Below are 144179 nucleotides of genomic sequence, written 5' to 3'. Positions count from 1 at the left end.
GGAGGCCCAGGACAGTTTGCGGTCTTTTCTTAGGACCACCCATGTTTTCACGCCCTTCTTCACCGCGCCAGCGCCATTTTTAACATTCATCTCACAGTCTATTAAATTGGGTCTTCTGCATATTTTCAAAAACTTTGAGTCTTAGGCACACAGAACCCGATGGCATCGGGTCTCGTCATCCTGTTCGTGACGCCAAGTTTGGGTCGCCCTCCCAGGGCTGTGGGGTACTCGGTACTGGGTCGGTCTCTCAGATGGGAATGTCACAGCAGCGGTGACCCGGTCCATGGCCATGGGCACCCAAGTAAAAGGGAGATTGAATGGTGAAATGTAGTGGAAATGAATAGTTTGTGACGCCACCTGTGGTGTTCGGCAAGGGAGGTGTTAAGCTGATGCTGCATGCAAATCCTCTGGGACTGATGGTATGGTGCAGCAAAGATGTTATAGCTCCCCACAGGTAGAGCTGTAGTCCCAGGGCAGTGTAGATGTAGAGGCCAAGGGAAGGCGTAGGTGAGACAATGTCGAGAACCAAGATGTAGCAGTGCCGGGTGTGTTGGCGCAGGAATAAGTGGGGGACACCAGGGCATGTAGTTCCAAAGCTTTACTCACAGTCTGTTGTGCAAACAGGTGCCTGCCTCCATGCCGTGTCCTCCGGGTCAGGGACTCAGTCAACCTCCAGGCCAGATGGAATACTACTTTCCAACACCCCGCCAACATGTGCCTTTCTGAACGTCTCCTCTATAGCACCTTTAGATGAAGTACTCCTAGTACTGAGTTACACTGGAGTTCCTCCTGTCCGATGTTCCTATGAACTCTACTTGTACGGCAGACAGCTGTAGCCTGCTTCGGGGACTCCTTGCTAATTAGTCCTGGCTCACTATCCAGTTGCTGTTGTGCCCCCAAGTCTTGTGTGGGAATAAAGTGGTCACTACTTCTATTCCTCCGGTGTCTGCTGCAGGACCATTAGTATCCATACAACCTCGGGGACCGGGCCCCGACCTTGCGCTTAAAACTTCTAGGAAGGGTTCTCCTCTATCCCACATCCTCTGTTCTCTTTTACTCATCACGTTCCGTACTAATCCTTTCTTTCTATGGAGAATCAGGATTTCAGTCTATGTTGCTTTCTCCCCTCCTTTCCCGTGCCAGCAGCTCCAGGTCACAGGGATCTGCTGCAGCACTTCCATCCATCTATCCCTCTCTCCGTGGATCTTCTTCTCTCCAGCTCTCTAATCAACTGACCAACTCAACTAACTGTTGTCCTAAACTCTTCCAGCTCTTTGTCATGTAAACTAACTCCACCCACCTCCCAGCACGTTTCGTGTTCCAAGCAGGGAGCCACCAAAGGTGCTTTGCTACACTACTTTGTGGTGTGGGGTGCAGGTGTTGGAGCGTGGTTGGGAGTCTCCACCTTACCTGGATGGTGGGATGCCACACCTCAGGAGGAGGTGCAGTACCTCTGTGGCGACTGAGCCTCAGGGGCGCCACAACTGCACCAGCAAAATAGTGAGTGCAGCTCTGCAGTATAATACAGGATGTAACTTAGGATCAGTAATGTAATGTATGTACACAGTGACCGCACCAACAGAATACTGAGTGCAGCTCTGGGGTATAATACAGGCAGGATATAACTCAGATTCACTACAGGATCTGTAATATAATGTATGTAGAGTTGAGCGAAACAGTTCGGTCAGATTCAAAAGTCGCCGACTTTCGCCAAAGTCGGATTTCATGAAATCACAGTGTGAAGTTGGCCATGCGGTTGGCGACCCAAGCGTCAAAGTCGGGTTTCGCTGAATGCTTGCACATGACTTTTTTCAGCCAATGAGAGAAGCGGAGCGGAGTGTAGCTGGAGTGGGAGTGGGAGAGAGAGAGAGAGGGAGATGGAGAGGGAGAGAGAGAAGAGAGAGAGAGAGATTTCGCCGCCTCTAGGGTTAAAATTCATGCCAGGTGTGTTTACAGTCCTCCACTCACTGCCGACTTTTCTCCCCATTGATTTGCATTGGGTTTCGTGTTTCATGACTTTTCCCGACTTTGCCCTATAGTCGGCCGATTTCGTTCGACTCGACTTTTGAGAAAGTCGGGTTTCATGAAACCCAACTTGACCCTAATAAAGGCAAAGTCGCTCATCTCTAAATGTATGTACTCAGTGATTGCACCAGCAGAATAGTGAGTGCAGCTCTGGAGTATAATACAGGATGTAAATCAGGATCAGTAATGTAATGTATGTACACAGTGACTGCACCAGCAGAATAGTGAGTGCAGCTCTAGGGTATAATACAGGATGTAACTCAGGATCAGTAATGTAATGTATGTACACAGCGAATGCACCAGCAGAACATTGAGGGCAGCTCTGGAGTATTAATACAGTAATAAGTAAGAAATATTGCTAATAAATTCACATTACTATGTGACACTATATTTGATAAGTTTTCTTATGAAGTCTGGTGATCTCACTATCCCAATGCCCCCTGTAGATGCTATTTGGCAGTAAGTGGTTATAGCTTTTCCAGATTTTTCTGCAACGTGTGAACACGACCTACAGACACAAAAAAGTTAGATGTCATAGAATGAAGCTACATAAAGATGAGAACGTTCTGGTGGATTTGGGCATCTAATGAATGTCCCTCACTACCAGCACCTCTCTGACAACTCCCCCTGCCACGGTAGAAAGAAATGGTAAATGGGCGTTGATTGGGATGTGGACAGGGGCGTGGCTAAAGTTTTCCACAGCGTTCTTCGCATACCGCATGATCTGCCGCTTTTTCAATTCTTCATATGTTAGGAGGTATGGTAAAATCTACATACCTGTAAGACCCCAGAAGACCGGTCGTATTCCAGGAACAGTCCACATCAGTTGACATTTTGGAAATGTTCTGACCCAGCCATCCAGACATCACAGTTCAGTCCTCATTAAAGTCTGTCAGAAGTTTTTCCCTTTTCCCCATTTCCAACAAATAAACCTGAAGAACTGACTGTTCACCAGAAGCCTAATATATCCCTTGATGCTGATGTCACCAGCCATTAGACATGTCACCTGTCAGCGGATTTATGACTGATACCGATATAGCACTAGCATAGCTCCAAACCATCCAAAAATCAGCGCGACTGGCCCAATTTGTGGAGCTAATGATGCTGAGCCACAGGCACTGTTCATGTCGCTGGGAGAATTTTGCGTTCTTGATCTGTATTGCAGGATCTGACTCCACTGGCAGATTACACAGAGATAGAGCTGTACATAGTAGTGTATTTTTATGTCTCTGTATCCTAGAGGGAGAATTAAAAAAAGTGTTTTTTCTTCCTATAAAATTACTAAAAACTAATGAAAAATAATTACAATAATGTCATTTTTAATTTGCCAAAAAACACTAACATCACAAATCAGCAAATAACGCATTTGTCATCCCTGTAATCGCAATCACCCCCACAACATGGCAATCTGGTTATTTATGGGAATCAGTAAATGGCGTAAAAAAATGGTGCAATTGATATTTTTTCTCTATTGAACCCATGAAAAAAATTATTAAAAATGTAACGCTGAGATCATAAATGCAGCAGGTTTTTTCTTCCTGCTTTTTCTTCTCTGATTACTGCATGTCTGCTGCTTTTCTTTTATGTGTTTTCCCTCTTATTTGATGCATTTTTGGTGCAGAGTTTTTAATGCTTTTTAATACTACAAAAAAAAACTGTAATTCTGGACTTAAAAATGCAGCATAGTTTGTTTTTTTTGCTACGTTTTTTTTCTCGATCCGCACAGAAGCCTATAGAAATCCGCAGCACCAAAAACTATGTGTGCACATACCCTTAGACCGTGTTCACATGTAACGTAAATGCCGCTGAACTGTGCGGTTTTGGTGCTTTTTATTCTTTGGAGGTTTCTATGTGGAGCCTAAAAAAATGGTGCATGTAAAAAAACTGCAGACAGTTTTTTAAATTTCAGAATAAATGTTTTTCTGTACTATAAAAAACACATCACGCTTCACATCTGCACTAATATAAAATAACATAAGAGGGGAAAAGGCATAAAAAAATGCAGCAAAGATGCAATAACCAGAGAAGCTTGTAATTGTGTAGTTTGGTGCGTTATCCTGGAGAACACAAACACAGTATTTTTTGCAACGTGTGAACACGGCCTTACAGACACAAAAAAGATAGAAGTCGTATAGTGAAGTTACATCAAGAAGAGAAAGTTCTGGCGGCTCCGACCGTGAATGAAGGAGCAAAAAATAAATCCGCAGGTCCCTCAAGTAGTGATGAGCCGGATGCACAGATGGCGTGACGACTAACAATTAGGCCCTGTCTGAGCTACTGTCTTGCTTCTCATAGCAACCAATCACAGCTCAGTTTACATTTTTCCAGTGGAGAAAAAGAGATGTAAACTGCACTGTGATTGGTTGCTATGGGTAACAGCACCGCACCAGCTTTCTATTAGGCTGTCTTGATAAATGAGGCCTAGTACAGGGGTGGACATATCATTGGCGCATCCTGTGTGGCTGCACGGGGGGCCGGGGGTGAAGGAGGCCAACTTCACTCCTTAATTGTGCATTACGATGAGGTTTAGGGCTCCAAAGGGCCCATATATTGATCTTACACAGGGGCCCTTTTCTGTATGTGTCCCAATTATTCAGCTTTGCTCAGACTTTCTTTCAAGATTGTCTTATATTTAATATTTATACCCAGAGCCTCGATCCTTAAGACCATTACCATTAATGTCCACACATATAGTGCCACGTCCCCTGTATGGCTATACTGTGCACCATTAAACCCTGCTACTGTAAATGTATCTAATAGGGTCACTCCGGACCTTTCCCAGGGATCAATGATGTGTAGCAACGGAGCCATAAAACTGAACTTTTAATGTATGAGGGGTAAAAACTTAAGGCACCAATAAACAAGTATATGACCTAGACATACAAAAAACGCTCATGACAAACCGATGCAGTGAAAAATTGGGGGGGGATCAAACCCATTTCACCGGAGATCACCCTCAGAAGGCGGCATAGGAGACAGCGATCAGTAATATTTACTGTAGTTTGGTACCTATAGCCCCTGTCGTGTCTGAATGCAGGAGCTACCTTAATGGCAGTACCCAACTTCCCGACAATGACTGTACCCGATATGTTCAATTCTTGCAGTATCTTTATTTCACTTTCTTTTTTCTTTTGCTTGGCGCATCAGTAGTAGTTTTCCCCCTTCTTCTATTATGGTGTATACACCTACGAATATCATCTGGATACCTACTTGTTATTAAATCGATTGGAATAAAGCATCTTTTTGATTTACTGGATCATTTCTTCTTCTGTATTTTATATATACGGACACAAACAGAAGAGGGCCATGTTACATCACTGGTATGTCCGCACCTGCATATACAGTGCCTACAAGTAGTATTCAACCCCCTGCAGATTTAGCAGGTTTACACATTCGGAATTAACTTGGCATTGTGACATTTGGACTGTAGATCAGCCTGGAAGTGTGAAATGCACTGCAGCAAAAAAGAATGTTATTTCTTTGTTTAATTTTTTTTTAAATTGTGAAAAGTTTATTCAGAGGGTCATTTATTATTCAACCCCTCAAACCACCAGAATTCTGTTTGGTTCCCCTAAAGTATTAAGAAGTATTTCAGGCACAAAGAACAATGAGCTTCACATGTTTGGATTAATTATCTCTTTTTCCAGCCTTTTCTGACTATTTAAGACCCTCCCCAAACTTGTGAACAGCACTCATACATGGTCAACATGGGAAAGACAAAGGAGCATTCCAAGGCCATCAGAGACAAGATCGTGGAGGGTCACAAGGCTGGCAAGGGGTACAAAACCCTTTCCAAGGAGTTGGGCCTACCTGTCTCCACTGTTGGGAACATCATCCGGAAGTGGAAGGCTTATGGAACTACTGTTAGCCTTCCACGGCCTGGACAGCCTTTGAAAGTTTCCTCCCGTGCTGAGGCCAGGCTTGTCCGAAGAGTCAAGGCTAACCCAAGGACAACAAGGAAGGAGCTCCGGGAAGATCTCATGACAGTGGGGACATTGGTTTCAGTCAATACCATAAGTAACGTACTACACCGCAAAGGTCTCCGTTTCAGACGAGCCCGTAAGGTACCTTTACTTTCAAAGTGTCATGTCAAGGCTCGTCTACAGTTTGCTCATGATCACTTGGAGGACTCTGAGACAGACTGGTTCAAGGTTCTCTGGTCTGATGAGACCAAGATCGAGATCTTTGGTGCCAACCACACACGTGACGTTTGGAGACTGGATGGCACTGCATACGACCCCAAGAATACCATCCCTACAGTCAAGCATGGTGGTGGCAGCATCATGCTGTGGGGCTGTTTCTCAGCCAAGGGGCCTGGCCATCTGGTCCGCATCCATGGGAAGATGGATAGCACGGCCTACCTGGAGATTTTGGCCAAGAACCTCCGCTCCTCCATCAAGGATCTTAAGATGGGTCGTCATTTCATCTTCCAACAAGACAACGACACAAAGCACACAGCCAACAAAACCAAGGCCTGGTTCAAGAGGCAAAAAATCAAGGTGTTGGAGTGGCCTAGTCAGTCTCCTGACCTTAGCCCAATTGAAAACTTGTGGAAGGAGCTCAAGATTAAAGTCCACATGAGACACCCAAAGAACCTAGATAACTTGGAAAAGATCTGCATGGAGGAGTGGGCCAAGATAACTCCAGAGACCTGTGCCGGCCTGATCAGGTCTTATAAAAGACGATTATTAGCTGTAATTGCAAACAAGGGTTATTCCACAAAATATTAAACCTAGGGGTTGAATAATAATTGACCCACACTTTTATGTTTAAAATTTATTAAAATTTAACTGAGCAACATAACTTTTTGGTTTGTAAGATTTATGCATCTGTTAATAAATCCTGCTCTTGTGTGAAGTTTGAAGGCTCTAACTTATTTGCATCTTATCAAACCTGCTAAATCTGCAGGGGGTTGAATACTACTTGTAGGCACTGTATATATATATAATGTGAGGTGGCGCTGTCATTTAAGTAGGGGATACTTGCTCAGCAGCCACAAAATCACATCCGGCACGGGTATTCCAGAAACTAATAACAGTCCCTTCTGTTTATTCATCATCATAAACCATCACAGCAGCAGAAAGTTCACTTAACAGCATATAATCATCATAGCGTCCATCACAGAGTTTCCCTCTGTTAGCAATGTCCTATAGTCATATAAGCTATGCAGTGTTCAATGTGCAGGCTTCCTAGCCCTAAGTTACCTCACCCACGTCCGGGTACCCTCACGGTTCCTTTATCATGCAGCAGACATTCATTCCCTATAGCATATGTATGAATTTATTTCTATATTTTTTCATCCTATTCATAGTCCATGGAAATGACATTGGCAGCATTTTGAGCGACCGCCCTGCTCCTTGTCCTATTTGTTAATAAGCCTTGAGGTTGTATGCAACAGGGATTTGGCATTGTCATTGCAGCCGGCAGCAAATCCTCCGTTCTTGTGCTGACAAGGCAATGAGCATTAAGACAATTATAATCCATTCATCTAATTAAGCTGTAACACGTTCTCTGTCAGCCTGTGACTCTCCCGACTCAGACTCATCAGGAAAAAACTAGGAATGGCCAATATGAATATCTCATAGAGTTCTAAAATGTAGATTAAGATGTGTAAGGGGGTTACACCCCGCTGGAATGATTCAGAATTTCCCTTTCGTGTTGGTTACAGTTCCTGTAAATGGCTGTTTTGCTTGTATAGAAACTCACTTGAAACAATAGGTAATATATTAAAAACTGCGACTGACCCCTCCAGTTCCTGTACAGACTAGAAATCCTGACTTCGCAGTCCCTAGGGGTTCCAGCATGAGCAGAGATAATCCTAACCATAGACTACAAGATATCAAATCAGACTTAAACTGCCTAAAAGGATGTCGAGTTGCTTCACGTTCCTCCTAAAGAACCGCAGAGCAGAGTGTGAATTACCTACAAAAGGGAAAGTGTGCTGAAAAAAAAAAGATTCCAAAGTGAGTAGAAAAAATGCGAAGTAGAAAATAAAGTATAAAGTAAGTATTGCTAGATAATATGACACCTACTTCCTAGAAAGCAAAAGAAGATAGGTGCAGAGAAAATTACCGAAACAGCAAAGAGAAAACCTTTAGCTGGAATTTCCCTGACTGCCTTTAGCAACAACAGAACACCCATATGAAAACTATTGCCAGCAGGAAATGTCAGATGGGGGGAAAATGTAAAGCCGCATCCGAAAGATGATAGGGTAGGCTAATAAGTGAATGAAAACATCTGTTACCCTAAAGAGACTGGAGAAAAATAACAGAAACAAAACACATTTCGGGGGAAAGGTGTGTCTGCTACGGCTCAGTGGTCTGCAAAACCAACAACCAAACACAGACTCGAGTTCTAACCCAGGAGTGTGACAATGGCACTGTATACTTGATAGTTAATGCTTAAATTTGTTGGTTTCTTATATTTCTTGCACAGTCTCTTACTGTTGACAAAGGGACTAAAAAGCCTGAGAAGGCCAGTGTTACGGTTCTGCAGCACAGGACTAGGGTAGGAGGGGGAACACTGACCCTGCACTGTGACTAGGCTGATATCCTAAGATGGAGTGGGCGACCCATTCCTTGTGAATAGACCCACTGACGATCCTAGGATAATCTCAAGCGAAGGCCTATAGATAGGGGGAAGGGGGTCCCTGAAAGATCTAAGGACTGGGTAAAAAAACGGGTCACCTCCTAATATAAAACAAAGAGAAGGCTGAAGAAAGAATCTGAAAACACAAGCTAAGACTAGCAGAACCATTGGTCCCAGAACTGCACTAATTATACATACAGAAGGCAAAGCAAGGCTCCAAGCCAGACTTCAAGTGGATTAACACTGTTGTCCAGCAAGGAATGGGAGACAGGTGCAGGATAATAAAGGGTGATACAATCACCTGACCAAAGACAAACCCAGCACCAGGGGAAAACGACCAGCAGTCAGAACACTACAAGAGAATGGTGGATAGTCACAAACTGAACAGATTCTAAGGGTGTGTGCACACGCTGCGGATTCTGCTGCAGTTCCGCAGCGGTTTTGGCTGCTGCGGGTCCGCATCAGTTTTTGCTGCGGTGTACAGTACCATTATTCCCTATGGGAATAAAAAAAAACGCAGTGCAGACGGTGCGGATTTTTCCGCGTGGTTTTTCTGCGTTTTTGAAACCGTTGAGGAGATGAAAAAACGCAGAGCAATCTGCAGGTAAAACCACAGATTTACCTGCAGATTTTACAAAAACCGCGCTGCCAAATCCGCACTACAATCCGCAGCGTGTGCACGAACCCTTACAATCAGGATACACCCTATATACACCCTATATGACTGGGCCACTGTAAGTCTTTAGAAAGCTTTGCCCTACCCTTTGTTTGAAGGGTTGGACCAACAACTTTGCTATGTTGGTTCCTTGCAACTGCTATCCCTCTACCTCTCAATGTTTTTCTTTCCTTCCTGTCTTCCTAACACTTTGCATCACCAGAATGTGGGCCCTGATCACAAAGTGGTCAACAATGATGGCTCCATTTTGCATCGGCAATATCAAGATAGTTAAATTTGCAATACTTATCTACTAGAGTTGAGCGAAACGGGTCGGTCAATTTCAAAAATCGCGGACTTTCGCCAAAGTTAGGTTTCATGAAGCGAAACTCGACCATAGCGTGAGGTCGGCCATGAAGTCGGCGACCCGAGCGCCAAAGTGGCGTTTCAAATGATGCTTCCAGTGCCTTTTTTCAGCCAATGATGGAGGACGCATACTGTGGGCAACGCGATAACATAGGCAGCGGCCACCACCATCTTAGAGAAGGGAATTGAAGTGATTGGCTGGCTTTGTGTGGCGTCACAGTGTGTATAAAAGGCTGTGACCGCCGACCGCCATCTTACTTCTGCCGATCTTAGCATAGGGAGAGGTGCTGCTGTTGATTCTGAACAGGGAGAGCATTAGGCAGGGAAGAAAAAAAAACCTGCTTCTGCTGATAGCGCTTTTCACTGTACAGTTAGTGTGCAGTGAAAGGGGAGGATTTTTGCTTTTGTGCAGCAGTGCTGGTGGTGATTAGGCTGCATTGTAAGGCTACCTGCTAGCTGCATTGCTGTGTGCACACTGGTATTCAAACTGCTTTTTTCAAAGCACTCCAAAGTTTATTATTTTGTCCTGGTGAGTTACTGAGCGTTTATTTTTTCACAGACCGTATAGCGGTGCACGCTCCTCGTAAATGGCTGCACATCCAGTTGGAAGAATGTCTCAAGTGGGATACCACAGGGCTCTGTCCTGGGCCCTGTATTGTTCAACATCTTTATCAACGATTTAGATGAAGGAATTGAGGGTAAACTGATTAAATTTGCTGATGACACAAAGCTAGGAGGGATAGCTAATACTAGAGAAGAGAGAGAGAGGATTCAAAAAGATATAAATAAACTGGAGAAGTGGGCAGCAACAGAATGGTTTTTAACAGGGAAAAATGCAAAGTACTACATCTGGGCAACAAAAATGAAAAAAGCATATACAGAATGGGAGGAATAGGGCTAAGCAACAGCACATGTGAAAAAGACTTAGGTATACTAATAGATCACAGACTGAATATGAGTCAACAGTGTGATGCAGCAGCAAAAAGGCAAATGCAATTCTAGGATGTATTAACAGAAGCATACAGTCTAGATCACGTGAAGTCATTATTTCCCTCTACTCCTCTTTGGTCAGACCTCATCTGGAATATTGTGTCCAGTTTTGGGCACCAGATTTTAAAAAAGACATCAACAAACTGGAGCAAGTTCAGAAAAGAGCAACCAGAATGGTGACCGGTCTGCAAACCCTGTCTTATGAGGAAAGGTTGCAGGATTTGGGATTGTTTAGTTTGCAAAAGAGAAGACTGAGAGGAGACTTAATAGCTGTCTGCAAATATCTAAAGGTCTGTCACATTGTAGAAGGATCAACTTTATTCTCATTTGCACAAGGAAAGACTAGAAGCAATGGGATGAAACTGAATGGGAGGAGACACAGATTAGATATTAGAAAAAAACTTTTTGACAGTTAGAGTGATCAATGAGTGGAACAAGCTGCCACGAGAAGTGGTGAGTTCTCCTTCAATGGAAGTCTTCAAACAGAGGCTGGACAGACATCTGACTGGGATGATTTAGCGAATCCTGCTTTGAGCAGGGGGTTGGACCAGATGGCCCAGGAGGTCCCTTCCAACTCTACGATTCTATGATTCTATGATTCACACTACCGTGTACCGGCTGGTATCACGGACAAATAGAAGCTATCTGGGTGTGACTCTGGAAGAAAAAGCCAAGGAGTTTGTCCGCTTTTCCAGACCTACACCTTAGAGTGCTGACCGCTTTTCAAACAGTTTCGTATATCTGCTGTTTGACTACGGTGAAAACTAGACAGAGACAGCGTATGTCAGTCCGTATAAAAATAGACGGAGATTGACAATTTTCCATACAGACACCGTATAGCGGTGTATGATCCTCACACACTACCATGTACCGGCTGGTATCACGGACAAATAGAAGCTATCTGTGTGTGACTCTGAAAAAAAAAGTCGAGGAGTTTTTCCAGACCTACACCTTAGAGTGCTGTCCGCTTTTCAAAGAGTTTCGTATATCTGCTGCTTGACTACGGTGAAAACTAGACAGAAACAGCATGTGTCAGTCCCTACAAAAATAGATGGAGATTGACAATTTTCCATACAGACACCGTATAGCGGTGTATGATCCTCACACACTACCATGTACCGGCTGGTATCACGGGCAAATAGAAGCTATCTGTGCGTGACTCTGGAAAAAAAAGCCGAGGACTTTTTCCATTTTTCCAGACCTACACCTTAGAGTGCTGTTCGCTTTTCAAACAGTTTTGTATATCTGCTGTTTGACTACGGTGAAAACTAGACAGAGACAGCGTGTGTCAGTCCCTATAGAAATAGACGGAGATTGACAATTTTCCATACAGACACCATATAGAGCTGTCTGATTCTCAAACAGTATTGTATATCTGCTGTTCGCATTACAGTAACATCTATACAGAGTCAGCGTGTGTGTGTGACACTCCGTAAATACATATACGGAGATTATCAGTTACACAAAAAACGTATACAGCTGTACACTTCTAATACAGTTCCGTATATCTGGCTTCCTATTGCCCAGAGGATCCAATTCAAAACTCTAACCATGACATACAAAGCCATCCACAACCTGTCTCCTCCATACATCTGTGACATGGTCTCTAGGTACCAACCCGCACGCAACCTTCGATCGTCCCAAGATCTCCTTCTCTACTCCCCCCTTATCTCTTCTTCCCACAACCGCATACAAGACTTCTCCCGTGCTTCCCCCATACTCTGGAACTCCCTACCACAACACATCAGACTCTCACCATCAGCAGAAACCTTCAAGAAGAACCTGAAGACCCACCTGTTCCGACAAGCCTACAGCCTGCATTGATCCTTGGTCTATTGAACCACCGCACGACCTGCTCTACCCTCTCCTACTGTATCCTCACCCATCCCTGTTGACTGTGAGCCCTCGCGGGCAGGGTCCCCTCTCCTTATGTACTTGTGTGTCCCTTGTCCCTTGTCTTACACTTGTATATTACTCTTGTTTATATTACACTTGTCTATATTTCCCCTTTTCACATGTAAAGTGCCATGGAATAAATGGCGCTATATAAATGCATAATAATAATAATAATATCTGCTTGTTGGATAACGGTCCAATACATACTGTGAAAGAGTCTGTGACTAGCAAAATATATACGTAGATTTAATTTTTTTCATGCACCTTACAGAGCTGGACGCTCCTCATACAGTACCATCTCTCTGCTGGTAATTTTGGTACATTTTCCCAAACATGAGGAAGTATGGTGGAAGAGTCCGCAGACGTGGGCAGGGGCTGCGCAGCTGGTACTGATGGTGGTGGTGCATCGGCTGATTCTGACAAAAGCACAATAGCAGCTAAGGCAGGAAGTGTTGAGCCTGCGTCATCGTCTGGCCCAAGAAGGCCTGTAAGGTTGCCTTTTCTTGGAGTAGAAAACCACTTTTGAAGCCGGAGCATCAGGAACAGGTTTTGGCGTACATTGCCGAAACAGACACCAGCTCTATTGCCTCCACTTCTGAACGTTCGAAACCTGCAAGCACGGAGTCGTCAGTGCAGGGTTCTGGTCAGGAAAAACACCTTTCCCTGTGTCCTTCACCCCCACCAAAAGTTAAGGATGCAGGTGCCCACACTTCAGATTACTCTATGGAGCTCTTTTCACATACCATGCCTGGGTTATCCAGTCAAATCCAGAATTCCCCAGTCCAAGATGAATCTGACATGGAGTGCACTAATGCACAGCCACTGCTAGATGATTCTGCTGGTACGTTGACCCAGAGCACTATCTTGCCCTCGCAGTCTACTGAGCCAGATTCTGACCCTGATGAAACTCTGGTGCCCCTTCCCGCATTCTATACCACCTTACACGGTGACACAGAGGAAGGTAAAGAGGAATGTGCAGATGACTTTGAAGAGGAGGTGATGGATGACCCAGTTGTTGACCCGGATTGGCATCCATTGGGGAGGAGTGTGGCGCTGGCAATAGTTCAGATAAGGAGAAGGATCCGCAGCAGGCATTGACATCGCAGCAGCGGTTATCTGGCAGGCCCGTAGCTGTCCAAAAACGTGGAACAAAAACTAAAAGAGTTGCAGGACAGCTTGGCCAGACGGTCAACTTACACAGCGTGCAAGGCCAGAAAATGTATACCATAGTAGGAAGAGTGAGAAAATAACTCAGCAAACAAGGGGGTAACATAACTCATCAAATAGTATAACATATATAATCAAAATGTAATACCCCATATAACGGACAAGAAATAAAGGACTGGGGAGTTATTACATCTATTTCTCTGGATATGTATGGATACTATACTCGGTATATAACGCTGCTTGGGGGATATATACCTATCTTTATGGTGATATATATGATATAATATCGAGGGAATATATATTTAAATGATAATTCGTCACCTGTACATAGAGATTGACGATTTTTGTTATGTATGGCAGTACATCTGTGTCCCGTCTGTTTTGGTTTTAATTTTAAACTGCACATAGCACTTTGGTGTATATCACCCTGTATCTGCTGTATTTTTTGTAACTAATAAAATATTTGTATATTTGTATTATTATGGACTTGATGATCGTTTTTTCTTCTTTTTTTGGTTGTCATAGTAGGAAGAGTACAGTGTGGCACTTCTTTGTCCAAAATCCTACTGATGAGGCAAAGGTTACCTGTAAGAAGTGCGGAAGGACCTTTAGCCGAGGTAAACAACTCAGTAATTTGATTACCAGTTGCATGCTTAGACATTTAACCAACATGCACTTGCAAGCATGGACAGACTACAAAACCTCAGGTAGCACGTGTGCACCTGCTCCGACTCAAGGTAGCCAGCAATGCTCCAGCGCTTCCCCCACTGTAAGACCACCGCCACCGTTAAGCACACCACCAGCACTAAATGTGGAGGTGTCGTCGCAAGACCAAAGCACTCAGGGAATCACATGGTTTTGCAACACAACACTGAATCTAGGCCATCACCACCAATACCATCACCGACCCCCTCTCACTCAGTCCGATCCACCGCTACTTCCCCAAATGCAGCTCTCCAGTCCAGCTCACCCTACCAGACACTCTGAGTAGGACAAGAAAGTACTTCATCCGCGTACACTTTGTTTGAACACCTACATTGCCAAACTAATCTCATTAGAGATGATGCCCCACCATTTGGTTGAAAGCGAAGCTTACCGCGACCTCATGGCCTACCTGTCCCATGCTATGACCTATCCAGTCGGCACTTCTTTTCTCGAAAAGCCATCCCTGCCCTCTACCGGCATGTGAAAGACCGCATTGTCCATGCACTAAAACAGTCAGTGAGTGGAAAGGTGCACCTCACAACAGATGCATGGACCAGTAGGCATGGCCAGGGCCGTTACGTGTCCATCACTGTGCACTGGGTTAATGTGGTGGATGCAGGCTCCACTGGGGACAGCAGCGGTGGAACAGTGCTGCCTAGCCCACGGTATAGGAAACAGTTGGCTGTTCGCTCATTCTCCTCCATCAGCGAAAGCTCATCCACAGAGCGCAGTCGCACGAGCACTCCATCCACAGCTGGCAGGGTTGCACACGAGGTGTCCCACTATCGAACAGCTAGTGGTAAGCGTCAGCAGGCTGTGTTAAAGATGATGTCTTTGGGCGACAACAGACACACCGTGGAGGTACTGGCCGACTACTTGCAGCGACAAACAGAGTCATGGCTGGGCAGTCTACATGTTGAGGCAAGCAAGGTAGTCAGTGATAATGGCCGTAATTTTGTGGCAGCCATAGCCCGTGAAAAACTCACACACATACCTTGCCTGGCTCACACTTTGAACCTGGTGGTGCAGTGCTTCCTTAATAATTATCCGGAGTTAACATTCCTGCTCCATAAGGTGCGAAGACTGTGCTCGCACATCCGTCGCTCGGTCGTACACTCCAGTCGTATGCAGAAGCTGCAGCGATTGCTACACATTCCCAAGCACCGCCCAATTATCGACGTTGCACCAAGGTGGAACTCCACCCTGCACATGGTTGAGAGGTTGTTCGAACAGAGGCAGGCTGTAATGCATTTGTGGGAGGATACACGGGCAGGCAGTTTGAGGGAAGACATGGACTTGTTGGGTGTGCAGTGGTCAAAGCTGAAAGACCTCCGTAAAGTCCTTCAGTGTTTTGAGGAATGCACACGGTTGGTAAGCACAGACGGCGCCATCATAAGCATGAGCATCCCACTTATGCGTCTGCTCATGCAAAGTTTGACGCACATTAAGGATCTGACGTCTGCAGAGGAGGAGGAAGGAAGCTTTGATGACAGTCAGCCATTGTCTGTTCAGGGAACTGTCCTGGACGAGGTGGAGGAAGAAGAGGAAGAGGAGGAGGAGGATGGGGGGATGATTATTTTGGGCAGGAGGATGCTTCTCAGGGGGCAAGAGAAAATGTTGGCATTCCAAGGTCAGGTACAGTGTTTGTGCTTGACTGTAGGGATGTGGATTTGCCAGAAAGTGCTCCTCCACCCACCACTGGCAGTGCATCATTGACACCTGGAACATTGGCCCACATGTGCGATTATGCCTTGCGGATCCTAAAAAGGGACCCCAGCATTTCCAAAATGATGAGAGATGACGACTACTGGCTGGCCAGCATCCTCAATCCATGCTACAAAGGCAAATTACACAACATCATGCCACAGGAGAAACTAGATATAATATTGGCAAACAAACAAGCAACTCTGGTAAACCGTTTGTTTGAGGCTTTCCCAGCACACAGCAGTGGTGCTGTTTCACCCACGAGCCATAGTGGGCACAATGGAAGAGGTGTTCGTGGTGCACACAGCCGAAGTGGCGTTGGAGACAGGGGTTTAATGACCATGTTGTGGAATGATTTCTCAAGTACCGCTCACACAACTGGTAATACTGCATCGAGTAAAAATGACAGGAGACAACAGTTGTCAACTATGGTTACAAACTACTTCTCCTCCCATATCGATGTTCTCCCTCATAAGTTATTCCCCTTTGACTATTGGGCCTCTAAACTGGACGCCTGGCCTGAATTGGCACAATATGCCTTACAGGAGCTCGCTTGCCCTGCTGCTAGTGTGTTATCTGAAAGAGTCTTCAGTGCAGCTGGATCAATCCTGACAGAATAAAGGACCCGTCTGTCAACCCAAAATGTTGATGATCTAACCTTCATTAAAATGAACCAGGCATGGGTTGCAAAGGATTTTGTCCCACCTTCCGCTGATGACACATAGGTTCCCAGAAAACTGCCTCGCTTTTGTCCTCCTCTTCCTCGGACTTGCCCAATTCCACCTGCAGCAGCTGAATGTCCAGCCAACACATCAACATATGCCATTTTTTAAACCTCCCTAACTGGGCTGCCCCCCCCCCAAGGGCTGGGGTCAACACCTGGCGCACTCGGGCAAGTGCTGTTGTTCTGAACAGGTGGATGGGCCCACAGATGGCCGACGGCACTGGCACAGGGCTCCTCATAGTACAATACAGTGTCTCTGACGGTGGGGGCCTACTCACCGTCAGATACACCAGCGTACTATGAGGGGCCCTGTGCCAGTACCATCGACCACGAGTGTGCCCCCCTGCTTGGTCATGGCCACAGCACTTGCAAGTTGCAATACTTACCTCTCCCTGTTCCACCGCTGTGTAATCTGGGCAGTTAAATTCTTCACAGGGACGGCCACTAGAAATTTGGTGTACTGAACGATGATGGTTAAGATGTAGCTATGCCCTGTCCTGCTGGCCTCTACATTCAGATGATCACTGGCTACCATTTGTAATGGATGTCAACTTACAAGCGGATGCAGTGGTGGTTTATGATCACCTTTCACAGTTGTGATAGTCACAGACATGTGACATTCCTGCCACCATTTTTCAATGTCTCCTCTCATGCCAATCCAATAGAATCGCCTACGGCCTGTGGATTCTGTCTTTGGCATTCCAAAATGACCAGACACATCCTGATAGGCAGTGAGGAGGATATGTATATCTCTCCCTGTGATCACAGTTTGATGGAGACGAGTAACGGTGATGTGATCCACGCTACTGCGATAAAGCAATCCTTTCTTCACAAAGAACCATTTTCGCTGTCTCCACAGACACAGTAATTGAGGGTCTGCATCGCCTCTGCAACATCTACTGGGAGCAAGTTCAGAAAAGAGCGACCAGAATGGTGACCGGTCTGCAAACCCTGTCTTATGAGGAAAGGTTGCAGGATTTGGGAATGTTTAGTTTGAAAAAGAGAAGACTGAGAGGAGACTTAATAGCTGTCTACAAATATCTAAAGGTCTGTCACATTGTAGAAGGATCAACTTTATTCTCATTTGCACAAGGAAAGACTAGAAGCAATGGGATGAAACTGAATGGGAGGAGACACAGATTAGATATTAGAAAAAACTTTTTGACAGTTAGAGTGATCAATGAGTGGAACAAGCTGCCACGAGAAGTGGTGAGTTCTCCTTCAATGGAAGTCTTCAAACAGAGGCTGGACAGACATCTGACTGGGATGATTTAGCGAATCCTGCTTTGAGCAGGGGGTTGGACCAGATGGCCCAGGAGGTCCCTTCCAACTCTACGATTCTATGATTCTATGATTCTATGATTCTATCTCGCGATGAGTAATTCCCAAATTTCTGCTAACACTCGACTTTCCGTCTGTACTTGTATCCATGTAGTTTCCAGTAGCAGAGAGTCTGGACTGGCTTACTGAGACTGAAATATATACGAAGATTTAAAAGTACCACAACACTGTATACTGTTGTACGCTTCAACTACCTTTCCCTTTTTCTACTTGTTAAATTCTGGTGTAATACATACTGAGCCTGTGAGTGTCTGTGTCTGACTCTGGAAGTATAGACGAAAATTTACAATTACCCCTAGACTGGACACACCTGGTATGTGCTGATACAGTACCTTTGTTCCAAATTTTGTATTACGGTATCTTCCATAGTGAGTGAGCATGTGTGAGCATGTGTGGTTTATGCCTTCTATATATACGGTGAATCGGAGATACGAATTTTAACCCTATACTCGATACAGCTTGTATCTTGTTATACAGTACCTTTGTTCGACATTTGGTATTATGGTCAAATCCATACTGAGTAAGCGTCTGAGACTGACTACGGGACTATGTTTATGGAGATTTCAATTGTACCCTATAATATATATACTTGCTACCTTGTTATCCAGTACCTTTTTTACAACATTTTTTATTATGGTCAAACCCAGACTGAGTGAGCATCTGAGGGTGACTCCGGAAATATATACCGAGATTTCAAATTTGCCCAACACTGTATACAGGTGTACGCTTGTGTTACATTACCCATTTACAGCTTTTCATATTCTTGTGTACTCCATACTGGGCCCGAGAGCGTTTGTGTCTGCCTCCTGAAATGTATACGGAGATTCAGAATGGTTACAATATAATATATATACCTTATATCTGGTGATACTGTACCCTTTTTCACCTTTTTATTTTATTGGGTAATCCATACTGAGCCTGTGAGCGTCTGTGTATGACTCATGAAATATATACAGAGATTTACTGTTATCCCTAGACTGTATAGAGCTGAACGCTTCTGATACAGTACCATATATCTGCTGGTATTTTGGGTCAATTTTGTAAAACATGAGGAAGTATGGTGAAAGAGGACGCGGACGTGGGCATGGGGGGCCACCTGGTTCTGATGATGGTGGTGGTGCATCTGCTGGTAGTGCCAAAAACACAATAGCAGCTAAGGCAGGAGGTGTTGAGCCTGTGTCATGGTGTAGCTCTGGAAGGCCTGTAAGGCTCCGTTTTATGATAGTAGGTAGACTGCTTTTAAAGCCGGAGCATCAGGAACTGTTTTTGGTTAACATTGCTGAAACAGCCTCCAGCTCTATCGCCTCCTCTTCTTAAGTTTAAAAAAATGCAAGCACTGAGTCATAAGTGCAGGCTTTTGGTCAGGAGCAACCACTTTCCTTGTGTCCTTCACCCACACCAAAAGTGAAGGATGCGGCAGCACACACTTCAGATTACTCCATGGAGCTCTATTCACATACCATGCCTGGGTTTATTAAAAATGGGGCCCATCATATATTGGAGCATTCAAAATGGGGGACATCTGACACTGGAGCATCATCCATGAGGCCCATCATATACTGGAGCATTCTAAATGGGGCAGATCAGACAATGGAGCAGCATCTATGGGGCCCATCATATACTGGAGCATTCCAAATGGGGGACATCTGATACTGGAGCATCATCCATGAGGCCCATCATATACTGGAGCATTCTAAATGCCCGACTTTTCCCTATAGTCAGCCGATTTCGTTCAACCCGACTTTTGAGAAAGTCGGGTTTCATGAAACCCGACTCGACCCTAAAAAAGGCAAAGTCGTTCATCTCTATTATCTACACAATTTAAGCCCTCCATTTTTCCCTTTATATTTTAAGCCCCTCACCTTACTCATCAGCAGCTGGAAAATCGGCATATTCTCTACACGCTTTTTGGTTAATGTCACCAAACTCTGCATTTTTAAGGTCTCACCTCTGCCACCCTCCTTCCAACTTTGTGGCACAGCAGCACAACGATCAGGCTCTTTCGCTCTCTTAGTCTCTGCTGATACCTTTCCTTTTTAGATGGCCAATTTAATCCATAGAGAATCAACTTTGAATCAAATTTTCTGAACTTCTTGATTGTGAATTTAGGAGGCAGCATTCATGCTATCCTCAAATTTTGGATTACAAGAGGAGGAAGACCTGCGAGGACTCAGATTTTAAGGTTGGACTTCAGAAAGGCAGATTTTAATGAACTCAGAAAGAGGATAGGAAAAGTCCAGTGGCTGGATGTTCTAAAGGACAGAAATGTCCAAGAAGGAGGGGAGATTTTGCTAGCTGAAATTCTCACTGCACAATCAGTAACAATTTCAAAAAGAAGGAAGAATTCCAATCATTTAAAGAGACCAATAGACTTGTTAAAAAGGAAAAAAAATTATATGCAAAGAGGGGGGCATATCTTAAAGAAGAATATAATGCAGTCTGCAGGGAATGCAGGGCATGAATTAGAAGAGCTAAAGCCAATAATGAAGTGAAGCTTGCAAGGGAGACCAAAAGCAGTAAAAGAGGATTTTGGTGGTATTTCAAATGCAAAAGAAAAGTCAAAGATGCAATGGGATTTTTACAGGATGAAAAGGGTGAAGTCACTGAAGTGGTCAAAAATGATGCTGAAAAGGCCAAACTTTTAAATGCCTATTTTGCATCTGTGCTTTCTAAGAAAGCAATTGTATCATCAATAGTGTTGAGCATTCCGATACTGCAAGTATCGGGTATCGGCCGATATTCGCTGTATTGGAATTCCGATACTTAGTTCCGATACTTTTTTCATATCGAATACCGGAATCGGAAGTTCCCATAATGCTAGGAGCCTGCTCGATTTGATTCAGCCAATGGGGATCCTCAGAAGTGTGGGCACATCCTGTTAGGCATGTAGGCATGTTAACTACTGGCATGGCTGTGATTGGCTGCTGAAATGATGTCATGATGCACTATAAAAACCGCAGCAGCCACTATTTCGGGTTCACTCAGCTGTGAATTCAGTTAGGGACAGGCTGCTGTTGAAGACTGTGAGGGACAGTTAGAAATAGCGATCATCAAACATATCTATTGCTCTACCCAGGCTACATAATCCACCACTGTAGCATTTTTTTAGCCCAGCAGCGCTGTTTAATTAGCTGTCTGCAAGGGCTGTGTGAGTGCAGACCCACGCTGTGTAGTGTGTCCTGCAGGCACGTCTGCTTGTAGGCCGTGTGTCTCTGCCTCATACACATTTTTCTTTTATTGCTGCTTATTTTTTCTCCTGTATAGTGTGCTTCCATACGTATCCATATACATTGGTTGCAAACACTAAAGGAGTGGACAGCGGAGCCTTTCAGCAGCCTTTCAGTGCTATAGCCCATTTCTCTGCACTGTTTTTGGCTGTCTGATAGGTCTCTCTGTGTGTGAGTGCAGCTCACGTTGCAGTGTGTTCTACAGCCACCGCTGGTTGTAGTCCGCTCAGCGTGCGTCACTGCCTCATACATAGTCCTTTTTTTGCAGCTAATTTGTCCAGATTTTTGCTCCTATATTAGTGTGCTTCCATCCGCATCCATTGTCATTGGTTGGTTGCAAACACTATATAGGATTAGATAGAGGAGCCTTTTTGCTGGCTTGTGCCCTTCAGGGCCAGCCAGACTAGAATCACCCTATTTTTTGGAGCCTCATCAATTGCATTGTAGGTTAGCTTCCTGCATTGTAATCGCTCCAAAAAGTTTGTGATACTATAGCTTTCAAACTTTGGTCACATCCTTTCCTTCCCCCCCCAAAAAAAAAGGAAATAAAGTTCACCAAACACTCCCCTTTAGAGTTGTGTAGGCCACATTAGATCATATTAAAGTGTAGTACACACACTCTTAGCCAAATTAGTGTTTCTTATACTGGTTAGCAGGTGTTCAGGAATAAGAACACTAAGCCACCCCTTTTTTACTTTTCTGCCTATCTTTATCAGTCTACCAAGATGAAGAAGGCAGGGAGTAAGGCACGTGGTCGTGGCCGTGGAGTTTCAGCAGGGAGAGGACGGGGTGATTCAGCAGGCAGAGGACGTGGGGATTCGGTGTCTTCTGCGGCCACCAGTGACCCAGCATCCCCCACTTTTACCAGACAACAGTCTTTCATGCGCAGCTTTGTAGGACCTCGCCGTACCCCACTGCTGCGTGACGAACAAATTGAAGCCGTTGTCGGATGGATGGCAGCTAACGCATCCACTTCAATGACTTCCGCATCCTCCCAGGGCCAGAGCACTGAAGAGCAACCATCTGTCTCTTCACCACCTGCCAAATTGCCCAGGCAGTCTGAGAGCCCTGGACAGGAGCCATCTCAATCTTTACTTCTGTTCTCAGAATCTGTTGGCTTGGAAAGAGGTGGCCAGCCAAGCAGCATTCTAGAGCGTGAAGAAGAGGGAGTATGCAGTGATGCGCAACTGCTTTGTCCCTCTGAATCTGAAGAGGCGGGTGGGCCAGTGCCTATTGTCAGCACACCTCAGTGCTCATCTGATGATGATGAGACTCAGTTGCCAATTTCTGGTGCGTACGGTGCTGGCGAGACAACCCAGGACCAGCCGGTGCTTGAAGAGGGGAGTGGAGATGATGAGGTCCTTGACCTATCATGGCGTCAGCCACAGGAAGGTGGTGGGAGCAGCTCTGAGGAAGAGATTCCCCGAACGGCCAAAAGAGGAGGGAGAGGGCGGGGGGCAGACTTGGTTGCCTGTAGCCTTCACTTTGGCACCCGTGAGGAGCAATCCTCTTCCAAAACACAAAACGGGCGCTCCCATGACTTGCAGTGCGTGGTCTTTTTTTGACACAGTTGCAGATGACATTTGCTTTGTCAAATGCAAGCTGTGTCATCAGAAAGTTAAACGAGGGAAAAATGTGAGCAACCTCAATACCACAAATATGTGAAAACATGTGCGTACCAAGCACGAGGTGGAGTTACACAGACACATTGAAGATGTAGACCAACCTTCAGCAGCACCTACCACATCTTCAGCTCGTGTTGGGGCCTCTTCCTCCAGCTCAAACACAGCTGGTTTGGCTTCCTCACTGGAACGCCATGGAAGAACCACTGCCACTGTTGTCCAGAGACCCAGTGAAATTCCACCCACTGAACCACGTTCTCAGTCATCAGCACACTCTCAGGTCACTCACCAGCAATCAGTAGCACAGGCATGGGAGAAAAAGCGGCCATACTCGGCAAACCATCCCCGAGCACTGGCTCTGAATGCCGGCATTGCCAAACTACTGGCCCTTGAGATGCTGTCATTCAGGCTGGTGGAGACTGACACCTTCCGGAACTTTATGTCATTGGCAGTTCCACAATACAATGTACGCAGCCGCTTTTATTTCAGCAGGCAAGCCGTCCCTGCCCTGCAAAAGCATGTGGAGGGAAAAATTAAAAATGCGCTACTAAACGCCGTCAGTAGCAAGGTCCACCTGACCACCGATGCGTGGACCAGTAGCCATGGACAGGGACGATACCTTTCCCTCACTGCCCATTGGGTGAATGTTGTGGAGCCGGGTACAGATCTGGAGAGTGGCTCTGTACGTATTCTGCCAACTCCAAGGATTGCAGGAATGCAGTCTGTACATATTGAGTCCTCCTCCTACTCTAGTTCCTCGGAATCAGCACTGCATGAGCCTGTTAGGCCAGATATGAGCACAAGTGTGGCCAAACGTCAACAGGCCGTCCTTAAATTAATTTCTTTGGGGAATCGGAGCCACACAGCACAGGAGCTCTGGAATGCCATCAAGCAGGAGAGCGATGTGTGGTTTGTGCCAGCGAATCTCCAGCCAGGTTTGGTAGTGAGTGACAATGGCCGAAATCTAGTGGCAGCTCTGGGCCTAGGCAACCTCACTCACATACCATGTCTGGCACACGTGTTCAATTTGGTCGTGCAGAGCTTTCTGAGGGACTATCCGGATCTTGATGCACTGCTGCACAAGGTTCACCTAGAGTGTGCTGACTTGCGGCGTTCCAGCATGGCAAGATTGCGCATTGCATCTCTGCAACACCGATTCCGCCTGCCAGAACATTGCATCATATGTGACCTCCCCACCAGGTGGAATTCAACGTTACATATGTTGGAGCGGTTGTGTGAGCAGCAGGCAGCAGTAATGGAGTACCAGCTGCATCAGGCGCAAACAAGTCGCACTGTGCGCTGGACACACTTCACCACCACTGAGTGGGCCACTATGAGGGACATCTGCCAAGTTTTGCGTGCCTTCGATGACTCCACGCGGCTGGCCAGTGCAGATGATGCACTAGTCAGCATGACTGTCCCCCTTATCTGTCTGCTTCAAAAAACCTTACAAGCACTAAGTGAGGAGGTTTTTGAAGAGGTCGAGGATGAGGAGTCAGAAATGCCATCTGCTTCTGGCTAGTCTGCGCAACGTGCTTCCACACAAAGGCCCAGGCAGGGGACACTTAGTGAGGAGGATGACAAGGAGTCAATGGAGGAGGAGGTACACATCTCTCCAGAGGAGGGAGGTACACAAGGCTCTAGTAGTCAGTGTGTACAGTGAGGGTGGGGTGATGCTGAGCAGGCTGAGATGCTGCCTCAAGCTAGGGACAGCGTTTCCGGTCCAGTTGGCAGTCTGCAGCACATGGTTGATTTCATGCTGCAGTGCTTGTTAAATGACCGCCGCATCGCCAACATTCTCCACACGGCTGATTATCGGGTGTACACCCTCCTAGATCCTCGCTACCGGGACAACTTACAAAGCCTCATACCACAGTTGAACAGGGAGCGTAAAATGCGGGAGTACCAAGAAACACTTGTGCAGGCCATCATGTTCTCTATTCCCCCCGCAAGTGTTGCTGGTAGTGCTTTTCAAAGCAGCCATGTGGGTAGAGGCAATGGAGGAAGCTCTGCACAAAGAGGTAGCAGAGGCAGCGCCGCAGGACAAGGCAAGGCCAGTATGGCCCAAATGTGGAAAAGTTTTGTGGGACCGCCACAAACGGCTACACCATCACAGACGGCTCCAGTCAGCAGGAGGCAACGTTTCCGTCAGATGGTGACAGACTACTTGTCTTGCCCTGTTAGTGTACTCCCAGACGGCTCTTCCCCGTTCAAGTATTGGGTCTCTAAGCTGGATACATGGCCGGAGCTTAGCCAGTATGCATTGGAGGTGCTGGCTTGCCCTGCTGCCAGTGTATTATCGGAACGTGTCTTTAGTGCTGCAGGTGGTGTGGTAACAGACCGTCGCACGCGACTATCCGCCGATAATGTTCACCGGCTTACTTTTCTGAAAATGAACAAGGCCTGGATATCACCTGAATTTGCCAGTCCTCTTCCAGAATAAATAATTGGCTGGCAACAGGATCCAGGTCTCCTGTTGTGTTCATGTTTCTATGACCTGAACTTTATTTCTTGGACTACAGCAACGCCCGTTGTTGCTCAGAAGTGCTGTCCACACAGACAAAACACTCGCTCATGTGTAAGTGGGGTTCGGTAACGTCAGCTGATCCCCTGCTGTGTGTACGGCAAACTCTCCTGCTGCCTACATCTTCTGACTACCTCTGATTTAATATGTTCTCTGATTTGCCCTCTGTCTCCACTCTGTTTTGAGTATTTCCTCCGGCCTACAACACCGCCTGTTTCTGCTCTCAAGTGCCGTCTGCACAATCAACACTTGTTCCTGTGTTACCTGGGTCCTGTAACATCTGCTCATCTCCAGAGGTGAGTCCGGCAATGTCTCCTGCTTAGTCTACATTCCCACTACTTGTAGAAGAAAAGTGGACAGTGCAGGAGACATTGCCTGACTCACCTCTAGGGAGAAGCTGCTGTTACAGAACCCCAGTAACACAGGAACAAGTGTGGGTTGTGCAGACGGCATTTCAGAGCAGCAACTGGCGTGGTTGGAAGCCAGGGGAAATACTCGAAACAGATTGAAGACAGAGGCCTAATTGGAGTACGTTGACAGTTAGTAGTAGTCTAGAAACAATCTAAAACTGCCACCAAGTAGGCCTCAGCCTACTACCTGATTTCCCTGGGCTCCGACAACGCCAGTTAGTGCTCAGAAGTGCTGTCCGCACAGACAAAACACTTACTCATGTGTAAGTGGGGTTTGGTAACGTCAGCTGATCCCCTGCTGTGTGTATGGCAAAGTGTCCTGCTCCCTCCACAGTCAAACAACCTCAGATTTACACCTGGCTCCAAGTAGGCCTCGGCCTACTACCTGATTTTCCCTGGGCTCCGACAACGCCAGTTGGTGCTCAGAAGTGCTGTACGCACAGACAAAACACTCGCTCATGTGTAAGTGGGGTTCGGTAACGTCAGCTGATCCCCTGCTGTGTGTATGGCAAAGTGACCTGCTCCCTCCAAAGTCAAAGTACCTCAGATTTACACCTGGCTCCAAGTAGGCCTCGGCCTACTACCTGATTTTCCCTGGGCTCCGACAACGCCAGTTGGTGCTCAGAAGTGCTGTCCGCACAGACAAAACACTCGCTCATGTGTAAGTGGGGTTTGGTAACGTCAGCTGATCCCCTGCTGTGTGTATGGCAAAGTGTCCTGCTCCCTCCACAGTCAAATAACCTCAGATTTACACCTGGCTCCAAGTAGGCCTCGGCCTACTACATGATTTTCCCTGGGCTCCGACAACGCCAGTTGGTGCTCAGAAGTGCTGTCCGCACAGACAAAGCATTCGCTCATGTGTAAGTGGGGTTCGGTAACGTCAGCTGATCCCCTGCTGTGTGTATGGCAAAGTGTCCTGCTCCCTCCAAAGTCAAAGTACCTCAGATTTACACCTGGCTCCAAGTAGGCCTCGGCCTACTACCTGATTTTCCCTGGGCTCCGACAACGCCAGTTGGTGCTCAGAAGTGCTGTACGCACAGACAAAACACTCGCTCATGTGTAAGTGAGGTTCGGTAACGTCAGCTGATCCCCTGCTGTGTGTACGGCAAACTCTCCTGTTGCCTACAACTTCTGACTACCTCTGATTTATTATGTTCTCTGATTTGCCCTCTGTCTCCACTCTGTTTTTAGCATTTCCTCCGCCCTACAACACCGCCTGTTTCTGCTTTCAAGTGCCGTCTGTACAATCAACACTTGTTCCTGTGTTACCTGGGTCCTGTAACATCTGCTCATCTCCAGAGGTGAGTCCGGCAATGTCTCCTGCTTTGTCTACATTCCCACTACTTGTAGTGGAAAAGTGGACAGAGCAGGAGACATTGCCTGACTCACCTCTAGGGAGAAGCTGCTGTTACAGAACCCCAGTAACACAGGAAAAAGTGTGGGTTGTGCAGACGGCATTTCAGAGCAGCAACTGGCGTGGTAGGAAGCCAGAGGAAATACTCGAAACAGAGTGAAGACAGAGGCCTAATTGGAGTACGTTGACAGTTAGTAGTAGTGTAGAAATAATCTAAAACTGCCACCAAGTAGGCCTCAGCCTACTACCTGATTTTCCCTGGGCTCCGACAATGCCAGTTGGTGCTCAGAAGTGCTGTCCACACAGACAAAACACTCGCTCATGTGTAAGTGGGGTTTGGTAACGTCAGCTGATCCCCTGCTGTGTGTATGGCAAAGTGTCCTGCTCCCTCCACAGTCAAACAACCTCAGATTTACACCTGGCTCCAAGTAGGCCTCGGCCTACTACCTGATTTTCCCTGGGCTCCGACAACGCCAGTTGGTGCTCAGAAGTGCTGTCCGCATAGACAAAACACTCGCTCATGTGTAAGTGGGGTTCGGTAACGTCAGCTGATCCCCTGCTGTGTGTACGGCAAACTCTCCTGCTGCCTCCAAATTCAAACAACGTCTTATCTTAAACTGCCTCCAAGTAGGCCTCAGCCTACAAAATGACTATCCCTGCGCTCCAACATCGTCAGTTGTTGCTCGGAAGTGCTGTCCACACAGAAACAAACACTCGTTCATGTGTAAGTGGGGTTCGGTAGCGTCAGCTGATCCCCAGCTGTGTGGAGGGCAAACTGCTGCTGCCTCCATATTGTAACTACTTCAGATTTAAACATTCTCTGATTTGGCCTCTGTCTCCACTCTGTCTCTAGTATTTCCCCTGACCTCCAACACCGCCAGTTCCTGCTCACAGTTGCCGTCCACGCATTCCACACTTGTTCCTGGTGTTCTGTTAAGTGAGCAGATCCCCCAATGTGTGTCCGGCACTGTCTCCTGCGCTGTCCACCTTCCCACTGCAAGTGGTGGGAACGTGGACAGAGCAGGAGACAGTGGCAGACACACATCAGGGGATCTGCTGACATTACAGAACCCCAGTAACACAGGAACACGTGAGGATTGGGCAGACGGCTGCTGTACGCATAAACTGGCGGTGTTGGTGGTCACATGAAATCCTGGAAACAGAGTGGAGACAGATGCCTAATTGGAGCACGTTGACAGTCTGTTGTAGCCTACAAACAATCTAAAACTGCCACCAAGTAGGCCTCGGCCTACAGCATGATTGTCCCTGGGTTCCAACAACGCCAGTTGGTGCTCGGAAGTGCTGTCCACACAGAAAAAAACACTTGTTCATGTGAAAGTGGGGTTTGGTAACATCAGCTGATCCCCTGCTGTGTGGTGGGCAAAGTGTCCTGCTCCCTCAAAAGTCAAAATACCTCCGATTTACACCTGGCTCCTAGTAGGCCTCAGCCTACACCATGATTGTTCCTGGGCTCCAACAACGCCAGTTGGTGCTCGGAAGTGCTGTCCACACAGAAAAAAACACTCGTTCATGTGAAAGTGGGGGTCAGTAACATCAGCTGATCCCCTGCTGTGTGGAGGGCAAACTGCTGCTGCCTCCAAATTGTAACTACTTCAGATTTAAACATTCTCTGATTTGGCCTCTGTCTCCACTCTGTCTCTAGTATTTCCCCTGACCTCCAACACCGCCAGTTCCTGCACACAGTTGCCGTCCACGCATTCCACACTTGTTCCTGTGTTCCTGGTGTTCTGTTACGTGAGCAGATCCCCCAATGTGTGTCCGGCACTGTCTCCTGCGCTGTCCACCTTCCCACTGCAAGTGGTGGGAATGTGGACAGAGCAGGAGACAGTGGCAGACACACATCAGGGGATCTGCTGACATTACAGAACCCCAGTAACACAGGAACACGTGTGGATTGGGCAGACGGCTGCTGTACGCATAAACTGGCGATGTTGGTGGTCACGTGAAATCCTGGAAACAGAGTGGAGACAGATGCCTAATTGGAGCACGTTGACAGTCTGTTGTAGCCTACAAACAATCTAAAACTGCCACCAAGTAGGCCTCGGCCTACAGCATGATTGTCCCTGGGTTCCAACAACGCCAGTTGGTGCTCGGAAGTGCTGTCCACACAGAAAAAAACACTTGTTCATGTGAAAGTGGGGTTCGGTAACGTCAGCTGATCCCCTGCTGTGTGGAGGGCAAAGTGTCCTGCTCCCTCCAAAGTCAAAATACCTCCGATTTACACCTGGCTCCTAGTAGGCCTCGGCCTACACCATGATTGTCCCTGGGCTCCAACAATGCCAGTTGGTGCTCGGAAGTGCTGTCTACACAGAAAAAAACACTCGTTCATGTGAAAGTGGGGGTCAGTAACGTCAGCTGATCCCCTGCTGTGTGGAGGGCAAACTGCTGCTGCCTCCAAATTGTAACTACTTCAGATTAAAACATTCTCTGATTTGGCCTCTGTCTCCACTCTGTCTCTAGTATTTCCCCTGACCTCCAACACCGCCAGTTCCTGCTCACAGTTGCCATCCACGCATTCCACACTTGTTCCTGTGTTCCTGGTGTTCTGTTACGTGAGCAGATCCCCCAATGTGTGTCTGGCACTGTCTCCTGCGCTGTCCACCTTCCCACTGCAAGTGGTGGGAATGTGGACAGAGCAGGAGACAGTGGCAGACACACATCAGGGGATCTGCTGACATCACGGAACCCCAGTAACACAGGAACACGTGTGGATTGGGCAGATGGCTACTGTACGCATAAACTGGCGGTGTTTGTGGTCACGTGAAATCCTGGAAACAGAGTGGAGACAGATGCCTAATTGGAGCACGTTGACAGTCTGTTGTAGCCTACAAACAATCTAAAACTACCACCAAGTAGGCCTCGGCCTTCACCATGATTGTCCCTGGGTTCCAACAACGCCAGTTGGTGCTCGGCAGTGTCTTTGGCATGGGTACTCCCCCTTGTCCAGCCTGGTTCCAGCACGCCAGCTGTTTCCGGGTAGTGTCAAGGTCACTATGCCAAAAATCCGTTGTCCTGTCGCCTTGCGGCCGGGTTAGCCGACTCTACGGTGTCTGAAGTTTAGGTGACTCCTATGTGGGCTGCGGGAACTGGCACTGAAGTTTGGATCCATAGTGCCAATGGGACATTGACCCCCTGTAGAACTGTGGGTTTCGGTAACTGCGGCCGGCTTGCGGCCTGGCTACTTTGCTTTGGATGGGTACCTTCTGCTACCCACCCGGGTTCCAGCACTGTCAGCTGGTTCTCGCCAGAGCCTTTGGCCTAGGTGCCTCCATCTCGGTATCCGAGGTCCAGCACCGTCAGCTGGTCCTTGGTAGTGCTTTTTAGCACATGTACCTTCTGCTTAGTAACCGTGGTCCAGCACCGTCAGTTGGTCCTCGGTAGTGCCATTGGCTCTTGTTCCTTCTGCTACCCATCCGGGTGCCAGCACTGTCAGCTGGTTCGCGCCAGAGCCTTTGGCCTAGGTGCCTCCATCTCGGTATCCGAAGTCCAGCACCGTCAGCTGGTCCTTGGTAGTGCTTTTTAGCACAGGTACCTCCTGCCTAGTAACGTGGTCCAGCACCGTCAGCTGTTCCTCGGTAGTGCCATTGGCTCTTGTAGCTTTTGCTACCCATCTGGGTTCCAGCACCGTCAGCTGGTTCTCGGCAGTGTCTTTGGCACGGGTACTCCCTGTTGCCCAGCCTGGTTCCAGCACGCCAGCTGTTTCCAGGTAGTGTCAAGGTCACTATACCAACAATCCATTTTCCTGTCGTCTTGCGGCCGGGTTAGCCGACTCTACGGTGCCTGCAGTTTAGGTGACTCCTATGTGGGCTGCGGGAACTGGCACTGAAGGCTGGATCCGTAGTGCCAATGGGACATGGACCCCCTGTAGGACTGTGGGTTTCGGTAACTGCGGCCGGCTTGCGGCCTGGCTACTTTGCTTTGGATGGGTACCTTCTGCTACCCACCCAGGTTCCAGCACTGTCAGCTAGTTCTCGCCAGAGCCTTTGGCCTAGGTGCCTCCATCTCGGTATCTGAGGTCCAGCACCGTCAGCTGGTCCTTGGTAGTGCTTTTTAGCACATGTACCTTCTGCTTAGTAACCGTGGTCCAGCACCATCAGTTGGTCCTCGGTAGTGCCATTGGCTCTTGTTCCTTCTGCTACCCATCCGGGTGCCAGCACTGTCAGCTGGTTCTCGCCAGAGCCTTTGGCCTAGGTGCCTCCATCTCGGTATCCGAGGTCCAGCAAGGTCAGCTGGTCCTTGGTAGTGGTTTCTAGCACATGTACCTCCTGCATAGTAACCAGGGTCCAGCACAGTCAGCTGTTCCTCAGTAGTGCCATTGGCTATTGTTCCTTCTGCTGCCAATAGGGGTTCCAGTACTGTCAGCTGGTTCTCGCCAGTTTCTCAGCCTTCTTGTACCTTCTGCTACATTTCCAAGATCAAGCTTTTTGAAATTGTCTTTGGTAATCCTTATTGATCTCCATGACGACGACCCTGATGACAACGACCCTGAAAACCACACCAAAGAAGACCAGAAATATGACCCTAAATAATATGACCAAGAGGACAAAGAACATGAAGACAACCACCAAGATACAGAGCAAAAGACAGAAGAACAAGAAGCAGAAGAAGCAAAAGCAGAAGAACAGAAAGCAGAAGAACATTAAGCATAAGACTAAAAATCATCATAGAAGAAATCAAAATTATAAGCAGAAGAAGACTAAGCAGTAAATGGGGGTGAGTCCGTTCCTCCTCGTGGTTCCCCATGGAAAATGCCTGCTGCTGCAGGCCAAAATGAACGCGGACAAATCCTGTTGTAAATCTTTAGTGACAGGCAGAACGTAAGGTGTAATCTTATAACTTTTATAGATAATTACTACAGGAATGCCTGTCACCATAAGAAAATGAAGAAAAAGAAGAATAGGAAGAAGATGAAGAAATAGCATATGAAAATTAATAATAGCTGAATAAGAAGAATATGAAGAATGGAAAAAAAAATTAATGGGAAGAAGATGAAGAAGAAGAAGATGAAAAAGGTGAAGAAAAAGTTGATGAAAAAAATGCTACTGCTGCGGATCATGAAGGAGAAAGTGTAGGAGAAGTACAAAAGAAGGTGAAGAGCATGGAAGTTGTGAAACACACATATCTGACAAAATATAAAAAAGGTTAACATAGTCAATATCTTTTTAACTCCTAACGTCTTGAAAAAAAAAATTGGAATTAATGCTATGCCATGTGATTTGAATAAACCACTATGCCTTTAATGTCTCCTCCACCTCCCACAATACATTCTACATGATTCTTATTTGTTTTCAATTATGTAGAATTAGCCAACAAGGAAATAAAGGCCTTTTTTAAATTCCGATACCGGACGTCCCATTGACTTGAATGGGACTTCCGGTATCGGAATCGGCGATACCCGATATTTTTTTCGTATCGGGCGATACCATCCAATACGATATTTTGGGGTATCGAACGGTATCGCTCAACACTAATCATCAACTGATCTTCATGGTGTAATTGAAGGAATAATAGAATCCACACTATCCATAATCAGAGAGATGGTGAGGGAACATATAGATAATTTACATAAATGTAAATCATCTGATCCAGATGAATTACATCCTAGGGTACTGAAAGAGATAGCAGAGGAAATTGCAGAACCACTAGCCAGAATCTGAAACTTTCTTGAGCACAGGAGAAGTCCCAGAAGATTGGAGAAGAGCAAATGTTGTCCCCATCTTCAAAAAAGGAAAGATGGAGCCAGGAAATTACAGGCCAGTGAGCCTTAATTCTATACCAGGAAAGATATTTGAACAAATTATTAAACAGCATGTATATAAGTACTTTGATAAGAATGCAGTAATTAACCAGAACCAGCATAGGTTTGTTGCAAACAAGTCATGCCAGACTAATCTAGTTTCCTTCTATGATGGAATCAATGACAGGGTGGTAATGTGGTAGATATAGTCTATCTTGACTTCAGCAAAGCATTTGATAAGGTATCTCATACAATCCTTATTTGAAACATGAGCAAGTATGAGATTGACACGTCTACGGTTAGGTAGATTCATAACTGGCTCAGTGATCAAGCTCAAAGAGTAGTAATAAATGGCTGCACATCCAATTGGAAGAGTGCTTCAAGTGGGGACTAAAAAGCTCTGTCCTGGCCCCAGTGTTGTTCAACATTTTTATAAATGATCTAGATAAGGGAAATGAACATAAACTGATCAGATTTGTAGACGATGCAAAGATCGGAGCGATAGAAAACACTAGAGAAGACAGGAGAATTCACAAGGATCTCTATAAGCTTGAACAATGGACGGCTGTGATGCGAGTCACTATAGTAAATATTAGACCCAGAAGTGGAGAAAAAGATTACAATAACAGATAGTAAAAAATGTATATTACTTACTGAATAAGTAAAGGGAAGTCAAACAATCCGAGGTCAGGTCCAAGAAATGGTGCAGTAGAACAAGAGGAAGTCAGAGACGAAATCCAACTCACGAGCTGAGGTCAGGAAGCCAGAGAGACAAGATAGTATACAGGGAGAAGGCACAAGAGAAGTCAGGTAAAAAGCAAAGAGTCAAGTCCGGGAAAAGAATCAAGCCAAGCTGGGTCAGGCACAGAGCACAGAGGGATCAGTCTTACACAGGCAGCAGCAAGTGTACAATTGACACTGAACGAAAGAACTAGCATGCTTAAATAGAAGACTAATCAAGGAAAGTGAACACAGATGATTGCAGCACAGACCCAGCACAACCAAAACAGACTGACAGCCCCTACACAAAGTAACAATTCAGACAGGAACAAGATTGTCGAGATCTTGACAACAGCAACTAAAAGAATGGTATTTAACAGGAAGAAATGCAGGATTCTCCATCTGGGCAAGAAAAACGAAAAGTTACATCTACAGAATGGGAGGAATAGAACTAAGCAACAACACGTGTGAAAAAGACTTTTGGTATACTAATAGATCACAGACTGCACGGGTCATCATTCAGTGTGACGCAGCAGCAAAAAAGGCAAACACAGCTCTAGGATGTATTAAGAGAAGCACAGAGTCTAGATAACGTGAAGGAATTATCCCCTACTACTCCTCCTTGGTCAGGCCTCATCTGGAATACTGTGTCCAGTTCTGGGCGCAACATTTTAAAAAAGACATCAACAAACTGGATCAAGCTCAGACAAGAGCTACCAGAATGGTGAGTGGACTGCAAAGTATGTCCTATGAGGAATGGTTAAAGGAGCTGGGAATGTTTAGCTTGCAAAAAAGAAGGCTAAGAGGAGACTTAATAGCTGTCTACAAATATCTGAAGGGTTGTCACAGTGTGGAGGGATCACCATTACTCTTGTGGAAACACACGAAGCAATGGAATGAAACTGAAAGGGAGAAGATACAGATTAGTTATTAGAAAAAACTTTTTGACAGTGAGCGTGATCAATGAGTAGAGCAGGCTGCTATGAGAGGTGGTGAGTTCTCCTTCAATGGAAGAGTTCAAACAGAGGCTGGACAGACATCTATCTGTCTGAGATGGTTTAGTGAATACTGCATTGAGCAGGGGGGTTGGACATGATGACCATTGCGGTCCCTTCAAACTCTAACATTCTATGATTAAAATAATTTCCCAGAACCATTTCACACATTATTGAAGAATCACAGAGTGGGCTTATAACTTCAGGTGCAACCATGCCTGCTTCCACAAAATGCTAGGCAGCTATCACATAACATGGGCTTGAGCAGTAAATCAGTGGAGACTATCACAGCCAGTATAAAATATAAGCTCCGGTCTATGGGCAGCATTTTAGGTTTTTACTGCCAACTTATAGAAGGTCAGAGCACACAGCTCTTTCCACATAGAGACAGAAAAAAGCCAAAGTTGGATTGTGTTGCATTACTGCAGTAGTGAAGTGCATTGGAAATTCTCATGGTTGCCAATCTGTGAATAATAAACCAAAGATTCAAGTGAAATAGGGAGGTGCTGTAGCTGCAGAGTCAGTGTAACTGTGAATTCATTGATCTGTGATGTACATGAATAACTGTAATTTAATAACAGCATTTTTATTTTAATCTTTATACTCTACACTTGCAAACCCGGAGGGTAGTTTAATACCCTTTTTGCTATTAAAGAAGAAACATAAAACCTAGGCTTGTGTGTTAGAAGTCATCATTTTATTTTATTTTTTTTAATACAAATCACAAATCTCCAGAATCTAGACATTTAAAATCACCTGTGTACCTCACAAAGTATGCATGTTGTTAAAAAAAATTAATAATTTTTTTTGCACACTCCTTTGTTGTAAGTAGTCCAATATTAGACTGGTACATATCACATGAATATAGCAGCCAATTGAAGGTACTTGTTTTTTTGGCATGAGAAACTAACAAGCTTTTTTTGTCCCGTTTGGGTTTTTTTGAAAAATGTTAAGGGTACAATTTTTAAAAATTATTTTTATAACGGAACCATTTACATTTTTTGAATCCTCTTTTTAATAGTCCAATTTATCAGTCGTACATCCCACGACTATACTGCAAGCCATTGTCTCATTTTTGATGACAGATGTGAAGACACGTGTTTCTACTTTGCAATGTTGAATTTTTAGTTATGTGGCATTTTTGTTTAATGGGGAAGGAATAAGTTAAAAAATAGTAATATATAAAATTGATTAAAAAAAAGAAACCAAAAACGGTTAAGGTTTTAGTTGGCTAATTTACCCACCGATCGTGCCAGAACAATACTGCTAGTTGTTGCCCTAAATTACTTTCTGTATGGGTTACATTTTTGGCCATGGGGAATAACTAAAAAAGAAGGAAACAACCAAAGCATCAGTTACCATCTGTTTTCATCTAGCTAGACAGGTTGCGGTCACATAGACAATTATAAGACTGTATTTGCACTAAAGAAACGGTGGCACTAGAGTTCTAGTTTTCTTCCTCTCTGAAGAAACAATTTGCATATTTAATTTCCCAGATGAGCATTGCAAGGCTTAAAAGTCTCCTCACCTTGACATGCCAGGCTTGGCATGTCAGTCTCCACAAGGAGAAACATTACCCCTTGGATCCCAGTCAGACACTTCTCACTCAACCAAACCAGATCTCACTCTTTGCACTGATGAGGGGCAGTACCCTGAAACACAATGTCTGTAAATAGAAATTTTGGTTTAACTTTAATCCTACGTCATGTGGCAAGTCTCGTTGACTTTTAGTATTGTTACTTCCAATTGGTGGCACTAGAGTTCTAGTCTTCTTCCCCTCTGAAGAGACAATTTGGACACTAAAGAGCTCAAAATAAGTTCAGTACTTTCCCAGGAGAGACCTTTGAATGTTTTACACCTATTTTCGGAGAAATTAGAGGCTTTGCAGTTTTGTGATTCATGGCAATTTCTAATTTCAAACAGTTTGATCATCAATATTCCTCTTGTAAACCTGCCTTCAAAAAAGCTTATTTTTCATGCTAAATGTGTAAGAGCTCATTTACAATTTATCTTTTTTATGTCTTTTTTTCAGTGCTTTAAAATGCACCAAAACTGTGTCCAAAAGTGCTTCAATTTATACTGCAGTTTTCTGACCATTGTTTGCATTTTTTATGGAGACAAAAACAAATCAAAAAGCTATGTGTTAACCTGCCTTTAGTCCAAGCTCTGACTTGTGAAAACGCTGCCTTTTTTCTTCTGTGTTGTATTATTCCTTTTGTTATTCCTCCTGGAAACTTGTGAGTACATTGACATCTAGCTGTTACCAGTTGGTGGTGTGTTTCTGCCACTGTAACATGTATTCCTAAATTTTGAGAAATAACACAACACATAGTTCCCAGATAAAAAGTTCTTCACACTTTTTATTTTTGGGGGAATACAAACTGATGTGTTTGGAGAACTGACAGATGCGGTTAACACCTATTGAGTTAAAACCAGAAGTTTCCATCCACAATGTATAATGACACATCTGCAGGTTTTTCTCAGAAATCAGAATGAACCTTTCCCGTTTTAGGTCAGTTAGGATTACCATAATTATTAATATTTGCCAAACGCCAGAATATTGAGAGAGAGAGAGAGAGAGAGAGAGAGAGAATGGTTTAAGGCATTTATGTTACTTACTGCAGTCAGAAGTTTCCATCCATTTCATTAGTATTTGGTACCATTACCCTTAAACTGAATGACTTGGGTCAAACGTTTGGGATCTCCTTCCACAAGCTTCTCACAAAAGTTGGTCGGAGTTTCAGACTATTAATCCTGACAAAATTCGAGTAACTGATCCAGGTTTGTAGGTCACCTTGCTCGCACCTGCCTTTTCTGTATCCATATAAATGGCCCACCCTATATTTTACCACAACATAGCAATAGATGGGATCAACCAGGGATGGGAAAGGCCTCCGCCCCAAGCATAAAAAAGCACTACTCCTTCTCTAAAACACCTTCTCTGGTGGACTTGGCACAACCATTTATTACATGATTGAGTATCACTTCATAATACATGTGTACAGTGGTGTAACTAGAGTCCGACAGGCCCAGATGCAAAATTTGAACCTGGGCCCCCACATGCATGTTAATCAGATGTATGGGCCCGTCTAGATCCTATAAAAACATGTGTTCTCCTCTATGTAATAATGTCCCCCATCCTGATGCCTTCCTGTTATAATGTTTCTCATCCTAGCACCTTCCTTTATTAATGATCCCCAATCCGTGTCTCTTCCTGGTATAATGTCCCTCATCCTGGCTCCTTTCTAAAATAATGTCCCCAATCCTGGGTCTCTACTTTGTATAATGTCCCCCACCCTGGCCCCTTCCTATAATAATGTCCTCCTTACTGGACACTGTTATGAACGAGTCACCATAGGAGGCAAAAACAGAAATGCTAGCTAAGTCCAGAAAACCAGAGAAGTTGGCAGCTATCGGATTGCAGACCCCTGAACCTATCAACAACAACTATCAGTAGCCGTGGGGGGTTCCTACGGTGCCCTAGACCCCTCGATCACAGCCGGAGAACTACATAGCCTAAAGACAGAAAGGGAAATCTAAACTGCCGCAGAGCAGACCCCAAAGCAATAGGCAGCCCCCAACATATAATGACGGTGAAGCAAGAAGAAAAAACACTAACACAGATAGAAAGATAGACTGAGCAAATGATGGGGCCCAAGCTAACTAGATAGGACAGGATAGAAAAGCTGCTGTCTGCAATCCGCCAAAAACCCTATCAAAACAAGAGCCAACAGACTGACAGGGAAAAAGGCCCTGAAGACGCTAGGCTTCAAAAAGACTATGTCAGTACTCAGGTATTTTCTGAAGACAGAGCAAAAAGACACAAAGGAATTCAGCTCACCCCAGCAGGGAATGGCAGAATCCAGAAAAGCAAGGCAAAATAAAACCAAAACACAAATGCAAAAAGCAAGGCAGAAAACTTAGCTTTTGAGGAGCAGGAATCAGACTGGTCTCCTAGAATCCCTCAGAGAAATCACCAGCGAGGCAGAAGGGCGTCGGCTACCTTATATCCAGTCAGCAATTCCCATCACCCAGTCATCCTCTACCAGCTCAGGTGTTTGGTAATCAGCCTCACTACCTTCCTTCACCAGAAGAGGGAGTTCATCAGACCTCAATGGTGAAGGGGAAAATAAACTTATAACAGGACACTTTCAGTAATAATGTTTTCCATCCTGAGTCCCTTCCTGGTTTAATGTCCCCCATCCTGAGCCCCTTCCTTGTATAATATCCCCCATCTTGGTCTTTTCCTATAAAAATGTCCCCCATCTTGGCCCTCCGCAACTACGATAGTTGCGCCCCTTTACTTGTATAGTTGATTGCCAAGAGTTGCGAAAGCCAGACCCGTGTCAATTAAACCTGTCCTATGATTATGTGTCCTATAAAATACAAGTATCTTTCGACATGTCATCAAGGCTTGTGGGAATGGACCTCTAAAAATAAAGTGCAGAAGCTTAGGAGGCCCTAATGATCCATTCAGAAGCATAGAGGACCCTTATGCCATCAATATATGTGTCATAAACAGATGACAAATGGATTAAATAGGGGGACTGTAGAAACTTTCAAGACAGTTAACTTTAGTTGGGTTCGAGCACTTCTAGAATTCAGTTTAACTGAAGATGCTTGGTGTATTTTTTAATTCTATTTCTTTTTCTTTTTCCTCTTTAGGATCTAACTTAGTTGGAGATTCATGGCCAGTGGAGGACCATAGCTTCACCGTAACAAGCTATAAGACAATGTTTTATCTTTCTTCAAGTCTTGGCAATTTCTTGTTGAAGAAATCAAGTCTCCGAGGTTCCAACCAGCCCCGAACACAAAGACTTTTAAGATCATTGCCATTTCATGTGGTTCCTTGGTGCTTTCTATTAGGATTACTCATGAAGCCTCTGAGTGTACAGAGTGTGAACTTTACAGTGGGTGTCGTAGGTCCTTGGAAATGTGACCCTCTCTTTTCTAAGGCTTTGCCGGAATTGGCTGCCCATTTGGCAGTAATAAAAATCAACAATGATTCAATGCTCAAATTGAGCCATAAACTGGATTACAGAATATTAGATGAAAATTGTGAAACTTCGAAAGCTTTAGTAGACTTTGCAGGTTTTGACAAACTTTCATTGGCGTTTCTAGGTCCACAGAACCCAGGATATTGTGATTCTGCCTCACTTTTTGGCAAAAATTGGAACAAAGCCATATTCTCCTGGGCTTGCATCAACCATGACTTGGATAATAAAATTAGTTTTCCGACATTTGTCAGAACTATGCCAGCACCAACCAAAGTTTTGTTTCATTTTATGAAGTATTTTAGATGGGCTCATGTTGGGGTGGTGTCTTCAAATGAGGATATTTGGGTCGAAACTGCTCGAAAATTAGCCAGTGCACTAAGAAATCATGGACTTCCCATAGGTATCGTGACGAATATAGGCAACGGGGAAAAAGGCATTGAAGATACATTGCAAGCTATAAAGGAATCTCATGATCTTCGAGGTAAAAATATCAGATGGAAGCTAGAATATTATCTATGGCTGGGTCTCATATGGCATTATTAAGGCCATATTTTTATTGCCCTTAATATGACACCTGACCCAGACCTTCTGTGGTTCTAATGACCTGAATGTGAAGACTTACCATGGCCGGGCTTACCCTGGAGGAGTGTAACTAAGTGACTGCTTGGTCTTCACTAGAGTCTCAGATGGTAAAGATAGGTTTGGGCTGTTTGTGTAGTCATCAGGTTCCACACCAGGGCAGTCCAGTGATCTGCAGCAGCTGTCCAATGGATCAAGACAAAAATATGAAGCACATAGAGCAAGACAGAGACATGGTCAGACAGTCCAAAGTTGGGATGGGCAGCACAAGTTCAAAATATGAAGCCCGAGACAGGAGCGGAGAGATCAGACAAAACTAGAAAAAAAAACAGGTCATTAACAGGAGAGTCAAAACAATAATGCATCTTGACAGGGAACTAGAAACAAACTGCAACTAGGACCTAAGCTCAGGCTAGATGTGGAGAGAGGAACTGCCTAATATAACCACTGCTGGCAAGGAATAGGCCAGAGAAGCAAAACTCTACAAAACACAGTAGTTTTAAATTGCTACAGATTCTGGCCACGCCTCCTTATAGCCGGGTGGAGACTCTCCAGCAACAGGACAATATAGCATTGCAGGAAGTGTTGCATGAGGCAGCTCAGCGAGATGGTCTGATACTGGGAGGAGCAGAGCATTGCACGCAGTGATTAGAACGATGCCTACCAACTGTGAAAGTCACCGGAATGACACTAAATTAATGTTGATAGTACAACAAATGCACATATAAACACTTATCTTGTATTATTTACTTCAGGTTATAAAGAATGCAACAGATGTGAAACTTCACCATTAAATCAAAGGCATATATTCACCAAATCCACAATGTCCTTAAAAAGAACTTATTCGTCAAAATTCATATGTTCCTTATAATCACTATCACAAGCATCACTCGCTCACGACACGTGTGTCCGATATTGATCCAAGCGTCGGATCAAATTTGGCAATGCTAGTATCACGGGTTTACTGCAGCAGAGATGGGTTAGAAAATTTCAGTGTCTGATTTCATGTACTCCTGCACTGATTAGAAGCACTTCACAATCATATTAAACAGTGCAGGTTTCTGCTAACAGTGCAGGGGTTAATCTGTTCAGTTGAGAACTCCTGGAGCTTTCCTGCTTTGATGGTCTCAGCTGTTCATTGTTGGCCACTTCCCTCTACTACATATACTCACCTCTGGCAATCAGGGATTGCCAGTGTTAGTTTCATACTGCCTGGTTCTGGAGTTGGAGGTGTTGGTTGTTTGAGGAGGCGTTTGGGGTGTTGTTCTGAAGACTGTTGCTTGGTGATTTGTCTGTGTGCATTTTCTTATCCTCTCCTAATTGTTATTTCTTTCCTTTATTTCCTGGTGTTCCACTTTGTAGATTGTGAGTGCATATTTGTATGATTCATATTTTCAAGTATCCCTGTATGTCTTCCCTTGCTAGTCTGTACAACTCCTCACTTCCCAGGGTGGGGCAGGGAAATGATAAGGGCTAATTTAGGACCTCAGAAAGGCACGTGGCTCTGGCATCTTCAACATCAGAAGTAATCTGGGGAGTAGAGATAGCTATAGCGCCCCTAGCTTTAGGGATAGGGAAGGAGTCCCTAGCCCTGGGATATCTTACAACAGTGTCGTGAAAGCAAGTCTATGACTGCATGTACTTGGTTAAGTCAGTCATAAATCAGCAAGCATCACCAGAAAAAATGGAGTACCTGCTGAAACATCTGGTCCAGTCGCAGTAGCACCAGCAAGAGACCAACATACTGCTGTTACAGCAAATCAGGCAGAGCCAGTAAGAACAATGGCAGCAGCTGCATCTTCTGACAACCGTTATCCAGGGCAAAATAAATGCCCCAATCCCAAGTCCAGCTAATGACACCCACGTCCGGAAGGCAGTAAGACATGCTTTGCAGAAAATGATGCCCGGGGATGACAATAAGGCCTTCCTGACGTTGTTTGAAAGGGTCGCCAAAGGGGAGAAACTCCCGCCATAGTAGTGGGCAGAGGTATTGGTGCCAGACTTGACGGGAGAACCCCAGAAAGCGTACTATGATTTAGCTTTGCAGGACGCCAAAGAGTATGGCAAGCTAAAAACTGAGATTCTCACGCGCTTGGGGGTGACAATGACCTAAAGGCACAGCAAGTTCACTGCTGGGCATATCACTGGGACAAACCACCTTGATCCCAAATGTTTGACCTGTTGCATCAGGTCCACAAGTTGCTGCAGCCAGAGTCCTCTACGCTTGTGCAGATGATAGAACGGGTGGTGATGGACTGGTTTGTGCATTCCCTGTCAAGACCCATACAGACTTGGGTTGCCCAGGGTGATCCTCGGAATACCGATGAACTGGTCGGACTGGTTGAGAGATACCAGGGGGTTGAAGATTCCTTGGGAAGGCATCCCACTCCATACTGGGAGTCCTAACAGAGGGCGGAGGCCAAAAAGAGGGTGAGGGTATTCAAAGTCCAAAGGGGCCGGGGAGATGGTGCTCAAGGTCCCTACGGGTGATGTTTGCTGGAGGTGCCACGGCCCAGGCCATATAGCCGCCCGTTGTCCCCTGACCCTTTAGCAGATGGACTGCAGCATAGGAAGTCATTGTTCATATTATGCGTATCCGACCTGCAATGTGAACTGTCCCCCCAGCGAGGGGCTTCAAGTGTGTCCCGTTAAGGTGAGCGGGCGGGAAGTAACGGCACTGCTACGCTCTGGGAGTTTAGTGACCCTTGTGAGGACCACAATTTCTCTCTACCTGATCCCGGGAAAAAAAAGTCGATATTCGGTGCATACATGATAATGCTAAGTACTACATTATGGCCAGAGTGGACATTGAAACAGCCCACGATACTGAGTCCCATGAGGTCGGCGTCGTTCCGGACTTGTTGCACCCTATTATTATAGGCCAGGACTTTTGTTTATTTTGGAATCTGTGGGGGAAGGGTTCTGAGTTCGCTTGGGCTAATAGGAAACCAGTGAAACCTAATAAGGTATCACCTCATCAAGAGTCAGACGGACTTCCCTTTTGTGTCCTTGTATGGGATGAGGTGGAAGTGTCCTCTGAGTCTGACATTCTGGAGTTAGAATTTTGGGTCAGCCCAACATAGTGACCTAACTCTGCAGGAAGCCTTTAATAATGTCACCATCATAAATGGGGTTGCACAGGAGCCGGGGGCTTACACAAGGTTTCCCTCTTTTATGATGAGTGGGGAGTTGTTGTGTCGGGTCACGAAAGTGAGGAATGAGCTGGTGGAACAGTTAATAGTTTCAGGCCCCTATAGACAGAAATTGTTGGACATGTCCCATTCACACAACTTAAGGGGACATCTGGGAGTGGAAAAAATGCAGGATCGGATGGTGCAGAGGTTCTATTTGCCCTGGTGTCACCGGGAAATATTAAACTATTGCAGGTTCTGCCCTATCTGTTAGTTAACCATCCCCCACCTCTCACTTTCGGAGTCCCCTTGTGCTATTGCCCATTATTGAATTGTCGTTCGAGAGAATTGCTATGGACTTGAACAGTCCCCTGGTTAAATCTGCTCCTGGGCATCAATACATATTGGTTATCCTGGACTATGCCACATGCTATCCTGAAGAAATTCCCCTAAGAAACTCCTCCGCAAAGAGTATAGCCCGCAAATTGGTTCATGTTTTTTCCAGACAGGTTTACCAAAGGAGATCCTGACCGACCAGGGAATACCTTTGATGAGTAAGGTGATTCGGGAGTTATGCATGGTCTTGCAAATCTCCCAGATGAGGACTTCAGTGTACCATCTTCAGATAGATGGCCTTGTCAAAAGGATTAATAAAATGCTGAAGAGCATGCTGAGGGAAGCCATAGAAAAGGATGGTACTGTCTCTTACCATATCTGTCATACCGGGTTTTTTCTGTCTCTCCTTTTCCCGGTCTGGTCATTCAGGGGTTAACTTTTCTCTGCCTCGTTCTGGTGTCAGGTTGGCTATTTCTCTGCGCTGCTTCCTGCAGGCGGTGTCAGTTATATTTCCTGCCTATGGCTTGTGTAGCTGACTCTGGAGAACCCCTGGTTTGTCCTGCTGCACTAAGCTGACTTTGCTTTTGCCTCTGTGCTCCATCCCTGCCTGTCCCGTCTCTGTGTGTCCTTGTGTGTTTGGATTCCCTGGTACCAGACTCTGCTTTGCCTCTGACCTGCTCCTGTCTCTTGCTTCTGGTATTTCTGCTTCTGACCGGTACTGACCTTTCTGGCGTTCCTCTGACACTGTGGTTGGTCTTTTCCTTGGTACTGCACTACTTTCTGCTATCGACCCGGCTTGTTTTACTATTCTGCTGCCACCTGCTGCAGGTTTGCTCTGTGCAGTATTTCAGTCTTCCCTCCACTCTGCTGCCATCTTGTGGAGTTTGCATTTACCTGCAGAGCTGCAGTGTGGCAGTATCTGTTCTTCTCCATCTGTGAGGTTCTACAGGCCTCTATGGGGTTCTCACCATTCGAACTTCTGTATGACCGACATCCGCAAGGTCTCCTGGATATAGCCAAGGAAACATGGGAAGCCGAAGTCACACCCCATAGAAGCGTCATTGAGCACGTGGCACTGATGCAGCAGAAGATTGCGAAGGTGATGCCCATTGTGAAAGGACATCTCCTCCATACACAGGAAGCTCAAACCAGGGTCTACAACAGGTCAGCCAAAGTAAGACCGTTCAATCTGGGAGACTGAGTCCTTGTGCTAATTCCTACTGTGGAGAGCAAGTTCTTGGCCAAATGGCAAGGGCTATATGAGGTGGTCGAGAAGCTTGGTGATATAAAGTATAAGATTCATCAATCGGGAAGACGGAAACCATATCAGGTCTACCATGTCAATCTCATCAAGCCATGGCAAGACAGAGAGACGGCTGAAACTTTATGCTTGCTGGGCCAGCCAGAAGGCGTGGTTGGAGGTGTCACCATAGCGGAGATGCTGTTGAAGGCCCAAAAACAACAGTGTCGGGAGTTGCTCCAGAAGAACAGGGACCTGTTCTCAGAATTGCCGGAGTGCACAAAGGTCATAAAACCCGAAGTTCTGACAGAGCCACATTTGCACGTAAATGTGAATCTTTTTGAATTTCAGGGGCCCGTCGAAAAAATAAAAAATCGCATTGCACTCGTCCCAATGTTAATCTATGGGGCAGCTCCCATCATCTGATTTTTTCTCTCCTGTTTTAATCGGGCTGAGAAAATCGCAGCATGCTGCAATTGCCACCGATTCTCGGCCCTGACTCGCCAATGCAAGTCTATGGGTGCGAGAAAAAATTGGGTTACACACAGACCACAAGTGTGACTTGCAAGAAATACGCACCGGTGTCCTTAACAAAAGCCGGCAATTCATTTTGCGATATAGTAAAATCACACTGACATGTTTAATAAAGAATAGAAAGAATAGATATAGACACATAGAATACATATATATATATATACATGTCATTGAGACACACATATATATATATATTGTGGTGTAGTGACCACTGTGTCCACTAGGGGGCACTGTGTGCGTGTCCCAGGATGGGTGTACAGGCAGATCCAGTGTGGTCACAGGAGCAGGGTCCTAAATGACCGTTATGTTTCCCAAGGTGGGTGGCCTTGGGATGAAGGCTTGATGATGTGCTGATCAGCAGAGCTACTGCTGATGTTCTGTTTCAATTTGTTAGGGAGAAGCCGTCAGGTGATTGGTGAGACGGGTGGGATCAATCACCTACAAACCCACCCAGGGGCATGTGTCTAGAACGCCATAGAAAAGTGTATGTGTGTGAATGGTTGTAGGACCTGCGATGAGGTCATTGCCATGTGATCCGGTGGGAGTGGCTATGGACCATATAAGGTGACCAGGGAAGGACACATGAGGGAATGCTTGGACCCGGTTGGTCCGTATGAAAGGTCTCGTGAGGCCAACTACTGGAAGATTTGTCTGCCTTCCTGAGTGCACATGGGGATGCTGTGTATCATGGCTGCACATGTCTGAGAGTTCCCAGGAGAGGAAATGAACGTCTGCACTGAGAAGCAGCTATGAGGTAACTCGGACAGGGGATATAACTGTGAGGCTAGAGAGCCTGCGTACCGGACATAGCAAAGCCTGTGTGACCACAGGATTAACAGAGCGGAGCTCTGTCATGGACGCTATGCTGTTTTTATAAGAACTTTCTGTTGCTGTTCATGGTTTATGATGCCTAATAAACCACATGGAATGTTAATGCTATATGAGAAACCCGTGCCGGACCTGATTTATCGGCTGCCTAGTGAGTATCCCCTACCTGAATGACAAGCGCTACCTTACAATTGGGGAGAATGCGAAGGGCAATGTTGTAGCCTTGTTGCTAGGGGCAACGGATGAGGACTGCAAAACTCGGTTTCTAGGGGCAACGGTTCCAGAAGCACATGTTGCAGCACTGGAGAGTGGATGGTCTTGAAAACCGTGTGGTATGCTGACCGGGGTCAGTGAAGGAGATTTGTATGACACCTCTGCGGTAGAGGGGTCCGAGAACCTGCCTGGCTGGCAGGTGACGGTCGTGAAAACCGTGTGGACTACTGACCGGGGTCAGAGAAACTTTTTGAGAAGTCGCTATAGGGTGCCTCTGTGGATATGAGGTACCCGAGAAACTGTGTAGTCGACGCCAGCAGGTAACGGACAGGTGTCCGTGTTGTACTGACCAGGGTTAGTGAGAAAGACTGTGGACCTGCTGAGGCCGGTGTGTTGGGAAACCCTGGGAGGAGGGTCGGATCCCTGAAGGGCACCCAGTGAGGCCTGTGTGTTGGACGGTCTCAGGAGGAGACGGACGTCCTGAAGAGCACACAGTCAGGCCACATGTGTGTTTTGTGTTTTTTTTTCTTCTTTTCTCTCTCAAGTCAGCTTGCGGTGGCTCAGTGGGGTCAAGAAGGTGACAAGCGACTTGCTGTAACTCAGCGGGGTTACGAAGGTGACAAGCGGCTTGCTGTAACTCAGCGGGGTTACCAAGGTGACAAGCGGCTTGCTGTAACTCGGCGGGGTTACCAAGGTGACACCAGCTGCTGTGTGTGAGCGGCAGCCGGAGGTGTCGGAGATGAGTGACAGCAGGAGCTGTGGCAGTGCCAGCAGGAGCTGGTGTGGCATCATAAAAGACAAACTGTTTTGTTGTGAACTGTCGTCTAAGGAGACCTACAGAAAGGACATGGGGAAATCCCGAAAGGGGGCGGTGGCTCAAATCAGGGTGGTAACCCAAAAAGGGGTGGAGTCCCAGAGGGGGGCGGTGACCCAAATCGGGGTGGTACAGAAAGGGGCCAGGTTGTCTAAAGGGGAACAGCGGTGTCTGTGTATGACTTTTTCGGAGAGCAGGACATGCTTGCCGGATAACGATGGGCCACAGGTGTGTACCGTGATGCTAAACCAGGAAGGAGTCTCTGGTCGGCTGGACTCAAAGAGTCAGGTGACTCTGACAGAAACTCCTCTCGTTTTCTCTCTGACCGAGAAAAGTGTCAGGGTTCGCTGCAAACATGGGGTCACTGTGGACTATCCGGTGGACAGAGTAATGTTTGAGGGGTCCAAAAGCGTTGAGGGCCAAGGTGGTGGCTTACTACCAGACTTAGTGTATGCCTTTGAGAGAGGCCGGGATTTTGTTTTGTTTGATGATGTGTGGCAGGAGGATGGAGACGTTTCTACTGTGGGGCTAGCAGACACTGAGACGGTGACACCTCCTAAAGTTGACAGGTCAGATGTAGAAGTGACCAGAAGAAGGGGTCCGTCTGCCCAACTGACGGACCTGATGTCTTCTGACAGGACTGACGTTGACCTGACTGATGAAACAACTGGACTAGAAACACGGTTAGACGGTAACTGGAGGGTTCACTCGGCTGACAGGGCTGACCCAGTGGTACCCGTTAAAAATATAATTAAAGAAGTAGTGGTGCAACACGTGCTGGCCTAAAGGGAAAAAGATCATGAGATACAGCTGATAAAAGAGACAGTGGAAGAACATCTCGAACGAGAAAGGGTCCTGAGACAAATGGCCGAGCACAGGGTGGAGGGGCTCGAGAAAGAAGTCTTGGAGCTCAGAGGTCACCTATCAACGTGGCAAAGCATGAACAAGACCCTTCGGGAAGAGATGGAAGAACTCAGAGGAGCAGTAAAAGGTCTTCTGCAGGAGAAGAGCTTGGACGAAGACTTACAGAGGCCGGGCCCGAGTGCTAACAAGAAGGAACTGCCAGTACCCATCTTGGCAAAGGGTCGTGAAAAGGCTAAATCTCATGAAGAGTTGGAGAGAAGAGCTGAAGAAGACAGTCACCCGGTCGGGACAACTGTAGTGAGGGAAGTGTTCGTGGTGAATCCAGAGTTCCCAGGAGAGGGAATGAATGTCTGCACTGAGAAGCAGCTATGAGGTAACCCGGACAGGGGATATAACTGTGAGGCTAGAGAACCTGTGTACCGGACATAGCAAAGCCTGTGTGACCACAGGATTAACAGAGCAGAGCTCTGTCAAGGACGCTATGCTGTTTTGATATGAACTTTCTGTTGCTGTTCATGGTTTATCATGCCTAATAAACCGCATGGAATGTTAATGTTATATGAGAAACCCGTGCCGGACCTGATTTATCGGCTGCCTAGCGAGTATCCCCTACCTGAATGACAAGCGCTACCTTACAATATATATATAGTTATAGTTGATAGAGTTCTACATAGCATAATAGCCGCTAAATCAATTGTCGGCTTCTGTAAAATCAATAAAAAACCCAACATGAAATGACACATAGTTTACATGATTGATTGATTTAGCGGCTATTATGCTATGTAGAGCTTTATGAAATATAAATATACATATATACATGTGTCTCAATGACATATATATATATATATATATTCTGTGTGTATGTAAGAGGGTCAGGGCCTAGCCCTGTAAATGTTTGGTACCATTGTTTGCTTGAACATGATTGCCATATTTGAATGTCTCATATTTACGTATCTGTGCATTATGTGTAAACTGTATATACGTGTTTATTGCCATATTGTGATTTATAGGTTTAGGGACAGTGCAGTTAATGAAAAGGACACTAGATGGGGACACTGAGTACACCTCAGAATAGAGCACAGTTGTGGAACACTTTGGAGGTTAATTGTGGAAGTGGTAGCTAGGAACTAGCTAGAGAGATTTCCTGGTTATAGTCAGTGGGGGGTAGACCCCTGGTGCTGCTCAGATGTCCTGAGCAATGTAGCTGTGTAGCTGCAACACAAAGTGTGAAGTGGAATCCTTAGCCATCCAGAGTAGATGGGGGAGAATTGGCAGAGCAAAGAGGTCAGTGAAGAAGTCACTGAGGAAGCGTCATCAAAAGTCTGAGTGCTGATGAAGTAGTCGAGTGGGCCACCAGCGAGTGCACGGGCAGGATAACCAAAAGGAGGTGGACGACCTAGTAGATGATTATTTCCGTGTTTGGACTGAAGTCGGTTCCAGGGAGATAGGTTGAAGTGCCGTTTTCACCGTGCTCCTCGTCCCGCTGTTACTTTGTGGTCCATTCTGGTGAAGCTGAAGAAGCTAGGGACAGCTGAAGAAAATGTATTGCTGGTACCGTGTCAAGTGTCATAAAGGTGTATTGGATGTGGTGTGTCCTGAAGAGAATAAAACGTTCTGTTTGAAGTTATCCTGGGCTCTGCCTCCAGTCCTTTGAACTCCAGGAAGAATGTGGGACGCACCAGACAAGAAGCAGCAGACAGCACAGTGAGTACAGAGTGTGCTGATGAGTCCACCCCCCGACCGTATTATTACATGTATATATCTATTCTTTCGTTTGTGTTTTAACCTGTCATTGGGCTCCATTATATGTCCATTTTGCAAGCCGGCGAGAAAATCTCGTCATGCGGATGCCATACGGATGTCACATGGATGCTTAGATGTGAGAAAATTGCATCTTCGCATTCCAATCGGATGACATACGGATCACTGTTCAGGAAACATTTGTGCGATTCTGGTCCTTTAAAAACGGACCGATTTTTTATAGCTTGTGTTTGACTCCAGCCTAAAGCAAGAAATTGACAGAGCACACAGATTGCGGAAGGTAACATTGAAGGAGTTGCAATCCCTGTCGGGGAGGTTAAATTTTGCCTGTATTATCTTGCCTATGGGTAGAATTTTTTGTGCTAGATTGGCTGGAATGACGACAGGGGTTAGGGCTCCGCATCAATACATTCATTTGAAGAAGGAGCAGCGTGGTGATTTGTTGATTTGGATAAAGTTCTTGGATACTATTAATGAGAGGTCTCCAATTCAGAATGAGGTTGTTGATCATTTTGATTGCGAGATTTTTAACAGATGCGGCAGGGGGTGGAAGGGAGTGGAATGTCCTTTGCATTTATGGAAGCTGGTTCTTTCAGAGTGGGACGACTGATTCAGAACTCAATTTCATCTCAGACCGAGGCGGTGTGGTGAGTATAGAACGGCTGGGTGAAGTAATGGAGTAATGTAGTATCTAAAAAAAGATAGGTTGTTAGCAGTTTTGTTCGTTGCAGACCTTGCTTTCGGTTTAAGCTGCAGGGTTCTAGAGATGTAACAAAGTTTTTCTTAATTCAGCACATGAGCGTACCCACCGAGGGGCAGGGGGGGCAGCTGCCCCCCCCTAGAAGCAGGGATGCACAATGAAAGAACACCTCCTGGCCGCCACCGCGGTAGTGGAGAGCAGTCAGCCAGGCAGCCACACACAGCTGGCAACGGGGCGGGCAGGACTCACTGCAAAGCAGGCTGGGACCGAGTTGCATTGCTATGGCACCCGGCGGCACACTGGGATTGGATCCGGCCGGGGTTCAGACAGGGTTCATAGGCATGTCATGTACAGCGTCCTACGTAAACACGCCTCTGAACCCTGTCTGAACCCTCCGGATCTGAGGCAGAGGCTGAGAAGACAGGCAGCGGCTGCCATTACAGTGTGCCACAGGCCCACAGCCCACAACCCACAGGCCCACAGCCCACAGGCCAGTCTGATTCCAACACTGAGACTCCCACTCTCCAGTGCCTGCACCCTGCGGTAAGTGTTGTCCACATCAATGAACAAAAAAATGGAGTTCTATACAATTAGATAAAAGAACAATACATGCAAGTGCAAGTCTAATATAGCCAAGCTGCCAATTGCCAAATTGCACACAGCATCAGGGATCAAACATCAAACATCTACCTTCAACTTAAGGAAGTTCCCCAAACATCAGTATGTACAATACATTACAGGTAGAAAATAATGAATCTGTCAAATATGCTCAATACTCACCCATGATGTATTGCTATGCCACGGAGCCAGGCCCAATCCCGACGCGCGTTTCAGGTTTAGCTTTATCAAATAAGGATATAATGGATTGTTACTATAGTGATGTTCTGACTTAATTGTTATGCCTGGAGACCCATGCGTTTTTACCAGGGTCAATTGTCCTTTTTTGTCTATATTAATTGTATTTGTAATTATTGATTAATAAAGTATTGTTTTCTTACCTAATTGTATAGAACTGCATTTTTTTTTTTTATACATACATACTGCTGCAGAGTGCTGTTAGTGGCCATCTTAGTCTGCAGCAGTGCAGTGCTCATGTGATAATGAATTAATCTATTCTCTCATGCAAAGAAAGATCCAATATGTGATGTCTGCATGGAGTGTAATTAAATACCTGAATGCTGCTGTAGTGTTTTATAATTCCATTGTCTGGAGTTTGCAATCTCCTGCCCCGACGTGCGCATTACGCCCAGCTTCCTCGGGGGGTGTTTCGCGCGTCGGGGCAGTAGGCTGCAAAGTCCAGACAACAGCACTATAAGGGTATGTGCACACGTTGCGGATTTAGATGCGGATCCGCAGCGTTTTTGGCCATACAGATTTGCATCAAATCCGCAGTGTAGTGCACCACCAATGTTAGTCTATGGGAAATTTTCGTTTCATTCCCCTTTTTCATTCTAAAATTTTACAGCCAGAGCGACCATGGCTTGCCACCCCACCCCCCAGTTTTGATTCTGGGTACGCCCATGATTCGGCAGGCTTTGAAAGGTTTTAGAAGGGGCTGGGTGGTAAAGGATAAGTGTAGGTAGATACCTTTTGAGGTTTTGGAAAAGTTGTGAGTAGCATTAGAGCATATTTGTAGTTTTTACTTTACATTGTTGCTTTTTAGATTGGCTTTCTCAATGGCTTTTTTTGGGCTTTCAGAATAGGCAAGTTAGTGGCACCTAGTAAGAGTAGGGTTGGGGGTTTGTGTGCCGAGAATATTAGCTGTTGGTTGGGGGGTGGTTGATTTCTGGGTTCGAAGATCGAAAACAGATCAGTTGGGAAAAGGGAGATGTGTCATTTTAGGAAGAGTGGACGGAGAATTAATGTGTCCTAAGAGTTGTTTTATGAGTTACTGGCTGGTTTGGTAGGGCAGAGTTGGCCCGCTGCTCTGTCACGCTGATGGTTGTTCTTTTCAAGTTACGGCAGTACTGACACGTGGTATACAGGAACTTGGTTTTGATCTGTCTGTCTATGATTCTCACCGGCGAACAGAGGTTTGGGCCTGGAGGTTGTCAGGCGCATCAGTAGATGGAACTTGAATCTTATTTGTTTTATATTAGATGTTGAGTAGGGCTGCCTTAAAGGAATGGTTTGGTTGGTAAATTGCTTAGTTTCTTTTATGGTTCTTTTACGATTATTTTACAGACGGCGTTCCCTTCTTAGCCTGGATTTTTGAACATTCACACTAATGTCGGGCCAGACGGTAGGCAACTAGGTTTTGGGAGAGTACGGGTGATAATTCAGTAGTTTGGATTTAGACAGATGGTATGGAGCAGGGTATTGCCGAAATTGCAAAAGGCAGCTCGCTGGGACGGGATGCCAGATATTTTGGTTGGAGCAAGACCAGTGAGAGAATTAATGAGTGATATTCGTTTTGACTTGCTGCGGTTGTGGACATCTTTTCCAGGTATTTCAACAATGTGGTCGGATATCGTTCCAGAGAAAAAAATGGAGGTTGGCACGATCCCTAAAAGGGATTAATAGAGTGAGTGTGAAGCTGAATAGGGCAATCTCAGCTTCTGTTGCAAGTAATGGGGGTACTAATGTGAGGCACCACAAATAGGAATCGTGAGATGGACGTTTTTGGCTCAATGATGGCATGCATTGGAATGCTATAGGAATTGATCTGTGGGCACTCACTCTTCAAGAAGGTATTGAAAGAGCTTTGGCGGTGTTGGGACACTCACGAGTCTGAGGTGTCAAGGCTGTCCGTGGTGGCAGTGGGGTGGATAATTCCCTTTCAGTATAAAGTGGAGGAAGGGTTGATCTGGCATTTGTTCGGGCTCTGGACCGGGTTTGACCCTGGGATCTGGTGGTGTGGTAAGCTACTATGGTACTATGGTGCCCTTGAGCTGGAGTTTTACGACAGAGGGTGATATGGTCGGTTAGTAATTTTATTAGGTGGTGCCAAATCTCTCAGCTCCAAGAATCCCACGTCTTTAGATTTCATAGTATTGTTGTAAATTTAATGTTGTAATGTTAAATAAACGGCCGCTGTGGCCACAATTATCAAAAAAAAAATTAAAGTTTCAGGGTCTTAATTCAGAGGATGGGGTTAGTGTTAATCTGGGAATGGGGGTTAAAAGGGAGTAATTTTGATTCGAGTCAGCCATACCTTGTTATGAACGGTGTGACGGTCCGTGTCAAGAGTAAATCAGCTCATGGAGTGACAGAGGTCACCTTCAGGACCCCTATACAACACCGATATATCTTCCACAGAGGATACCAACATTACAATACTGGATCATCCCTTTTATTTTGAGTGGCACCAAAGAGATGGCAATAAGAGAAGGCAAGTAGGGGACCATTCTCTAACAGTCAGGACCATATTCTTCTGACATAATTCCACCATCCTTTCACAATGGCTCTAATAGAGTTGGGATTTTTTTTTTTAGAATGCATCAAACTGACACCTTGAACTTTTGATATCCAGAACCATGAAAACCCCGGACACTGGAGCGATGAAATGTAACCTTTGGCTGGAAAATGCTTCTGTTTTCTTCCACCAAAGCGTAAATGTCGCGTCTCTTCCATCTGACAGAAGCGTTTCTCATGGGATGAAGAAAATAGATAAAAAAAAATAGAAATAGACAAAAATATGTGTAAATGTTCTGTACATCAGGAAAAAGAATACTGAAATATATCAGGGAGAAAAACTCCAGAAGAGGCCGTCAGAAAGTCAAAGAGATCTATTAGATGTAATTCTACATTCTTTGAATTGATAGTAAAGATTGTAGCACTTTAATGTTTTTTTTTTGCCAAAGGAGTAGCATCAATCCCCCTCAAAGGGATAGGCGTCTGCAGAGGTGTCATCGGAAATCCACAACATTTAGCAAAATCCAAGTCCATTAGGTTTAGCGCTGCTCCCGAATCCACAAAAGCCTTGGCGGAAAATGTGGACAGGGAGCAGATCAGAGTAATTGCCAGAAGAAACTTAGGTTGAACACCACCAACAGAAAACGTGTGTGCAAAGCGTTTCTCTCGTTTAGGACAAACAGAAATAATATGCAAGGCATCTCCACAGAAAAAACACAGCTTATTACACCTTCTGAACTCCTGACATTGCGCCCTAGACAAAACTCTATCACATTGCATAGGTTCAGACGTCTGTTCAACCGGTGGCAATACCTCTCGTGCAATCCTGCGTTCACGTAAACGCCGATCAACCTGAATGGCTAATGACATAGAATCGTCCAGACCAGAGGGAACAGGAAATCCCACCATGATTTATGATTCTATGATTCTATGATTCTAGCACTTTAATGGATCCTGGAAGCTGAGATTTGGGGAGACAATGGAACGAAAAAAATCACGGACAGCCTAAACTTTTTACGGACACGCATCTTCAAAGCCATAAGAATAAAATCTGAAAAGCTATGGTTAAGTTATATTTTTTATTATAATTTCACTGCACTTGGAGTTTTTTTTAGTACATTACATGGTAAGATGAATGGTGTTGATCAAAACTGCAACTTGTCCTGCAAAAACAACAAGTCCTCATATGGCGATGGTAAATGAAAGATAAAAAAGTTATAACACTTGGAAAAAGGAGAGGAATAACGAAAACTTATAATCTAAAAGTTGTCCAGTCGGCTGAACATACCACATCCTATTCCATACTCTCAAAATGCCCTCAGTGCAAAATCCCTGATGTTCTCAGACAAACCTCTGAGGCCTTCACCGAACAGCGGTAGTTTTACTGAAATGACCCACAGGGGGACGCAATGTACGAATTATGTGACTTCTGGGGGTGATTGGTCACTCAGGCTTTTATTTAGGAATATCAGATTCCAGGAGGCCGAATACAATGTGCAATGAGCTGAGTTGTGGAGTTGTATTTATTTTGGTGCATATTGCTTTTATCAGTTTTTGGTTAACTGTTTCCTCTTCTTTTTACTCTAGTCGTCATCATGTGTATGCACTCAGTAATGGTCGGAGGGGAAGATCAAGCCACCTTCCTAATAAAAGCTCACGAGCTGGGACTTACAGACGGAAGATGCGTCTTTGTGCCCTACGACACTTTACTTTACAGCCTTCCCTATAAAAACATCTCGTACGCCATCTTCGATTCCAATAGAAAACTGCAGGAGGCTTACGATGCCGTGCTGACGATCACGATGGATTACGAGGAAAAGTCTTTCTACGATGCCTTTGCCGAGTCCAAGGAGAAGGGAGAAATAGACACGGCTCTGCAGCCCCAGCAAGTAAGTGACAATAAGGCTGTGTGCACATGCTGCGGATTCTGCTGCAGTTTTTGCTGCGGTGTACAGTACCATTATTCCCTATGGGAATAAAAAACCGCAGTGCAGACGGTGCAGAATTTTCTGCGCGGTTTTTCTGCGGTTTTGAAACCGAAGAAAGAATGGACATGTCAATTCTTTCTGCAGATTCCGCTGCGGTTTGCCATTTCCTCCATTGTGGAGATGAAAAACCACAGGGCAAAACCGCAGAGCAATCCGCAGGTAAAACCGCAGCGTGTGCACGTACCCTTAGGCTGCACTGCCACCTAGTGGATGCATCACCAGGAAGCTAAAGCTTAGAACTGGAGAAGAGAGCGTCCCAACTGTGCTTCCCCATGAAATATAACTTAACATAGTACCACTTTACAACACTCATACCTAGTACAACTATACCACATGTAAACAGTTCTGCTAAAGCACATACAGTATATGCACATTACCGCTATACCACATGCATACATAGTATTGCTATAACACACATATGCACAATACCGCTATACCACACATATACATAGTACAGCTATACCATATACATAGCATTACTATAACACATGAATACACAATACTGTTATACCATGCATATACACTCACTGGCCACTTTATTAGGTACACCATGCTAGTAAGGGGTTGGACCCCCTTTTGCCTTCAGAACTGCCTCAATTCTTCGTGGCAGAGATTCAACAAGGTGCTGGAAGCATTCCTCAGAGATTTTGGACCATATTGACATGATGGCATCACACAGTTGGCGCAGATTTGTCGGCTGCACATCCCTGATGCGAATCTCCCGTTCCACCACATCCCAAAGATGCTCTATTGGATTGAGATCTGGTGACTGAGGAGGCCATTTGAGTACAGTGAACTCATTGTCATGTTCAAGAAACCAATCTGAGATGATTCGAGCTTTATGACATGGCGCATTATCCTGCTGAAAGTAGCCATCAGATGTTGGGTACATTGTGGTCATAAAGGGATGGACATGGTCAGCAACAATACTCAGGTAGGCTGTGGCGTTGCAACGATGCTCAATTGGTACCAAGGGGCCCAAAGAGTGCCAAGAAAAAATTCCCCACACCATGACACCACCACCACCAGCCTGAACCGTTGATACAAGGCAGGATGGATCCATGCTTTCATGTTGTTTACGCCAAATTCTGACCCTACCATCCGAATGTCGCAGCAGAAATCGAGACTCATCAGACCAGGCAACGTTTTTCCAATCTTCTACTGTCCAATTTCGATGAGCTTGTGCAAATTGTAGCCTCAGTTTCCTGTTCTTAGCTGAGAGGAGTGGTACCCGGTGTGGTCTTCTGCTGCTGTAGCCCATCTGCCTCAAAGTTCGACGCACTGTGCGTTCAGAGATGCTCTTCTGCCTACCTTGGTTGTAACGGGTGGCAATTTGACTCACTGTTGCCTTTCTATCAGCTCGAACCAGTCTGCCCATTCTCCTCTGACCTCTGGCATCAACATGGCATTTCCGGCCACAGAACTGCCGCTCACTGGATTTTTTTTCTTTTTCGGACCATTCTCTGTAAACCCTAGAGATGGTTGTGCGTGAAAATCCCAGTAGATCAGCAGTTTCTGAAATACTCAGACCAGCCCTTCTGGCACCAACAATCATGCCACGTTCAAAGGCACTCAAATCACCTTTCTTCCCCATACTGATGCTCGGTTTGAACTGCAGGAGATTGTCTTGACCATGTCTACATGCCTAAATGCACTGAGTTGCCGCCATGTGATTGGCTGATTAGAAATTAAGTCTTAACACACAGTTGGACAGGTGTACCTAATAAAGTGGCCAGTGAGTGTACATAGTACTGCTATACAACATGCATACATAGTACTGCTATACCACATGCATACATAGTACTGCTATACCGCATGCATACATAGTACTGCTATAGCACATGTCTACAGAATACTGCTAAACCACATATATATATATAGTACAGTGATAGCACACATACAAATAGTACGGCTATACCACATACATACTGTACATACTTAGTACTGCTATCATACATATATACACAATACCGCTATAGCACAGATATAGCACTGCTATACTATACACATACTCTACATGGTACCACTATAGCATATACTGCATATAAACAATATTGCTATGCCACACATATACATGGTATAGCTATTACCATATACACACATAGTACCGCTATAACACATGCATACACAATACCACACATACAGTGGGGAAAATAAGTATATGATACTCTGCCGATTTTGCAAGTTTTCCCACCTACAAAGAATGGAGAGGTCGGTAATTTTTATCGTAGGTACACTTCACCTGTGACAGACAGAATCTAATAATAAAAAAAAGAAAATCACATTGTAGGATTGTTACATAATTAATTTGCATTTTATTGCATGAAATAAGTATTTGATACAAGAGAAAACCAGGACTTAACATTTGGGACAGAAACCTTTGTTTGTAATTACAGAGGTTGCAGAGAGCCTAAGACAGGTAGGAGGGGAGAGGAGGGGGATGCAGCTGCAGCTTCGTATTCAGCATGGGGCAGAACTTGAAGGAAGGGGTGCAGCAGTGTGGAGACATCTGATTGGCTCAGAGTATGGAATACATGAGAATAAAAGGCACAGCCCACTCGGCAGACATGAAGAGAGAATGAGGGTTTTTTTTTCCACGTTCAATAAGGTGTTCTCTAGAGAATTGGATACTTGGAAAAAAAAATAGAGAAGGTGCTCACCTTCCCGGGCTTAGTGCAGGATCACTCTGTGTTGTTGCCGTAGCGTTGGCATCACAACTAAGGCACAAATCACCACTGCAGCCAATCACTGAGCTCAGTGGCTCTGTTACTTTAGAAGGTACAAGCCGCTGAGCACAGTGATTGGCTGCAGCGGTGATGGGAAATATAGTTGTAATGTTACCACTGCAGCCAAAATACCAAGATGAACTGGTGCTGGACTCAGGGAGTGTGAGCACTGTCTGTGTTTGGTTTTCCAAGTATATACTCAATTGAGGATCACTTGAAAGTGGAAAACTCCTTTAAAGAGCAGAGGAAGGGAGAACAGATGAAAAGATGCAAAAATATCCAAATCTACAACACACCTGTTACATCTACCGTGCCGCTTCCTTGCCTAGAATACAAATAGGGCAGGGCTGTAATACCAGACACATCCTATGGAGCAGAGTGGCGCTGTCTCATGTCTCCGGGATTAATACTTCTTTGCATTTCTGCAGGTTTCTCCTCTGTTTGGGACAATCTACAACTCCATGTACTTTCTGGCCAAAGCAATGAGCAGCGCACGGAAACAAGGCACCTGGATCTCGGGATCGAACCTCGGGGAATATACCAAAAATTTAGATTATCCTGGATTTACTCACATGCTGCACACAGATGGGAATGGGAATGGACTCGGCAGCTTTGTGGTCTTGGACACTGATGGTAAAGTGAATCAGCTCTTCCCGACCTACTCAGTGGAGACATCGTCCAATTTGGTGCGATTTTTGGGAAAGACCATACGCTTTCCAGGTGGGACGCCTCCTCCCGCAGACTCCAGCTGTTGGTTTGATCCAGACACGGTGTGCATTGGAGGTAAGTCAGTGAATTCACGCGCACATAAGTTTATAGGTTAAAGTTTTTTTTTTTTGGCAAACGCCTGGCTTTTTGGGGGAAAGATGTGGCCAACCTGCAAAATCAATGGATGTGTAAATGAGAATAATGATGATCCCTCTACACTGTGATATCCCTTCAGATATTTGTAGACAGCTACTAAGTCTCCTCTTGTCCTTCTTTTTTGCCCACTAAAAATCCCCAGATGCTTTGACCATTCCTCGTAGGACATAGTTTGCAGTCCGCTCACCATCCTGGTAGCTCTTCCCTGATGTGTGCAAAGGTCATTGTGAGGGAGGAGAACAGGAACATAAACTATTGTAATTGGTGGATCCTGCATTCTCAGATGTGTAGAAAGGTGTACCGTAATCTGTCATTCTAATGCTGCCTCTGATGATACTGAAACTGCTGCAAACTCTTTCTAAACAAACAAGAAGAGTGTTAAAGAGCCCCAGTAATTGCAAGATTGCTGCTTTATTGCTTTTATTAACAATAGAAATCACATATAAGCTACTAAAAGTACCAGGAGATGGGGACAAATTTTTTCACCCACCCCTGGTAAAAGCTACATCAACTCCAACAAACTGTAGAAACTGGAGAAAATAGGAGCAAATGATGAAATACCAAAATTAACAATTGATTTTATTCAATATTATATAAAGTGCACAAAGTCATGGTAATATGGTGCCAATCAAAATGCAGATGAAACACACCCACAGCAACACACCCCTCCCACCGAAATGGTAAATACCCCAAAATTGGCAAGCCCTATATATAACTACATATCTGGAATAAATATACCCTTATAGATGCATAATGCCTAGTGGCCACATAGATAAATAACAAAGTCCCGGAGCAAAGTCAAAAGGGCATCCACAATACATCCTAATGGCTGTTCAGCCTATAAAAGGAGCTGATAATTATCCCATACGGATGTCCAAAGAATTGGGAGCTTACCAGAGGGTACAGAGGGAGGAGGGGAGCCTGGCAGTGAACCCCCGACGCGCGTTTTGCAGCACACAAAGCCGCTTTGTCAAGAGGAAGTGATGGATGAGTCTCCAAAGGACCTTCTAATAACCCAATGACCCCGGTCACATGACCGGGATCAACCAATAGCAGTGGCGCTGTCGGCGGGGCCGGCAGGTCCCACTGTGCAGAGGTTTTTCAAATCAAGGGCTTGTGTCTCAAATTTGTCATCCGTGGAGCATATTCGCCGCATCCTGACATTGAATAAAATCAATTGTTAATTTTGGTATTTCATTGTTTGCTACTTTTTTCTCCGCTTTGTACTATTTATTGTTTTTATACATATTGTGAAACAAAAAATAATTCCAACATTTAATAAAAAAAGATTAACACAAAAATCTGATTAAAAAATGGAAAAAAAAAATATATTTCCTTTATACACATGTTTTTAGCAGCATTCTTTCATCATTTTTGTGGCAATTTTCTTTTTTATTGCTTGTTGCTCTTCTTGGCTTCTGGTATCCTGAACTGAATGGCATTAAATTACCAGTCTTAAAAAAGAATAAAAGTATAAAAAGAATAATAATAATAATAATAATAATAATAATCTCTGTAAGACACTTCTGTTCTTCTTTTCATTCTTTATCAATGTACAGTCATGGCCAAAAGTTTAGAGAATGACACAAATATTAATTTTTACAAAGTCTACTGCTTCATTTTGTCTAATGGCAATTTGCATATACTCCAGAATGTTATAAAGAGTGATGAGTAGTGTTGAGCATTCCGATACCGCAAGTATCGGGTATCGGCCGATACTTGCTGTATCGGAATTCCGATACCGACTTCCGATATTTTTTCAATATCGGAATTCGGCATCGGAATCGGAAGTTCAGTTGATTGACGGCCTGACGTCATCATGATGCGCGGTGTGTGCGCATCATGATGCGCCGTCATTTCGGGCCTTCCGGGGGTCTCTGCCGGCCTGCCGGGGGGCTGTGCCGGCCTGCCGGGGGGCTGTGTGGACTGCCCGGGGTCTGTACCGGCCTGCCGGGGGGCTGTGCCGGCCTGCCGGTGGTCTGTGCACCCTGTGGGGGTCTGTACCGGCCTGCCGGGGGGCTGTGCCGGCCTGCCGGGGGGCTGTGCTGATGTCCGGGGGTCTGTGCAAGCATCGTCCGATGGGACTACAAGTCCCATCGGGCGATGCCTGCTACCATGACAGTGATTGACACATTAGCCAATGATGGGACAGTAGTAGTCCCATCATCCGGCTAATGTGTTAAATGTTAAAAAAAAAAAAAAAAAAAAATACTACATACATACTACATGCATGCTACATACATACTACATGCATGCTACATACATACTACATATATACTACATACATACTACATACATGCTACATACATACTGCATGCTACATACATACTACATACATACTACATGCATGCTACATACATACTACATATATACTACATACATACTACATACATGCTACATACATACTGCATGCTACATACATACTACATACATACTACATGCATGCTACATACATACTACATATATACTACATGCATGCTACATACATACTACATGCTACATACATACTACATATATACTACATACATACTACATACATGCTACATACATACTGCATGCTACATACATACTACATACATACTACATACATACTACATGCATGCTACATACATACTACATGCATGCTACATACATACCACATACATACTACATGCTACATACATACCACATATATACTACATACATACAATACATTCATACAATACATACATAGACATACAGTACATATAACATAGAGTAACATACTTACCAATACTTGTCACATTGTTCCCCGAAGCCATTGTCTTTTCCGGGATAAATATTAACATAACAAACCACAAAAATACTCACCCACGATCCGAAGCAGTCCACGAGTGTGTCCCACGACGATCTTGGGTAGAGAACTGCAGCATCAGATGATGCTGCCGTTCTCTACGGGCTGCAGGAATCCAATGACGGAAGGTAGGTATCCTTCCGCACTGTATTCCTCCGCCACTTAAAAAAAAAAAAGTCCCTAGTCTCACTTTATGCCATTGCTGTGTGGGAATTTCCCACACAGCAATGGCATAAAGTGAGACTAGGGACTTTTTTTTTTTTAAGTGGCGGAGGAATACAGTGCGGAAGGATACCTACCTTCCGTCATTGGATTCCTGCAGCCCGTAGAGAACGGCAGCATCATCTGATGCTGCAGTTCTCTACCCAAGATCGTCGTGGGACACACTCGTGGACTGCTTCGGATCGTGGGTGAGTATTTTTGTGGTTTGTTATGTTAATATTTATCCCGGAAAAGACAATGGCTTCGGGGAACAATGTGACAAGTATTGGTAAGTATGTTACTCTATGTTATATGTACTGTATGTCTATGTATGTATTGTATGTATGTATTGTATGTAGTATATATGTGGTATGTATGTAGTATGTATGTAGTATGTATGTAGCATGCATGTAGTATGTATGTAGCATGCATGTAGTATGTATGTAGCATGCATGTAGTATGTATGTAGTATATATGTAGTATGTAGTATGAATGTAGTATATATGTAGTATGTATGTAGCATGTAGTATGTAGCATGCATGTAGTATATATGTAGTATGTATGTAGCATGTAGTATGTATGTAGCATGCATGTAGTATATATGTAGTATGTAGCATGTAGTATGTATGTAGCATGCATGTAGTATATATGTGGTATGTATGTAGCATGTAGCATGCATGTAGCATGCATGTAGTATGTATGTAGTATATATGTGGTATGTATGTAGCATGCAGTATGTATGTAGCATGCATGTAGTATATATGTAGTATGTATGTTGCATGTAGTATTTATGTAGTATGAATGTAGCATGTATGTAGTATGTAGTATGAATGTAGCATGTATGTAGTATGCATGTTGTATGTATGTAGCATGTAATTTTTTTTTTTTTTTTTTTTTTTACATTTAACACATTAGCCGGATGATGGGACTACTACTGTCCCATCATTGGCTAATGTGTCATTCACTGTCATGGTAGCAGGCATCGCCCGATGGGACTTGTAGTCCCATCGGACGATGCCTGCACAGACCCCCGGAGCCTGCACAGACCACCGGCAGGCCGGCACAGCCCCCCGGCAGGCCGGCACAGCCCCCCGGAGCCTGCACAGCCCCCCGGCAGGCCGGCACAGCCCCCCGGCAGGCCGGCACAGCCCCCCGGCAGGCCGGCACAGCCCCCCGGAGCCTGCACAGACCACCGGCAGGCCGGCACAGACCACCGGAGCCTGCACAGACCCCCTGGCAGGCCGGCACAGCCCCCCGAAAGGCCCGTACAGACCCCAGAGAGGCTGTACAAGGGCAGGAAAGGGTTTTTCTTATTCCGATACCGGAAGTCCCATAGACTTGAATGGGACTTCCGGTATCGGAATCGGCGATACCGATACTTTTTTTAAAGATCGGCCGATACCATCCGATACGATACTTTGAAGTATCGGACGGTATCGCTCAACTCTAGTGATGAGCTTAACAGCAATTACTTGCAAAGTCAATATTTGCCTAGAAAATGAACTTTATCCCCCAAAACACATTTCAACATCATTGCACCCCTGCCTTAAAAGGACCAGCTAACATCGTTTCAGTGATTGCTCCATTAACACAGGTGTGGGTGTTGATGAGGACAGGGCTGGAGATCAATCTGTCATGATTAAGTAAGAATGACACCACTGGACACTTTAAAAGGAGGCTGGTGCTTGGCATCATTGTTTCTCTTCTGTTAACCATGGTTATCTCTAAAGAAACACGTGCAGTCATCATTGCACTGCACAAAAAATGGCCTAACAGGGAAGAGTATCGCAGCTAGAAAGATTGCACCTCAGTCAACAATCTATCGCATCATCAAGAACTTCAAGGAGAGAGGTTTCCTTGTTGCCAAAAAGGCTCCAGGGCGCCCAAGAAAGACCAGCAAGCGCCAGGACCGTCTCTTAAAAGTGTTTCAGCTGCGGATCGGGCTACCAGCAGTGCAGAGCTTGCTCAGGAATGGCAGCAGGCAGGTGTGAGTGCATCTGCACGCACTGTGAGGCGGAGACTCTTGGAGCAAGGCCTGGTCTCAAGGAGGGCAGCAAAGAAGCCACTTCTCTCCAGAAAAAACATCATGGACAGACTGATATTCTGCAAGAGGTACAGGGAGAGGACTGCTGAGGACTGGGGTAAAGTCATTTTCTCTGATGAATCCCCTTTTCGATTGTTTGGGACATCTGGAAAGCGGCTTATTCGGAGAAGACCAGGTGAGCGCTCCCACCAGTCTTGTCTCATGCCAACTGTCAAGCATCCTGAAACCATTCATGTGTGGGGTGGCTTCTCAGCCAAGGGAATGGGCTCTCTCTCAGTCTTGCCTAAAAACACAGCCATGAATAAAGAATGGTACCAGAATGTCCTCCAAGAGCAACTTCTCCCAACCGTCCAAGAGCAGTTTGGCGATCAACAATGCCTTTTTCAACATGATGGAGCACCTTGCCATAAAGCAAAGGTGATAACTAAATGGCTCAGGGAACAAAACATAGAGATTTTGGGACCATGGCCTGGAAACTCCCCAGATCTTAATCCCATTGAGAACTTGTGGTCAATCATCAAGAGACGGGTGGACAAACAAAAACCTTCAAATTCAGACAAAATAAAAGCATTGATTTTGCAAGAATGGACTGCTATCAGTCAGGATTTGATCCAGAAGTTGATTGAGAGCATGCCAGGGAGAATTGCTGAGGTCCTGAAGAAGAAGGGTCAATACTGCAAATATTGACTTGCTGCATTAACTCATTCTAACTGTCAATATAACCTTTTGTTACTCATAATATGATTGCAATTATATTTCTGTATGTGATAAAAACATCTGACAAACGCACATAAAAACCAGAGGGCAGCAGATCATGTGAAAATATAATATTTGTGTCATTCTCAAAACTTTTGGCCATGACTGTAGTACTGTGCAAAATCAATGTATATGTATGGGGGTTCTCAAACGCCAGACCCTACAGATCAGGGTTACCAACTTGGCTTTTAATTTTTTTCAAAAAATCATGGACAGACAACATTTTTTACGGACAGATTGGAAAACCTTAATAAATCGTTATGATTATAGGTGATCCATGCCTACAGCCCAGAATTCTGATATGAGGCATCGACTGCATTCACTGTAAACTGTAAAATGATGATAATTACATTAAAAAAAAATCCATAGAAGTTTCTTCAGCCTCAAAAAGATCCCGGACGTCTCAATTTTTATTTATGTACAGGGCAAAAAGCCTCCTATTTTTACGGAATGTCTGGGAATTTCTGGACAGTTGGCAACCTTGGAACAGAAAGCACACTGATGGCCCATCTTTAGGAAACGCCATCAATATTTAAAAAAAAAAAAAAAAAAAACTTTAAAAAGACTTATGTAAAGATTTGAGATAAGCAAATCTGAAAAAAAATTAAATTTTCCAGATTCGCTCAAATTTGGCAGGGAATTTCGATTTGCGTCCAATTTATTTAGCGCAAATTGAATTGCTGGTAAAATATGATTATTATGCTCTGAGGTCTCTCCAGACCCTGGATCATAATAAACAGGGTCATATATTCCCATCTGGATGGCTTAGGAGGGCTGATCCTACTGACTATGTGCAAAATATAGATATTTTCCTTAAACAGAAAGAAGAGAGCTAGGTTCTATAAAAATAAACATCCAAACTGGATTGAATGGGTCATTCAAGCACCTTCTTGCTGTTGTCATTGGGCTGGAGGGTGTTGTTGACTAGCATTTCTTATTTTAGTCGTGGGTGTAGTTCATGATGTCAGAGCTCCACCTCCCTCCCCATCCCCCAAAACAATCTGGAATTCATTCAGAGAATAGATTATAACTGATTTAGGAAAGAATACCCCTTTAATTGATATATACACAGGGATACAATTGTTGGTACTTATCTAGTAAAGTTAGAAAAACCCACAACGCTCACTGAAATAACTTGAAATTGACAAAAGTAATTTTCTATTTAGATGTAATGAATAACAACTAATGGGAATCAGACTTTGCTTTTGAATTTTGGTTCAACAGAAGGAAAAAATAATAATGAAAATGTCCTGGACAAAAACGATGGTTTTCCTATAAACATAAATTGACCATAGGGACATGGTGTGTCCCATAATTGGCATCACAGATGTCTACAATTGTGTGATCAGTCAGTTGCCTATTTGAAGGATGAAAAGTAGTCACTGTGCTGTTTGTTATCATGGTTTGTGGTTTGTACCACTTTGAACATGGGGCAAAGAAAGTTGAGGAGAGAGTTGTCTCAGGAGATTAGAAATAATATTATAGACAGACATGTTAAAGGTAAAGACTGTAAGGTGTCTCCAAACAGCTTGATGTTCCTGATACAACAGCTGCACATATGTTTCAGATGTTTAAGGTCCATGGGACTGTAGCCGACCTCCCTTGACATGGCCTCAAGAGGAAAATTTATATAAAAATTGAAGAGACAGATAATATGAATGGAAACCAAGGAGCCCCAGAACAATTTCCAAAGAGATTGAAGGTGAACTCCAAGGTCAAGGTCCATCAGAGTCAGTTCGCAACATCCATCGCTGTCTTGGCCAAAATGGACTTCATGGAAGACGACCAAGGAGGAAACCACTGATGAAAACAAATCATAAATAAGAGAAACTGTAATTTTCCAAAATGTATATTGACAAAACAAATAGCTTCTGTGAGAACGTCTTTTGGATAGAGGAGACAAAACTGAAGCAATTAATGTCACATTAGCTCTATGTTCACAGATGCAATGATGAAGCAAAGAAAATAACATTGTACCTCCTGTGACACATGGAGGAAGCTCGGTTATGTTTTGGGGCTGCTCTTCTTCATCTAGCACAGGGGGTCTTGAATTTGTACAGGGTACAATTAAATCTCAAGACTATCAAGGCATTCCGGAGCTAAATGTACTGCCCAGTGTCAGAAAGATCTGTCTGAGCCGCAGATCACAGGTCCTCCAACAGGATAATGACCCAAAACACACAGCTAAAAACATCCAAGGACAGCAAAGAGCAAAGCATAGGACTATTCTGAAGAGGCTTCTATGAGCCCTGATCTAAATCTTACAGAACACATGTGGAAAGACCAGAGACCTGCAGATACGAGACGGCATCTTCATATTTATTAAATTTAAGTAGAAAACTACTTTTCAGTTTCAGGTTATCTCAGTAAACATTGTGCTTTTTTTTGTTATTTTACCATAAGGTACAAACAATTTTGTCCATGTGTGTGTATGGGGAAGCACTGATTTGTATTAGGACATTCACATATTTTCTTCATTACCTTCTATGGGAAGAATACAGATCCATGATACAGATCGAAATTATCCACATGGATGATCATGTTTTAGAAATCTACATTGGCTCTTTTCACTCTACAGTGATCCATGTGTCACTTTGATATCTTCTGACCTGTTGTGATGCTACAATGTCTATTTCAGGTATTGAACCATCTATTGTCATCCTGGTGTTCGGTCTGGTGTTTGCTTTGGCTTTATGTGGCGTTGGCGTCTCTTATCTCATAAGGTAAATCCTTTTTTTCTTTTTTGTTTCATCCATCCAATAACTTCTTTAACTATTTGTTACTGCTCTGGTACAAAATAAAAAATGGAGCAACTTTTCAAATTATCGCGATAAAAAGTCTACTACCATTTGTTGTCTACAGCTCTCATGTAGACCTTTGCTTCTCCACTTAGTCTGACCCTACACTGGGTATTACTCCTCTCTTCTTCCATTAAAAGGAATCTGTCACCCCCTTTTTTGGCCTATCAGCTGCGGCCACTGCCATCAGGGGCTTATCTACAGCATTCTGTAATGCTGTAGATAAGCCACCGATGAAAGCTGAAAGATAAGACAAATAAGTTAGATTATACTCACCAGAGGGCGGGTGCGGTGGGTGTCGCGGTCCGGTCCGGCGCCTCCCATCTTCATACGATGATGTCCTCCTCCTTGCTTTTCCCTCGGCTCTGGTGCAGGTGTACTTTATGTGCCCTGTTGAGGGCAGAGTAAAGTACTGCAGTGCGCAGGCTACGGGAAAGGTCAGAGAGGTCCAGCGCCTGCGCACTGCAGTACTCTGCTCTGTCCTCAACAGGGTCTATAAAGTACGCCTGCGCCGGATACGAGGGAGAAGCAAGGAGGAGGACATCATCGTATGAAGATGGGAGGTGCCGGACAGGACGGCGACACCTATCGAACCGGACCGAATGCCAGTGTGAGTATAATCTAACTCCTTTTTCTTATCTTTCATGTTACATCGGGGGCTTATCTACAGCATTACAGAATGCTGTAGATAAGCCCCTGATGGCGGTGGCCACAGCTGATAATGCTAAAATGGATGACAGATCCCCTTTAATGACAGTAGGTGAGAAATCAGAGGGAAGAGGGCAACACATAATGGTAAGATCAGACTACTCAAGGATTGTTTGTAGTCTGTTACAAATAGGAGATGATTATACAAATTGTAAAATATTTTTAACTAATTCTGGAGGACCCATAGACTATAAATGTCCAGGAGGTTTATACTTTACTCTCCACTCACATTCTAAAATGTCAGTGCAGAGTTAGCAGCTTGCAGGAGATCATGCCACACTGGGGGTTGGAGAGCTGACTGTCAGACACAGCCAGACTCCTCACAGACAAAGCAAATATGGTTTATTACCCTCTCTGCCTTCTCAATCATCAGCACTTGTGTTAGGAAGCACTTTCAGCACTCCCTCCCTAAAACCTAGTGATCACGTGAGGCAGAAGTAGCTGCTGGAACCTAGTGTAAGAGGGTGGACAAGTAGTCCTGTCCCCCTCAAGAAGATTTCAAGGCAAGTGTGCTGAAGGATACTTTTGTGTGTGGTTATATTTGTGTTTATAATCATATAAAAATATTTTATCCCTATGGCCGCTGCGTGTGTCAGGTTCCTGCAGCGTTAACTGCATGACTGTCCCCAGGGAGTAGGGAGGACGGCATAGAAAGAAGCCAAAGAGGCAGCAGGACATCACAGGCAATTGGGGACCCCTGCAAAAATGAAAGCTTATAAGTCCGGGAAGCGTATGGTCCAGCGGAAAAGGGGGACATTGGGAAAAGGTAGCACTCTGCTGTGAGTACTGAAACAGGGAGTATTTGCTCAACGAATGACCCCTGGGACTGATATAGGCAAAGTATCAGGGTATTGGGATTGTGGCGCCCCTGAGGGTTCAGTCGCCACAGAGGCACTGCACCTTACCCAGAGGTGTGGTATCCCACTCTCAGGTAAGGAGGGAGCACCACCCAGGACTCTAACACCTGCACCCAACACAGACTATTGCAGCAGGGCACCCTGGACGTACCCTAAGAGAGGATGGTCTCATCCCTGGCTGGATAGTAAAGGGTGTGGGGGAAGTGGGTGGAGAAGGTAGGAAGAGAGAGGGGGAGCTAACAGAGCAGGAAAGAACAGTGCAGAAAGAGTGAGTCAGACATCAGGAGAAAGTGAAAGTAAGCAGACGTGCTGTGAGCCAGCTCCCTGTCAGAAAGAGCTGCAGAGAGAAAGCTGAAAGGGAGAGACAGAAGGAAGCTCCCAGAAGAGAGCAAGGGTCCTTGGGACACGGGTAGTGAGAAGTCCACCCGTGGGACCCGTATCCATGCTGACTACCATTAGGTGAAGGGACCAGGTCGCAGTGGGGTACCGGCCCCTGATACTAGTGGAGAAATCACCAGACTCAGCTAGTAAGCTGGAGGCAGGGGCACCTCTAGGTGCTCCAGCCACAGCCACAGTTATCTTCACTGAAAAGGCTGCCACATAGGAGCAAGGGGACGCAGAGAGGACGTTACCTGACAGGGTCTACGGCTGCTGGCTCGTGACACTGACTGAGGTGTTGGGCAGGAAGGGCTGAAAGCCAGCACAGTGAGACAGCCAGGAGAGGCATATACAGAAAGGAGTCCTGGGAAGGTGTATCCTGATCTACCTGGGAGTTTGCTGGACCCTTCACCTGGAGGACACGGCACCAAGCGGGCACCTGTGTACACAAGAACTGTGAGTAAAGCTTTAGAAACTGCACCCAGCTGTGTCTTCTGAATCATTTCTGCATCACCTACCCTGCACCACATTCACCATCCTCACCTTTAACATCTACATCCAAGCTGCCCTGGGATACAGCTCTACCTGTGGAGCGCTAAACCATCTCTGCATAGTAGCGTCGGTCCCCTGACCGAATACCACTTTTTTTATAAACTTTATTTCCCTGTAAATATCCCTTTAATTGGACGCCCAGGGCCACGTACCGGGTCACTGCTGCCATGATACATCCCGTTAAGGACCGGCCTGGTACCGAGTACCCCACTGCCCTAGCCGGCGATCCAGGATCATAGTGACACACATGGACCAATATGACTCTACCCCTTAGAAAACGTAGGTAATTTCAACTTCGCTCAGTGCCCCCTGCGGTACCTGTTGCCAGGAGCAAAACGCCAACTGTAACTCTGAGAAAGGAGTGGGTGTATTGTGTGGAAGATGAAGAAGGAAAATATATAACCTGTTATTCCCTGTTTACCAGTGCGGCTGTGTAAAAAATGGACATTGTTTATAAGGACTGGTCTGGCTCATTGATTGAAATGGGAAAATGGAGCAGGAGTGCACTGAAAACGAAGAAGGAGGTATCAGATCCAGCAACAATGTCGCACACGCACACCCTCAACACATTTCTCTTATAATATTTTTTTGGTCCAAGGGCCACGTTGCCATACTGAACTAATCCGAAGGATCACAAAAAATGGGGAACTTGCAAGAATACATGACTAGAACCACCATTAATACAGCACCAAAACCAGGTTTTCAGTATTTGAGGAGGATTTGGAGAGTTCCTGCTCCAAAAACAAATCAGTATGAATGCATACCAACTTAAACTGAGTTTTTGCAGGAGAAGCTCGCCAAATCGTCTTCATGATCTCAAATCTCCAACTTTTGAGGCTTTTTAAATTTTAACATAGCCATGAAGCTATGTCACCACATGTATGCAGCTCCAGAACCACCATTAATATATGAATACAGCACCAGAACCACCATCAGTACATGAATGCAGCACCAGAACCACCATCAGTACATGAATGCAGCACCAGAACCACCATCAGTACATGAATGCAGCTCCAGAACCCACCATCAGTACATGTATACAGCACCAAGCTTAATACAGTGATCAACTATAATGTCAGGTCAGCCCCATATATAATTGTATCGCTTGAACCTACTATTCCCAGTATGTCCTTACAAATGGTAAGGATGGTACCTCATAAGTGACATCTTCTCTGATTCAATTTGTTCCCATCCCTTTTGTCACCGTGTAGTACAGATGCCATGATGACATTTTACACCGAGAGCACATCTCTACAGACTTTCCTCTTCTTTGTCTTCAGCAGCACTTCCCGACATGTTGCCCTTAGAAATAAAAGTATCATTATACGGTCCCATAAATATAAATATCCCCCATTCTGCGCTCCAGAATAAATAATTGCCCCTCATTGTGCTTCCGGTACAAAATATCCCCCGCACACTGCTCCTCTCTATAATGTCCCTCATACTACCGTCTTCAAAATATCCCCCCAAATTGCACCTCTACATATCTCCCCCACACTACCTCTGAGCATAAAGACCCCATTCACAACCCCCTAATTTCCTCATAATGTCCCCACAGTGTCCCGGTAGGATCCACCGTTGTCCCTGCAGTTTTCAAATGTAGTCGTGTCTGAAAGATGCAAACACATTAGAATTTAGGAAGGAGGGAGCAGGGTCTCCCGGGCAGCTCCATGGGCTGCACAACACACTTTGGGGGGCCACATACAGCCCTCAGGTCATATGTTGTGTAGGCCTGCTGTAATACACGGTGTCTCTCTCGTGATGCTCCTTATCAGTCCTGCGGGGCTAGTTGCTCATCTCTGACTGATGTCACACTGCAATAATCTCCAGGATTTAATTTGTGACTATTGTTAAACTTGTTCAAAATTCTCAAAACATGAAAATATAAATGATTTGGAAAGTAGTAGTTTATGTTATTTAGAGAGTGTAATGTTCTCAGCTCAGGGATTACTCTCCTATAATCCTATGTGTGTCATGTTTTAAGCCAGGTGGACATGGGAAGTATAAATGTACATTATTAGTGGGTGTATTTAGGGGATGGAGGGTCGTGCGCCCTGGCTGCTGGGTGTGGGTTGTGCATCCTGTGTGTGGGTTGTGTGCCCAGGTTGCTGGGTGTGGGCTGGGTGCCCCACCTGCTGACTATGGTTTGGGCCCCCCAGCTGCTGGGTATGGGTTGGGTGCCCCGGCTGCTGGGTGTGGGCTGGGCACCTCACCTGCTGAGTATGGGTTGGGCATCCAGCTGCTGGGTAATGGTTGCGCACCCCGGTTGCTGGGTATGGGTCGGGCGCCCCGGTTGCTGAGTATGGGTCGGGCGCCCCGGTTGCTGGGTATGGGTCAGGAGCCCTGGTTACTGGGTATGGGTTGGGCACCCCGGCTACTGAGTATGAGTTGGGCACTAGCAGCATTAGTTTAATAGGAAAGTCTTATAATGATATGGATACATAGGATTTTGGCAGCAGACTGACCTCTTATGGTGCAGGAGAGCATGACCCCGCTTAGTACTAGCAGGCTGATGATTTAGTTGCTGAACTACAAATACCCATAGACACATTGTCCTGCCAAAGTAATAAGATGTCCCCTAAGGTCAACCCTCGCCTATAGTCTCTGCTATGGTATGGGGACATCTGTTGCTCAGCTCTCCCCTCGCTATGAGCAAGAGAGGTCCATGCAATTAGGAGATCTATGAGACATCCTACAAAAGTGACCATTTCTGTTCTATTCCAGACACAGAATCCTTCAGATCCAACTGGTGAAGGGACCCAACAAAATACTCTTGTCTTTGGATGACCTGACATTTATCAACCCAAAGCTGAGTGTGAAGGTAAATGGATAAGTGTAGACAACTAGTGCTTATTTCCTTTTTATATTTCATCCCTTCTCCTTCCCCTTTTCCTCCATCTTTTCCTGTTTTTTTTTTATCTGCTTTATTATCCAACATCATAACTTCTTTATTCTGCTTCAAGTTCATATCCATCATCAGATTCAAGTTCGTATCCATCATCAGATTCGTCGTCCTCCTTATCTTTAAAGATAATTTCCACCACATTTTAACTAGTAATCATTCAGCACTGGGGAAAAGTGGTGTAAGAAAATAAAAAAAATAAAAAAAATAGTGTACTTAGTACCGTTCTGTAGGGCGCTGCTCCTTCATTCTCATAGCAGTGTCCATTACTGGACTGTCAGTATCAGCATCCATCATGGAGCATCAGCGGGCGATGACTGGGTGCTGCCAACACATAATGCCCACTCTCTTCTCCCTTTCCTATCAGATGTTGATGCTATCAGTGGGGTAAGGAACACAGCTCAGAAAGTGGTGGAGCGGCACATATCAGGAAGGTGAATACAACTTTTTTTGTTAGTTTAATAAGCCACCACTGGGCAAAACAAGTCTAAGTTACTGTAAAATGTAGTGGAAACTTCTTTAAATCATTATCGTCATCTTCTTTGTCATCCATCAACATCTTCTTCTTTCTTCTACTCCGTCATACTCTTCTTCCTTCTACGTCATAATTTTTTCCCTTCAACTCCATCTTCTTCCTTTAACTCCATTTTCTTCTTCCTTCTACTCCATCATCTCCTTCTTCTTCCTTTTGCTCCATAATATTCTTCTTATTCCTTCTTCTTCTTTCTACTCCATCATCTTCTTCTTTTCCTTCTACTCCATCTTCTCATTCTTCTTCCTCCTACTCCAACATCTTCTTTTCCTTCTACTCCATCTTCTCATTTTTTTCTCCTTCTCCAACATCTTCTTCATCCATCTTCTTTCATCTACTCCATCGTCTTCTTTCGTCTACTCCATCATCTTTTTCCTTCAACTCTCATCTTCTTCTTCCTTCTACTACATCAGATTCTTCTTTTCCTTCTACTCCGTCTTCTCATTCTTCTTCCTCCTACTCCAACATCTTCTTCATCTATCTTCTTTCATCTACTCCATCGTCTTCTTTCGTCTACTCCATCATCTTTTTCCTCCAACTCTCATCTTCTTCTTCCTTCTACTACATCAGATTCTTCTTTCTTTTTTCCCATCATCTTCTTATTATTTAGTCTATCATCTTCTTCATCCTTCTTCTTACTTTTTCCATTATTTTCCCCTTCCTTCTCCTTCACCGTCATCATCTTCTTTCTCATAAAAATAACCCCTGTAGAAATGCCTGATTGGAGCCTATGCATGTAGTCACAAAGCTCTATTGGAAATTTTCTTTGGCATGACGCCACGATGCTTTATCAGTCTATGGAGCCCATGTGTGAAAGTGCACTATGAGGGGGCTTATAAGAAGTGTGGAGAGGTGTTGCAAGAAAACGTGGTTTGGCTTTTTGGAAATCGGATGCAGGGCTGTGAGATATTTACATGGAGGGATTGGAGGCGGATTATAAAATTGTCATATGTCCTTCCGCATTACATGGGAATTACGTTTGTATTTGTATCATAAGTAGAGAGGTATAATAAACCCCCGGGATGTGGACTAAATCCTAATGGATCCTAATGGAGAGGTAAATCATAATAATAATAAAGTGTTTTAGATTAATGGCAAAGGATCAAATATGTACAAATCAATCTAATTTTGATTTTAAAAAGTGGAATTTTTTATAATCTAGTCAGACCACCCCAATCCAGAGATCTTACTCTGCTGCTCATCATGTAAGAAAGTTTCCATTGTTTTTTAGAATATTAGAGAACTGCCTTAATTGAAAATGTCCTGATATAATATTTCGCTTTATTATAGAAGCTGAATATTGACAATCTGAGTGACACCAAAAGTGGTTCCGACTGCAAAAGCCTGAAATCTATGGCGCGCTCACTGTCCACTAGAAGCACGGGGGTCACCCATGAGAACTCCAACGTGGCCGTGTATGAGGTAAGGCGGCACTAAAAATCAAGATTTTTTTTTATCCTTACATAGTATGGAAGTAGCGTATTTCATTCTAGGGGCAAAGTCAACACCTGGAAATTGTAGGAAAACTCATAGAATCGTAGAATGTTAGAGTTGGAAGTGACCTACGGGGTCATCGTGTCCAACCCCCTTCTCAATCAATCAATTCACATCGGCCTCTTTGCATATTGTCTGCACCCCAAATACAGTACCTCTTTATTGTAGGTAATGTCCAAAATTTGTCGCTTGGGTACAAAATTTGGTAATAATTATTTCCGAAATATGTCATTGGCAATATATTGGGGACCTTTATGTCTCATGGTGCCTTACCGTCAGTCCCTAGTCTACCAGCAGTGTCCTCCTGCCCCGTCTTCTACTGTCTTGATCCTTTTCCGGCACCTATAAGAGTATGCACTGTTGCTTTCTCTACGTCTCTTACAAGGTCGGCGTTCAGCCTAGTGCATTGATCCTCAACTAATACTCAGCTGACCCGAGATACTTAGGGAAACCTTCCTACAAAACCTCTTGGGCCGAACATTAAGTTGTGGTCCCCTTTCAGAAAATTACAGTCCTTAGGTTCGCAAACTGATCTTTACTCACTGTTCTCAAGTCTAGTCTCTACCTCTGCTCCCGCTGTCAGTTATCGTGTGCAGTACTGAAGTCACATTGACAGAGCTGCAGCCAGTCGGTGAGCTCGGCATCTGTGAGCAGGGAGTTCCAGCCATACAGGCAGCTCAACAACTGGCTGCAGCGCTGTCGACGTGACGCCAACATTGCAGTCTGCATTGGCGGAGACTCAACGGTGAACCCGGGACAGTGATTAAGCTCGGTTTATTTGGTTGTAACAAACTACACCCAAGTATTACGATTTTCTGAAAGGGGGACATCCACTTAAAGGTTTTATTGATCAAGATTCTGCAAAGCTGTTCTTCAGTGTCAAACTGGTTTGTACCTCGATGTTGAGTTTTGTTTGCCGCCTGCCCTGACCTGCTGCTAATCTTTAGCATTGAGTGATCTTTACCTGTCCTAATCTACGCACATTTCATGGATTTTATCAGTTGCTCCTAACTGCGGCCACACTCAGGGTGTTTTGGAAATATCTTGCTGCAAAGTTGAGATGGGCACTAAAGGGTGACTACCAGGGATACCAGGTTTTCTTACACCACTTCCAGGTTGGTCTCCTCACAACTTGAGATAGGAGAAGTAGAATCAGCACTCCTGGATTATTTAGGAAAGTAGTGTTGGTCTGTAAATGGTGGAGGATGCGGGCAAATTCTTTGTAGTTTCTTTAATTAAATCACAAAGGTATCAACCAAATCTTCTCTTTGTTTCTATCTGCTCAATGTGAGTTCTTCAAGATGCAAGAGGGCTTACATTCCAATTATAGAGACAAACTTGTATTCGGGAATTCCAGAATTGATGCCGGGTGCCTTGGGGCGCAAAGTGCCATTTTCTAACTTGTGCCCTCAAGATTTGGAAACGTTAATTCTTAGATACAGATGTGTTATTAAAAAGACATTTTGCTGGTCCGAATATTGAAATGTCATTAAATATTAGGGATTTCCATTGAAGCAAAACCTTTTTTCTACATTGCAAGAACCAACCATTGATTAGAAGATGGTTTTACAGACAGTAGGATTTTGATTCGAACACCACCAGTCTTAAATTGGCTGCTTGGAAAAAGTCGATGAATGGATGGATAATCTCTTTAGAAATAAAATTCAACAATAAATAGTGTGGATATTTGTGATGAGCGAACGTGCTTGGATAACGTCTTTTCCGAGCATGGTCGGGTGTTGTCCGAACATCTGGGCATGCTCGTATATTATGTTCGAGTCCCTGCAGCTGCATGATTTGCTGCTGTTAGACAGCCTCAACAAATGTGAGGCTTGCCTGTTTGTTTGGGATTCCCCTATGCTCTAAATAAATAATTAAGAAAAAAAAACAGCATGAGTTCCCTGTATTTTTGATAACTAGCCAGGCAAAGCTCATAGCTGGGGGTTTCAACTCTCAGTTTTCAGGGCAATTCAAATTCACGACAGTGAAATCCTAGTGAATTGCAGTGAACTCGCCTCTGCCCTGTGAGACTTTCTTTCTTTTAGCGGGGATCTAACCGAGGTCACCGCAGTTCAGGGGCCTGGCTTGGAATGCAGCCTCAGTGACTGGCAGTAACCTCGAAGACATCACTGCTAGTCACTGAGGCTGCGCTCACATCAGCTCATTCCCTAGTGGTTCTCAGCCTGGACAGTCGCATATTGGCACCGTCCAGGTTGAAAACTGTTTAGACATGGATTACGGTGTGGGACAGAATGACAGACATGTGAGGGATATTGTTACTATTTATTTTTGTTTTATTAAAGGACACAAGGGATCCAGTGGAGTTAGGCATTAGGTGAGTATAACTGTGTTTGTTATTTTTCAATAAAAAAGTAAAAATGTGCTTTGTTTTATTTCAAATAAAAGACTTTATTCTGACTGTGTCTTTATTTACCATATACTGTAATTATAGGATTAGTAACGGATAGGTGTCTCAAGGCCACAGATATGAACCCCACTTGCTACCACTACAGGGCAAGTGGGAAGAGCGAGGCTAATTGCCAGAATTGGAGCATCTAATAGATGCGCTTTTTCTGGGAACCTGTGGGCTGCTATTTTTAAGCTAGGTGGTAAATATCCATGGCCTCTTATCAGCCTGAGAATTCCAGCCCCCAGCTGTCTGCTTTAGCTGGTTGTCAAAAATGTAGGGGAGACCCCACTCTGTTTTTTTTAGATTATTTATTTAAATAATTAAAAAATATGGTGTGGGGAACCCTCTGTTCTGGATAACCAGCCTTGCTGAAGCTGACAGCTGAGAGTTGCAGCCCCCATCTGTGAGTTTTACCTGGCTGGTTATCAAAAATAGCAATAGTCCCTTCAGCTGATACCATTGACCGGAGGTAAACTTTATACCTCCATTCACAGCTGCGGGCTCATGCTGTCTTTTGACTGCATGGGGACTGTAGCTGTTTGACCGGCGGTGATGATTTTACCGCCGGTCAGAAGCGGTGTTTGCCGCGCTCTCATGCACATGACAGTGAGACAAACATCCGGTATTTGGAGGGGTCGAACCCGAAAAATAACACGGACTTCCTGTGGAAGAAGTAGATGTTAGGTACGGACGTCAAACTTTACTGTTCAGGTTTGTCTATCTCTAATCTTGGGTTACATCCTGTATTATACTCCAGAGCTGCACTCATTATTCTGCCGGTGCAGTCACTGTGTACATACATTACATTACTGATCCTAAGTTACATCCTGTATTATACCCCAGAGCTGCACTTATTATTCTGCTGGTGCAGTCACCGTGTACATGCATTACATTACTGATCCTGTACTGATCCAGAGTTACCTCCTGTATTATACTCCAGAGCTGCACTCACTATTCTGCTGGTGCAGTCACTGTGTACATACATTACATTACTGATCCTGAGTTACATCCTGTATTATACCCCAGAGCTGCACTCAGTATTTTGCTCTTGCAGTCACTGTGTACATACATTACATTACTGATCCTGAGTTACATCCTGTATTATACCCCAGAGCTGCACTCACTATTCTGCTGGTGCAGTCACTGTGTACATACATTACATTACTGATCCTGAGTTACATCCTGTATTATACTCCAGAGCTGCACTCACTATTCTGCTGGGGCAGTCACTGTGTACATTACATTACATTACTGATCCTGAGTTACATCCTGTATTATACTCCAGAGCTGCACTCACTATTCTGCTGGTGCATTCACTGTGTACATACATTACATTACTGATCCTGAGTTACATCCTGTATTATACTCCAGAGCTGCACTCACTATTCTGCTGGTGCAGTCACTGTGTACATACATTACATTACTGATCCTGAGTTACATCCTGTATTATACCCCAGAGCTGCACTCACTATTCTGCTGGTGCAGTCACTGTGTACATACATTACATTACTGATCCTGAGTTACATCCTGTATTATACTCCAGAGCTGCACTCACTATTCTGCTGGGGCAGTCACTGTGTACATTACATTACATTACTGATCCTGAGTTACATCCTGTATTATACTCCAGAGCTGCACTCACTATTCTGCTGGTGCATTCACTGTGTACATACATTACATTACTGATCCTGAGTTACATCCTGTATTATACTCCAGAGCTGCACTCACTATTCTGCTGGTGCAGTCACTGTGTACATACATTACATTACTGATCCTGAGTTACATCCTGTATTATACCCCAGAGCTGCACTCACTATTCTGCTGGTGCAGTCACTGTGTACATACATTACATTACTGATCCTGAGTTATATCCTGTATTATACTCCAGAGCTGCACTCACTATTCTGCTGGTGCATTCACTGTGTACATACATTACATTACTGATCCTGAGTTACATCCTGTATTATACCCCAGAACTGCACTCACTATTCTGCTGGTGCAGTCACTGTGTACATACATTACATTACTGATCCTGAGTTTCAACTCTTGTCTCAATTGTAATGCATAAATTACTTTATTACTTTAGTGTTTCTGATTTATGATGTGCTATTACTTTGTAGGGAGATTGGGTTTGGCTAAAGAAATTTGAGCCAGGTGCGTACCACGAGCTGCGGCAGAGCACAACCAGCACATTACGCAAGGTAAGATGATTACTTTGGTTAATATTCTCCAATAAATAATGGATACCTGCCAACTAGTTACTTTAAAGCTGGTGACTCTTTCTTCTTTCCTCCGTGATGTGATGGGGGAGATTTATTGCAGAGTACAGATATTTGAGTCAAATTGGCACCAGTGTGCTTTAATAGCACCCTATGGTTCCAGTATCAAAGTCAGGAATGGCCTAACGGGCTTTCAACCCGTGCATCAATCACCATTGCTGCAGTTGGCATCACGGAGAGTCTACCACCTGGAGCTTGTGACTGTTAAAAATCAGCTTTCATTTGTATAGCAGTATTATTTATACACTGCTTAAAAAAATAAAGGGAACACTAAAATACCACATCCTAGAAGTCAGTGAATGAAATATTCCAGTTATAAATCTTTAATCATTACATAGTAAAATGCATTGAGAATGATAAAAATAAAAATGATCAATGTAAATCAAAATTAATATTCCATGGAGGTCTGGATTTGGAACGATACTCAAAATCAAAGTGGAGAATCAAATTACAGGCTGATCCAACTTCAGTGGAAATGCCTCAAGACAAGGAAATGATGCTCAGTAGTGTGTGTGGCCTCCACATGCCTGTACGACCTCATTTCAATGTTTGGACATGGTCCTTATGAGGCAGCGGATGTTCTCTTGAGGCATCTCCTCCCAGACCTGGATTAAAGCAACAGACAACTCCTGGACAATCTGTGGTGCACACTGGCGTTGGTGGATGGAACGAGTCATGATGTCCCATATGTGCTCGATTGGAGTCAGGTCTGGGGAAAGGGCAGTCCATAGCTTCAATGCCTTCATCATGCAGTAACTGCTGACACACTTCAGCCTCATGAGGTTTAGCATTGTCATGCATCAGAAGGAACCCAGGACCCAGTGCACCTGCATGTGGTTTCAAAATGGGTCTGAGGATCTCATCCTGGTACCTAATGCAGCCAGAGTACCTCTGGCTAGCACATGGAGGGCTGTGGTGCCCTTTAAAGAAATGCCTCCCCACACCATTACTGACCCACTGCCAAACCAGTCATTATGGAGGATGATGCAGGCAGCAGAACATTCTATGCGGTGTCTCCAGACTCTGTCATGTTTATCACAAGTCCTCAGTCTGAACCTGCTTTCATCTGTGAAGAGCACAGGGCATTAATGTCACAGGGCGTCAATGTCAAATCTGCCAAACACTGTGTTCTCTGGCAAATACCAATCGTCCTGCACAGTGTTGGGCTGTGAGCACAACCCCCATCTGTGGACGTCGGACCCTCAGACCATTCTCATGGAGTTGGTTTCTAACCATTTGTGCAGACACATGCACATTTGTGGCCTGCTGGAGGTCATTTTGCAGGGCTCTGGCAGTGCTCCTCCTGTTCCTCCTTGCACAAAGGCTGAGGTAGCAGTCCTGCTGCTGGGTTGTTGCCCTCCTACGGCCCCCTCCAAATCTCCTGGTGTACTGGCCGGTCTCCTGGTAGCGCCTCCAGCCTCTGGACACTACACTAACAGACACAGCAAGCCTTCTTGCCACAGCTCGCTTTGATGTGCCATCCTGGATGAGCTGCGCTACCTGAGCCACTTGTGTGGGTTGTAGAGTCCATCTCATGCTACCACGAGTGTGAAAGCACAACCAACATTCAAAAGTGACCAAAGCATCAGCCAGAAAGCATTGGTACTGAGATGTGGTCTGTGGTCCCCAACTGCAGAACCACTGCTTTATTGAGGGTGTCTTGATAATTGCCAATAATTTGCATCTGTTGTCTATTCCATTTGCATAACAGCATGTGAAATTGATTGTCAGTCAGTGTTGCTTCCTAAGTGGACAGTTTGATTTCACAGAAGTTTGATTTACTCGGAGTTATATTCTGTTGTTTAAGTGTTCCCTTTATTTTTTGAGCAGTGTGTATCACATGATCATATTATTAGAATACTTTATGTGTGGAGCTTTTATTTGGTCACTATGTAGCAGACTTCATTGTTTCACTTTACTGTACTGTACAGTCATAAATACAAAATTCTCTTTATTTTTGTCTTTAACCTCCAGTGGGTATGGAAAATATTCAGACCCCTTTAAATTTTTCACTCTTTGTTTCATTGCAGCCATTTGGTAAATTCAAAAAGTTCATTTTTTACTTATTAATGTACACTCTGCACCCCATCTTGACTGAAAAAAATCAGATATCTAGAAATTTTTGCAAATTTATTAAAAAAGAAAAACTGAAATCTCACATGGTCATAAGTATTCAGCCCCTTTGCTCAGTATTGAGTAAACGCACCTTTTGAGCTAGTACAGCCATGAGTCTTCTTGGGAATGATGCAACAAGTTTTTCACACCTGGATTTGGGGATCCTCTGCCATTCTTCCTTGCAGATCCTCTCCAGTTCCGTCAGGGTGGATGGTGAACGTTGGTGGACAGCCATTTTCAGGTCTCTCCAGAGATGCTCATGGAGCGCCCCGGCCAGGGCTAGCGGGGTACTCGCTACCGGGCCCGTTGATCTCAATGGAAGTTGTCACGGAAGCTGTTACCCGGTCCGTGGCCCTGGGGCTCCATGGCAAAAAGGGGTGAATAGAGTTTATGAATAGTTCATGACGCCACCTGTGGTGTTCGGCAAGTGAGATGTTAGGCCGACGCTGCATGCAGATCCTCTGGGACTGGTGGTGTGTTGCAGCCAAGATGGTGAAGCTCCCCACAGGTGGAGCTGTAGTCCCAGGGCAGTGTAGATGTAGGGGTAGCTGAGAGGCGCAGGCAGTGTAGAAGCGGGTACCCAGATGTAGCGGTACCAGGGGTGTGGGTGCAGGAATGAATGGAGGACACCAAGGCTTGTAGTTCCAAAGCTTTACTCACAGTCTGTAGTACACACAGGTGTCTGCCTCCGTGCTGTGTCCCCCGGGTCAGGGGCTCAGTCGACCTTCAGGCAAGATAGGACGCTCCCTTCCACCACTCCGCCAACATGTGCCTTTCTGAACGTCTCCTCTATAGCGCCATTAAGTGTGAAGATCTACTAGTACTGAGTTACACTGGAGTTCCTCCTGACAGATGTTCCCAAGAACTCTACTTGTACGGCAGACAGCTGTAGCCTGCTTCGGGGACACTCTACTCCTGAGTCCCGGGTCACTATCAATGTTGCTGTTGTGCCCCCAAGTCTTAGATGGGAGTAGTGCATTTACAGCCCACTACTTTACCGGTGTCTGCTGCAGAACCATTAGTGTTCATACAACCTCAGGGACCGGGCCCCGGCCTTGCGCTTAGAACTTCTAGGCAGGGTTCTTCCTCTAACCCACATCCTCTGTTCCCTTTTACTCCTACGTTCCATACTATTCTTTCCTTCTTATGGAAGATCAGGTTCAATGTCTTTCTCCTTCTTTCCTTTCCCGTGCCAGCTGGCTCAGATCACTGAGGCAGCTGCAGCACTCCATCCTCCATCCCTCTTCCGTGGATCTCCTTTCCTCACTCCTCTCTGAGTGACTCTCCGGCTGACTGACCTCGAACTCCCTGAAATTCAAAACCTTCCCACTCTTTTATGTATTCTAAACTCCACCCACCTCCCAGCACGTTTAGTGTTCCAAGCAGGGAGCCACCAAAGGTGCTCTGCTACACTCCAAGCAGGGAGCCGCAATGTGACTTTGCTGAACTACTGTGCTGTGTGGGATGCGAGTGTTGGAGTGTGGTCAGGAGTTCCCACCTTACCTGGATGGTGGGGCACCACACCTCAGGAGGAGGTGCAGTATCTCTGTGGCAACTGAACCCTCAGGGGCGCCACACTCAATTGGGTTTAGGTCATGGCTCTGGCTGGGCCAGTCAGGAATGGTCACACAGTTGTTCTGAAGCCACTCTTTTGTTATTTTAGCTGTGTGCTTAGGGTCATTGTCTTGTTGGAAGGTGAATTTTCGGCCAGGTCTGAGGTCCAGAGCACTCTGGAAGAGGTTTTCATCCAGAATATCTCTGTACCTGGCCACATTCATGCTTCTTTCAACTGCAACCAGTCATTCTGTCACTGTAGCTGAAAAACACCCCATAGCATGATGCTGCCACCACCATGCTTCACTGTTGGGATTGTATTGGGCACGTGATGAGCGGTGCCTGGTTCTCTCCACGCACACCACTTAGATTTGTCACCAAAAAGTTCTATCTTTGTCTCATCAGACCGAGAATCTTATTTCTCATAGTCTGGGAGTCCTTCATGTGTTTTTTTTTAGCAAACTCTATGCGGGCTTTCATATGTTTTGCACTGAGGAGAGGCTTCCATCTGCCATAAAGGCCCGACTGGTGGAGGGCTGCAGTGATAGTTGACTTTGTGGAACTCTCTCCCATCTCCCTACTGCATCTGTGGAGCTCAGCCCCAGTGATCTTGCGGTTTTCTTTACCTCTCTCACCAAGGCTCTTCTCCCACGATTGCTCAGTTTGGCTGGATGGCCAAGTCTAGGAAAACTTCAGGTGGTCCCAAACTTCTTCCATTAAATGATTATGCAGGCCACTGTGCTCTTAGGAACCTTGAGTACTGCAGAAATTCTTTTGTAACCTTGGCCATAATTCTGTCTCTGAGCTTCTTGGCCAGTTCCTTTGACCTCATGATTCTCATTTGGTGTGACATGCGCTGTGAGGTCTTATATAGATAGGTGTGCGCCTTTACAAATCAAGTCCTATCAGTATAATTAAACACAGCTGGACTCCAATGAAGGAGTAGAACCATCTCAGGGAGGATCACAAGGAAATGGACAGCATGTGACTTCAATATGAGCGTGTGAGCAAAGGGTGTGAATACTTATGACCATGTGAAATGTCAGGTTTTTTTTTCAATAAATTTGCAAAAATGTATACATTTCTGTTTTTTTTCAGGCAAGATGGGGTGCAGAGTGTACATTAATGAGAAAAAAAATGAACTTTTTTGAATTTTCCAAATGGCTGCAATGAAGCAAAGAGTTAAAAATGTAAAGGGGTCTGAATGCATTCCGTACCCACTGTATTTTGTGACTTTTTAATGCAAAAAGTCACATATCACGCTAAAACTTTTCAAAATTTTAGGCATACATGAAATCACGTGATGGTTAGAGAACTTAGAATTATAGGATCATAGAATGGTAAAGTTGGAAGGGAGTAGGGACCTTCAATGCCAGAGTCACTAAATCATCTCAGACAGATGTCTGTCCAGCCTCTGTTTGAAGACTTCCATTGAAGGAGAACTCACCGCCTCTTGTGGCAGCCTGTTCCACTCATTGATCACCCTCATTGTCAAAAAGTTTTTTTCTAATATATAATCTGTCTCCTCCCATTCCGTTTCATCCCATTGCTTCTCATGTTTCCATGTGCAAATGAGAATAATTATGATCCCTCTACACTGTGACAGCCCTTCAGATATTTGTAGACAACTATTAAGTCTCCTCTCAGTCTTCTTTTTAAGAGGCTAAACATTCCCAGATCCTGTAACTGTTCATCATAGGACATAGTTTGCAGTCCACTCACCATCCTAGTAGCTCTTCTGTAAATTTGCTCCAGTTTTTCAATGTCTTCTTTAAAATGTGGTTCCCAGAACTGGACACGGAATTCCAGATGAGGTCTGACCAAAGGAGGAGTAGAGGGGGATAATTACTTCACGTGATCTAGACTCTATGCTTCTCTTAATACATCCAAGAACTGTGTTTGCCTTTTTTTTGCTGCTGCATCACACTGTTGACTTATGTTCAGTCTGTTATCTATTATTATACCCAAGTCTTTTTCTCACATGCTGTTGCTTAGCCCTATTCTTCCCATTCTTTATATGCTTTTTTTCATTATTCTTGCCCAGATGTAGTACTTTGCATTTTTCCCTGTTAAAAACCATTCTGTTAGTTGCTGCTCACAGTTCCTATTTGTTTAGATCTTTTTGAATCCTCTTTCTCTCTTCTCTAGTATTAGCTACATTTTTTAAGTTCACTTAAAAAGAACTAGACAAACACATAAAAAGTGACTTAAAAAAAGGCTCAAATACAAAGATAAATATGGTACAAACAAAAAAGGCTGAAAAGACTTAAAATGCGACAAAGAAAGCCAAAAATGCAATAATGAATCGGGCCTTATGTGTATACGGGAATTTTTTCTTTCTGAAAACCTCAGTAGTTTTCTTCTTTACAGGCAACATGTACTGGTATGTAAGTAAATAGTAATAGTACATAAAAATAACATAAAGGACACTGATAAAAAAAAGAAAGCATAAAATCCATCCCATTACAACAAGGTATACCATCGGGATCTCGCCCTTTATGAACAGACCTAAATATAGATGGGGCAGAGTAGGACCTAGACCTTTTTGAGCTGGGCATTTTGTCTACATAGCTTTTCACGGGCAGGTGTCTGAACAGTCATGTCTGGATCCTGATCTGTCCCCTCATACATTGAGACCTGCTTACACGTGGTGAGGTTTGACACTAGCAACCTGCTTGGGTACACCCTGTCGCGGTAGGATGGTTTTTATGCTTTTTGATAGAAATAGTGTCGGCTAAGTCCTCTATGTTATTTACAACTATTACTATTTACTTGCTCATTTTGTTTTTATCTTAGGTTTTGACTTTTACTCATGCACTGTTCTGTATTGTACCAATAATTATCACGCATGGTACTGTATACTTATTTGTGCACAAGATGACCGATAATAAGTGGGCGGCTTAGATATACTGGCATCAATGTAAATCAGGTCCTATGTATAGTTGACTGTTCCTCTTTATGTTTTGCAGATGAAAGATTTGAGGAACGAAAATGTGAATCCTTTCCTGGGCTTTTTTTCCGACTGTGGCATTTTTGCCATCGTGACTGAGCATTGTTCCAGAGGAAGCCTGGAGGATCTACTGAAGAACGAAGACGTCAAGCTGGACTGGATGTTCAAATCATCGCTTGTTTTAGATTTGATCAAGGTTTGTACGACGTAGACAAGTCTGACTGAGATGTTAAAATGAGAAAAGGGTTCAACAATTACTATTAAAAAAAAAAAAAAAAAAAAAGGTGTAGTGTAATAAACGTGCAGGTACTGGTATGCCACTACGGAACCAAGACAGATCAAAAGTTAAAGGGTTTTATTTACAGGGATATGATACTCCTCGCAGGGAGAAAGCAGTGGGGGTTAAGGCTACTTTCACACATCAGGTTTTCGGCGTCAGGCGCGACCCGGCATCGTGCCGGAACGCCGGATCCGGCAAATGTTTTGTAAAACCTGATGTGCCGGATCCGGTTTTCTGCCGGATCCGTCTTGTTCTTGACAGACATAACCGGATCCGTCTCATCCGGTTCATCCGTTTTTCTATCCGTTTTTCGACGGATTACGCCGGATCCGGTTTTTAAAATTGACCCTTGTGGCCTTCCGAACGGATTGGCTACTGGAAGACTAGATATAGCGTGTTCCTACAGCCCTTCTTTGACAGGTTGTAGAGAAGAAAGTGCAGGTTGGAGAGAAGAGCAAGTTACTGGCGAAGATGGATGTTGTGATTGGAAATATTACCACTAGAAGTTCTGTGACGGTTTCAGGGACAATTTTGCACTATACTTTATGTCACCTCAAGGCAGAGTACACTGGGATGACAGAGTGTGAGAGATTTGTGCCCTAAACTTGTGTACCTTCTGGACCAACAGTATATACCTTTGCCAACCAAAGTTGGCTATCTTGTCATGGTCTTACTATTTTTAGCTTTAGGCCACAGGTGTGTACCTGGTTGTGTTTTATGCAAAGTATTTCACCTTTTAACAAAAGTTGTGTACATTGGTAGGAAATCACCAACAATAAACACAACTTTTCAGGTGAAATACTTTGCTTCAAACACAACCAGGAACACAACTGTGGCAAAAAGCTAAAATTTACCCACAGTTATATACCTGGTTTTGAATACCTTTTTACCTTTGAAATACCCTGTATTTAACCTTTTTTTTAAACATAGTTCGCCGCAGAAAGAAATGACAGACAACCATTGTGAAACGATAATTTAACTTTTATTTAAATTTTTTTTTTTTTGTAAAATGTTTTTAAAGTGCAAAAAACTTTTTTAATAAAGGTTTTAAACCCAATGGGCATTTTTATTAAAAAACACACATTACAAATCTGTGTAGTGTGGGGTGGAAATACTGCTGGAGGGGCTGCGGGACACTTCGACACTGGGTGTGTGGAGAGAGGACTGGGATCGTGGTGGGGAAGGAACAGTTAGAGGTGAAGGTGTGGAAAAAGCTACAGAATGGGTGGACATGTGGGAGGCAGAAGAGGTGGTGGGCGGTGGAGTGGAGGGTTGGGCAGGGACTGTAGGAGCAGATGATGTTGATGGAAAGTTGTATGGGGAAGGAGTTTGGTACGGGGAAGGAGTTTGGTACGGGGCAGGTTGCTGGAAGTGGGGAGATGTCTGGTACTGGGGAGGTTGCTGGTACTGGTGAGGTTGCTGGTATGTAATAGGAGGGGGAGGATGGAAAGTGGCTGGAGGGGGTGCAGATGTAATAGGAGGGGGAGGATGGAAAGTGGCTGGAGGGGGTGCAGATGTAATAGGAGGGGGAGGATGGAAAGTGGCTGGAAGGGGTGCAGGTGGAGGAACTACAGTGGTGGGAGGTGGAGGTTGGGAGGTAACCTGCTGTAGAGCACCGTGGCACGAATGCATTACATGCATCTGCTGGGTAGGAGATAGTGTTGCCATGCGCTCCACAACAGACCTGAAAAAGGTGTGGTTTGGCGAAGATCTTGCTTCTGAATGCATGGTTTGCAGAAGTGTCTTCACCTCCCGAATGCTGGAGTTGATCTGCTGAAAGCCTGCGGAGATTTGCTCTGACAAGACTTTTAGACAGTTCTGGAAAGATGCATTCAGATGCAAGAACTCTTGCGCATAAGTCTTTTCCTGACCCCTCTGCCGCTGCCGCCCAGTACCCGCAGGTGTACTAGAGGTGGCAGGGGCAGAAGGGTGGGGTAAAGGGAAAGCGATCTCCTCACCAGCAGCTTCATGTAATGTAGGCGGCCACGATGCTCCTGTGCTGGTGGATGGGACAGATGGGTCGAATGTGTGGGAAGGCTGGGAAGGTGCAGATGTACCGGGGCGGTCGAAGTGTCCCTCGGTGCCGGTCTCCTCAGGGATCGCCTCAGAAGGGTCCAATCGTGCAGGCTCCCGAGTGCTGCTCACCGTGCTGTGGAATAAAGAGAAAAAAAAACAATTAAAATAGTGACATGGTATGGCCCTGGCTGAAAAAAAAAAGTTACATCTAACATTTTTTTTCACATGTGGTGGGTAATATTTACCTTCTGGTGAGCATTGTTTCCCGGAGGAACGACAGGGCTTGTGCGTACTTGTACTTGCTCCTGCGTCCTCCAGATCCACTCGGGGCCCACATCTCTTTATTGAACTCCTTCTTGAAACGATCCCTCACAGACCGCCACCGATTCACAATTCTGTTCCCTGAAACGAGAAAGGAGTGGTTAGTATACAACATCAGTGTTTCACAAACTCCAGTCCTCATGGTCCCCAGGGGTCATGTTTTCAGGATTTCCATAGTAAATAGAAATCCTGAACACATGATCCGTGGGGACCACGAGGACTGGAGTTCGGGAAACACTGGTTTACATCAAGCAACCGGTACTGTATATACTTACGCTCTTTAATCTGGGCCCAAACATCGAGGTCCTCCCAGCGGCCCACAAGGAGCGAACAGATTTCCTCCCAGAGTCGTCGGGTAACGATAAGGTCAGCGTGGCGGCGGTCAGCCATATTCCAGAGCGGCTCCCTTTCTCTGACGAGATCGATGAGGTGGTCCACATCGAGTCCTCCATCCTCACCGTCAGAGTCGGGAGCACGCTGTGAAGGCTGTTAAAGAAAAAGACAAAAATAACATAATTAGCCTCCACAAAAGAAATGAAATAAAAAGTGCAAAAAAACAAAGCAAAAATATTTATACTTACATGCTGGTGACCGCCGCGTTGCTGTCGCCGACGACCCTGGGAGGCACTGCGAGGACCTCTTGGCCGAGCACCAGATTGGGAAGACTAGAGAAGAAAACAAAAAATGTTATGTCTTTGGATGTAGGCATTTGTTTGCTGTGTGTGGTCTGCAGAACATTGTTTTCTATGTGTTGTGTGTAGTGTGATGTTGTGTTTCTGCGTTTGATGCAAAAAACTTACCAATTGTGAGCCCACTCCAGGTGTCTGTCCAACCCTTCCTTCTTCTTCTGGGAGCTCCTCTTCATCTTGTGATTCCTGTTTTGAAATAAAAGGCAATGAATAGACAAATATTACAGAGAAGATGGATTTTGGAAATAAAAACTTACCGTCAACCGCTGACGATGCGAGGGAGGGCTCCCAGAAGAAGATGTGCTGTCCTGTTGATGGCCAGACTCCATGGCTGTGGGTATTGCTGCTGCTGTTGCTGCTGCCAGTGATGCCATTTCTGCTGCTGCTGCTGCTGCTGCTGCATCTCTTGGGCGGCTGTTGAATAAAGAGAAACAAAGGGCCAATGAATATCTTGATATTCCATGGCCCTAGTTTGGAGGAATGGGGGATTTGATAATTACCGTCTCTCATCTGCTGCTGGCCTCCCCTCCTCAGCATGTTCCATTTGCTGCTCCATTTGGGGTGGTGGTGGTGCTGATGGTGCTGCAGTGGTCTCCTGCCTTCTCCTGCTGCGCTTGGTTGCTGTCTTGGGTGGCATGTTGGGTGTGGCTGTGGGTCCCACTGTCTTGCTTTTATATATGTCTTGTGGGCAGAGCTACTGAGCATGCTCAGACCAAAAAAAACGGATCCGGCCACCGGATCCGGCTTTCGCCGGATCAGGCGCATTGCGGCGCTCATAGGCTTTCATTGTGTGAAAAAGCCGGACGCGCCGGATCCGGCGGGTCCGGCTTTTTCGCCGGAGACAAAAAACGTTACAGTAGCCGTTTTTTCCAGACGCCGGATCGCGACACATTGCCGGATCCGGCGAAAACCGGATGAAACGCATGGCCATCCGGCGCGATCCGGCGCAAATGCAAGTCAATGGGGGGGAAACCGGATCCGGCATTGCATTTCGCCGGATCCGGTTTCTGTCAAAAGCGCCGGATCACGCCTGACGGCGAAAACCTGATGTGTGAAAGAGGCCTAAACTGGTTTTAAAGCAGTATATCAAACAGCCAAAAATAATAACAGTCATGAACGAGTGTTCTTGGAACTTATCAGTCTGATGAGAATTTGCTTGTAGGGTCGTCTTCTCCCGCGTCGGCGACGTCAGCAGCGGCACTTGTCGTGTCTCTAGTCGCTGTAGGCTCTGCAGACTCTATGGACCCACAACAGGGGTCTTGGGGGTTAATAAGGACAGGCAGGGGAACACAAGGCATTCCAGGTGTCCCCTGCTCTGAGTCTATCGTCCAAAACTAAACAGTCTCTCCTCAGGAATCAAGGGCTCTGTGTCTCTATAAGTCTCTCAGCAGGAATCAGGGGCTCTGTGCCAGCACCGCAGGTACTGGGGCTGCGCAGGCGGGTAACTGTCTCTGCACGGTCTGTAGGATGCACTTCGCTACTCACTGAAGATCCCGCTTCCAGGTACTCACGGGCGGCAATATCTATGTCCCGTCCACTTGTCTTAGATCACTGGCAGTGAGCGCTCTATCCTCTGCGGTGTGCAGCTGCATCCTGCTCTCTCCCCTGCACACGCTGATCTGAGCCCTGCGCGCCCGTCTTTTTCGCCCTCAGCCTGTACTGTTTCCTGTCCCGCACAGAAAGTCTCCCCCCCCGGGGAACCTGCTGTACAGCTCAATGGTTCTGGACACGGAGGCAACCCCCCCTCCGACTTCCTGTGCTTCACCCCTTTACAGTAGCACTAGTCAAGTCACCAAAATAGCAATACTATATACAGACACATATTTAGGAGGTATAAAAACCCAACAAGTCTAGCGCTTGGTGGTGGATGTAGAGGTGTCGAATGCTCAGCATTGGAGTCTTCGGGAGAAATGATTTGCTATTTCATTTTTTTCTGTTTTTATTGTTTTATATCAATTGAATATTTTTTTGTTTATCATAGGGAATGAGATATTTACACCACAGAGATTTCCCACACGGGCGACTGAAGTCACGAAATTGTGTTGTGGATGGAAGATTTGTCCTGAAGATCACCGACTATGGTTATAATGAAATTGTAGAGAACCAAAAGGCTCCCCGATGCCCTGCACCCCCTGGAGGTGAGGATGGAGAAGATAATGTAACATTTCTTTCATCCGCCACCTGATTTCTACTCTCTTTTTTTTTAATCTTTTTAATATTTTCCTTTCGTTTCCTTGTGGGTATTTTACATTATTTTTTATGGCATTCGTAGGGTGGGTTCATTTATAGGCACCTGTCTTATGCTCATCTTATATTCAAAGTAGAGTGAACCAAGGGTTTGGTCACGAGCGAGGCACTTGGGGTGAATACACTATCATCTGCTATAGGAACATAAAGAAGCCGATCTTTTCCCGTAATCCAACCGTTTGAGTGGAGTGAGCTGCGAGACTTTTCCTCTCTGAGGATACCAGTCTAAGAGTATATGAGGGGTTGTGTTATACAATGATATGATCTATTTTTTTTAAAAGGGGTCGCGCTTTCATTTTTTCAAAGGGAAAGCAAAAAAAATCTCCCAACTTGGGGCTTACTGTTAGAGTTTCTGCCCTCCATTCTATCGATCTTGAGTTATAATCCTAGCCTCTATGCATTCCTCTTCCTGTTGACACTAGGACCTTACCATGACATCTGCACCAAATAACATCACTAAATTACACCTCATTCTAATGAAAAGACTGTGACATCAACTCCTCATGGGAGGAGCTAATCTATGTGATGACATTCTCTCATGCAGAATTGTTTTGGACGGCTCCAGAGCTGCTTCGAGATCAAAACCAGGCCAGGAGAGGGACCTTCAAAGGGGATGTATTCAGCTTTGCTATCATACTGCAAGAAGTGGTTGTATGGGGTCCGCCATACTGCATGTCGGGACTCTCAGCTGAGGGTAATGCTCTGATACAATAGATCCTTACATAGTGGAGCAGTATTACACCTCTTCTTGTAGCTCATCCTGTATAATGCACTGTGTGTATGTTTAAGATTCTTTGCAAAGGTGGTCACCGTTCGAGCACATGTGGGTACTGCCATACAACAGACTCCAAAGTATTAAAAGTGCAGGAACCAGTAAAATAGTTACAGGTGTCAAAAAATAATAACGTAAACCTTTTTAAAGCAGAGATTGTCACTATTCCTCCTATCTATGGTAGGGGCGTGCTGAGCTATCAGTATGGTGATGGACAGCTCAGCCGTGCAATCAGAGGTTGGGGCATGCTGAGCTGTCAGTGTGTTGAGTGAAAGTCCAACCGACCAATCAGAACCAAAGCTTTTCCTCTATGTTGAAGTGATTACCTGGCTATATAGCTGTCTCTCTGCCTCCAATTACTGCCAGTTGTAGTTTATGCTCTGTGTTGTCTACGTGCTTTGTGTTCCCGTTCTCAGTCTCAGAACTTTTGTCACCCAACCTTTGACCTTGTCCCTGACCATCCGTTTGCCTAGCCCCTATGTTTTGATCTGCTACCTTCCAGGAATCCTGACCTCGGACTGTGACCCGACTATACCTTTTGTCTTACCCTTTTGTTTATGATGAACTCTCGTGGCATCTGACAACGGACATCTTGACTACCCAGCCTCACAACTTGCCCATGAGTAGTGACTAGCATCACAGAGATTTTATAAACCATGAGATGGGTGTGGTTATTAGAGATGTTTAGAAAACTAGAAGAAAAATACTGTATATAGTGACTCTATTTTACATTTTTCAGAAATCATCAAGAAGGTAAAGAAGCCTCCCCCACTGTGTCGTCCAACTGTGGCCCCTGACCAAGCCCCTCTGGAATGTATTCAACTCATGAAACAATGTTGGAGTGAATTAGCAGAAAGGAGGCCGACGTTCGATGAGATCTTCGATCAGGTTGGGGATACAAGAAGTTTTAGTTTATATCCACCTCTTCCCTTCTACTTTAGATTGACAGACCAATGAGAGGTGGCGCTGAACTGTAGGGTGAGGCTTACTGTTGCTTTTCCACAATTACAGACAGAGCAGTGGGGGGAGGCTCCTGCTACAGCCAGTTGCAGTTGTTGGGGGCACATCTAGAGACTAGAGATAATTGTTATATTTTTCCTTCAGTTTGAATTGACCTAGGATAATATCAAGTATGGTGATAAGCAAGAGTAAATTAGGCAAACATGATCCATCATAGAAAAAAGTCTGCTATGAGTCAGTCCACCCCAAAAATTAAATATTAAGAGGTGTAGGTTGGTCTTGGCACATACAGTTCTGCTCAAAAGTTTACATACCCTGGCAGAATTTTTGCTTTCTTGGCCTTTTTTCAAAGAATATGAATGATAACACCAAACCTTTTTCTCCTCACATGGTTAGTGGTTGGGTGAAGCCATTTATTGTCAGACTACTGTGTTTTCTCTTTTCAAATCATAATGACAACCCAAAACATCCAAATGACCCGGATCAAAAGTTTACATACCCCATTTTGTAATACCGTGTATTGTCTTCTCTAACATCAATGACAGCTTGAAGTCTTTTGTGGTAGTTGTGGATGAGGTTCTTTATTTTCTCAGATGGTAAAGCTGCCCACTCTTCTTGGCAAAAAGCCTCCAGTTCCTGTAAATTCCTGGGCTGTCTAGCATGAACTGCACACTTGAGATCTCCCGAGAGTGGCTCAACGATATTGGGGTCTGGAGACTGAGATGGTCACTCCAGAACCTTCACTTTGTTCTGCTGTAGCCAATGACAGGTTGACTTGACCTTGTGTTTTGGATAATTGTCATGTTGGAAAGTCCAAGTACGTCCCATGCGCAGCTTACGGGCTGATGATTGCAAATTTGGCTCCAGTATTTGCTGATAACGTGCTGAATTCATCTTTCCGTCAACTTTGACCAAGTTTCCTGTGCCTTTGTAGCTCACACATCCCGAAAACATCAGTGATCCACCTCTGTGCTTTATAGTAGGAATGGTGTTCCTTTTACAATAGGCCTTGCTTTCCTCTCTCCAAATGTAATGGTTATGGTTGTGGCTAAAAAGTTCAATTTTGGTCTCATCACTCCAAATTACCTTATTGCAGAAGTTTTGAGCCTTGTCTCTGTGCTGTTTTGTGTATTGTAGATGAGAAACATTATGGCATTTGCGCAGTAATGGCTTTCTTCTGGTACTCGACCATGCAGCCCATTTTTCATCAAGTGCCTCCTCTTATTGTGCATCTTGAAACAGCCACACCGCTAGTTTTCAGAGAGTCCAGTATTTCAGCTGATGTTATTTGTGGGTTCTTCTTTGCATCTAGAACTATTTTCCTGGCATTTGTGACAGGTCACAGGTGAGGATGTTACCTTTAGTAACCATTCAAACCCATTTGTGTCAACTTCTGTGCATCTTATCAGGCCAAAATCACCAGGGTATGTAAACTTTTGATCAGGGTCATTTAAATGTTTTGGGTTGTCATTAGGATTTAAAAAGAGAAAACACAGTAGTCTGACAATAAATGACTTCACCCAACCACTAACCATGAGTGGAGAAAAAGGTTTGGTGTTATCATTCATATATTCTCTGAAAAAAGGCCAAAAAAGCAAAAATTTTGCCGGGTTATGTAAACTTTTGAGCACAACTGTAATTGCAGTTACCAAAGGCCATACAACTTTTAAAGACGAGGAGAGAGACGCGCAATATAATATTTCCATAGTGATGTTCCCACACTGCACAGTATGGTACCTGTTATGAATGAGTCACCGGAGGAGGAGAAAACAAAAATACAAGCTAAGACCAGAAAACCGGAGAGGTTGGTAGCTATTGGATTGCAGACCCCTGATCCTATACACCACAACTAACAGTAGCCGTGGGGGGTTCCTACGGTGCCCTAGACCCCTCGTTCACAGCCGGAGAACTACATAAGCCTAAAGAAGGAAAGGGGAAATCTAAACTGCCCCAGAGCAGACCCCAAAGCAAAAGACAGCCCCCAACATGTATTATCGGTGAAAAACAGATGAAAACACAAACACAGACAGAAAGACAGGCTGAGCAAACGATGGGGCCCAACTAACTAGATAGAACAGGACAGAAAAGATGCTGGCTGCAATCCGCAAAAAACCCTACCAAAAATGTCCCAACCGTCTGATAGGGAAAAAGGCCCTGAAGTAGCTAGACTTCAAAATCACTATATCAGCACTCAGGTATATTCTGAAAACAGAGCAAAGAGATCAACTGATCAGAGACAAAAATGGAATTCAGCCAGTCCCAACCAGGACTGGCTGAATACAAACACTAAGGAAACCAGACAAAATCTCATGGAATAATAGCAGGGCAAAAGCTTAGCTTTTAGTAGACAGGAACTAAACTGGATGCAAGAGCTCAGAGCAGAAAGGATCACCAGCAGCCCTGCAGGGCGTCGGCTGCCTTATATCCACTCAGAAATTCCAGATGTCCAATCACACTCCGCCTGTTCAGATGACAAGTTCTTCCCATCCCAATCAATTTCACTACCTGTCTTCACCAGCAGAGGGAGTTCATCAGACATCAAAGGTGAAGGGGAGAATGAACTCACAACAGGTACCCTCACAATCCCCCCCACAGTGTGATGCCTCCATAGTAACACCGCTAAAATATGATAGCACCACATATTCCCACGCATAGATTAATAACTCTATGGTGACCCTCCACAGTGATCTTCTCCCACTGTATGATACCCCCAAAGTGACACCCCAATGTATGCTGCCTCTACAGTGACTACCACAGACAGTATGCTGCCTGCACAGTGCTCCCCCACAGTATAATACCCTCACAGTGCTCCCCCACAGTATTATGCCTCCACAGTGCTCCCCCACAGTATAATACCCTCACAGTGACCACCAAACTCAGTATGATGCCCTCACAGTGACCCCCACAGTATTATGCCTCAACAGTGCCCCAGCACAATATGATTCCACCACTATGCTCAGCCCAGCATGTACGCATTCTCAGTAGGTAAAGGGGAGTAAGCTTCTGCCAGACTTTTCTGGCATTGACTTATTGCCGATCTATATTTCACTTGTTATCTTCCTGCTGAAAAAGTAGGGAAGTCCCTAAATACAATAGATGCTCAGCAGTGTCCACCCAAAATTTACAAGTAAAACCATTATACATCTGATTTGTATGGCCACTCCAAGTGTTGCTGTCTTGCCTTATGTAGCTCAGTGGAGCTGTCATAATTACCCTGGGCTCTAATGATATTGAAATTACTCTGCTTATCTGTCACATTCTATACAGCAAAGCTAACAAACGAGCTGCCGAAAACAGGAAGTGTTGACCTATTCTGACTTCTTCAGTAGCCCAAACAGGAGAAGAGGTTGCAGATGTTATTAATGAGATAAAGGGTTACTCCGATTTCCCTAGATGGAAAATGTCAGATATTGATTGTAAAAAATAAGCCCTTTTGCAATTAATTGCTTTTTAAAATTTGTGGCAGTTCCTGACATCTTAGCTGTTTTCTATTGTTTACAATTCATTGGCTAGGAAACCGACCACCTGCTGTCTACCTTGTAAGTGCTGCACTGACGCTGACTGGGATTAGGAGGTAACAGCATGCTCCAGTGATCCTGGCCAACTTCAAAATAGTGCTTACAAGCTCAGAAGAAAAGAGCTTGTAAGCACTGCGCAAATAAAAATGTTAATAACTCAGGAACAGCTGAAAATTGTAATAATCAGTCATTGCAAACCTGTTTGTTTTTACAAGCTCTATTCAACAATACCCATTAATGAAAATAAGAAATAACATTTTAATGAATCAAGCAGACTGACTGATCATTGATAAAATAGCACAAATATTAATAACAGATATAAGAGACATTAATAAGAGATCGATCAACAGCAACTTGTTGGTGGTTTCCATATCTTGTTACAAAGTTATGGCAGAATCATTAGAGGTGAGGAAAACGTAAAATGTGCTTTGCTGGTGAGTCGCCTTCTGACATATCTTGAAATACAGTGGCGTGTAAACGTTTTGGCACCCCTGGTCAAAATTACTGTTATTATTAACAGTTAAGCAAGGTGAAGATGAAATGATCCCTAAAAGGCCTAAAGTTAAAGGGAATCTTTCACTTCATTTTGGCGGTCTATGTAAATGATTTTGGTCCGGTCCGATTGGCGGTGATTTGGGTCCTTTCCTCCACCCCTCTTTGGTCGCTGTCCGCAATATTTCTGGGAATTTCCGTCGTTTCCTCCATATTACGCGCGTGCACATTGCAATCTTGACTTGCGCACGTGCAGTAGTCTCTGCCCAACTTCGGGCAAAGCCGAAAAGCATTAGTGCTCATGCGCCGGTGAACTGTGTCCCGGAACACAGCAATACTTCTGGGACATAGACAGCAAAAATGAGGGGGCAGATTCCCTTTAACGATGACACATTTACTTTGTATTTTTAGGCAAAAATATATATATTGTTATCTTTTGCATTTCATAAAATTGCAAAAAGGAAATTGGACCAGTGCAAAAGTTTGGGCACCCTTTAAGATTTATGCTCAGATAGCTTTGACTAAGGTTTTAGATCTTAATTAGCCTGTTAGGGTTATGGATTGTTCAATATTATCGTTAGGAAAGACTAGGTTATGTTAATTTCCCAGCTTTATAAAAACATAGTGTCAAAGATCACAGCCAGGGGGTTCCCGCTGAATCCATCGCCATCCCCTATTGTCAGGACAATTACATGATTGACCGGTGATTAACGGATGAGGCTGCGGCTGTTACCACTAACTAACAGTGAGCGTATGGTATACACACCTCTGATTCTAGCGCATGGAATATAAATATAACCAAGTACGGTCACTACTTACTCTACGATAACCCAAGAACTACTCACTACCACCACCAATCGTTTTTGTACAGGCTGATTGGATGCCGGGTTTGTGACAGCATATGGCTTTCAGGAGTGTGGTTTATAGAACAAAAGGAACAGGACTATTCAATTTTATATTTAATCCAGAACGATAGGCAGTGTTTATAAAAAATATACAAAAGATTTTACAAAGGGGACAAAACAATACAGCATATACAATTACATAAAATAAAGTGGATTAACAGAGAAACTTTCTACTGGTCACAGAGATGGCTCAGCTTACCGAATGGAAGCAATCCTATTGAAAATGTCTGGTTAACATGGATCAAGCCTACACTGATATGTATCTTCTTTTGCATTGAGCACAGATCAATATTCGCCTTCTCCTTTTATCAGCACCTAAGTTACACCCACACACCTCCCCTCGATGACTCATAACAGGGCTGGTCATGCGATGTGGCTTCAGTTTCAGAAGATTATGATATTTCCATCATTGACAATATCTTCACTCCTGACTAGAGTTGAGCGGCTTTTGGTTTTTTATGGTCGAGTTTCGTTTCGTGAAACCCGACTTTTCCAAAAGTCGGGTCGAGCAAGATTGGCCAATTATAGGGAAAAGTCGGGGTCATCCCGAAACACGAAACCCAATGTAAGTCAATGGGGAATAAAAGTCGGCAGTGAGAGGAGGACAGGAAACACACCTACAGTGCTCTTTGAATGTCAAAAGCATCAATTCTTCTTACTTAAGCTGGTCAACCTTAATTAACTTCATAATACAAGTTACGCACTGAAAAATGGGGGTTATTTGGCTAAAGTTGTGGGGGGGTAGGGCTGGCTCCAGGTTTTCATGTGCCCTGGGCGAAAGAGCGCCTCTTTAAAAACACATACCACAACTCATGATGCTCCGATACGGCAGAGAAATAGCGGTATAGTACAATGAAAAATACTTCACTTTTTACATCTCATGACGAGGCCCATCTATTTCTCCATACAGAATCATTGGTCCCATATAATGTTTGAAACAGTATATGATGAGCTCCACATAATGCTACAGTATATGTTGGTCCCCATGGATGAAGCTCCACTGTCTTATGGGCCCAAATAATGCTCCAAACATAATGGGCCCCATTTCTAATGCTCTAGTGTATAATGGGCCCTGTAAATGCTGCTCCAGTGTCTGATGTCCACCTTTGGAATGTTCCAGTGTATGGTGGGCCCCATCTATCATTCTCCAGAGTATAGTGCTCCCCAAAAATTGCTGTCCCAACATTGAAAACAATCAAATAAGTCTCCTCGCTAGGGAATCCCTGTACTAATCTGGACTCCTCGTCGTCCCCATCTTCCATCTCACTGCACAGTATTTCAACCTTGCAAGTGCTGTGATCCTGAGCAAGGCAGGGGGGGGGCCCACTCGTTGGCGACGGCACTGGCACAGGGCCCCTGATAGTACGGTGGTGTGTCTGATGGCGGGTGGGCCGAACCTGCACTTTCATCTGCAGCTTCCTCTTTGTCACCGTGTAAGATGGAACTGTATATGGGAAGGGTAACCTGAGTTTCATCAGGGTCAGATTCAGGCCGGGTAGCGTGCGAGGGGAGTGTAGTGGTCTGGGTCAATGTACCAGCAGATTCATCGAGCAGTGGCTGGGCATCAGTGCACTTGTGTCGCCCCCAGGAGTACGGTCGCCACAGTGGCATTACCTTCCTCCTAGGGAGTGTGATGTCATGCTTTGGAGCAACGAACGATCTCTCTAGCAGGTTAACTGATTGGGCGGCGTTATTTACACGAGTCATGACCCTCCAAACAGCGTTCATGAAGGCAAAGTGTTTGTTTTACGTGGGCAGTATGGTTGCAAAGCTGAACCTTAAAGGAATGTCCAGAAGGGCACCACCAGGAGTGGAGCCTACGGCGTAATTTGACTCAACACGGGCAACCTCAACCATGCCAGCTACAGAACAGATGCACACATTGCAAGCTTAATTCCGTTAACGAACGAGACTCCGTCATGCCCCGCGGTCCGAGTCCGGCTTACTAGAGGGACACGTGAGGCTCTGGCACATGAGATTGGCCAATAACTGGTGTGTCATGCCCTTACATGTCCATGGCTGCATGTGCGCTACACTGAAAAGGCCAGCGTTTGTCGCTTACAGGTGCAGATAACCCGCTGAACAACGTTAGTGATGGGGATCACTGATTACAATTATTACTCGCGAACGATGATTTCCCAGTAAGTGCAGGTCAACCGCAGTTCCGGAATTAGGCCTAACCCTCATTCCTAAAAAAATGAAAAACTTACGTGTGCAAACCACAGGTGCTGTAGCTTGCTTATCAGCTCGCCAGCCGTTCTCACGCCCAGTATGGATTACACGTGATTGCACAAAGGTGAGAAAGGGTACCGTATCCCCGGATAACATGTATGGATAGCGTACACATTCAAAAGATATGTCTATACATCAGGAGGCAGGCTCAGACGGTGTTAGGCCCAGTATGGCTTGCACGTGATTGCACAAAGGTGAGAAAGGGTACCGTATCCCCGGATAACATGTATGGATAGCGTACACATTCAAAAGATATGTCTATACATCAGGAGGCAGGCTCAGTATGGATTTGACGGCCCAGACTACACAGCGGAGGAGCAGGGAGAGGTAAAGATTGCAAATGCTGGGGCCCTGCCCAAGCAAGGGGGGCCCACTCATGGGCGTCGGTACTGGCACTGGGCCCCTCATAGTACGGCGGTGTGTCTGACGGCGGGTGTGCACCACCACCGTCAGAGACACTTGATTGCACTATGAGGGACCCTGTGCCAGTGCCCGTGCCCAAGAGTCGGCCTACCCACCTGTCCAGGGCAACGGCACTCACATGGTGTCGTGCGCTAGGTGGTGACCCCGGCCATGGGGGGGGAGGCAGCACAGTTAGGGAGTTTTAGAAAGTGGCATATGTTGATGTTGGTCATTCAGCTGATACAAAAGGCGAAATAGGTCAAGTCCCAGGAAGAGGTGGACCAAAGCAAGCCATTTTTCTGTCACTCTATGTGTCATCAGGGGAAGGTGGGACAAAATCCTTGGAAACCCATGCGTGGTTCATTTTAATGAAGGTTAGATCATCCACATTTTGGGTTGACAGACGGGTCCTTTTTTCTGTCAGGATTGATCCAGCTGCACTGAAGACTCTTTCCGATAGCACACTTGCAGCTGGGCAAGCGAGCTCCTGTAAGGCATATTGGGCCAATTCAGGCCAGGTGTCCAGTTTAGCGGCCCAATAGTCAAAGGGGAATGACCTGTGTGGAAGAACATCGATATGGGAGGAAAAGAAGTTTGTAACCATAGTTGACAACTGCTGTCTCCTGTCACTTTCCATCGATGCTGTATTACTAGTTGTGCGAGCGGTACTTGAAAAATCAGTCCACAACATTGTCATGAAACCCCTGTCTCCAACGCCACTTCTGCTGTATGCACCATGAACACCTCTGCCAAGCTGCCCCCGGCCCGTACGGCTCGTGTGAGAACCATCACCGCTGCTGTGTGCTGGGAATGGCTCAAGCAACCGATTTACCAGAGTTGCTTGTTTATTAGCCAATATTAGGTCAAGGTTCTCCTGTGGCATGATGTTTTGTAATTTGCCTTTATAGCATGGATCCAGGATGCTGGCCAACCAGTAGTCGTCATCGTTCATCATTTTGGCAATGCGGGGGTCCCTTTTTAGGATCCGCAAGGCATAATCTGACATGTGGGCCAATGTTCCCGGTGTCAATGATGCACTGCGAGTGCTGGTTGGAGGAGCACTTTCTGGCAAATCCACATCCCTCCAGTCACGCACAAACCCTGTACCAGACCTTGCCACGCCAACATTTTCACTTGCCCCACGAGATGCATCCTCCTCCCCTAAGTAATCATCCCCATCATCATCCTCCTCCTCCTCTTCTTCCTCCAACTCGTCCAGGAGAGGTCCCTGAGCAGACAATGGCTGAATGTCATCAAGGATTCCCTCCTCCTCTTCCTCCTCATCAACATTGGCTGCAGACGCCTGCTCCTTAAGGTGCGTCAAAGTTTGAATGAGCAGACGCATAAGTGGGATGCTCATGCTTAGGATGGCGTCGTCTGCGCTTACCAGCCGTGTGCATTCCTCAAAACACTGAAGGACTTTACAGAGGTCTTTCAGCTTCGACCACTGCACACCTGTCAACTCCATGTCTGCTCTCAAAGTGCCTGGCCGTGTATCCTCCCACAAATGCATTATGGCCTGCCTCTGCTCGCACAGCCGCTCCACCATGTGCAGGGTGGAGTTCCACCTTGTTGCAATGTCGATAATGAGGCGGTGGTTGGGAAGGTGGAGCAATCGCTGCAGCTTCTGCATACGAACGGAGTGTACAGGTGACCGGCGGATGTGCGCGCACAGTCTTCGCACCTTATGGAGCAGGGCTGTTAACTCCGGATAATTTTTGAGGAAGCACTGCACCACCAGGTTCAAGGTGTGAGCCAAGCAAGGTATATGGCTGAGTTTTGAAAGGGCTATGGCTGCCACAAAATTACGGCCGTTATCACTAACTACCTTGCCTGCCTCAAGATGTACACTGCCCAGCCATGACTCAGTTTGTCGCTTCAAGTACTCGGCCAGCACCTCGGCGGTGTGTCTGTCGCCCAAACACATCATCTGCAACACAGCCTGCTGACGCTTTCCACTAGCTGCTCGATAGGGGGACACCTCGTGTGCAACAGTGGCAGCTGCAGATGGAGTGCTCGTACGACTGCGCTCTGTGGACGAGCTTTCGCTTCTGGAGGAGGAGGAGGAGGAGGAGGGTCGAACGCCTACAGCCAACTGTTTCCTATACCGTGGGCTAGGCAGCACTGTCCCACCACCACTGTCCCCTGTGGACCCTGCATCCACCACATTAACCCAGTGCGCAGTGATGGACACGTAACGGCCCTGGCCATGCTGACTGGACCATGCATCAATTGTGAGGTGCACCTTTCCACTCACTGACTGCTTGAGTGCATGGACAATGCGGTCTTTCACATGATGGTGGAGGGCTGGGATGGCTTTGCGAGAGAAGAAGTGGCGACTGGGTAGGTCATAGCGTGGTACTGCATAGGCCATGAGTTCGCGGAAAGCTGCGCTTTCCACCAACCGAAAGGGCATCATCTCAAACGAGATTAGTTTGGCAATGTGGGCGTTCAAACCCAGTGTACGCGGATGAGAGACTGAGTACTTTCTTGACCTACTCATAGTGTCTGGGAGGGTGAGCTGGACTTGAGAGCTGCATATGGTGGAAGTAGCGGTGGACAGGGCGGACTGAGAGAGGGTTGAAGATGGTGATGGAGTTGGTGTTCTTTCTGATGGCCTAGATTCAGTATTTCGTTGATATAACAGTGGGATTCCCTGACTGCTGTGGCCTTGCAACGACACCTCATCATTTGCTGCTGTGCTAACCGGTGGGCTTACAGTGGGGGAAACAATGTAGTGTTGCTGACTACCTTCTTTGTGATCAGTTTCACATGTGGCACTTGAGGTTTGGTGTTGTGTCCACGCTTGCAAGTGCATGCTGGTTAAATGTCTAAGCATGCAACTGGTATTCAAATTTTTCAGATTTTTCCCTCGGCTAAAGGTCTTTGCGCACTTCTTACAGATAACCTTGGCCTGATCATGAGGATTTTGTTCAAAAAAGTGCCACACTGCACTCTTCCTACTTTGGCAGACATTTTGCGGCCTAGCACGCTGAGATGTTTTGACCCTCTGGACAAGCTGTCCAGCAACTCTTTTGATTTTTGGAACCTGTCTTTGGAGTGCTCCGGGCCTGCCAGATAACAGCTCTTGCGATGTTGATGTCTGCTGTGGATGCTCCTCATCTGAGCTATTGGAAGCAGCACCCTCTTCCCCCAATGGATGCCTATCTGGGTCAACAACTTGGTCATCCATCACCTCCTCTTCAATGTCATGTGCACCTTCCTCTGTGTCACCGTGTATGGTGGTATAGTGTGCGGGAAGGGGCACCTGAGTCTCATCAGGGTCAGAATCTGGCTCTGTACACTGCGAGGACAATGTAGTGCTCTGAGTGAATGTACCAGCAGAATCATCTATCAGTGGCTGTGCATCAGTGCACTCCATGTCAGATTCATCTTGGCCTGGGTAATTCACCATTTCACTTGATAATCCAGGCATGGTATGTGAAAACAGCTCCATGGAGTAATCAGTAGTATGGCCTGCGTCATCCTTCAATCTTGGTTGGGGTGAAGGACACAAGGAAAGGTGTGGTTCATGAACATGAGCCTCCAATGACGACTCATTGCTTTTACTTTTTACAACTGAAGAAGAGGAGGCGATAGAGCTGGAGGCTGAGTCAGCAATGTAAGACAAAACTTTTTCCTGATGCTCTGGTGTTAAAAGCGGTTTGCCAACTCCTAGAAACTAAGCCTTCGAAGCCTTATGGAGCCAGATGATGACGCAGGCTCAACACCTCCTGCATTCGGTCCTATTTTGCTTTTGCCACTACCATCAGATCCACCACCAACACCATCATTACCAGCTGCCAACCCCCGCCCAATTCCACGGCCTCTTCCACCAGCCTTCCTCATTTTTGGTAGAAATGTAGACAAAATCCTACAAACTATATAGTAATGTAAAACAAGGTACAAGGTGTCTATAGGACAGGGGAGATTTAGATTTTCTGCAGACACTTGTGGACACTGGACACTTGGATTGTGTGAGGCCCACTGAATATCACAGCGCTATGTCACAGGCTCGATGGCACAGGTGTGAAAAAAGTGACTACAGGATAAGGGAGATTTTGAATTTCTGCAGACACTTGTGGACACTGGACACTTGGATTGTGTGAGGCCCACTGAATATCAATGCGCTATGTCACAGGCTCGATGCAGCAGGTGTGAAAAAAGTGACTACAGGATAAGGGAGATTTTGAATTTCTGCAGACACTTGTGGACACTGGACACTTGGATTGTGTGAGGCCCACTGAATATCACAGCGCTATGTCACAGGCTCGATGGCACAGGTGTGAAAAAAGTGACGACAGGATAAGGGAGATTTTGAATTTCTGCAGACACTTGTGAACACTGGACACTTGGATTGTGTGAGGCCCACTGAATATCAGAGCGCTATGTCACAGGCTCGATGGCACAGGTGTGAAAAAAGTGACTACAGGATAAGGGAGATTTTGAATTTCTGCAGACACTTGTGGACACTGGACACTTTTGGATTGTGTGAGGCCCACTGAATATCAGAGCGCTATGTCACAGGCTCGATGGCACAGGTGTGAAAAAAGTGACTACAGGATAAGGGAGATTTTGAATTTCTGCAGACACTGGACACTTGGATTGTGTGAGGCCCAATGAATATCAGAGCGCTATGTCACAGGCTCGATGCAGCAGGTGTGAAAAAAGTGACTACAGGATAAGGGAGATTTTGAATTTCTGCAGACACTTGTGGACACTGGACACTTGGATTGTGTGAGGCCCACTGAATATCAGAGCGCTATGTCACAGGCTCGATGCAGCAGGTGTGAAAAAAGTGACTACAGGATAAGGGAGATTTTGAATTTCTGCAGACACTTTTGAACACTGGACACTTTTGGATTGTGTGAGGCCCACTGAATATCAGAGCGCTATGTCACAGGCTCGAGGGCACAGGTGTGAAAAAAGTGACTACAGGATAAGGGAGATTTTGAATTTCTGCAGACACTTGTGGACACTGGACACTTTTGGATTGTGTGAGGCCCACTGAATATCACAGCGCTATGTCACAGGCTCGATGGCACAGGTGTGAAAAAAGTGAATTGTAGAATTGGGCAGAATAGGAATCTCCCTAGAGTGTAGGTCTGTAAGAACGGAACAAGTCCTCGACTTATCCTTCCACAGTGACACACAGATAGCTTCACTGTGGCTGTGATAACAGCCGTTACACGGTACTGTGTGAGGAGCGTACACCGCTGTATGGTGTGAATAAATGCACGCTCAGTACCTTAGCAGGACAAAAAAAAAAATTGGGATTGCTTTTAAAAAAGCAGTTTGCAGAGCAGTGGGTAAACAGCAATGCAGCTGTCAGGAAGCCTTAGAAGGCAGCCTAACAACCAACACCGCTGATCCACCACAATATAGCCTCCCCTTGCACTGCACACACAGTGAGTGGTGTGTTGCACAGGCAAAATCGCTAGCAGCAGAAGCAGTTTTATTGTCTTCTTCCCTGCCTAATGCTCTCCCTACAGAATCAGCAACCTCTCCCTATGCTAAGATCGGCAGAAGTAAGATGGCGGTCGGCGTGCACGCCCTTTTATAACCCCTGTGACGCCCACCAAAGCAAGCCAATCACTTGCATGCCCTTCTGAAAGATGGTGGTGACCCCTGCCTATGTCACCACGTTGCCCACAGTGTCCGTGGATCCTGATTGGCTGAAAAAGAGCGCTAAACAAACTTTTGAAACGCGACTTTGGCGCGTAAGTCGCCGACCTCATGGCCGACCTCATCCTAGGGTCGGGTTTCGTTTCATGAAACCCGACTTTGCCAAAAGTCGGCGACTTTTGAAATTGTTCGACCCGTTTCGCTCAACTCTACTCCTGACGATCACAGGAATTCGATATCGCCGTCATATTTTTTATTGGAATTTTACGTTTTCATAGATAGAAAACACGGCATGACTGCTGTCAGCAATCTGGCCACTATTAATTTGGGGCTTATAGGCATGTGTAACAGTTATTAAAAAATATGCATATTCTTTCTCGATAAGTCCTGAAGTTGAAAATATATGTCCCACTTATATCGGGTCTATAAAAACCCCAATATTGATAACTTTCCACCGGTTCCCAAATGGCTAGTTGCAGATGTACAGTTTCCTTTCAACTCAGGATTTGTTTCCTGCAGACAATGAAGATTTCTAAACTTCTCCATCAATGTGTACACACGTCTTTTGTTATATTTACCTCAGAAAAGATCTTTCCTGTTTAATTACCTGTACTCTTTAGGGAGTCTTAATTAGTTTTTTCACTTCTTAGCTACCACTAATGTCTTCACTTCCCATATGTCAGCTGTGTAATTCTACTTCAGGGAGGGTTGTAGATTGTAAGTTCTTTCTCCTACTGCGATTCTGTGTGAGAGAGAGGGGGGGGGGTGAATGCTGCATCACTGGAGCTGTGTTATGGATCTTAATGTTTTTTATGACACCTATCCTCCAATAACCTTGTGCCAAAAAACAGCAGACATGGGTTCTGTTCTTCTTAGGGTGTGTGCACACGTTTCAGATTCTGCTGTGGAATTTTCCGAGCAGATTTTGCTAAATCCGCAGGTAAAATGACCTGCGTTTTACCTGCGGATTTAGTGCAGATTTACTGCTGTTTTTGTGCGGTTTTACCGTGCAGTTTTACACCTGCGGATTTCTATAATGGAGCAGGTATAAAACTGCTGCAGAACTGCACAAAAGAAGTGACATGCTGCAGTTTTAAATCCGCACCAAATCTGCGTGGAAAAATCCACAGCATGTGCACAGCGTTTTTTGTTTTACATAGCCTTAAATGGTACTGTACATCACTTGCAGTTCTGCTGCAGTTCTTCAGGGCCAAATCTGCTGCAGAACTGCAGAAGAATCCGCACCGTGTGCACATACCCTAAGCAGCTGCCTCGGTCTCTGAAAATGATAACACCCACAAAACAGGAGAAGGTTATAAGAAGATAGCAAAGCGTTTTCAAGTTGTCCTTTCCTCAGTTTAGTGTCACGTCGCCGTCGGACTCGCTGGCTGGTGCTCCTGCCTCGGCCGCTGGGAGTCCGTTGGACTCGGTGGCTGGTGCTCCTGCCTCGGCTGCTGGGAGGCGCCGGACTGTCACGTTGCCATTGGACTTGGTGGCTGGTGCTCCTGCCTCGGCCGCTGGGAGGCCGTTGGAATCAGTGGCTGGTGCTCCTGCCTCGGCCGCTGGGAGGTGCCGGACTCCTTCAACTGGTGGTGCCGGTGATAGGAGGGCTATATCCTCATATGGTCCCGCTCCTTTGACGCATGCCTCTGTCATTGGGAATCGCCGTGTTTCTCCTGTGGGTGATGGTGGTGACAGAGAAGGGGTCCCTGTGCAGGCGTCTGGTGGGCACAGGCTTCGCTCGTCTGTCAAAGGTGAAGTGGTTGGTGCCGGTCGTGTATCCCCATCTGGCCTGGTTCTGGGGGCGGTCCAGATTAGGTCATCAGGCTGTGAGCCTGTGAGAGGTAGCTGTGTCCTTCAAATACTTTGGAGCCTGTCCTGCAGGCCGCCAGATATAGTCTTGGTTTCCCCAGTGATCTAGTGTTTAATTACTATTTTGACTCTGACCTTAGCCTGGAGTTTTGACCCTTCTACAGCCTGCTGATTTTGTACCTCCGCTGCTCGTCCGGTTTTTGACTTTGACTCCTGACTACGCTTTCGGTCCTGTTTATTAGTCCCTTCCTGGCGACCGTCCTGCTCCAATCCGCTGCTCTCATAGGCAGCTACCCCTTTGGCTCCGCTGTAATTCCAGATCCCTGTATGGGGGGTAAAGGGTCTCAGGGTTTCTCGGGGTGTTGTCCTACTTGCAGCTCAGACTCGCAACAGACGGACGTTACATTTAGAATGTGATTAAGATATGGCAGTTAGCAAGAACAACAGAGGTCAAGATATGATGTAGACGACCAAGCAAAATTTCAGAAAGAGCTGCTTGTAGGATTGCTAGAGAGGCAAATCATAACCCCCACTCAACTGCAAAAGACCTTCAGAAAGATTTATCAGACTCTGGTGTTGTGGTATATTGTTCTACTGTTCAGATACACCTGTACAAATATGGCCTTCATGGAAGAGTCATCAGAAGAAAACCTCCCCTGCGTCATTACTATAAATTTCAGTATCAGAACTATGCAACAGAATATCTAAACTAGCCTGATGCAGTTTGAAAACATATCCTGTGGATGAGATTAAAATATAACTCTTTGGCCACAGTGATCAATGGTATGTGTGCAGAAAACCCCCCCACAGAATTTCACAAAAAGAACATCTCGCCAACCTTTAAAGGGAATCTGCCACCAGTTTTGGCAGATATAAGTTACAGCCAACACCTTTCAGGGCTGATATACAGCTTTCTATAATGCTGTATATCTGCCCCAAACCCAACCTGTAAGAGAAGAAAAATAACTTTTTTATAACTGCGAGCCGGCCCAGTCCGAGGGGTCTCACTCTTCTTGGTCCGATGCCTACCATCTTCATGTGATGCCGCCTTCCTGCTTGCTTCATGTGGATGACATGTCCCTACATCATCCACACAGTCTCCTCGGCACCGCGCTCCTGCGCAAGCGTACTTCTTTGCCCTGTTGCGTACAGAGCAAAGAACTGTAGTAGGCAGGTGCTGGACCTCTTTGACAGAGTAGTACACCTGCGGAGGAGCGCAGTGTCGAGGAGTCTGTGTGGATGACGCAGGGATGTGTCATCCACAATAAGCAAGCAGGAGAGCGGCATTGCAAGATGATGGGCGGCGCCGGACCAAGACCTGCGACACTCCTCGGAGCGGACCGCCCTGCAGGTGAGTGTAATAAAAGATATTTTTCTTCTCTTAAAGGTCGGGTTGGTGGCAGATATACAGCATTACAGAATGCTGTATATCAGCCCTGAAAGGTGATGGCCGTAACTTATATCGGCCAACACTGGTGACAGGTTCCCTTTAAGCATGGTGGAAGATCAATCATGCTTTGGGTTTGTGTTGCAGCCAATAGTACGGGGAACATTTCATGGGTAGAAGGAAGAATAGATTCAATGAAATTTCCACAAATTCTTGATGCAAATGTAAGGGGACCGAGAAATGTTGTTGCTCGTTGTATGTAAATATGTTATTTTGTGGTACTGCTACACTTCTGGTGTATTACCATTGTATACGCAATTGGTACTGCTACATCTTAAATGTATTACCATTAATGTTATATGCTCATTGCTTTGCACAATATAAGTATAGGGCAAGTGTAATGCTTGAGAATGGCTACTAGATGGGGGCATCCTAGCACACACTATTTGTAGTCAGAGATAGGTTTAGTGTAGGGTTAATATAATAGGAGGATAGGAGGGGCTTCCGGGAGTTAAGGCTAGAGGAGAAGGGAAGTTAGTCAGACGGGGCCAGGGTGCCTGAAGTGTCCACATGGGCTATAGGCCCAGGACAGCACGGCAGCCACACAATGTTTAGCAGCTGCAGCCCACGTTATCCACGGCCACTGGGCATCAATGCAGTGGGCCAGTACAGGAGTAGGAAGATGTGGCGACTTATAGCCTGGGTGGTCTTCTTTAGGGTGGGAGACGGTTGGAGTGAGGAACTGAAGGAAGTTGGACTTCGACGGAACGATACAGACGGGCCAGATGCTTTTCCAGAGGCATCCAAACTGGGTGGCGGATGATTTTGTGTCTGGGGCGAAACAGGCAGAAGGAATTGTCATCATGGCGAGGTTAGGCGAGGAAAGATCCGGGGAGCAGTCTAAGATGGTCCGGTTCGGACATGTGCTGCACAGAAGCGTCAGCAGAGCAGGGATAGATGAAGAGACAAGTGAATTCCATGATGTACCAACTGTGGATGTAACGTGTGAAGTGCTAAGTAAAAAAGAATGTTCAAGATATCCTGAACTGTGTCTCCATTACTGGGGGTCGCATGGAAGAGGGGCCGTCGTTGCCTGAAAAGTGCTCAGGGGGACTTGAACCTGGAGATACTGGTACGCTGAGAAGTGGAATACAGTTTTCTGTGAGGGAAGGTCAGGACACAGATGCTTCAGTGTCTCTGGTCACGACTACAGTTCAGGCGTCCCCTTACACAAGCATAACACCATCTGTAAAAAGCTGAAGGTGAAAAGAGGACGAGGATGGCTTCTACAAATAGGTAATGAGCCTAAACACACATCACAATTCACAATAGAAGACCTCAAAAGGCTCAAGCTGAAAGTTTTACAATGACCCTCACACAGTCCCTCGATCTGAACATCATTGAAAATCTGTGTCTAGACCTCAGAATAGCAGAGGATGGAAGACGACCCAGGAATCTCACAGAACTGGAGGAATTCTCCAAGGAGGAATGGAGAAAAATCCCTCAAACAAGAATTGAAAGACTCCTGTCTGGCTACAAAAGGTGTTTACAAGCTGTGATACTTTCACGAGGGGGCGCTACTAGATGCTAACCATGCAGGGTGCCCAAACTTTTGCATCGGCCCATTTTACGTTTTGCAATTTTTAAAATGTAAAAGATGAAAATATATATATTTTTTTGCCTAAAATATAAAGGAAATGTGCCATCTGTAACTTTATGCCTTTTAGAGATCATTTCATCTTCAACTTGCTTAACTGTAAACAATAACAGTAATTTTGACGAGGGGTGCCCAAACTTTTACATCATGTACATTACTGTACAAGACAATGCAGAAGTGATTCGGCTCTGTATTTTGTATAGTTCTGTAATAGGAGAGGGGCAGTTATCACTGAATCCACTAATTTAGATCCTCATCTATCATAAATTTAAACACTAAGCAAATCAGATCTGAGTTGTCAGGATGGCGGTAAATTAGATTTGTATCGCCATCTGTTGGTCTTAAGGTGGTACTGCAATGCAATGTATGAAAATTGGACTACGCAGGGGAGAGATTCGGTTCCGGCGTCAGTCTGCATTATTTAACTGTATATCTTGTCTCTGCAACAGTTACATGATAATAAAATATTAGAAGATATAGATACCAAGACACATAAATGATGTGTTGTTTTGCATAAATCAATAATACAAGGGAACATAAGACACTTTGTAATATATCGTATCAGTGACATCTGCTTCTTTTTCCCTTTTGGAGCCACTTCTCTCCTTCCCGCCTGATGATCTTATAATTCACTTCAATTCAAAAATTGCTAAAATCCATCCACAAGATTGATTTACTTGAGATACAACAGATTACAGTTATTTATTGTCTATCTATGGATGTGGGAGGAGGCTGAATTCACATCTACATTTCTCAATACTGATCTTTGATGTCCTCATTGTTGCTTTTTAGTTGGTGTTTTATATGATCCCAACGCTCTATTCACAATACTGCTTTATAATGTCCCCAATACTGCTCTATAGTAAGTGTTTCATCCAACCCCAGAGCTGGATTCACAACTACACTGCTCAGTACTGCTGTATAATTTCCTCAGTATTGCTTTCTAGGAAGTGTTTTATTCCACCCCAGAGCTACGTTCACAGTACTGCTATATATTGTCTTCAATGCTGCTTTCCAGTAAGTGCTTTATCTCATGCCAGAAAAGGTTTCACAGCTAGTCTGCTCAGTATTACTGTATATTGTGCTTCATGCTGATGCTGCTGCCTGATAGGTGTTCTTCTTACCCCATTGCTCGATTCACAGCTATGCTGCTCAGCACTACAGTAGTATATTGTGCTTCATGTTGCTGTGGCCTTTAAGGCAGGAAATCCACATTTTTTTCAAGTTTTTACCACGTTTCTCGCGTGTTTTTGTGCGGATTTTTCGTGTTTTTTTCCTGAGCCTCCTAATACAATGATATAGTGGCAAATGTGCAGATTTTCTGCAAGTTTAATGAACATGCCGCGTTTTTTTCCGCGATGTGTTTTTTTTTTTTTTCGGAAAAAGACACATCATGGGCACAAAAATTGCTGAATGCATTCTAATAATGGGATGCTTAATGTATGCGTTTTTAAAGCGTTTTTGCAGTGGAAAAACGCAGCAAAAACGCAAAAAGTCCTGAACATGGGCACACAGCCTTAGTATATATTTATATCACCCCAGAGCTGAATTTTCATCTATGCTGTTGTGTACTGCTGTATAATATTTATTTTTTTAATTAGATGTATTTATATTTGTTTCTCCTGCTTTCTAGTATATATTTATCTCACCCAGGTGCTGGATTCACAGCTACACTGTTCAGGTGCTGGATTCACAGCTACACTGTTCACTACTGCTGTAGAATACCCTTCATGCTGCTACTGCTGCTGCTGCTGCTACTGAACCTGTGCTAGAAAAAGACAGAAGAGCAGGAAACCCTCATTTCTGAGTGTGCTGTGCTTGGAAAACATCATAGCGGCTAGTCTGCACCCACTAGCTCAGAGACAACTTAAAATTAGAGATAGAGCATGCAGAGGGAAAACTGGTGAAAAGTGCAGGATACAAATCATATAATTGCCAGAAATAGTGTTATGTCTCATGTATACATCTGTCAGCTTATTTAGAACAGTCCACAAAAATACGGGTATGTTTAATAACAAAAAATGTGCAAAAATTATTATAATCTCTGGCTGGGAGGCAGCTTGCTTCATCAGAACCCTTCCCCAACTTTTCTGTAATGGAAACACAGTCTCCTTTCTCTCCGTTATTTCTCATCTTATGAAGATTTACTGAGTTTTATTATTTTTGGCATCATTGTGACATTGAAACATCGTATTTATAAATGTATCAATGCCATTTATTAGTCTAAAATGTGGACGGGGCTTCAGAGTTGTACCAGTTGGATGCAGTGTGTGCACTATAGGATGCACTATGTGGCGGGATAATCCTTATTCTGCAATGAAGGTCTGACATTTTTTATTTTATTTCAGTTTAAGACCATCAACAAAGGGAAGAAAACCAACATCATAGACTCCATGCTGAGGATGCTGGAGCAATACTCCAGCAACTTAGAAGATTTGATCCGAGAGAGAACGGAAGAGCTGGAGGTGGAAAAACAGAAAACGGAAAAACTTCTCTCACAAATGCTGCCTCCGTGAGTAGACGTCGCGCCATTGCTACACCTGGAAGGGATGTCGATTAGTTGCCCCCTCCCTCTGCGAGCTAATAAAGAGGGGCAAAGTACGTGACCTTAGGCATAGATATCATAGAGGCAGACCATAAAGCAGCTCTAGGGCCCTTAGAAATAAGGGGCCCCTTTGCTGTAGGGTAACAGGAGCGACTGGATAGGTGATAAATGTTAGATCTCTTCTTGCTTTCTGTGAATGGGACAATTTTTTTTTTTTTTTACATCTTGAGGCTGAAAACCTCTCCTGTTCGAATTCTTATCAGCGCTGGAGGTTTGTTACATTGTCTATAGTGATGAGCAAATCTGATGAAATTCAAGATTCACTCGAATTCAGGCAGGAAGTTTGATTGCAATCAACTTTATTCAGTGCAAATCTAAGGTGTCTAATTGCTTTCTGGGATCTCTCGAGACCTGGGATGAAAAAAATAAAGTCACTGCTCTCCTTTCCCACCTCCTGCTCTCCTTTCCCGCCTCCTGCTCTCCTTTCCCACCTCCTGCTCTCCTTTCCCGCCTCCTGCTCTCCTTTCCCACCTCCTGCTCTCCTTTCCCGCCTCCTGCTCTCCTTTCCCGCCTCCTGCTCTCCTTTCCCACCTCCTGCTCTCCTTTCCCGCCTCCTGCTCTCCTTTCCCGCCTCCTGCTCTCCTTTCCCACCTCCTGCTCTCCTTTCCCGCCTCCTGCTCTCCTTTCCCGCCTCCGCAGCCCCACCCCCTCTGGTCCTCTCTGCAGGTCCCTCCGGGTCTCTACTTCTCTTCTCCAAGGCATCGTCTTCTTCCTCCATATTCATTCTGTACCAGAACTTTCGACACAAAGTACGCCTCTGAAGTCACAATGCCTTTCATGACAAATCTGCCTGCGGGGGGGGGCAGAGCAAAGGACCCACCCCTTTATGGAATATCCTCCATGATCTTCAGACTTCAGCACAAATCTACATCCTTGTTACATTGCATGATTCTGAAATTAGAGGATTGTCTGGGAATGAGGACTGTATGGGACAGATCCTTACTTGTTTTGAGTCTCTGGGTGCAATCTATTCTATTATTTCTAAACACAGTTTTTCGGTGATTCCTTTGTATCCCCGTTCATACTGCACACACACACAATACACCATTCGAAATGTAAACTTGCCCCCTTCAGCAAGAAAAGAGCCAAACAAACCACACATCCACGATTCTATCACTAAATACAGTTTAAACCTTCATTTTCATAAACCTGCAGAAAGACACAGTGACCTGCAGGTGGCGCCTGAACCGGAAGACATTTATTGGCCTCTACCTATCAAACCAATTTATTATATTACCAGTCTACATATATAAATACCTGTCTGTGTTCATCAGCTCATGAAATACATTTACATTTGACCAGCTTTCTTTTTCTGAAATTACCTGCGCCCCGACGAGCAATGTGCGAAAATTTCACACGGGCCATGGTAGTAAAGAGTATTGTTATTCACTGACAATAAGCTGAAACTTTAGATATTAGAAAGTTTCAGAACTTTATGTAATTATCATCACATATAGTAAGTGCCATTGATTGACCTTAAAGGGGCATTTACTGGGTGAAAATTAGAAATACTACAAGTTTCCCTCTAACACCCCTGGTATCTTCCCGCTCACCTTTCCATTTATGTCTTTCAGGTCTGTTGCTGAAGCTCTTAAAACCGGCGCCACGGTTGAGCCAGAATATTTTGATCAGGTTACGATCTACTTCAGCGACATCGTCGGATTTACCACCATCTCGGCCCTTAGTGAACCCATCGAGGTGGTCGACCTTTTGAACGACCTTTATTCTTTATTTGACGCCGTTCTGGGAAATCACGATGTATATAAGGTAAGTAAGGGGCTTTCTATAATCTTGCATGGCATAGCGGAAGCATGGATCTCCATTGTCCCGAATTTCTAGAATTTTTTTTTTTTAAATTCTGTTCATCAACCAGGGGCCCAAAACAAATTTTCAAAATGTTGGGTTCACCTCTCACATGACCGAATGAGATCAGTTACCGGCGTCAATGGTCACATGAGACGTCATGGCCTATGAGGCCAATTGGTGGCCTCAACACCTAAAGAGAAGAACCAAAGACCAGTGTGAGGGCAGCGGTGGAGTGACTATGATATATTTTATTATTTTAGCCCCTTCCCAGCCAGACACTATTTTACCAGATTGCTGCAAATTGAATTCCAAACATTTCTAATTCACAAGAATCTGAAATTAATTTCACATTAGCCGTATAAGTATGTATCAGTTTGTTCTTCTCTAATACTCACCAATTGTCTCAGGACATTCAGGGGTTTCCTGAAAAAAAGGAGTCCTCATAGTTCCCAAAAGTGTTGAAAAATCTCCAAGGCACCACCAAAGCCTCCTTAGAAAGCAGCATTTGTGGTTTCTGGTCTGTGAATTTGGGTTGCTCCATCATTAGACAGGACACCAGGGTTGGAATCAAAATTTGGGTGGGGTGGGGGGATTAATGAAACATAGAATATGCATGCAGGGGCATGGCCTGAGAAGTAGGTGTGGTTATGGGTAACTCAATCCATCTTCTCCTGTGGGTCATTTAAAAAAAGTTGGCAAGTGTAGTTTAATTAAAGGAGTCATAACAAGTATATGTTATCCTCTATAGGGATCATTTCTTGATCGCTAGGGGTTTCACAACTGGAACCACCAATGATTCCAAGGATGGGGCTCTGCTGAGTCCCATCTGAGTGTAGCATAGGTCCAGAATGCACGCCTCCACTTCCCTCATTTTTTTTAAGAGACTGACGCTTGGTGACTTCAAGTTTCTTGGGAATGGTGAGAGCCTAGTAATTGGCAACCTAGCAATCAAACTGATCTTGTCCCCCTATTTACGTAAGTTACATCTCATTGCAGGTGGAGACCATCGGTGATGCCTACATGGTGGCCTCGGGGCTTCCAAAGCGGAATGGAAACAAGCACGCCGCCGAAATAGCCAACATGTCTCTGGATATCCTCAGCTCTGTGGGCAGCTTCCAGATGAGACACATGCCAGACATTCCGGTCAGGATCCGGATAGGTTTACACTCAGGTAGGACGTTCTCTTCAGTCTCACATCATAGTGACTACTGGAAATCGGAAAAGTGGATCCAGACAAGCAGAGGGAAATCAAGTATAATTGTTCTGCCTTTGTCCTCCCACCCAGGGCCTTGTGTAGCCGGAGTCGTTGGCCTCACCATGCCGCGTTACTGTCTATTCGGAGACACTGTGAACACGGCGTCACGGATGGAATCTACAGGACTGCGTAAGTCATTGGGTGTGGAAGTGAAACGTGAAAAACTCACAACGGATCAATGGAAAAGAATGTTTTGTTTTTAAAATCCCCTTGAAGAACCAAACATAGAGGGGACAATTTGTTTTAGTATTTGTGCCTTTTTTCCTCTCTAGTTTTTGGTGTTTTTAATTTGCGCTTTATTTTTCCTTTAATTTCAGTCTTTTTTTAAGCGTTCACCTGTTTCTTTCTTAGTTCGCCACTTTGGGCAGAGTTATAGGGTTTCCTGATGTTTTTGCTCGATCCATTATTTGTGACTTTTCAAAAAGTCGCAAAACTTTTCTGCAAATGTATTTCTGTGCCCCCTCTCCCCGAAGTGATTTTATGTGTGCCAGAAATTTTTAAAATGTATGACTTCTTGCAAAAATCTGCAAAAAGGCATATTATAAAAAAAAGACCATTTTTTACTTTGGGCAAAATTCACGAACCATGCTCGCTTTTTTTGTGGTATTTGGTGCAAAAACTGGCAACGAATTCCACAAGTCAAAGAAAAAAGAAAAGAGACTTAAAGGGAATTTATCAGCAGGTTTTTGTTATGTAATCTGACAGCAGCATGATGTAGGGGCTGAGACCCCGATTCCAACGAAATATCACTTGGTTTACTGGGTGCAGCAGCTTTGATAAAGTCACGGTTTTCTCTGCTTCAGATCTAGCAGAGCTCGGACTAAAATTGTCAGCACCTTTTCAAAATTGTGGCAAACAACTACCGTAATTATTATTATTTGTTTCAATCATGTGATGCTCATTCAAACTCACCTGTGGCAAGTAACAGGTGTGGGCAATATGAAAATCATATGAAAATGGGACAAGTTGACTCAACCTTTGCATTGTGTGTCTGTGCGTGCTACACTAAGCATGGAGAACAGAAAGATGAGAAGATAACTGTCTGAGGACTTTAGAACCAAAATTGTTGAAAAATATCAATAATCTCAAGGTTACAAGTCCATCTCCAGAGATCTGGATGTTCCTTTGACCACAGTGCGCAACATAATCAAGAAGTTTACAAAGCACTGTAGCTTATCTCCCTTGAGAGAGAAAAACTGATGAAAGGTTGTAATGCAGGATAGTCCAGATGGTGAATACACAGCCCCAATTAAGTTCCAAAGAAATTTAAGCTGTCCTGCAGGCTCAGGGTCCATTAGTGTCAGTGTGAACTATCCATCGACATTTGAATGTAATGAAATGCTATGGCAGGAGACCCAGTAGAACACCACTTCTGACACAGAGACATAAAAAATCTAGACTGCAGTTTGCCAAAATGTACAAGTGTAAGCCAAAATCCTTATGGGAAAGTGTCTTGTGGACAGATGAGACCATGATAAAGCCTTTTGGTAAAACACATTATTCTACTGTTTACCAAAAAATGGAATGAAACCTACAAAGAAAAGAACACAGTACCTACTGTTAACTATGGTGGAAGTTCAAAGATGTTTTGGGGTTGTTTCATAGCCTCTGGCACTGGGTGCCTTGACTGTGTGCAAGGCATCATGAAATCTGAAGATTATCAAAGGATTTTTGGTGACAATACAGTGCCCAGTGTCAGAAAGCTGGGTTTGCGTCCTCGGTTATTGGTCTTCCAGCAGGACAATGACCTCAAACATACTTTAAGAAGACCCAAGAAATGGATGGAAACAAAGCGCTGGAGAATTGTGAAGAAGCGGCAATGAGTCCGGATCTAAATCACATTGATCACCGTGGAGAGATCTTAAAATTGCTGTTGGGAGAAGACGCCTTCAAATATGAGAGACCGGGAGCAGTTTACAGAAGAAGAATGGCCCAACATTCCAGCTGAGAGGAGTAAGAAGCTTGTGGATGGTTATAGGAAGCGACTGATCGCAGTTATTTATTTCAAAGGGCGTACAACCAAATATTAAGTTACCAATTTTGTCCAGACCATTTTTGGGGTTGTGTGTGAAATTATGTCCAATACCGGTTAACCTGTGTATAACAAAATGTGTAACTGCAGTAATATTCTGGGAGAAATACTTCATTTTCTGGAACAATTTCAAGGGTGCCAACACTTTCGCACACCACTGTAAATTGCACCATTTCACAGCAGTTCTATTTTTGTTTTCTTGTTTTTAGCACATTTTGTGTGTAAAACGAATGGTGTCCATAAAAACTGCAACTCGTCCCCTAAAAACAAACAAGCCCTCACATGGTTATGTTGAGAGAATTAAAAAAAAAAAAAAGTATGGCTCTTGCAAGAGGGGGAGAGAAAAATGAAAGCACAAAAAAAACGAAAATTGCCAGTGGCGGGAAGGGGTTAAAGGGACACACCCGGACATCACCGGCCATTTTTATAGGAAATATTTGGTAACATTATTTGCCCATTTTGCAGCTTACAGAATCCACGTCAACCAAAGCACAGCGGCCACGCTGCGGACCCTAAATGAAAACTACAAAATAGATGTTAGAGGGAAGACAGAATTAAAGGTAAGATTGGGATGTGACCAGTGTATACAGCACTGCGTAATGCCGCCAATTAGAAATGTCCGTTCATTCTGTATGACCCTGTTACATGACCACATTCGCCAATCTTCTCGCCATTAGAATACGTTGGGCACCTTACAGTTGTGACCACCGGATGGCGCCATACCCAGTGTTATTACAGTAATGGCCACTTTCCGAAACGTATAACCGCTACTGACTGTTCAGCCAGGAGATCAGAAAAATGTAGATTTGCTTCTAATATTCTTTTTTTTTTTTTTTGTTCTTTTTCTTTAGGGCAAAGGTATAGAAGAAACGTATTGGTTAGTAGGAAAAGATGGTTTCACTAAACCATTACCGAAACCGCCATTTGTAAATCCAGGGTATGTATAAATACTTTACCAAGTGTGCCTATGACATTTTGGCACTGGGTTCTGGGGGTCTTGATTTTGGGGGCAGCTTTCCAAATCATAGAATCCTAGAATGGTAGAGTTGGAAGGGACCTCCTGGGCCATCTGGTCCAACCCCCTGCTCAAATTAACCTGCGTAATAATAAAAGTCATTTTTTTTAAGAACCAAAGACGTAAAATGGTCGGGAACATGCGGCGCCGCACTGGGTACCGAATATAGGATAGGGCGGCACTAAGCAATGCCCAAAAGGGACTTGGGTCACCTTAGGTAGACTGTTCTCAATATGCCGAAAGATCTCTTACAGAGATAGATTTAGGGTTACCCTCATGTCGGATGATGCCCTCCCTATATTGGATGGTATCCACTGCATACGGTATAATTATAAGCCCTATATAATATGGTTCTCCAAAGCGCACTTCCATAGGTTTGCTGAAATTTACCGAAGCAATAATGCTATACATTGCGACACTGCTAAATAATGCACAGTGCCAAATAAGTACCGCCATTCAGTGCTTAAAAGATACTGCTATTAGAGTGATCGATAAAGCAATGATATACAGTACTCCATACCCAGCAAATTAAGGTACAGTGCCACTAAACGCCTAGTGAATACCGCCACACGGTGCTCATGTAATGCGGTCAAATGTTGGCCAAGTAACACACAGGAAGCTAAATAACAATGCAAAATACTGCAATGTGCCACAACTCCTAGCAAATTCCGCCATACTGTACGCGAGTAATACCGACATATGTTGTGCAAATAACACAGTTATCTAAATACCGATACTATATATTCCACCACTGTCATACACTGCATATCTACCCAACGCCTATTAAATACGGCCACACAGTGCTCAGATAATACAGACATATAATCCACATACGGTAGTTACCTAAGAACTCGTTACGATATGACAATACCATGCAGTACAAAATTGTACAGTGCTGCTCAGTGACAAGTAAATACCGCCAAACAGTTCTCAGATAATGCTAACCAATGCTGTCGAAAAAACAAACATTTACCTAAATAACAATGTAATACAGTCCACCACTGTAATACACCGCAAGGTAATGTGCACTATCAAACCATGCCTGGTAAATACTGACACTAGGGGTTCAAATAATACTGACATATGTCTTCAAAATAAAACACACAGTTGCCTAAGTAAAAATCAGTTATTGTAGGTCATCAACATAACTGCGACTGTTCAGTGATACATAATCCCAAGTAAATACCGCCACATAGCGCTCAAGTAATATCAACATACCGCATATATCATCCAAGAACAAAGTCAACTAAATAACAAGGATGTTCAATCTGCCACCAAGATACATTGTACAGTGTCAAAAAGAACTATAAATTACCGCCACCAGAGTGCTAAAGTAATGCTGCCATATGCTTTCCACATAATGCATTTACCGAAGAAATAACTTGTTACGGTATGCCAGCACCCATATTATGCAAAACAATAATAAAAAAAGTTATTACCGCCACACCATGATAAAAAAAAATCATCATATGTTGTCTAAATAACATTTCATTACCTGAATAGGAATGCTATACAGAATAGTATTAACTTACACTGCAAAATGATAGCCAAATAAATACTGCCATATGGTGCTCATAATAATACTGACATACAGTAACCAAATACCAGCTCTAGACTGTACATAATAATAATAATAATAATGGCATAAATAATGCTGCGCTACAATTAATATAAGGAAAGGATTCATTGTGGGCAAAAGCCTCGGGTGCTGGACCATTTGTTGTTGCCCTTTACCATGTGAGACTAAAGTAGTAGCATAACTCTGAGGACTACGTGGCGCCACTTGGTCGTCTATGACTCACGGTAAAATTGCAGAATTACTGTAACTCACACCTTATTGAATACTGAACCTAGAACCCAATCTGACCAGATGTCACTTGATGACGCTCTTACTGGCGGTGAGTTGCCATATAACCGGAGAGTAACTGGCACCTTTACTGACTCTCATCTACTGACCATAAAAGCTTTATAGCCCATTTCATGTGCAATTATGTTACCAGGTGTAAACGCTGCTGTTCTCCTGAATCCGGCAATGTTTTTCTTTTTCTCCTGCGCCTCTCCGTTCCTGAGATACGGCCCCTTCTATGTATATAAATCGGCTCTTGTTGATGTCCAAGTGGGCGTGGTCCTTTAAAACACACCCACAGTAGAGCTGAGGGCAACACCCACTTGTATAAACAAGACTAGATTTTCATGCAGGGAAGAGAGGGCCATATCTCAGGAACGGAGAGGCGCAGGAACAAAAGGAATACATCACCGGATTCAGGAGAACAGCGGCGTTTACACCAGGTACGACAAATGTATATTCATAGCAAGTGACTGGTCTCCTATAGGACCTTCCAGTAAATCTCACTGTTCGTCCTGCCCACTAATGTGTAGCATCAGAAAATATTTGACAATTTCTGTTTTTACTTGGTAATAATCACGGGCCTTACGTTATATACAGCGGCATTATTACAGACGTCGGGATTTCAGCATTTTGTTTTGCAGCCCAAACACTTTTCTCGGGAGAATGTCTGAGCAGCTTATGGGCCGTCATAAAAAAACATGGAGCGCATTCAGATTCACGGCCGCGTCTCGAAGGTATCGCTTTTTATGGAACACAATAAATTCTCTTTAATAGCCGTAATATCTCCCAGCAAAGGAAACTGCTTGCCTCGCTCTAACTGGATAATTGCAAGTAAAAAAAAGAGAAAAAAAAAATGACAACGAGGGCAAATAAATACAGCGATCAGCATAAGAAGAGGAACGGTTCAACAAAGCGCGAGTCGCGGGGAGCCGCCTGATATGTAAATATACCGCCAAACATTTCATTGTGAGTGCGCAGAGCCCGGAATACACGAGCCGCTGCTGACTACTCGTGAGAAAGCTGCAGGAAGACTTTTCTTAAGTTTTGATGGATCCAAATCACCAGCTGACAAAGTCGAAATCCCAATGTTACATGTCACCAGCAGGCCGTAAACCCTCCAGAAACCCCTGGACAGGCCATAAACGCCAGACGCAGTTTTTTTCTCCTCCATTAAAAAAAAAAAAAAAAAAAAAAAAAATGAGATGTTTTCAAGATTTTATATAAAACCTGAACAGACTATTAAGACTCTAAGGCTGTGTGCACACGCTGCGGATTCTGCTGCGGTGTACAGTACCATTACTGTAACCGCAGTGCAGACGGTGCGGAATTTTCCGCGCGGATTTGCTGCGGTTTCTAAACCGCAGAAAGAATTGACATGTCAATTCTTTCTGTGGATTCCGCAGCGGTTTACCACCTATTCCATTGTGGAGATGATAAACCGCAGGCTAATCCGCAGATAAACCGCAGGTCTTTTGACCTGTGGATTTATCTGCGGATTTTGCAAAATCCGAGCGGATCAATCCGCAGCAGAATCCGCAGCGTGTGCACACAGCCTAATCATCATCCCAAAGATCGGTGACAGGTTGTCTATCCAGAAAAAAAAAAAACTTTAAAAGTTTTTTTTGTGACTAAAGACTGGTTGAGCCCATCCTACAATGACTGAAAAATACTGTTGTACAGTCGCTGAATAATACCGCCATACAGAGACATAGAGACTAAGGCTATGTGCACACGCTGCGGATTCACCCGCGGATTTGTATCTGTGGATCCGCAGGTAAAATGACCTGCGGTTTTACCTGTGGATTGGACAGCGGTTTTCCACTGCGGTTTGACACCTGGACAATGGAATAGGTGGCAAACCGCAGCAGAATCCACAGAAAGAAGTGACGTGTCAATTCTTTTAGTGGATTCAAAACCGCAGCATGTGCACAGCAGAATGTAAATCCCATAGACTTACATTGTACTGTACATTGTCTGCAGAACTGCTGCGGATCCGCAGAGGCCAAATCCGCAGCGTGTGCACATAGCCTTAAGGCCCCTTTACATTTAGCGATGCACCAGTGATCCCAACAACAATGTGACCCGGTCAGGATCACTGGTGCATCGCTAAATGGTCGCTAGTGAGCTGCCACACAGGCAGATCTCACCAGCGATGTAGCGACACAGCGGTCGTTACTTACCTTTCAGACGCGGCGATCCTGACGTCCACCACCCGCGCCCACGCGTCGCTCGTCGGCGCCAGCAGGAAGCCCAGCAGGAAGCGCCTGACGAGAAATGGAGCTGCACGATATCGCGCAATCAGCGACAGACAGCGGGGGAGCCGGTCGGAGGTAAATATCACACATAGCGATATTGCTGCTGCTGCTCACAAAATCTGTGATGCTTTAGCGATATCGCTATGTGTAAAGGCCCCATAACTCTGCCATACTGTGACTGATTAATACCACCATAGATACTAATATTGTCGTAAAGGTACTGAATAAATAATACTACCATATAGTGAATAATACTACCATAGCATGACTGATTAATACCTCCATACAGATACTAATACCACCATAAAGTGACTGAATAAAACATATAGTGATTAATACTATCATACAATGACAGAATAATACCACCATACAGCAACTGAATACTACCATACTGTCTAATATTGCCATACAGTGACCAATACTACAATACTGTGACTGAATAATACTGCAATACTGTGACTATTACTACCATCCATTCAGTGACTGAATAATGCCGCCATATAGTGACTATTGCTTCCATCCAGTGACTGAATAATGCTGCCATATAGTGACTAAGGCCGGGATCACATTACTGTGTGTGATGCGAGAAACTCGCACGAGCCTCTCACATCAACACCTGGCGCTGCTGCCGGCACTCAGGACCGGAGCTGCGGCTGCATAGAAATACATGCATGGAAATGCATGCAGCAGCACGCTCCGGTCCGAGTGCCGCCGGGTGCTGATGCGAGAGACTCATGCGAGTTTCTCGCATCACACACGGTAGTGTGATCCCGGCCTAATAGTACCATCCAGTGACTGAATATTGCTGTCATGCAGTGACTAATACTACCATCTAGTGGCTTAATAATGCCACCATACTGACTAATATTACTATCCACAGGCTGAATAATATCACCGTATAGTGACAAATACTACCATTCTTTGACTGAATAATGCCGCCATACAGTGACTGAATACTGCTATCATACAGTGACTGAATAATATTGCTATACAAAGACATATGAATAATATTGCTATATGACAGATGAATACTACTATACATTGACTGAAAAACACTACCATACTGTGATTAATACTTCAATAGTGTGACTGAACAATACCAACATAGATCAGAATAACTACACTAAATACTAGTGCCACACAGTGACTGAATACTAATTCCATATAGTCAGTGAATACTACCACCATACAATGGAGGAATAATGCTCCAAACAGTGACTGAATGATAACGCTATATGGCCATGGAATAGAGACAGGATATAAGTGACTGAATGATGCCAACATACTGTGACTGAATACAAGAGCAGCACAATGACTGACCAATTATACTAAATACTACCATCCAGTGACTGAATAATACTGCCATACACTTACTAAGTTCTAATTTCAGTCACTAAACACTACAAGCATTTAGTGGTGAAATTACACCATCATACAGTAACTAAATATTATCACCATACCGTGGCTGACTTATGCTGCCATACAGTAATTGAATAATACTGCTATAAAATTGAATATTATAACCATATAGTGAATGAATAATGCCGCCATAATGTAGCTGAATGGTAGCACCAGATAGCGACGGAATAGAAGCAACAAGCTATGAGTGAATGAGACTGTCATTCAGTAGCTGAATAATACTGCCATACAATGTTTAAATATGAGAGCCAGACAGGGAATGAATAATATCTTGATGCAGTGACTGAATGGTAACATAGCAGCTGATGAGAACCAACATATCATGAGTGAATGATACTGCCACTGCAACGGTAGCACAAAACAACCACTGAATGGACCTGTCAAAGTGACTGAATAATAACACTGCAATACAGTGTCTAATAATACCGCAATACAGTAACTGATTAAAAATACTGCAACAGAGTGACTGAATAATAATACAGTAATATAGTGACTGAATAATACTGCTGCAATACAGTGAATAATAATATAACAATAAATTGACAGAATAAAAATACTGCAATATTGCGACTGAATAATGATACTGTATTACAATGACTAATAATATAACTAGTAATATAAACAATATAGTGTCTGAATAAAAAAAAAACGCAGTGCCCTGGCTGAATAATAATATCGCAATACAGTGACTAAGAATATAACAATATAATGACTTAATGATAATAGCACAATAAATTAACAGAATAAAAATACTGCAATAAAGTGACTGAATAATAATACCGTAATACAGTGACTAATAATATAACAATATAGTGACTAAATAAAAATACTGCAATACACTGACTGAATAATAATATTGTAATACAGTGACTAATAATATAAAAATATAAAGACAGTGACTGAATAATAATAACACCACAATAGAGTGGCTGAATAGTAATACTGAAATACAGTGACTGAATAATAATACCATTTATACTAACATTTTCAATAGTTACGATTAGTAAAGTTGGTAATGTCAACATCATGTTTTACCGCACTTGGATTTTTTTTGTAGATTACATGGTAAAATGAATGTTATCATTCAAAACTATAAGTCATCCTGCAAAAAACAAGCCGTCACATGACTATGCAAAAGAAAGAAAGAAAAAAAGTTATGGCTCTAGGGAGAAGCTTTGGAAAAAAGGAAAGCTCAAAAATGAAAAATTGCCAGGTCCAGGAAGGGGTAAAGAGCCTTGTCACATGACTTAGAATCAACTGATTTGGGGTTCTTACCCTTCATCAGTGCAAAGTAAGAGACTTCACGCGATGTCTTCAGGAAGGGGAGGGAAGGAGAGACCAAGGGGTAAAGGTTCTACTTAAGGATCCAAATTTGCAGCCTCTGTAAAGAGGTTGTCGACTACTTTATCATTGATGAATTATCCCTAGGATAGGTCATCAACGTCTGATCGGTCAAGGTTCGAAATCTGGCACTCCTGCCGATCAGCTGTTCTTATTGGCAGCGTGGGATGTCGCATGCCATAACTGTTCAATTGCAGAGCTATTCCGTTTTCTGATAGTGGCCGCAACAGGCTACTGCACATCGCCTCCAAATAGTATGATGGCCCCACAAATAACTCTCCACATAGTATGATGGCCCCACAAATTATCCTTTATATAGTATGATGGCCCCCAAATAACTCTCCACATAGTATGATGGCCCCCAAATAACCCTCCACATACTGTAGTATGATGGCCCCCCAAATAACCCTCCACATAGTATGATGGTCCACCAAATTGTTACGGTTCTGCAGCACAGGACTAGGGTAGGAGGGGGAACACTGACCCTGCACTACGACTAGGCTGATACCCTATGATGGAGTGGGCGACCCATTCCTTGTGAATAGACCCACCGACGATCCTAGGCTAATCTCAAGTGAAGACCTATAGATAGGGGGAAGGGGGTGCTTGAACGATATAAGGATTGGGTGCAAAAACGGGTCACCTCCTAACAGAAAACACAAAGAAGGCTGCAGAAACAAACTGAAAACAGAAACTAAGACTGGCAGAACCAGAGGTCCCAGCACTGCACTAATTAAACACACAGAAGGCAAAGTTCCAAGTCAGACTTCAAGTGGATTAACACTGTTGTCCAGCAAGGAATGGGAGACAGGTGCAGGCTAATAAAAGGTGATACAATCACCTGACCAAAGGCAAACCCAGCACCAGGGGAAAAAGACCAGCAGCCAGAACATTACAGGAAAATGGCGGATAGTCACAAACTGAGCAGATTCTAACACAAATAGCCCTCCAAATAGTATGATGGCCCCAAATAACCCTCCACATAGGATGATGGCACCCACGAATAGTCCTCTATATAGTATAATGGCCTCACAAATAGTCTTCCACAAAGTATGATGGCCCCCCAAAATAGTCCTCCACATAGTATGATGGCCCCCATAAATAGTCCTCCACATAGTATGATAGCCCCCACAAATAGCCCTCCACATAGTATGATAGCCCCCACAAATAGCCCTTCTCATGGTATGACAGCCCCCCTAAATAGCCCTTCTCATAGTATGAGTATGATGGCCCACACAAATAGCCTCCAAATAGTATCATGGCCTCACAAATAGCCCTCCACATAGTATGATTGGCCCACAAATAATTCTCCACAGAGCATGCTGGTATCCATAAATAGATCTCTGCATAGTATGATGACTATAAATAATCCTTCACATAGTAGGATTTCTCCATAAATAGCCCTCTACATAGTATGATGGCCCCATAAATAGTTCTCCACATAGTATGGTGGCCCCCATAAATAGCCCTCCACATAGTATAATTACCCCATATATAACCCTACACATAGTATGGTGGTCCCATAAATAGTCCTCCACATAGTTTTAAGGTCCCATAAATAGCCTTCCACATAGTGTGATGGCCCCATAAATAGCCTTTCACATAGAAAAATGTCCTCATAAATAACTCTCCGCATAGTATGATGACTCCATAAATAGCCCCCCACATAGTATGATGATAACATCCACAAATATTCCTCCACATAGTATGATGACCCTATAAATAGCCCTCCACATAGTATAATGGCACTCACAAATAGTCTTCCATATAGTATGATGACCTCACAAATAGCTTTCTACATAGTGTGATGACCACATAAATAGTCCTCCACATAGTATGATGACCCCATAAATAGCCCTCCACATAGTATGATGACCCCATAAATAGCCCTCCACATAGTATGATGGCCCCATAAATAGTCTTGCATTTACGACCCAAAGAGTGGTCGTAAATGGCTGCACATCCAGTTGGAAGAATGTCTCAAGTGGGGTACCACAGGGCTCTGTTCTGGGCCCTGTATTGTTCAACATCTTTATCAACGATTTAGATGAAGGAATTGAGGGTAAACTGATTAAATTTGCTGATGACACAAAGCTAGGAGGGATAGCTAATACTAGAGAAGAGAGAGAGAGGATTCAAAAAGATTTAAATAAACTGGAGAAGTGGGCAGCAACTAACAGAATGGTTTTTAACAGGGAGAAATGCAAAGTACTACATCTGGGCAATAAAAATGAAAAAAGCATATACAGAATGGGAGGAATAGGGCTAAGTGACAGCACATGTGAAAAAGACTTGGGTATACTAATAGATCACAGACTGAATATGAGTCAACAGTGTGATGCAGCAGCAAAAAAGGCAAATGCAATTCTAGGATGTATTAACAGAAGCATACAGTCTAGATCACGTGAAGTCATTATTTCCCTCTACTCCTCTTTGGTCAGACCTCATCTGGAATATTGTGTCCAGTTTTGGGCACCACATTTTAAAAAAGACATCAACAAACTGGAGCAAGTTCAGAAAAGAGCGACCAGAATGGTGACCGGTCTGCAAACCCTGTCTTATGAGGAAAGGTTGCAGGATTTGGGAATGTTTAGTTTGCAAAAGAGAAGACTGAGAGGAGACTTAATAGCTGTCTACAAATATCTAAAGGGCTGTCACATTGTAGAAGGATCAACTTTATTCTCATTTGCACAAGGAAAGACTAGAAGCAATGGGATGAAACTGAATGGGAGGAGACACAGATTAGATATTAGAAAAAACTTTTTGACAGTTAGAGTGATCAATGAGTGGAACAGGCTGCCACGAGAAGTGGTGAGTTCTCCTTCAATGGAAGTCTTCAAACAGAGGCTGGACAGACATCTGACTGGGATGATTTAGCGAATCCTGCTTTGAGCAGGGGGTTGGACCAGATGGCCCAGGAGGTCCCTTCCAACTCTACGATTCTATGATTCTATGATTCTAAGTTCAAATCCCACCAAAAACAACATCTGCAAGAAGTTTCTATGTTCGCCCTATGTTTGTGTCAGTTTCCTCCAGGTTGTCCGGTTTCCTCCCACTCTTCAAAGACTTACTGACTTCATTGGGAGCCTCATTGGGGCCAGTGATTACTATGTATGTAAAGCACTATGGAATTAATGTTGCAATATAAGTGAGTAAAATAAATAAATATATAGCATGATGGCCTCAAAAATAATCCCCCACTTACTGTAGCCGAAATAGCCCTCCACATAGCATGATGGCCCCTTAAATAGCCCTCCACATAGCATGATGGCCCCATAAATAGCCCTCCACATAGCATGATGGCCCCACAAATAATCCTCCACATAGCATGACAGCCCCATAAAGGGCCCTCCACATACAGTAGCATGATGACCACATAAATAGCCCTCCACATAGCATGATGGCCCCATAAATAGTCCTTCACATAGCATGATGGCCCCACAAATAATCCTCCACATAGCATGACAGCCCCAAAAATGGCCCTCCACATAGCATGATGACCCCATAAATAGCCCTCCACATAGCATGATGTCCCCACAAATAATCCTCCACAAAGCATCACAGCCCCATAAATGGCCCACCACATAGCATGATGGCCCCTTAAATAGCCCTCCACATAGCATGATGGCCCCTTAAATAGCCCTCCACATAGCATGATGGCCCCATAAATAATCCTCCACATAGCATGATGGCCCCATAAATAATCCTCCACATAACATGACAGCCCCATAAATGGCCCTCCACATAGCATGATGACCCCATAAATAGCCCTCCACATAGCATGATGGCCCTTTAAATAGCCCTCCACATAGAATGATGGTCCCATAAATAGTCCTCCACATAGCAGGATGGCCCCACAAATAATCCTCCACATAACATGACAGCCCCATAAATGGCCCTCCACATAGTATGATTGTCCCATAAATAGTTCTCCACATAGCATGATGTCTCCACAAATAATCCTCCACAGAGCATGACAGCCCCATAAATGGCCCTCCACATAGCATGATGACCCCATAAATAGCCCTCCACATAGCATGATGGCCCCTTAAATAGCCCTCCACATAGCATGATGGCCCCATAAATAATCCTCCACATAGCATGATGGCCCCATAAATAATCCTCCACATAACATGACAGCCCCATAAATGGCCCTCCACATAGCATGATGACCCCATAAATAGCCCTCCACATAGCATGATGGCACCACAAATAATCCTCTACATAACATGACAGCCCCATAAATGGCCCTCCACATAGCATGATGACCCCATAAATAGCCCTCCACATAACATGACAGCCCCATAAATGGCCCTCCACATAGCATGATGACCCCATAAATAGCCCTCCACATAGCATGATGGCCCCATAAATAGTCCTCCACATAGCATGATGGCCCCACAAATAATCCTCCACATCGCATGACAGCCCCAAAAATGGCCCTCCACATAGCATGATGACCCCATAAATAGCCCTCCACATAGCATGATGGCCCCATAAATAGTCCTCCACATAGCATGATGGCCCCATAAATAGTCCTCCACATAGCATGATGGCCCCATAAATAACCCTCCACATAGCATGATGGCCCCATAAATAGTCCTCCACATAGCATGATGGCCCCACAAATAATCCTCCACATAGCATGACAGCCCCAAAAATGGCCCTCCACATAGCATGATGACTCCAGAAATAGCCCTCCACATAGCATGATGTCCCCACAAATAATCCTCCACAAAGCATCACAGCCCCATAAATGGCCCACCACATAGCATGATGACCCCATAAATAGCCCTCCACATAGCATGATGGCCCCTTAAATAGCCCTCCACATAGCATGATGGCCCCATAAATAATCCTCCACATAGCATGATGGCCCCATAAATAATCCTCCACATAACATGATGGCCCCATAAATGGCCCTCCACATAGCATGATGACCCCATAAATAGCCCTCCACATAGCATGATGGCCCTTTAAATAGCCCTCCACATAGCATGATGGCCCCATAAATAGTCCTCCACATAGCAGGATGGCCCCACAAATAATCCTCCACATAACATGACAGCCCTATAAATGGCCCTCCACATAGAATGATGGCCCCATAAATAGTCCTCCACATAGCATGATGTCTCCACAAATAATCCTCCACAAAGCATGACAGCCCCAAAAATGGCCCTCCACATAGCATGATGACCCCATAAATAGCCCTCCACATAGCATGATGGCCCCTTAAATAGCCCTCCACATAGCATGATGGCCCATAAATAATCCTCCACATAGCATGATGGCCCTATAAATAATTCTCCACATAACATAACAGCCCCATAAATGGCCCTCCACATAGCATGATGACCCCATAAATAGCCCTCCACATAGCATGATGGCCCCTTAAATAGCCCTCCACATAGCATGATGGCCCCATAAATAGCCCTCCACATAGCATGATGACCCCACAAATAATCCTCCACATAGCATGACAGCCCCATAAAGGGCCCTCCACATAGCATGATGACCACATAAATAGCCCTCCAAATAGCATGATGGCCCCATAAATAGTCCTTCACATAGCATGATGGCCCCACAAATAATCCTCCACATAGCATGACAGCCCCAAAAATGGCCCTCCACATAGCATGATGACCCCATAAATAGCCCTCCACATAGCATGATGTCCCCACAAATAATCCTCCACAAAGCATCACAGCCCCATAAATGGCCCACCACATAGCATGATGGCCCCTTAAATAGCCCTCCACATAGCATGATGGCCCCTTAAATAGCCCTCCACATAGCATGATGGCCCCATAAATAATCCTCCACATAGCATGATGGCCCCATAAATAATCCTCCACATAACATGACAGCCCCATAAATGGCCCTCCACATAGCATGATGACCCCATAAATAGCCCTCCACATAGCATGATGGCCCTTTAAATAGCCCTCCACATAGAATGATGGCCCCATAAATAGTCCTCCACATAGCAGGATGGCCCCACAAATAATCCTCCACATAACATGACAGCCCCATAAATGGCCCTCCACATAGTATGATTGTCCCATAAATAGTTCTCCACATAGCATGATGTCTCCACAAATAATCCTCCACAGAGCATGACAGCCCCATAAATGGCCCTCCACATAGCATGATGGCCCCATAAATAGCCCTCCACATAGCATGATGGCCCCTTAAATAGCCCTCCACATAGCATGATGGCCCCATAAATAATCCTCCACATAGCATGATGGCCCCATAAATAATCCTCCACATAACATGACAGCCCCATAAATGGCCCTCCACATAGCATGATGACCCCATAAATAGCCCTCCACATAGCATGATGGCACCACAAATAATCCTCTACATAACATGACAGCCCCATAAATGGCCCTCCACATAGCATGATGACCCCATAAATAGCCCTCCACATAACATGACAGCCCCATAAATGGCCCTCCACATAGCATGATGACCCCATAAATAGCCCTCCACATAGCATGATGGCCCCATAAATAGTCCTCCACATAGCATGATGGCCCCACAAATAATCCTCCACATCGCATGACAGCCCCAAAAATGGCCCTCCACATAGCATGATGACCCCATAAATAGCCCTCCACATAGCATGATGGCCCCATAAATAGTCCTCCACATAGCATGATGGCCCCATAAATAGTCCTCCACATAGCATGATGGCCCCATAAATAACCCTCCACATAGCATGATGGCCCCATAAATAGTCCTCCACATAGCATGATGGCCCCACAAATAATCCTCCACATAGCATGACAGCCCCAAAAATGGCCCTCCACATAGCATGATGACTCCAGAAATAGCCCTCCACATAGCATGATGTCCCCACAAATAATCCTCCACAAAGCATCACAGCCCCATAAATGGCCCACCACATAGCATGATGACCCCATAAATAGCCCTCCACATAGCATGATGGCCCCTTAAATAGCCCTCCACATAGCATGATGGCCCCATAAATAATCCTCCACATAGCATGATGGCCCCATAAATAATCCTCCACATAACATGATGGCCCCATAAATGGCCCTCCACATAGCATGATGACCCCATAAATAGCCCTCCACATAGCATGATGGCCCTTTAAATAGCCCTCCACATAGCATGATGGCCCCATAAATAGTCCTCCACATAGCAGGATGGCCCCACAAATAATCCTCCACATAACATGACAGCCCCAAAAATGGCCCTCCACATAGCATGATGACCCCATAAATAGCCCTCCACATAGCATGATGGCCCCTTAAATAGCCCTCCACATAGCATGATGGCCCATAAATAATCCTCCACATAGCATGATGGCCCCATAAATAATTCTCCACATAACATAACAGCCCCATAAATGGCCCTCCACATAGCATGATGACCCCATAAATAGCCCTCCACATAGCATGATGGCCCCATAAATAATCCTCCACATAGCATGATGGCCCCATAAATAATCCTCCACATAGCATGATGGCCCCATAAATAATCCCCTACATAACATGACAGCCCCATAAATGGCCCTCCACATAGCATGATGGCCCCATAAATAGCCCTCCACATAGCAGGATGGCCCCTTAAATAGCCCTCCACATGGTATGATGGCCCCACAAATAGTCCTCCACATAGTAAGATTGCCCCATAAAGTACTCATTGATTAAAGATAAAATACTCGCCTCTCCTCATGCCCCCGCTGCTCTGGTCTCTGCAGTGTGTGGTCTGCACTGCCCGGCACAGCAGTCGCGATGTAATGACGTCAACGCACCAGCGAGAATGGAGGAGGGAGCAGCAGCTGACCGGTCGCTCTGCCATCATTGCTGTCAGCTGTATCTGCATCCAGGATGTGGATACAGTTGAAAGCCTGGTGGGAGGGGGCAGCACCGAGCTACGCGGTCTGCCGCTATTAGCAGTAAGTCACTGATCTACACTGACCTACTGGTCCGTCGCTGCTATACATAGTGCTTCCGAGTTTTCCCCTCTAGTCTCCTTGCTTCCACCTTTCAGGTGACCACATGCCCATACAGGCCGGCTTCTGGTACATCCTGTCTTGGTCCAGTTGCATGCAGTTGTAATCCAGTCCTTAGAGTCATGGGTCCCGTCTTGTGTGGGCTGGTGATCCAGTTGCTGCTTCTTCCTCTGATTGCACCTCTGCAGCTCTGGTTCCTCCTCTCTTGGGGCCTGGATTTTAGATTGATTCTTCACTTACCAGCATTGTATCACCGGCCATATCTGCACCTCTTGGTCTCTTCCTCTGCCTCCTCGTGGGCAGGACATTTTTCCTTCTGTTTGTACCATTCTTCTGTGCTCACCTCCCACGTTGGGATGGATTTTTTCAATACTGTGCTCTCTGTTACTGTCTGCCATTTGAGTGGGCTGTGCTCCCGTTCACACTACTTTGTGCAGTATCCTTCCATGATGGGAGCATTTTTTTTTGTCTATTGCCATCTGTTTCCTCACTTTGTCAGGCGCCTTTTCTGCCATGTGACTTTTTTCTCCATACTTTGCAGGACTCCTCCAGTCTGCAGACTATGACGATTTTTAGTGTAAGGGTCACAAAGGGTCGGTGTTTTAGTGCACCCCTAAACACCAGTGATACATGTCCCTTCGCGTGTGTGATGGTTGGTGACCTCCGCCTGTAATAGCTCCCTCTTGGGCAGCACTTTGCTGGATGACACAGGATTCTCGGAACCCCAGTACTGAAGAGGAAGGAGTTGGTCCAACTTGTAACATATAAGGTAGCGAGTGCAAGACCTGATTAATACATTTTTCATGATGAACAGAGACACATAGTTGTCGGTTTGTTATGATTGAGTCACCGACGAGGAAAAAAACAAAACACAAGCTCAGCCCAGAAAATCAGAGAGGTTGGAAACTAGCAGATTGCAGACCCCTGATCCTATCACACAACTAGCAGTAGCCGTGGAGTGTTCCTACGGTGATCCTAGACACCTCGTCACAGCCGGAGATCTACACAAGCCTAAAGAGAGAAAAGAGAAAAACTGACTGCCCCAGAGCAGACCCCAAGGCAATAGGCAGCCCCCAACATATAATGATGGTGAAGCAAGATGAAAACACTAACACAGATAGAAAGATAGGTTGAGCAAACGATGGGGCCCAAGCTAACTAAAAAGGACAGGACAGAAAAGCTGCTGTCTGCAATCCGAGAAAACCCTGCCAAAAAATACTACCAACACAACTGATAAGCAAAAAAGGACCCTGAAGTCACTAGACTTCAAACCCTATATCAGAAGTCAGAATATTCTGGAAGCAGAGCAAAAGAGAACACTGATCAAGGAAAAAGAACCCAGCACACCCCCGGCCGGGGATGGCTGAACTCAAAAAACAAGGTAAACAAAACCAAAACTAATAAGTTCAATAGCAGAGCAAAAACTTATCTTTGGGAAGCAGGAATCAGACTGGTCTCCAAGAATCCAGCAGAGAAATCACCAGCGACTCAGAAGGGCGTCGGCTGCCTTATATCCAGTTTTGATCCCGTTACCCAGTCACGATCCACCTGATCAGGTGTTTGGTTTCTTTCATCCAAATCATCCTCACTACCTTCCTTCACCAGAAAAGGGAGATCCTCGGACACAAAAGATGAATGAACAGATGAGCTCACAACACGGTTACACGTGACACTACATTTATTACATGGTGTCTGACACTTAAATGGCCTGGCTGACTTTGTCACTCCATCTCGTAAGTTATCCTTGCTCTCTTTAGCACTGGTCCCATGCCCCGGTCTTGCCAAGTCCAGCATTCTTTCACTAATGCTTCCCAGTCTGGCCTACACGTTGCCTCAGCCCCCTTCTTCCCCCTTACTGTGTCAGGGTCTCACATACTAACCGTTGTACCTCCTTGCTCTGTACCGGCTGTATCTCAGTCTCTTTCCTCTCTGCTCCAATTTCTTGGGGACCATAGATGTGGCCGAGTCTGGAATCCAAATTGTGGTCACTATGCTTGCTACCACTGATCCTTCTTCCTCATCTAATCTCACTTTGCCTGTCTTACATTTCACTCACTTTCTGACTGACAGCGCACTTACAAGTAGTGTTGCGATACTTTCCGATATTGAGAAATATCGGATCGGATTGGATCGGACTGATACCCAAAAAGTATCGGGTATTGCCGATTCCAATACCGGAAACCCCATTCAAGTCAATGGGACAGAAATATCAGAATTAAAAAAAACCCTTTCTTTACTTGCACATCCAGTTCAGGAGGGGGGAAGAGTGTGGGCGGTGCGTGGGCGGACACTGTGCGTGTCTGTGTGTGCGGGCGGGGTCTGTACGGGCCTCTCGGGGGTCTGTGCGGGCCTGCCGGGGGTCTGTGTGGGCCTGCCAGGGGTCTGTGCGGGCCTTCCGGGGGTCTGTGCGGGCCTGCCGGGGGTCTGTATGGGCCTGCCGGGGGTCTGTGTGGGCTGCCGGGGGTCTGTGGGGGCCTGTCGGGGGTTGTGTGTGTGTGCAGGCATCGTCCGATGGGACTACAAGTCCCATCGGGCTATGCCTGCTACAATGGTTTTGGAAAACCCTATTCCCTAATGGCTGTGGTTTGTTTAAAAAAACAACTTTGTCCTTTACTCACCCTCTTCTGGTCCAGCTCTGAGTCTCTGCTGATGCCGATTAGTGAGCTCAGCGCCTCTGAGCTTGTGCCGTGAATTCAGGTATAAACATTGAGCTTACTAATTTGCTGAAATGGCACCAGCACTACAGAAAATAGCAGATACCAGAAACAATGTCAGACCCATGAAGAGTGAGAACAGTACAGTTTTTTTAAACAAACTGCATCCGGGGGACAGGGGTTTTCTGAAACCAAAACAGCAAAGTCTTCAGGGGGTGCCGTCAATCTCCATTTCACAGTGGTCACACACATGCTAACTAAGCTGGAAGACAAAGTAATGGCACCAGCTGGAAACCCAGTCTGCACTATCGAGAAGTATTAGGGGTGTTAGAATCTGTTTTGTTTGTGACTATCCGCCATTTTCTGGTTGTTGGTCTTTTTCCTCTGGTGCTGGGTTTGTCTTGGCTCAGGTGATTGTATCACCCTTTATTAACCTGTCTACCAGTCTTTTCTGGCAACAGTGTTAATCTGCTTTGAGTTCTGCTTGGTGCAGTTCTGGGACCTCTGGTTCTGCTAGTCTTAGTTTCTGTTTTCAGTTTGTTTCTTCAGCCTTCTCTTTGTTTTCTATTAGGAGGTGACCCGTTTTTGTACCCAGTGCTTAGACCTTTCAGGGACCCCCTTCCCCCTATCTATAGGTCTTCGCTTGAGATTAGCCTAGGATCGTCGGTTGGTCTATTCGCAAGGAATGGGTCGCCCACTCCATCATAGGGTATCAGCCTAGTCGCAGTGCAGGGTCAGTTTTCCCTAGTCCTGTGCTGCAGATCCGTACCAAGGGGTTCAATAGGTGAGTATGATTTTTTTTTCCTAAATTTTAAATTTTTAACCATGCAGAGCCAAGTTTTAGAAAAAAAAAGAGATAGACATTCACTTTAACTAATAATTTAAGTGCAACATTACTGCCGGGTGGGGTGTTTTTTTCTCCTGTAGTCTAAGTTTATGGGCCCTTAATCAATGCAGGTAGTGTAAATAGGAGTTGGAGAAGTAGCATTCATGCCCAGGTCCTGGTGTTGGAGGACCACCCACAGCTCCTTGTGCTCAGTTATGAGATCCCAGTATTTTAATAATGGTACATGCCTGGTGGGGTCCTTGTTACAGATTTTTCTTGGGACACAGTTCACTTAGTGACTGCACCACGACTAGAGAAAATAATGTTTGGTAAAATGATCATAACATTTAAAAATCAACTTTTATCGCTTGAGCTATCGATAACTAATGACATATGTATATCTACCACAGGTGTAATGCCCACGGGTTAACAGCGGACGAAATTGCAGAGTTCAAAAGGAGAAAAGCGGAAAAGTCGCTTTCTAAACAGGAGTAGAGATGAGGTAGAAGCAAAACTCTCGTGTTGTCTGGTCGTTCTGTGTGCATGATATATATTATTTTTATGTATCTCAGACAGGAACCAGCAAGAAAAAACTAACCATTGTCATTTCCAACATTTTGGCTGGGAAGGAGATAATTTTTGGACTGGGATCCAGAGTAAAATGTCAGCTAGAATATGATTGGTTGTTAACATGTTGCAAATCTATTTACAAAGTTTCCAACTGTGTTGACAAAATGTGTGCTATAACCCCACCTCATATCGCTCCGCTAAATCTGAGATGTTCGGCTATTCTTCCTCTATTATGCCACATCATGACGTCAAGAATTGACCTTCCCAGTTGGATTCTAAGAAGCAGCCACCAGGATTGAAATGGTTCACCAAAGTTTCCCAGAGAACAAAAGGATCAGACTTTGGAATTTCAGCCTGTTGGACCCTTCAATCCCTCTGACATTATCTCTCGGGGGAAGATTGAGAGGCCCCCAAAAACATCAGACTGTTGACTGTTTTCACTGAGATCGGTGGTTTTGAACGACTTAAGTCCAAAAGACCCACCAACTCCCCAATAAATGACCAGGATCGGTTCGGCTGAGGGGAATAAAATACTGGTAAACGCTTCTGATAACTGCTTTGTAAGAAAAATGGATTGAGCATGTTGAAATGAAACATGTCCGAACTGTTTTTCCCTTGACATCATCAGGCGAGAGTCAGCACACCCTATAACACATAAGATAGCTGGCTACTCTTACTGAATTCAGAGGGTTTGGCTGACCTTTATGTGTATGGGGACCTTTATACTCTGATCCTCACTCTCGTCTGTGCTAGACCACTATTTCAAGGTACACCAGTCTAACAGATTATGGTGGTGAAGGAAGTGGCCGATGCTACTTTGCCTTGACATTTATGACCATACTGACCAAGCCGTGCAAGAAGAGAAACGTATGTAAATGACTCTTCAAGTTCCTCAGAAGACTTGCTCCCACCTAAATGTAGTGCATATCGCTTGTAATCATTCCCCAGCAGTATTTTCATCTGCTCATGGGTTACATGTCCTCACAGATACAATCGTAAAACTTGTGGGGCTCCCTGTTTTAAACTTTTTGTCCCTCAGATCAGTCTAACATTGCCTGTTTCATTTTGCTTCTCTCTGAAGAAGCTCGAGCCTGGCCATCACCTCTCTGGGAAGATAATGACCATGGTACATCAACACCTCAGTACAAATTCTCTTGACAACTATACGTAACATTTTTAAGGAACTTGAACATACAATCCTCCATTACTTCCATGATAGAAAGAGGAATTTTCTTTCATTGGCTATGAAATTCAGCTTTAGTGAATGTCTTATGAATGGACCTGGGAGGCCATATCAAAGAGAACTGACTAATCAGATCTTTCAGTCTCCTGAACCCTAAATGTCACCTCGTGACCATTTGTCCTGGAGTAGAGTTTCTCTCGATTGCTTTAGTTTTATTGCAGGCAGATGGGTTAACAATACCTGAACTGTCTCATCCATTCTCCGATACTGGTAAGTTCTCTGGTCTAAGCTTGACAAGGAAGAATACCTGACTTACTCCTTCATAATTGTTCCTCAAGGCTTCAGGAACCTTCCTTACCTCATATCTTATTGCCATTGGAGATACAGGGAACTTCATTTGCTATGGTTTGGACTAAAAGTTAAATATCTTATTCTTACTTTTGGATTGACCACTTGCCTAATGTATGTGAATTGCCCTCATGTTCAACAAAGTCTGATGCACCTCATCTGTTCAGATCCAAGTCAGTCTGCTCCATTGTGTTGAACTTTCTTCTTTTGTCTTACTCATGTTTTGACTTCAATTTCATCCCTACTTTGAGAAGGCTTTTTTTTATCCTGAAGAAGATATGTGGGTGCTTTATATTCTGTATTGACTATAAAAGGGTAAGCAAGATCACAGTGAAGGATGGTCATGTTCTCCCTCTCATCTCCAGTTAATGAGAGCTACCATCTTCACAAAACTGTTGCCTATGACCTGAGGCCCAGGAAAGGTGAGACACGGAGACAGACTCTAACACCCGTGATGGAAGCTATAAATACTTGGTCATGCCTTTTGAGTTTTGTAATGCTTTGACTATTTTTACAAAATATTGTGACCATGAGGTTTCCGTGCCTTTATAACGACATCTTGGTGTATCTGCAAAGTCTTACAAAGAATTTCCACAAAACAATGGAAAATACAGCTTTTAAAAAACTGAATTTCCATATCCTAGGAGCAACATCTTTACTCAAGGTTTGAAGATGAATCAATATGTGCTTTCTACCATCCTTCTTTGGCCTAGTCATACAGTTTTTAACGCACTGCAAAGATTTCTGGCACCACTTTTCCTCATGCATAAAAGATTCAATTTTTGGTTTTGGCCCGAGGTGTCAGTTTATGTCTTTGAACAACTCACAGCATGCTTTGTGTCTCCTCTGGCCCTTTCTTGATGACCCACACATCTTCTAATCCTACTTTGTCGAAGTAGATGCCTCTTCTTTGGGTCCTTCTTTGGTATCTAATAGGAAGCTCTGCCATATTTTCTTCTACTCCAAAAAATTCTGCAAAACAGGATTATTGGAGATTGGAACATGCTGCATTGAGAACATCATTAGAGAAATGTGTCTTCTGTTGAACGAGGAACAACATTCTGTCACCATTTATACAGATCATAAAAACCTGAAGTTTAACAGTGACTAAATCCATGAGAAGATTGCTGTTTTTTATTCATTTTAGAGGGGTTGTGAGAGGTGCATTGAAGTTTTTTTATTTTACTAGGGGCAATCAGGCATTTAAAAAGAGGATACCCAAGTAGAGGACACATCCTACAACTTGACTCTCATGCACAACTTAGCTGACAAAAACCATAGGGCAGGTGCCTTTTTGAGATGTCCACTTCCTGTCCAGAGAATCAAGTCCACTTTTTGACCAATAAGTTTTCTTCTTTTTTTTTAATCCCATGTGGGGATCTTTCTTTTCTATCATAATAATGGTTTGTCATTTGTATCATTGGTTTCACACCACCAGGTTCTATGCAGGACACATTCTTTCATCTTGTCTGGTCTCCTAGGCAGGTTGTGCACCACATATTTCTGAAGAAAATCCTACGTATGGCCCCACCAGGGACGGAAAGTTATAGACTCTGGGTTAGTCTTTTCCACCTGTGCCCAAGTCAAATTTTCTCATTAGGTGCCATGACAGCTGCATGTTAAAGACAGACAACGCTCTCCTGACCCTTGTATTGAGTGTCAGCTCCTGTTTTGGAGCCTGCATTTACCCTTCATCATTTTTCTATAACCTGCTTGTATTTTCTCCAGCTTTTCTGGACTTGCCCCTTGGATTTGTCACCTTGTTTGTGCCCCTGTGGTTTGACCTCTGCCCGGGACTCCTGGTGTTACTTCTGTCACAACCTCAGGACTTGTCATTCCTTGCTAACCTCCAGGTTCTAACGCAGGGCCAGGGCTGCTGTTGGACCTCCATTCTCCGCCTGTGACTCGGGAATCCAACCCGTTAAGACCAAACCTTCTTGCTGTGATCCCTAGTGAAGAATAGGATTATTCCTTAAGCTGGCCATAGATCTTCTAAACCTCTGTGCCCAACACTTGTTTCTCTTGACTCTCCTAACATATGCATGCAAGGATCCCTGGAGAATAATAGGTTCTCTCGTTTTAGTCTGTTCCAGACCTCTTTCAGTGCATGATTCAACTTTTAAAAGACTTGCTGTCCATACATATGATATGATATGATGGTGCCTAATTCCACTTGCGAACATAGACCGAAAAGGGCCCCTGTGCAAGAACACCATATGGGCCCTTTACAGTTTAATAGCTCATCATAGTGCAAAATTCCATCTGTTTTGGAGCCGGAAATGGACCCCCTTACCTCCTGGGCCCTTGTGTGGCTGCACAGGTTGCACCAATGGTATGTCTGCCCCTGCCTAATACTATCGCCCAGCCCCAGTCACTGCATGTATAAACTCCTGTACACAGATATGCATTGAGAAACCCCTTCATAATACTCATATTTAGGTAATTCATACATTATTGCCATATCCTAACTATAGGCTGTCAATTTTTTTTCCCTCTCAAAAATAACTTTTTAGCTTTGGTTCCCCATATTTTATTGGATTTAGACTGTGAAGAACTTTGAAAAGAATAGTTTCTATATCATAGTATCCATTTTTTTTTTTACATAAGTTATACCTAAAAACAATATACGGTAATATTAATAATATATTTAATTCTATTCTGTTATATTATGTCCTGC

At 44.7% G+C, this 144179-nt stretch overlaps 1 protein-coding gene across 1 annotated transcript; it reads left to right on the top strand.

Annotated features, from left to right (window-relative positions):
* Window positions 1-39504: 39504 nt before the first annotated feature.
* Window positions 39505-139896, top strand: LOC141051490 (retinal guanylyl cyclase 2-like). Its single transcript, XM_073548412.1, has 18 exons — window positions 39505-40249; window positions 55710-56011; window positions 59265-59619; window positions 68152-68236; window positions 73531-73627; window positions 75531-75662; window positions 80265-80345; window positions 87062-87238; window positions 92330-92486; window positions 93140-93289; window positions 94107-94255; window positions 114706-114869; window positions 116537-116729; window positions 117765-117939; window positions 118054-118152; window positions 120521-120615; window positions 120907-120992; window positions 139812-139896. Exons 1-18 carry the CDS (start codon window positions 39505-39507, stop codon window positions 139894-139896), a joined length of 3327 nt encoding a protein of 1108 aa, XP_073404513.1.
* The last annotated feature ends 4283 nt before the right edge of the window (window positions 139897-144179 follow it).

The sequence above is a fragment of the Dendrobates tinctorius genome, unplaced genomic scaffold, assembly GCF_039654945.1.
Source record: "Dendrobates tinctorius isolate UK_male_01 unplaced genomic scaffold, ASM3965494v1 ptg000157l, whole genome shotgun sequence".
In the NCBI taxonomy this organism is placed as follows: domain Eukaryota; kingdom Metazoa; phylum Chordata; class Amphibia; order Anura; family Dendrobatidae; genus Dendrobates; species Dendrobates tinctorius.
The sequence above is the reverse complement of the archived record's forward strand: the minus strand, read 5'-3'. Positions and strand labels throughout refer to the sequence as shown.

Bases quoted from the DNA above. Each gene is read 5' to 3' on its own strand.
- LOC141051490 (XM_073548412.1), top strand. From the start codon at position 39,505: ATGTTTTATCTTTCTTCAAGTCTTGGCAATTTCTTGTTGAAGAAATCA. The intron at 75,663-80,264 runs GTAAGGCGGCAC...ATTACTTTGTAG, and splicing joins CCAACGTGGCCGTGTATGAG to GGAGATTGGGTTTGGCTAAA. The intron at 120,616-120,906 runs GTAAGATTGGGA...CTTTTTCTTTAG, and splicing joins GAGGGAAGACAGAATTAAAG to GGCAAAGGTATAGAAGAAAC.